At 33.2% G+C, this 124,222-nt stretch overlaps 23 protein-coding genes, 1 long non-coding RNA gene and 1 pseudogene across 59 annotated transcripts; 12 read left to right on the top strand and 13 right to left on the bottom strand.

Annotated features, from left to right (window-relative positions):
- Window positions 1–17,068: 17,068 nt before the first annotated feature.
- On the bottom strand, window positions 17,069–19,539 carry LOC126869682 (COP9 signalosome complex subunit 2). The gene is made up of 9 exons (XM_050626528.1): window positions 19,340–19,539; window positions 18,817–19,011; window positions 18,622–18,747; window positions 18,380–18,547; window positions 18,135–18,309; window positions 17,915–18,053; window positions 17,614–17,830; window positions 17,396–17,536; window positions 17,069–17,324 (listed from the first exon to the last, which is right to left on the bottom strand). The coding sequence occupies exons 1-9, from the start codon at window positions 19,391–19,393 to the stop codon at window positions 17,205–17,207; spliced, it is 1,335 nt and encodes a 444-aa protein (XP_050482485.1). The 5' UTR covers window positions 19,394–19,539; the 3' UTR covers window positions 17,069–17,204.
- A 181-nt stretch (window positions 19,540–19,720) lies between these two features.
- LOC126869680 (NBAS subunit of NRZ tethering complex-like) lies at window positions 19,721–26,853 on the top strand. Of its 2 annotated transcripts, none has more exons than XM_050626526.1 (14): window positions 19,721–19,886; window positions 19,986–20,220; window positions 20,287–20,705; window positions 20,786–21,169; window positions 21,252–21,462; window positions 21,542–21,759; window positions 21,822–23,404; window positions 23,486–23,785; window positions 23,849–24,137; window positions 24,207–24,527; window positions 24,594–24,996; window positions 25,077–26,026; window positions 26,109–26,231; window positions 26,308–26,853. In XM_050626526.1, exons 1-14 carry the CDS (start codon window positions 19,800–19,802, stop codon window positions 26,581–26,583), a joined length of 5,799 nt encoding a protein of 1,932 aa, XP_050482483.1. In that variant the 5' UTR covers window positions 19,721–19,799; the 3' UTR covers window positions 26,584–26,853. The 2 variants fall into 2 exon arrangements, with proteins under 2 accessions (XP_050482483.1, XP_050482482.1); XM_050626525.1 differs by having other exon boundaries at window positions 21,539–21,759.
- Window positions 26,854–27,251: 398 nt separating this feature from the next.
- On the top strand, window positions 27,252–29,041 carry LOC126869463 (DNA repair protein complementing XP-A cells homolog). Of its 4 annotated transcripts, none has more exons than XM_050626046.1 (7): window positions 27,252–27,390; window positions 27,578–27,645; window positions 27,734–27,909; window positions 27,979–28,090; window positions 28,172–28,296; window positions 28,373–28,649; window positions 28,757–29,041. In XM_050626046.1, exons 3-7 carry the CDS (start codon window positions 27,761–27,763, stop codon window positions 28,916–28,918), a joined length of 825 nt encoding a protein of 274 aa, XP_050482003.1. In that variant the 5' UTR covers window positions 27,252–27,390; window positions 27,578–27,645; window positions 27,734–27,760; the 3' UTR covers window positions 28,919–29,041. The 4 variants fall into 4 exon arrangements, with proteins under 4 accessions (XP_050482003.1, XP_050482001.1, XP_050482005.1 ...); XM_050626047.1 differs by having other exon boundaries at window positions 27,257–27,365; XM_050626044.1 differs by lacking the exon at window positions 27,578–27,645 and having other exon boundaries at window positions 27,256–27,365.
- A 346-nt stretch (window positions 29,042–29,387) lies between these two features.
- Window positions 29,388–42,999, bottom strand: LOC126869449 (3-hydroxy-3-methylglutaryl-coenzyme A reductase). Of its 4 annotated transcripts, XM_050626005.1 has the most exons (10): window positions 39,329–39,932; window positions 39,063–39,259; window positions 33,575–33,785; window positions 33,333–33,444; window positions 32,907–32,994; window positions 32,533–32,830; window positions 32,300–32,451; window positions 31,221–31,752; window positions 29,885–31,125; window positions 29,388–29,806 (listed from the first exon to the last, which is right to left on the bottom strand). In XM_050626005.1, the coding sequence occupies exons 3-10, from the start codon at window positions 33,755–33,757 to the stop codon at window positions 29,683–29,685; spliced, it is 2,730 nt and encodes a 909-aa protein (XP_050481962.1). In that variant the 5' UTR covers window positions 33,758–33,785; window positions 39,063–39,259; window positions 39,329–39,932; the 3' UTR covers window positions 29,388–29,682. The 4 variants fall into 4 exon arrangements, with proteins under 4 accessions (XP_050481962.1, XP_050481963.1, XP_050481966.1 ...); XM_050626006.1 differs by lacking the exons at window positions 39,063–39,259; window positions 39,329–39,932 and adding an exon at window positions 42,668–42,999; XM_050626009.1 differs by lacking the exons at window positions 39,063–39,259; window positions 39,329–39,932 and adding an exon at window positions 42,668–42,999 and having other exon boundaries at window positions 33,575–33,779.
- Window positions 42,991–44,044, bottom strand: LOC126869468 (BLOC-1-related complex subunit 8 homolog). Its single transcript, XM_050626054.1, has 2 exons — window positions 43,680–44,044; window positions 42,991–43,591 (listed from the first exon to the last, which is right to left on the bottom strand). The coding sequence occupies exons 1-2, from the start codon at window positions 43,732–43,734 to the stop codon at window positions 43,185–43,187; spliced, it is 462 nt and encodes a 153-aa protein (XP_050482011.1). The 5' UTR covers window positions 43,735–44,044; the 3' UTR covers window positions 42,991–43,184.
- Window positions 44,045–45,462, top strand: LOC126869467 (translocon-associated protein subunit beta). The gene is made up of 4 exons (XM_050626052.1): window positions 44,045–44,182; window positions 44,610–44,754; window positions 44,827–45,141; window positions 45,227–45,462. Exons 1-4 carry the CDS (start codon window positions 44,160–44,162, stop codon window positions 45,341–45,343), a joined length of 600 nt encoding a protein of 199 aa, XP_050482009.1. The 5' UTR covers window positions 44,045–44,159; the 3' UTR covers window positions 45,344–45,462.
- On the bottom strand, window positions 45,218–46,494 carry LOC126869475 (uncharacterized). The gene is made up of 2 exons (XR_007690934.1): window positions 46,374–46,494; window positions 45,218–46,286 (listed from the first exon to the last, which is right to left on the bottom strand). It is a non-coding gene; the product is annotated as an uncharacterized LOC126869475 (long non-coding RNA).
- Window positions 46,420–49,756, top strand: LOC126869452 (ceramide transfer protein). 2 transcript variants are annotated; one of them, XM_050626016.1, is made up of 9 exons: window positions 46,420–46,834; window positions 46,930–46,983; window positions 47,085–47,204; window positions 47,303–47,540; window positions 47,672–47,955; window positions 48,027–48,194; window positions 48,254–48,682; window positions 48,759–48,891; window positions 48,983–49,756. In XM_050626016.1, the coding sequence occupies exons 1-9, from the start codon at window positions 46,793–46,795 to the stop codon at window positions 49,108–49,110; spliced, it is 1,596 nt and encodes a 531-aa protein (XP_050481973.1). In that variant the 5' UTR covers window positions 46,420–46,792; the 3' UTR covers window positions 49,111–49,756. The 2 variants fall into 2 exon arrangements, with proteins under 2 accessions (XP_050481973.1, XP_050481972.1); XM_050626015.1 differs by having other exon boundaries at window positions 46,420–46,983.
- A 752-nt stretch (window positions 49,757–50,508) lies between these two features.
- LOC126869455 (actin-related protein 2) lies at window positions 50,509–54,019 on the bottom strand. 6 transcript variants are annotated; one of them, XM_050626018.1, is made up of 9 exons: window positions 53,623–53,771; window positions 53,397–53,507; window positions 53,046–53,063; window positions 52,593–52,610; window positions 52,165–52,244; window positions 51,963–52,098; window positions 51,516–51,875; window positions 51,165–51,443; window positions 50,509–51,081 (listed from the first exon to the last, which is right to left on the bottom strand). In XM_050626018.1, exons 1-9 carry the CDS (start codon window positions 53,668–53,670, stop codon window positions 50,911–50,913), a joined length of 1,221 nt encoding a protein of 406 aa, XP_050481975.1. In that variant the 5' UTR covers window positions 53,671–53,771; the 3' UTR covers window positions 50,509–50,910. The 6 variants fall into 6 exon arrangements, with proteins under 6 accessions (XP_050481975.1, XP_050481980.1, XP_050481978.1 ...); XM_050626023.1 differs by lacking the exons at window positions 53,046–53,063; window positions 53,623–53,771 and adding an exon at window positions 53,934–54,019; XM_050626021.1 differs by lacking the exon at window positions 52,593–52,610.
- Window positions 53,816–55,047, top strand: LOC126869469 (6-pyruvoyl tetrahydrobiopterin synthase). Of its 7 annotated transcripts, XM_050626061.1 has the most exons (5): window positions 53,816–53,964; window positions 54,321–54,400; window positions 54,463–54,542; window positions 54,597–54,635; window positions 54,865–55,047. In XM_050626061.1, the coding sequence occupies exons 2-5, from the start codon at window positions 54,327–54,329 to the stop codon at window positions 54,912–54,914; spliced, it is 243 nt and encodes an 80-aa protein (XP_050482018.1). In that variant the 5' UTR covers window positions 53,816–53,964; window positions 54,321–54,326; the 3' UTR covers window positions 54,915–55,047. The 7 variants fall into 7 exon arrangements, with proteins under 7 accessions (XP_050482018.1, XP_050482015.1, XP_050482012.1 ...); XM_050626058.1 differs by having other exon boundaries at window positions 54,597–55,047; XM_050626055.1 differs by having other exon boundaries at window positions 54,451–54,542; window positions 54,597–55,047.
- Window positions 54,941–57,026, bottom strand: LOC126869464 (alkaline ceramidase). Of its 2 annotated transcripts, none has more exons than XM_050626050.1 (5): window positions 56,577–57,026; window positions 56,295–56,407; window positions 56,033–56,189; window positions 55,723–55,960; window positions 54,941–55,644 (listed from the first exon to the last, which is right to left on the bottom strand). In XM_050626050.1, exons 2-5 carry the CDS (start codon window positions 56,385–56,387, stop codon window positions 55,323–55,325), a joined length of 810 nt encoding a protein of 269 aa, XP_050482007.1. In that variant the 5' UTR covers window positions 56,388–56,407; window positions 56,577–57,026; the 3' UTR covers window positions 54,941–55,322. The 2 variants fall into 2 exon arrangements, with proteins under 2 accessions (XP_050482007.1, XP_050482006.1); XM_050626049.1 differs by having other exon boundaries at window positions 56,295–56,459; window positions 56,577–57,025.
- Window positions 57,027–57,111: 85 nt separating this feature from the next.
- LOC126869458 (tRNA (guanine-N(7)-)-methyltransferase non-catalytic subunit wdr4) lies at window positions 57,112–59,713 on the top strand. Its single transcript, XM_050626027.1, has 2 exons — window positions 57,112–58,562; window positions 59,565–59,713. The coding sequence occupies exon 1, from the start codon at window positions 57,374–57,376 to the stop codon at window positions 58,535–58,537; it is 1,164 nt and encodes a 387-aa protein (XP_050481984.1). The 5' UTR covers window positions 57,112–57,373; the 3' UTR covers window positions 58,538–58,562; window positions 59,565–59,713.
- On the bottom strand, window positions 58,611–60,646 carry LOC126869456 (26S proteasome regulatory subunit 10B). The gene is made up of 7 exons (XM_050626025.1): window positions 60,406–60,646; window positions 60,159–60,238; window positions 60,048–60,087; window positions 59,826–59,962; window positions 59,382–59,754; window positions 59,036–59,299; window positions 58,611–58,958 (listed from the first exon to the last, which is right to left on the bottom strand). Exons 1-7 carry the CDS (start codon window positions 60,500–60,502, stop codon window positions 58,768–58,770), a joined length of 1,182 nt encoding a protein of 393 aa, XP_050481982.1. The 5' UTR covers window positions 60,503–60,646; the 3' UTR covers window positions 58,611–58,767.
- A 94-nt stretch (window positions 60,647–60,740) lies between these two features.
- On the top strand, window positions 60,741–62,308 carry LOC126869459 (pseudouridylate synthase RPUSD4, mitochondrial-like). 2 transcript variants are annotated; one of them, XM_050626028.1, is made up of 4 exons: window positions 60,741–61,097; window positions 61,169–61,374; window positions 61,450–61,639; window positions 61,699–62,308. In XM_050626028.1, exons 1-4 carry the CDS (start codon window positions 60,888–60,890, stop codon window positions 62,194–62,196), a joined length of 1,104 nt encoding a protein of 367 aa, XP_050481985.1. In that variant the 5' UTR covers window positions 60,741–60,887; the 3' UTR covers window positions 62,197–62,308. The 2 variants fall into 2 exon arrangements, with proteins under 2 accessions (XP_050481985.1, XP_050481986.1); XM_050626029.1 differs by having other exon boundaries at window positions 60,744–61,065; window positions 61,197–61,374.
- Window positions 62,258–62,795, bottom strand: LOC126869472 (39S ribosomal protein L34, mitochondrial). The gene is made up of 2 exons (XM_050626063.1): window positions 62,606–62,795; window positions 62,258–62,525 (listed from the first exon to the last, which is right to left on the bottom strand). Exons 1-2 carry the CDS (start codon window positions 62,644–62,646, stop codon window positions 62,324–62,326), a joined length of 243 nt encoding a protein of 80 aa, XP_050482020.1. The 5' UTR covers window positions 62,647–62,795; the 3' UTR covers window positions 62,258–62,323.
- Window positions 62,796–62,946: 151 nt separating this feature from the next.
- Window positions 62,947–65,281, top strand: LOC126869454 (proline-rich protein PRCC). Its single transcript, XM_050626017.1, has 3 exons — window positions 62,947–64,072; window positions 64,142–64,198; window positions 64,266–65,281. The coding sequence occupies exons 1-3, from the start codon at window positions 63,662–63,664 to the stop codon at window positions 65,178–65,180; spliced, it is 1,383 nt and encodes a 460-aa protein (XP_050481974.1). The 5' UTR covers window positions 62,947–63,661; the 3' UTR covers window positions 65,181–65,281.
- Window positions 65,169–66,061, bottom strand: LOC126869466 (uncharacterized; annotated as a pseudogene).
- Window positions 66,062–66,104: 43 nt separating this feature from the next.
- LOC126869470 (alpha-endosulfine) lies at window positions 66,105–68,119 on the top strand. Its single transcript, XM_050626062.1, has 3 exons — window positions 66,105–66,734; window positions 66,971–67,087; window positions 67,252–68,119. The coding sequence occupies exons 1-3, from the start codon at window positions 66,693–66,695 to the stop codon at window positions 67,420–67,422; spliced, it is 330 nt and encodes a 109-aa protein (XP_050482019.1). The 5' UTR covers window positions 66,105–66,692; the 3' UTR covers window positions 67,423–68,119.
- Window positions 68,120–68,421: 302 nt separating this feature from the next.
- LOC126869451 (long-chain-fatty-acid--CoA ligase ACSBG2) lies at window positions 68,422–79,800 on the bottom strand. Of its 3 annotated transcripts, XM_050626013.1 has the most exons (14): window positions 79,653–79,783; window positions 78,829–78,995; window positions 74,040–74,107; window positions 73,856–73,907; window positions 72,650–72,848; window positions 72,442–72,576; window positions 72,164–72,359; window positions 71,986–72,087; window positions 71,766–71,912; window positions 70,616–71,088; window positions 70,025–70,239; window positions 69,798–69,949; window positions 69,603–69,728; window positions 68,422–69,513 (listed from the first exon to the last, which is right to left on the bottom strand). In XM_050626013.1, the coding sequence occupies exons 3-14, from the start codon at window positions 74,100–74,102 to the stop codon at window positions 69,319–69,321; spliced, it is 2,055 nt and encodes a 684-aa protein (XP_050481970.1). In that variant the 5' UTR covers window positions 74,103–74,107; window positions 78,829–78,995; window positions 79,653–79,783; the 3' UTR covers window positions 68,422–69,318. The 3 variants fall into 3 exon arrangements, with proteins under 3 accessions (XP_050481970.1, XP_050481971.1, XP_050481969.1); XM_050626014.1 differs by lacking the exon at window positions 78,829–78,995 and having other exon boundaries at window positions 79,653–79,800; XM_050626012.1 differs by lacking the exons at window positions 78,829–78,995; window positions 79,653–79,783 and adding an exon at window positions 75,223–75,272.
- Window positions 79,801–80,010: 210 nt separating this feature from the next.
- Window positions 80,011–81,394, top strand: LOC126869462 (protein TIPIN homolog). The gene has a single exon (XM_050626043.1). The coding sequence runs from the start codon at window positions 80,240–80,242 to the stop codon at window positions 81,131–81,133; it is 894 nt and encodes a 297-aa protein (XP_050482000.1). The 5' UTR covers window positions 80,011–80,239; the 3' UTR covers window positions 81,134–81,394.
- Window positions 81,290–82,880, bottom strand: LOC126869473 (U6 snRNA-associated Sm-like protein LSm6). Of its 2 annotated transcripts, none has more exons than XM_050626065.1 (3): window positions 82,739–82,880; window positions 81,528–81,618; window positions 81,290–81,465 (listed from the first exon to the last, which is right to left on the bottom strand). In XM_050626065.1, exons 2-3 carry the CDS (start codon window positions 81,616–81,618, stop codon window positions 81,317–81,319), a joined length of 240 nt encoding a protein of 79 aa, XP_050482022.1. In that variant the 5' UTR covers window positions 82,739–82,880; the 3' UTR covers window positions 81,290–81,316. The 2 variants fall into 2 exon arrangements, with proteins under 2 accessions (XP_050482022.1, XP_050482021.1); XM_050626064.1 differs by lacking the exon at window positions 82,739–82,880 and adding an exon at window positions 81,690–81,866.
- Window positions 82,132–83,503, bottom strand: LOC126869465 (uncharacterized). Its single transcript, XM_050626051.1, has 2 exons — window positions 83,078–83,503; window positions 82,132–82,965 (listed from the first exon to the last, which is right to left on the bottom strand). The coding sequence occupies exons 1-2, from the start codon at window positions 83,093–83,095 to the stop codon at window positions 82,225–82,227; spliced, it is 759 nt and encodes a 252-aa protein (XP_050482008.1). The 5' UTR covers window positions 83,096–83,503; the 3' UTR covers window positions 82,132–82,224.
- Window positions 83,504–83,672: 169 nt separating this feature from the next.
- LOC126869461 (lysophosphatidylserine lipase ABHD12) lies at window positions 83,673–88,286 on the top strand. 11 transcript variants are annotated; one of them, XM_050626033.1, is made up of 11 exons: window positions 84,278–84,522; window positions 84,657–84,740; window positions 85,530–85,612; window positions 86,588–86,706; window positions 86,778–86,883; window positions 86,945–87,144; window positions 87,249–87,384; window positions 87,461–87,578; window positions 87,658–87,819; window positions 87,875–88,002; window positions 88,060–88,286. In XM_050626033.1, exons 3-11 carry the CDS (start codon window positions 85,542–85,544, stop codon window positions 88,097–88,099), a joined length of 1,080 nt encoding a protein of 359 aa, XP_050481990.1. In that variant the 5' UTR covers window positions 84,278–84,522; window positions 84,657–84,740; window positions 85,530–85,541; the 3' UTR covers window positions 88,100–88,286. The 11 variants fall into 11 exon arrangements, with proteins under 11 accessions (XP_050481998.1, XP_050481999.1, XP_050481990.1 ...); XM_050626032.1 differs by having other exon boundaries at window positions 84,278–84,581; XM_050626037.1 differs by adding an exon at window positions 86,042–86,252 and having other exon boundaries at window positions 84,278–84,740; window positions 85,451–85,612.
- A 136-nt stretch (window positions 88,287–88,422) lies between these two features.
- On the top strand, window positions 88,423–92,763 carry LOC126869450 (uncharacterized). Of its 2 annotated transcripts, none has more exons than XM_050626011.1 (11): window positions 88,423–89,683; window positions 89,755–89,856; window positions 89,947–90,077; window positions 90,154–90,244; window positions 90,327–90,446; window positions 90,566–90,764; window positions 90,840–90,975; window positions 91,089–91,309; window positions 91,633–91,898; window positions 91,971–92,144; window positions 92,235–92,763. In XM_050626011.1, the coding sequence occupies exons 1-11, from the start codon at window positions 89,440–89,442 to the stop codon at window positions 92,642–92,644; spliced, it is 2,094 nt and encodes a 697-aa protein (XP_050481968.1). In that variant the 5' UTR covers window positions 88,423–89,439; the 3' UTR covers window positions 92,645–92,763. The 2 variants fall into 2 exon arrangements, with proteins under 2 accessions (XP_050481968.1, XP_050481967.1); XM_050626010.1 differs by having other exon boundaries at window positions 90,154–90,250.
- Window positions 92,754–95,264, bottom strand: LOC126869457 (mitochondrial import inner membrane translocase subunit TIM50-C-like). Its single transcript, XM_050626026.1, has 8 exons — window positions 95,045–95,264; window positions 94,471–94,811; window positions 94,270–94,389; window positions 94,081–94,188; window positions 93,438–93,569; window positions 93,229–93,352; window positions 93,049–93,152; window positions 92,754–92,983 (listed from the first exon to the last, which is right to left on the bottom strand). The coding sequence occupies exons 1-8, from the start codon at window positions 95,184–95,186 to the stop codon at window positions 92,891–92,893; spliced, it is 1,164 nt and encodes a 387-aa protein (XP_050481983.1). The 5' UTR covers window positions 95,187–95,264; the 3' UTR covers window positions 92,754–92,890.
- Window positions 95,265–124,222: the final 28,958 nt, after the last annotated feature.

Genomic DNA, 124,222 nt, shown 5'->3' with positions numbered 1-124,222 from the left:
AAAGCTCAATTATCAGCTTATTGTCGGTCTAGCTGGCACTACTGGCTAAAAGCGTGAGAAGGGCGCAGATGGTGCACAACCAGCCCTCTCTTACTCTCCTTTCGCCAGCCTTCCGTTTGCAGCCTAGAAATAAAGGATTTTTAGTAGCCGGACTACAAACTAGAGATATATCAGCTCCTGGGATACGCTTTACAGGACTCTGCTTTACAGAGAACTAGGCTTTAATCCACTTCAGCTGGCCGTCCTTATTTTCACCGAACGTTTTTCCAAACGCCAGGGTCAAGAAACGAGTCGTCCTTTAAAAATATTTCTCGTCTCCTATCAACCTGTCAATCGTTGAGACGCGTGAAATTCATGCGAAGATATAACTTCAAAATGGACACGGTGAATATCCGAAACTTGTCAGATCTAAGTTTCAGAAGGGATAACTTTACGATAGGCTATTAGAACTAGTTTGTATCTCTAGCAGGTTATCGTATTTTTAATAAGGCTGTCAAGTTCGCAACAACTCTGGAAATGCCAAAGTGGTAAGTAGTAAAAGTCAGTTTATAGCCAGACCTGAGACGCGATAATGACGTTTAAACCACTAAACTTGCGAAGACCAAAAAGCAATAAATGCTTAATTACAGCCAGATTTCAGTCGTTTCGGCAATAATAACGTTCCAGTCCCCGGCTGGTAGTCCACGTCTATAAGCGGTTAACGAGTAATTAGATTCCAAAGCGCACGTCCGGCCCTCATCTGGTTGGCGAGTCCACGGTGTGCACGTTAAGGAATAATTATAAAGCAATACGGTGAATCGGCAATCGACCACGTAGCTTACAGTAAACTATATGATATTCGATATAATATTTTATATCACATATAGTATTTTTGTGAATCGATAGACAAGATACGGAGTATATCACATATCGTGGGAATGAGAATTTATTTGAAATGACACGTGATTGAGAAGCAGATTGAGATTCTTGACGAGTATCGACGGCGAAAAAATTAAAAACCAGATTTGATTAAAATTGATTAAAATTTTAAATTTGATTAAAATTTAACCACGCAGAATTTTTATGCGAATAACGTCTGCACCGATGAATCCAAGATGAAACTCTCAAAGAGATTAATTTATTTATTATTTCATTATGCCACAGTATTTTTGGAACAACTTCACAAACGTTTCGAAAAATGGGAAATCGCAGGAAAAAATGAACAGCAGAGAATAAAGCGCATCTGATATCTGATCTTTCACGCGATCGTGAATACGGTTGGATTCGCGTGTTCTTGTATGCACTTCCGCAGCAACTAGCCGTACGAATTGGCTGACTTTCGGTCGAACGCCGGTCTCGCGAATAGCTCCGGAACATCGATATTGAAGTGCAAATTCCGTAAACCAAGGCTGAACGGAGCCATGCACATTTAACTTTGCACCTGCGACGATCATATAACGCGGCCAACCCCCATGTTTACAATGCACGTGTCGCATGGGCTGAGCCACAGCCACGAAGGCATTGTGACGCGCGCGATAACCGTAATAATCGAAGTGCTCGCGATCTACCGTTGCGGTCGAGCGAATTCGCGTGCCGCCTCGTGGTCCGATTTCCCAAAAATCCCCGCGAATTGACGCCCAAAACGATACACTTTCCGTCTATATCGTAATATCGATAAAAATCGTTATAAATAGCAATTCTTTCACACGCGGAACTATCTTTAAAATGCCATGAATATCATAACACAAATTTAGAAAGGACCAATATGTGCAAGTCAAAATTTATCCGTGTAAAGGATTCCTTATTTGGATTAATCGAAGTAAATGAAATTTCTATTTTGAAAGAATGGACAGGAAAATTGAGAGAAAATTCACTGAAACAGAACAGGAAATAATGTAGAATGTAACTTGTTTTCAAGCTTCAGATTTGACCTATCGTGTCGGTTTTAGGGCAGAGCTGAGTACGACCGCAACTCTAATAATAACGTTTGTTCCAGTTCTCGTGAAACACGTCGGTAAATCGTGACACGGAATAAAAATAATCTAAAACAGGCACAAAGAGCATCGATGGCAAGGTTGCACTCGCGATTTGTTATTTTTGTTACGTCGGTTTCCGTTTGTAGAGCGACAGGTTTCACGCGGCGATATACCGCGTCTACACTCGCTGAATCTTATCTGGGAATATGATAGACAGCTACGTATTTCATGAATAAAACACGGAAATATACCTACGAGCTGACAAGCCGCGGTAACCGTGCCGAACATGCCAGAGTGTAAAGCGGGTTTACGTGCGCGAAATAAGAAGAAACTGCTGACATTGGACTCGCCAATTTCCGAATTCGATGGCAAAACGCTTAAATATTTGACGAGACAACGATCCGTTCGATTTCGCGAAACAGTCGAATCTGTGTACAAGATTCCGCGAGAGATTTCATTTATAAAATGAATGAACGCGATTTCGGTTTACACGATACGAAACGTTTCGTGCAAACAACGACGATGTTCGGGAAATGTTTAGATAATCGTTCGAGACAGAAGTTTGAAGAAACGTATAGGAGATCAAGTTTGTCTGTATTAAAAAATTAATCGCAGTAAAGAGAGAAAATCAAATTAAATAGGAAATTAAATAGGGAATGATATTAATAAAGCGGAGTGAGAGTGAGAATCGGCGTTACTTTCAAACTCCATTTCTGCGCTCTTCAATGGGTATCGGTGCGTTACGCGGTTAATTTTACTAATTAATAAAGCCACTGTCACTCGGTCATTAAATTTAATTAATTGTGGTTACATCGCGTTGTGTTGCGGACCAGCGACAGGGCAAACGGAAAATTGTTTGATAAACGCACTCTTCTGGGCGGACGCATCATCGTACCGCGACCAGCCGCTTTTAATTAATTAATTTATGCCCTCATCGGTTGATAAGTTTAAAACGTTCGTTTCGCACGATCCTCCCCTTTCAACCCTTACAGTTGCCGCGTGCAATTTCGCTTTTCATTAACCGTGATTTTAATCCGGCGTTACATCGCCGATCCCTCCATCAGATCCCAGTAGCTATGCCAGGACAGCACGAATTCGTCATCATCCGTTACGATAATAAAATTTTCACCTTCCATTAGTAGCAAGCGCGCTAACGCATTAATTAATGGCTAATTAATCAAGCGAGCGACGCGGCAAAATCCGTGATCCTTAATGCACAGTTATCCGACCATAAACACTGGGAAGGTGAGCGTTACATCGGTAACCAGCAGCCACCGTTTTCCATGGACAAAGTTTCGCGCCACAAGCTCTACTCTCCCTTTCCCCTTCGTCACTGTGTCTGCCTCTTGTTCAACCATCGAAGTACGAGGTAACGTTGAACACCGGTGGCAAGAGCGAGAGAAAGAAGGGACGGAAGACAAGGAGAAGTAGGATGCACGATGCAGCCCGAAACTAGAAAGCGGCTTTAGAATTTAATGCGTGAGAGGTTTCGGGTGCAAAGGTATTCGAACGTATCCCGCTGGGTTTTATCGCTGCTCACACACAACTTCACTGGGCGTTTACGCGAAAGACGAAAAGGAGATAGAAGGAGAAAGGAAGGGTGTCGGAGAACGCTGGATAACAAAGAGAGAGAGAGAGACAGGCAGAGTTTGGAATAAGTATGCGGAGGACCGAAAGCCCCGGGTTTTCGCGTCGACGGCGCCCACGCCGGTATGAATATTTAAACGGATGTAAATTGCGAATTAACTATTGATAAAAACAAACCAGAGGGTCCGTGTTAAGCCTTCCTCGTAAATCACGAAAAGGGACGGATTCGGGGGCTGGTACGACAGCTGTGGCTTGGAATTTTACAGATCAACTTTTTCAACACCGGCGATGATCAAAATCGAGATTCTCCTGTGAACAGTGGTTTATTTTTGACCGTGAATCGCAATGGAAAGAGACGAGAGAAACGTGCAGCGGTTACTTTATAGCGGGTAATGAAAGTTTCATTCTGACTATGGTGTCTGCCAACTTCTCGCGAAGATGCGTCCATCAAATGTACTATCTTACATTGGATTATTCTCCGTATTCTGTCTATATATCTGGCTACGATAAATATTTTTGCAAATACTTTGCTTCCAACTTCGTCTCCTCTGATTCGAAAATTACTGAAGACAATTGCAGATTGGCAACTTGTGAATTAACTGAAACAAAGGTTAGTAGGAAGTAACGCAAGAGCGGAATAATCGAAGAACTATTTAACCGAGGATTGTTCGAAAGGCTTTTGGAACACGCTGGAGAATGCAGGGCAAAATCCTCCGATAAAAACTTTCGAGTCATGACCGAGACATCGTTCAGAAATAAAACGTCCCGTAGGAGTAATAGAGTCGGTCTGGAGGATCTACGATCGTCCACACAGAATCATCGTCGCTGAGAGTTACTCTAGTCGACGACAGTTGTTGCCTCTGCTCGCGAGTGAACGCATGCTGCTGGAATAAAGAAGCGACGAGGAAAGGCTGGAAGAACGGAGCGACGAGAACGCTCCGAAGAAGGAGGCGAAAAGAAGAAAAGCGTAGCAAAGCGCAGGAACGCAAAAGAGGAGTTTAGAGATTGTAAAGATGAAACGATCCGATGAAGTTGAAAGGCAAAAATAAGCTGCAGACCGAAAACGAAACGGAGCATGACGGAAAGAATGGTCGAAGTCGGAATTCTGAGTTAGCGTAAAGGGAAGCGCGGACAACGGGGGACGATGAGGGAGAAGAACGGCTTGAGAGGCAAATAAAAACAAGACGAAAGGGATACGTGAAAGGATGTCAAGAAAAAAGAAAGCAGAATGTAAGGCGAAAAGTGATAAGGCAAGAAAAATAACATATACTCGCGTGGAATATGCAAGGACCGACGTGTTAGCAAAAGTGGGAAACGCAGATGCAGGTTCGAGAAAAGGCGCTAGTAGTCCGCAGACGAGAAGTCTACAATCGTGGAGGAGCAGAAACGAAATGGTAACGTGTGAGCAAGCGAGCGAGCGAGCAAGTGAGCAAAAGAGGACGAAGTAGAAGATTATAGGCACGTATTGGCGCATCGGCCCCCTGGGCTCACCCTCTTCCCTATAGCTTGCGTGGGGGTATAAATGTAATCCAGAAGCCAGACGTGACGTACATAGCTGGTAGAACGTTCGCCTTTCGTTCGTCCCTTCTTGCGTGCTCCCATGTCCAAACTCTTGCCGTAGATACACCGGTATTGCTGGCCGCGCATGCACAATGTATCGATACATCTCCTCTGCGTATCCGATGGATGCACGATGGATTTGGGTTATGTCTATACGAGCATGCTGTTCCAAAACGAAGAGGATATAGCTTATTTCAATTTCTTCGGAAAATCCGGAACAAATCTTCGTTTACGAAGCAACGACGACGAAACGGCACGGCGAGAGGCGTCAGAGGTAGTAGCTGTGCTCGACCGGAGCCCTTAATTCTGGATGGAACCGAAAGCGAAGAGATTAAAGGCGTTGCCCGAAGGAAGGAGCGTGCGGTGGATCCAGCGATCAAAAGTAACGCTAGTACGGCTGGACCGGTCGATTGAGAATCACGAACACGTAGGCGCTTAACGAGGGTGCTCGTGCGAAGAGAGCGAAAGAAGCGACCGAAATGTACGCCGACAATATGACGCTCGGAGATATTTGGATTCGTGAACGAGCATCATCGGCGCCCCCTTTTTATTGTGTCGCTTATATACGACCTGCTTCCTCGTCTTCGATTCTCATCGTGACTCTGGGCACGCTGGAACAAAAGCAGCCTGATATTATGGACGAGAAACCTATGAACCCTCGAAGAATCCCCTTATTCCAATGAAAATATGATCTTTGGTAACAATCTACGACCTTTCTATATCTTTCTCCTATACCCTTTTCGAGCAAACCTAAACACACGCACCAGACAAAGCCATTCTATGGCCGTTCGAATCGAAACAGCGATTAATAGGACAATCGACGTTTATCACGCGACAGGTATATGTTGTTGCTTGCGCGGTGTGTCGCGTATCAGTCAGCTCGTCGAGCCTGTAAAAGCAACGGGTTATGGAGTAATAATTCGACGTTGTACGTTGCAGCGCGACACCGGGACAAGACAAACACGGTTCACGGCTCGCCTGCACTTCCGTAAACTACAGATGATCCTCGGTCTCTCTTCTCTCTCTCTCTCTCTCTCTCTCTCTCTCTCTCTCTCTCTCTTTCTGTCCTTCCCTATCCATTCGACCTTTCTATTCCTCTATTTCATCGTTCCAAACATACACGTGGATTGAATTGAAAAAATTTCTCTTTCCAACTCTGAGAAACGATTTTCGAACGTTCTTGAACGTACGAAGCTTTTGACCCTGAAGAAAACCAAGGATTTAAAACGGAATTTGGAAACTTTCAGCTTGTATTTTGAATATTCTAGGATGGGATACACGTTACGTGGTGTGCAAATAGGTGCAGAGCGTGAGGATTTACGTCATATCCGCAGAAGGGAGCCGTAAGATCTTGCCAAATACACGTCGCCTCCTCCCCCCGTCTCTCTGAAACGTAGAAACGTCCAATATCGCGTCCCAAGAAAGCATCGGTATCTACCGTACCAGCGAGAAAATATGTCATTCCGGATACACGTTATATCCGAGAGTTCCGATAATGATCGCGCGCGTGATACGGCGCGGCAATTTGAATTTTAAATATGTCGACGATTTCGAGCGGCGCGTCTCGTGAAAATTTTTAACCGGCTGAAAATTTATAAACTCGTCCGTGTTGACGTTGGAAATCAAGCGACAAACGACAAAGAGCACGAGCGCTACCGATATTCGATGCTATCGGATTTACAGCGTGGCAACATTATCAACGCGATCATTTATTAACGGATGGAAGCACCACTAACAACAACCGCCGACCAGGCCGACGCGACGCGGCGCGACGAGGACGAAGTAGGCGCGATATCGAATTTACAACAGGCGAATTCGCTGAATCGCGAAGAAATTCGGTCACCGATAATCGAAGGGCGCGTCGCAGCACGAGATATTGCACGCTCGACGATATTTCATCGATAGCCCCCCATCGATTGTGCACGTGCACGTCGCAATATTGTACCGTCAACGTTTAGCCCGATGTAGCATGAGTCGGTCGTAACCATTTTTATCCGGGCAAATACTCGCCGGCCGAACGCTCGAGTTGTCCGTTGCTGCACAACGTTCGGCATCGATCGATGAAAGTCTCCGGAGGATTTCGTCGTTACTTTCGACGAGGGGCCATACCCAGGAAATAGAGTAGCCTAATCGGTGGGTCGCTTTCCCGTGGAATTTTCTCGCTAGAAAACGGTCAGATGGGAGCGGAATATTGGCTTCCAGCCGTTCCTTATTTCCCGTCTTACGGCTCTATCTTGCGTAAAACAGTATTTCATGCGGATATGCAACTACACGTAATGATTCGTGCGAATAGTACGCGATGGTTTTCTAGTAACCGTCCGCCAGACAATATTACGGATTATTACATATTTCGTTCTTCTCGAAGCTTGTCTTTCTCTTTTGACTCTGAATTTTTGTAAGAATAAACTATTCCAACGCTATCAGCTTAAAACCATCTCAATGTTTCACACGGACAGAGAATCCAACCGGTTAGTCTAGTGTCTCTAATCAGCTCAACCTCTTGATCCGGACGCCGGCCTCGATAGCGCAGATTTACGCCGATAACTCGACACCCGGTGTATGATTTCCGCCGCGGGCCACAGCAGCCTAGGTAAGAAGGTAATACGTTGCAATATTAAGTAGAATTCCCAGCGGTATCCCAGCCGGAAAAGAGAGTCGGAAAGTAACGGCGAAAAGGGGTGAAAGAGGGGCGGCTCAGACCGTACGAGGGCAACATGTATGCCAGACATGTGCGACCCGCACGACTTATATCTGTTACGGGAGAGTATCTCCCAGCGTGAATCGCAGACATAACACCTTCGAAGAACGTAAGGTTATAAATATATAACTGACAGTGCACTTTTGGCGAGGTGAGTCGCGGGTAACGAGATCGAGGACGTGATATCGAGTTAGGTTTCTTTTCGAATGAAAAGAATCAAATCTTTTGTGTCCGAAACCAATAGAACGAAACACGTCGAATAATGGAACATAAAGACGTTGATCGAATTTTCAGTTTGCTTTTCAATGGCCTTTCACGTGGATACATTTACATCCTTTTATCTAATCCGATGTAAGCCTAACGCTTACCAAGTGATACCTAGAACATACATCACGCTGACATAAACAACCAGTTAATACGATGAGTATTTCTACTGCATAATGTATCGCTGGAGGTGTTGTGATTAGGTGTCAGTCACGCTGCCTTCGTAAATGTATAAACGAACAGATATATGAAGATACAGCGCGAATATATACGAGAGAAACAGAGAGAGTGAGAACATGAAATTACGACATGTATGCTAAACATGTGCGACCCGTACGACTTATATCTGTTACACGTATGCATATCCTAACACGTAGAACACACACGTACGATTCATCTGGCTACTCGATTGTGTGCCGAACACAACACGTAACAAATACGAGCTTACTTTATCTGTAAGAAATTTACAATGCCTTTACGACAGCAACTACGAGCGATTGAATATTTGTTCGAGATATTTAACGCGATCTTTTACCTTTTCGTTTTACTCTCTCGATATATATAGGAACGCAAATGTTCAATTGAACGTAACACGTTTGTATCTTTTGCTATTGCCCGTGTAAACTCTAAACGGGCGATTTTATCGCTGGCGCTAAACGCGAACCACAGAAATTACTGTAAATCGCTCCATTCAGCGGCGCCGTCTTGAAAAATCCTTACCCACGGGATCAGCACGATGTAACGTAATCCCCATGGAAAACCAGGAAAGAATTTTTTTAAAAACCACCAACCTTCTGTCCACCTTTTACCTCGTCGTTCCACGCTCTTCGTCGTGTCTGATCCTGTTATTCCTCGCATATTATATAATTAATATTTTGAATTATGCACGGTGATAACAGAATAACCTGCTTGTCCGACAATGAGAACGAGTCTGGTTACCCTAACAAAATATAATATGAATTCAACGCAATAGTTAAACTGCTACTGTTTGCGCAAGTTCATGTTTTGCGAACACAGCCCTCTAAATATTATAATATCTTATAATTAAAATATGATATCTAAATATTTACTTTGAATATCTTATACATCTTTGCATATTACGACACAGTTTGTGTACATTTTTAAACATTTAAATATCTCGTAACACATTTTAGACATTTATGGAAAGTTCAAAAAGTGCAAAAATATGCCGACCGTAATATGCAGAAACGAATAAAATATTCAAAGCATAGCGAATGTTCGGTCGCTGAATCTTCTATATTTAATAGTGGCGATACAAATGCAGTGAGCTTTAACTTTTAAAGGCAGCGAATAAATAACGTAGCGGATAAACGAATAAACGGAGATGACGAGTAGTTGAGTGGAAAATTGCGGATACACGGTGCGTACCGATAACTAATTGCATACTCGTCGCGTGATAGTTTAATTGTGCAGTTAATTCGGTCGTTGAAGCGACCAACGCAACGGAGAAAGATACCGTTTCGTCGAGGTAGCATCGAAGATACGTGTTGTGTCACGTGTAAGGTGATAATTTGATCCCGCCTAAAGGTAAGAAATAGCGAGAAGCAGTTGGAGTGAATTCAGTTTCCCAGCTACAGACAAATTAACGGATCGTCGAGTTATTCCAGGTATGTGCGTGTGTACATGTATATCTAAAATAGAGGGCTGAAGAGGCGAGAATATTACGACGTTATCGTTCGTTACGCGCACGATACACCTACTAATGAAACACGATAATACGTACAAGCAGCGTACAAAATTATTGGTTCTGCGATCGAAATGATTAGAATTAGTCTCGAGCGGTGGGAAATTGGCAACGAAGAGCGAACCAATCGCTGAAAACCCATCAAACTAAATAATCGATGAAATACAAAGGAGTTACGAAAGGCAAATGTACACGAACAAATTAAACTAGCTTACCGTGTTGTTATCGACAACGATCCACGCGTTTTTTCTACACGTGTCCGTCGTTGCATAAATTGCAATTTAACAAAAGAATAAAATTAATAGTGGAAAAAAGCGATGGACGACATTAAAAAGAGAAATTTGAAAATCCAGATGGAGATGGAACGATGGAGTTGAACTCGACGTAAATCTCGTTACAACACGCTGATGTAATAAACGAACTATTAAGCGCGTTACAATCCAATTAAAAGCTTCGCGGAATCATCCGTTCGGATTAATGTCGTCAGCCTCTCGTCGACGTTTTATGAATCAAGGTTAAGCCGCGAAGTGGTCGAATTGCAGAGAAAACGGAGCGGAGAACCATGCTGGTACGCGAAACATTAGCGGGACAGTTAACGTAGTCTAATTAACCGAGCTAATTATGTGCCAGGAGCGTAAGACGGCCGTACACTCGAAACCACGAACGAAAAGGGTCTGTAATGGCAGTTTGTAGCTGACGTTACGCGAAATGCAATTAACAGGTCTGATGTTGAACAAGCTAAATATCTAAATAAACAAACGGAGAATGCTGATAAATAAGAAACCAAAGACATAAACAAATAAATTGAGAATATACATATATACGAATAGACAAACGAAAGATGTAAATAAACGTTCACTGACTCTTCTCGAGTCAATAACAAAAACGATTTGTTCGTCTTTTCGAAGCACGTAATGTAGATTCGTATCGTTATAATTAACCCATCGTTGGATATCAGTATTCCAAGGGAGAAGTCAGCGGATCTTTTTTCAAACTCCCCAAATAGCTAATCAACATAATTGATGAACAGTCGGTCTTCCCTCGTAATGACGTCCTTGCGAACATGAACGCCGAAGCAGGAGAATCTTTGCTTAGCCTAATTAACACCTACCAAGCTCGAAACTCCAACTAATCTGACAGCGTTACGCTAAGGTGCTTGTTTTCGACGGAAGGTATAATGCATACGTATTGATGTTGGAAGATGTAGAAGCGATGTAGATTCCGGAAGTCGCGATGCGGCGTTCCAAGAGAAACAGGAAGAGAATAATATCGAGATCGAGATAGAGAGAACTGTACACAGCGCAATGTTTCCGACCTAATTTCGCGGCAATATTAACCATCGTAAACAGAAACTTATTCGAAGAAGAATCTCTATGTCCGAGTAATTTCTACTTCGTCTGAAAAAAGGAAGAGCTTGGAACGATATTTCGATCGTATATTCGCGGTGAACAAATCGGGAAGGGATTTAGAAAACTCATTTCCCAAAAAGATTGATCTTTAATAATCGAGTTAATTACAAGATCCGAAAGGAGATCGTGCGATCAGCACTATCAGAAGCGTCCGATTATCTGACGTGAAATAACGAAACGCTTTCCGAACTCGTCACACACGAAGTGAACAGCACGTAGGAGTTACATTGATCCTATATAATTTCGTAATAATCCCCTCGTGTACATTTCAAGCCGTGGAAAGGAAACTCTATGGAAATCACGTATCCGCTGATCCTCGGCTAAGTTTATCTTAAATGAGTCCACCGGATAGTTATCGCGCGAGGCGCGGCCGCATGGATCAATTGCGGCCAGGGCAAATGGAAAACTCGTTCGGTAGCAGTTTGCTCAACGCGAATACCGCGAGATATCTGCGACGAGACACTCCCCTATCACGGCCAAAGAAATGACATTCCTGGCATGGATGGCCGCGAGAATATTGGACCAACGACAGGAAATAATTCGTGGCTTGTTAAAACGGAGATAATTACGTTGCCTCGTCGGTCGCCCTTGTTAAACTTCGAGTCTATTGAAAATTTCGCATTCAACGACCAAAGAGGCAAGAACCTTTAATCTTTAACCCACAGCTTTTACGACGATATTGCGTTACATCGTTGCTAATATCTAGACTGCCGATGTTTATGCTTCTATAGGAAATTTATAGGTGGAAAAATGTAAGTACATAGACTGCAACGTGATATTCAAAGGCATATAAAATACGTCTAACGTTTACTATACAAAATTTATTCTGTATAAACATCCGTAATCTGTTAATATCATTCGCTGTTAAAACATGTACAAAATTTCGTTGATGCTTGTCGTTTGTTTCGTTGATTGCGAACTGAGCGAGTAACATCCTGCAATGTAAATGTCGATTGATCGAACAAACCCAGAATTTTTGTTATGTCACGTGCCATATATATATATATCGTTTTTAATCACGCAGATAACTATGTTAATTTTGTATTTCCCGCAAAAGAATGACAACACGACAGAATCTCATTATCCGGCATATCGCCGTTAAGAACAGTCTTAAGAAGAACGATGGTACAAGATTTCCCATGGAAAACCAGTTGCTTTATCATGGCAGTATCGTATCCGTTCAATTATGGAATTAACAACGTAAACGGCCAGCCCTTTCGGTCAGCTGCGTAATAAATATTCGCCGTTACAACGATAACGGGTCGAATGAATGCAACGGATATCGGTATTTATGCGATCCAGATATCAGTGGAACAATAACGGCCGCCACGGTATCGTACGCAAACGCGTGCGCGTAATTATTTTGGAATTAATGGGGATGCGCACTCATTGCTGAAATACTGTTACCGGGATCGACGGGAAAAAATGATAGAGAAAAAAAATATCCGTGGAACAACGCGCAGAAGGGGAAGGAAGGAGAAAATTTGTTCGCTTTTCTATCGAGAACGGTCTAATTGCCGCGCAAATTAAAAGAAGAAAAATCGATACGAAAACATGAGTTCAACTGATTTGCCGAAGCGATAACGTCGAAGCGAATGATACGTTCTTTCCTATCCATTTTTTTTTTTTTCTTTTCATTTTCATTGATGAGCGCCGTAATTGAATGGCACGAGCGTACATACATTTGCTCGACGAATTCAATGGGTCATTCCTCGGAACAAAAAAGATATTCGTTAGGGAAGTTCTCCTATGGTTAACTTCAACGATTCTTGCCTATAAATAAGAAACAAATGTCTCGTGATAATAGGCGCTCCCTTCTACTGTCTCCGAATAAAAAAGGAAAAATAAACCAAGCAAGAAGTAGACCATCTTGCAGGGGCAGTAAATAAAATTCGTCGCGGCTGAACAAGATAGCAAAAAAAGGAATTAAAGCGTTTCGAAACCGGATTTCGAAAACTTAAGTACGTTTTCTACTTTTATCTCGGTAACGAGTGATCCTTTCGTCCTTTTCCTCTCTATCTCTCTCTCTCTCTCTCTTTATCTTTTTCTTTCCTTTACCGCGACACACATATATCATACGAATAATACACAACAGCGTGATAAAAAAAAGCTGGAGAAAGGGGGAATGTCCTTGGCGGGATATTTGTGTGAGAACGAAAGGATGGCTCGGCTTAAGGAATGTCTACGCCGGTGGCAACAAGGGTCGAAGGACTCGACAAATATCATAAAATGTAAATGTCGCGAATTCATGCCCATGATCCCAAGCAGAACTTCTCAATTTTCCAATACGCCAAAGCCCTTTTATCCGGCTTACGGGCGTTCGCGGCCCGATTAGTTGCACGCTCGTTCATCTGCCATCTTCGCGGCCTGTTCCTCTGAGATTAAAATTTCTGATCTCGATGCTCGTATATTTTACATGGAACAACGGCCATAGATACGTTTAACTCTGTCGACTCGGCCCATCGATCGAACAAACTTTCGTCGGGATCAAATCGTTCTCCGCGCGCTACCACGCTAAAACTAGTCCGGAAAGGTCATCTATCCAACGGACGAAAACGTCCAAATTTTATTCATTCCATTTTGAGCGTTCCAATTAGGCAAACTTTTCACTCTGGGCGCTGCAGCCGTAAATGGAAAAGTCCTCTGATCGAACGAATATTTCGAACGAGAACGTTAACGATGCAGGTTTAAACAGTTTGCTCAAAACTATCTTAACGTCAGAAACTAGAACCGATTGTCTTCTCTACAACGGACATCCATAGAAAGTTTCCCAAGTAGTCGATTCAATTTTCCAATTCGTCTTATCCAATTCCACGCAATGTTACTTGAATACTCGTCGGCAAAAGTTACACGTCGGCTGCTAGGACCCTAGGAGACGACTTTGTCGACGTAACCGAGAAAAACTGTTCTCGCGTCATCCTCGACTATTGCGTTATGGTTGTCTTGACATCGAAACTCACGACATCGCACGCACACGCGTATGTATGTACGTATGTGCGTATATATGTACACGTATATGTAGTATACGTACACGTAGGAATAAGAACACACGATTCGCTCGCTTTACCGTAAGTGTTTGCACACGCGCTCACGCGTGTACATCGGATACACAGCAAGTTAAGCCGTATAAGATAGATGGCTCAGCCAGTGGCCCCCTCTGCCCTGAACGTTTCACTCGCACTTATGATATATGGCGACGCCGCTAAAAACTGGCAGATGTGTTGCAATCCCCTTCGTCGTACCATTCCAGCCAACGTTTCACGGGAATTGTCGACCTACCTTTCCCACCTTAGCAGCTGGATAAATCGACGCGAGGCGCGAACAATACTTGAGAAATTATGCTGCTCTGCCGACATATAGCGTCGTGACGCCGCACGACGACGAAAAACACTGTATTGCTTGTTCCTATGATGTATATCCCCTTGCGAGTTGTCGTTGACGATCGTTTTTACTAAAACTTATTTCTTGCGAGATTATCGTCAAAAAGATTATCGTTCGTCGCGACGAATTTCTCTTGAGTGTTGATGCTGATATAAAATAAAATTTTTGTTCGTTCGCCTCCCAATGTAATATTACGTAGAGAAATTGGTGAAACTTAACCTTTACACGAGGAATTCCGCTCAACAATTCGAATCGCGTTACGAAATAGCAGAGAAAAAATCGTCACGTGAAAATTAGATAGCGTCGTTCCGCGTTACCGTTAACCACTATCCTCAATTCTTAAATCTTTCAACCATCGGTTGAAAATTAATCACCCAAGATGGAATAGAATAGACGATATAATAAACGTCTTGGCGTCGATGCAGCTGTCTATCCCCTTTCTATCTATTCTCTCCTCTTATTGTTTTAGCGGCTATTTAACAAAGTTAGACCAGATCTAACAATTAATCCATCTGGAAAAAAGTTGGAAACTTCCGAAATTCGTTGAAAGATGTCTCAAAATTGTGGAAGATATCCTATCCCTGTAGTTATGCGCACGGCAACGAGGTATAAAACTCGAATATTTCTTTTTTTCTCAACGTACAGCGTAGACCCGTGGGGCATCCTCCAACGGAAGAGACACTGAAAATGGAGTTTTCACTTAAATTAACTCTTCTCAAAGGGTGGAATCTACTCACAGCTGCACGAGCTACGTCCCTCGTGTACGTTGCAACATGAACCTGCAACGGACGTGATGTTCGAATTAGAGAAAAAAAGGAAGCGAAAGAGAAAAAGAGATGAGAAATACTGGTTCATTAACGTTCAGTCGGATCTATGATTTCTTGTTGACTTTATGTTATTTTCATCTGAAAGAGTCTTCTTTATAATAATCACTCACTATTCTAACTCGTATCATTTTTCCCAGATCAAAGCATCATCGAGACTCGAAAGGGTTGATAAACTTAATAAACTTTCCTCCTCCTTTTTCCAACTTTGATCAAAGAAATCTTAATACTGAATCATCGATCGATCGTCCGAGGAATACCGTTGGCAATCTGAAGGATGAATCACCTCGATTGTTCCACGAGTTCTATCTCTTCGTTGAGAAGATTTCGAGGAAAGTTTCATTCCAAAATCTGTGGAAAAGCCACGTGAATACCGGTAGATATTTCGAGCTGTGCTTTGATTGCAAGTGCCAATTAACGTTGGGATTCCGTCGACATAGTCGTTATCGTCGACGTCGTTTTACGCGTATACTCGCATGCCCGCTAATCACGCCGACTGCAGCTCTAACCACCACTCCCTGGAACCTTAATACGAAAATACATAGAAACGCATCGGGATATTTCTATAGATGACTTCTCTATACTTCGAGATGCGATCGTCCAAAACTTTCATAGATTTGTTAAATATTAGGAAAATCATTAGAACAGAAATAATTCTCTGACAATTAATCGTAAAAATTGAAATAAGGAAAGCCATCCTCATGAAAATATCCAACTTACGAAATGGAAAACGAAAATCAACAATCCATTATATTTGTTGCTGATTTTACTTTCTAAATTGATTTTCTCACAAAGTAAGTTTCCGTGGCTTTGCAAGCTGCCACCTTAAACGTGGCGAGGATGAGGATGAACCTGTTCGAGGACGAGAGGATTATACCATCCCGTAGCAGTGAGGATGTAGGACGAGCCTAGGGACCCTGCCGCCCGTCCTGCCTGGGGTTAACCAACATTTACATAGGCGCGAACGTAGACTGAATAACAATGCTTGAAACGGAGCTAAAACCAGTCGTGCAGTTCCACCGAGACGGCACGTTCGTCATCCTTCTGTTGAAGCATTTCCTTCTACAGGGTGTTCAGTTGTATCGAACTTGCATAGAAATTAGAACGGATAAATAGAATTTCGTTAATTGAAACTTACGAATTTCGAAATTTCAAGAAATTGATCAACTACTTTCGATAATGTGATCAACAAATAAGTAATCTATATCTGACGTTTCGTTATCGTCATTGCACGTAAGAAACTGTAACAACTTTCTGTTGAATAATACATGTAAATCAATAAGCATGCACCAAAAAAGGACGCAATAAAGTAACTCTCCTTATAATTTTCATACTCGTATATCGAAAAATAGACATGCAAAAAATAACGTACTCTAAATTTGATTGATTGGACAGAATTCAAGAGATCGGACACTTGACAAAATATCGTGTCGGAAGCGAACAAGGAACTACAGCTTATCCCCAACATCGCATCCGTTCATGATCTCGTGATATTTTTGAAACAACTCAATACCCTTGATACCAACTTAGCAGAAAATCAATAATTATAGAAAGATAGCATAGCCTATGTGACTAACGTTATAAATGAATTGACTTGAATTGATTTGATTCATAGTATACAATAAATAGATAAACGCAAGAAGTAACAAGAAAGAATATCACAATGAGAAGGTATAATAAGCGAATCGTATTAAAATCCTAAGTTTATTATATCACAACAGATTTTATTTTTCATATAATCGGAGACAGGTATTTATGATATACTATACAATATATTATTTTAAGATCAATGTTATTTTAAATTCACGCGCATCGTGTTCTTTACGACATCTTATTTACTATAGTTAAATGCAAAGAGTGTAACTGTCCTGTCCACTTATCAAGAGCGTTATAACGCGCCGCGCATACTGATTTTTTATCCAATTCGAGTACTTGGTTCACCTGTATACAATTTAATATACGATGAAGCAAATAAATAACTTTTAAATGATATAAATTATTTGTTGCATTACCTGGTCAATACGACCACGGATAGTACTATCCAAAATACAAGACACTAAGAGACTTTCAACCTCTGATACATCGATATTTAATTCTTTGCTTATAAAAGGGATGTAAATTCTAGTGTATGGTTTAATTAATTTGATTAAAACCTGCAAAATTACGTAAATACATGTTATGTTAAGATTTTCGAAATTCCTGATACATAGAGTACATGTACTGCATATACCTGTGTGCGTATATTACGTAATAAATCTTCAATATGTTCTCTTATGAAAGGATCATCCATTATATTATTCCTGTTTTGTTTTAAAATTAATTCAAACTGATTAATATCATTATTTTGGTAACTGACTACTAAGTTTGTCATTGCCAAGATCTCTGGATCATTTTTGTATGGTTTTGCTTCCTGGGAGTCAAATGGATTGATACCAGATTTCATAAGCCTGTTTTTATATACATTCAAGCATTAACAGCAGAGTATATTAATATTACAATATGCTATTTCACCTGTTTAATTTTTTACTTACATGTTTGCTAGAACTAAATATTTCAGACATGTAGTACGTCTTGGTGATCCGGATTCATCATAATTTTTGAAAGCTTCAAAGAAATCAGTGTGTGCTCTTTCAAATTCACCTTCTCTTAAATGCATTTTTCCTCCACATTCTTTTATAAATAAATAAAAAATTTTATTTTATGTTGTTAGATATATTTAAGTAATCCCATTTTCAATTTGAAGTATACTACCTCTAATGACACCCATTATTAATGGATGTGGTATAGCACTTTTAATATGTAAACTTTGTTCATATAAAGTCTTTAATTTCTTGTTATTCTTTTGTGCTGTATACATTTGTATTTCTAATGCATAGATTTCTAAAAGTTGCGTACCCTTCTTCAAATCATCCTCCCCATCGTCGGTCTAATAAAATAGGATACATATATATTGTACTAATAATTCTCATTTAATAATATAATTAGAGAAATTCTACCTGGCAACTTTGATGAAGTTGTTTTAATATCTTTGCTAATTTGTTAAAATCTGATCGATCAAAGTATAACTTTCCCAATTTTGTATTAGTTTTAAACCATAACCTATCATTTTTAGCATCCTTTAACGCATCTAAAGTAGTTTCATAAAAATCTTGTAATAATTCCATCTGTAAGATACAATAAGAAGCAAATATGTTTGAAATCTAAATTAGTTTATAATTTACATTAGTATATTACTCACATTCTTTGAGGTACTAATATAATCTAATATGGAATTTATTGATTTTTCTGAATGGTTTCTAGTAACTGCGCTTTTAATGTAAGTTAATAATTGCTTATACCTTGCCATCATTTCCTTATAATTACCCTGAAAGAATCAAGCATCGTAGCAAATATAAGTATATCTTATAAATATATCACAAATCTGATGATGTACCAATTTAAAATTAATTTTTATCATTTGCTTCAAAGCCTTGAAACCCCATTCGCCCTTCTCTCCTCCCTCTAAATCCAAAACTTTTTGGAAACTTTGTAGAGCTGCTTTTGGATCATCCTCTTTTAAAGCTTTACTATTATAATATTGGTTTTCTAAATCAACATCAGGTTCTGAATTTGAGTCTTCAGAGTATTCCTAAAATTATTACAAAAACAATATCATTTTGAAATTGATTTTATTCTAAAACAATCGGTTATCATAGCTAAGCAAAGAAAACATAAAAAGTGTCATCTTGAAAGCATCAGCATAACCTAAGCAAATTTAGATTATGATATAACTTCAATGTCTTTATTGTTATTAAACAAAATCTAAGCAACATTATTTGTTATTATTTAAACATTACAAGATACTTCTGAACTATTTTTAAATTTCATATACGTCAAGATCAAAATTCTAACCTATTTCTTAACCAAAATTATTCTCAGTATATCAACATTTCCTTCCTAAGTACACAAATACTCACAAGACCATAATCTTCCTCTTCCTCGCACATAAAATCATCTTCACCGTCTGACATTTTACAAATATTTAAGAAATTTCAATTGTAAAAATAAAAAGTTCACGCAATCCTGTTGACAACTGCAAGCACGACCAAGTTTGTATTTTGAAATTCACATGTATGCACTGTGTTACACATGTGCTTTATGCAACTTCTATAAAGATACCAAGCTCTGACCACATCAATACTGTTCAATTATTCTAAATTATTTTTAACAAAACATATGCATAATTCTTTTGATAATTAAAGTTTCCCACTAACATGTTTGAAAATATTCAAATAATTTTCATTTAAATTTATTTATCTGCTTTTCAAGAATATGACGTTGACTAGTGACTTATCAGATTCTGACTGATTTCACTCCTAACTCCCACCTCAGGTCTATGTTTTCGTCAACGTAGTAGGTTATGTTTCTGATTACAAAATGGTTAATTCAAACGAATCATCAAATAAACCAATACTTTATGAATTGTTAGAATATTTTATTCGCGAGCAAGAGCCAGAATTAATAGTAAGTTTACACTGTTACTTGTTCAAAAGAAATCTGGAATGAGACACATTCTACATCATCTACAATTCTTACGCATTTATAATATAATATCTATTTCAGAAATGCAAAAATGATTCTGTAATATTGCCTACGACAGGGACAATAAAAAATGCACTTAGATATCTTAATAATAGATATTCTTTACCAGAAAGTATATCACAACAAATTAGCCTTACTCTACCATGGAAATTTGCAATTGGGGATCATGGACGTTTACTTGCTGTTTTACAAGAAAATGTCATAGAAATTCGAAAAGCAAAAGATGAATATTCTTCAGTTGTTGGGAAAGCTTCCGGTAAATTCATATGATTTCTTAAATCTGCCTAGGCTTCAAAAATTCATGTATGTTTCATTATTTTAGTACCAAAGGATGCTTTTCCACAATGGCGTAAACTAGTTTGGAGTCCAGATGGGACACTTTTAGTATTAGCATCTAGCAATGGTTATGCTTCCTTTTACAATGCCCTGGGGAACAATATTTTTAATATCAGTCCAAAAACAATATCCCAAAACCCTCATATTTTAGAAGCTGGTGATGCAATAGCTTCTATGATATTTCTCAAACCAAGGACACAGCCTGACAAATGGTCTTATGAATTTATGTTAATCACATACAGCGGTTTACTCAAATCATATCACATTTCAACAACTAATGAATTTGAAGCAAATTATGAATTTTCTTTTGGCACTTTTTATAAAAATGGAATAAATGCTGTTGTTTATGATGAAAAACACAGCTTATTTTATGTTGCTGGAAATACCATATCACAGAAATTAATGGTAATTAATGTACTTTTTTATACTTTTTATATATATCAATTTAGGAAGTACAACATCCTGAACTATATAAAACATTATAGTCAACAGCCTCAGACAGTGGATTAACATCTTGGCGACCCCTGAATGAATATCCATATTGCAAGTTGTCATTTACTTTTGATGATGAATCGAAAACTAAGTCAAGATTTTCCATATGGAACATTATCCCCACATTAAGCTTGCAACCAGAATCTATCATATTTAAAGTAAAAATCTCTCCAAATAATAGATTTTTAACATGTTTACATACAGATGGTTCAATATCTTTATGGAGATTACCAACTTTGTTGATGCAAAGAAAATGGAAATTATCAGAGCAACCAGACTTTAATATACCTAATCCTTTAGGACATGCAAAAACAAAAAAGTTTCCACCAGGTGTTACTGAATTCCATCCAATAGATATTGGCTGGTGGTCAGAAGAGGTAATGTTTATTATTTAAATGTACATACACATATATTTAAATACATGGTCATGTTAATTTTAATTTATTGATATTTTTAAAGGCAATTATAATTACAAGATGTTCTGGATCCACTTCTGTATGTTCTACAACCGACTTAAAGAATCTTTTAGGTTCAAGCCCTGAATTTTTAGCTGGGCAACCACAAATACATGAACTTGGTTCAGATCGAGGTTTTTTATGTCTTGATTGTGAAACATACATAACAAGTAAAAAACGGAACAGAGAATCTAACACAGAAAGTCAAACATCAGGTTTGTGCTATAGTTCTTAATTAAAAAGTACATATTTTCTATACATATAATATAACATATTAATTCAATTTTTAAGAAGCCTCTTCAGAAAGTGAAGAAGAAAGTGATGAACTACAACCAGCTAGTATATTAAATTATACAACGAATTTAATGCAAAGTACCTTGTATTCTATCACTGACATTGAAAGATTTCAGCCTAAAAAGAAGAAGTCAAAAGTATTATTTAGAACATATAGAATCCTTGGACTTAAAAGTACTACACCCGAAGAACTTTATTCAAGAAAAATTGATATAGAGGTATGAGTATTTGTGAAATTCAAAATAGCTGAAACTAAAGTAACCAAAAGATTGTATTATAGGAATATGAAGAAGCATTGGCTTTAGCAAATACATATAATTTGGATACAGATTTGGTATATCAGACACAGTGGAGAAAATCTGAATTATCATTAAATGCTATCCAAGAACATTTGAGTAAAGTTACAAAAAGGTCTTGGGTCTTACATGAATGCATTACACGAGTTCCAGATACTATCGAAGCAGCAAGAGAATTATTAAATTTTGGTTTAAAAGGTGCTAACCTGGAAACTTTAGTAGCAATTGGAACTTGTGACAATGGAAAATTTATAATAGATAATACTGATGAGGAGTGGAGTGAAATGGATGAAGCTAGTATAAGCTTAAGACAGATACAGAAAATAAATCAAGTGCTGGAAAAGATCGATATTAAACATTTATCTGACGCCCAAAAGGATTTAATTAAATATAGAAGGAAGCTTCTAGATCATCTAGATAAGTTACTTACATACGAAATTATTTTAAATTCCTCGTTAAAGTACGATAAAAATTTTTACGAAGAATTTCGACAGCTTTCAGCTGTTGAAAATGCAATTAAATTTGCGAAGGATGGAGATTGTCAGGGAGTTGAAATTATGTTCACTTACTATGGTGAATGTTTGTTACCTCATTGGTTAGCTATTATTAGTTTCTTTCCAGAGACTTTAAATCCATTGAAATATAAAAAACTTCTACCAGAATGCGACATTGATGGACAATTATTTCTGTTTGATCAGCGTGAATTACGACAAAAAGATTGGGCTGAGAAAGCTGAATTCAATGAAATAATTAACTTAGAAAGCGATGATAAATCACAATCACTTTATGAATATGATCCATCGTTAATTATATACAGAAACACATTACTTACACCAGAATTGTTACAAAAATGGTACGAGTCGCGAGCTTATCAGATCGAGAGGAATAGTTATATGATTGATAATGCTTTGCAATTAATAAAAATTGCCAAATTACATAATATTAGTGGATTAGACAATTTGTTGCTAGATTTGGAAACTTTAGACGATATCATTTACAAAATTTATATAGAAGACCTATCTTTAGATCAATTACAAAAATTATCTAATTTGGAAAAAATTAAATTGCTAATGAGCATGACTAGTGAAGAAAGTTTTGTTGATGATATAAAAAGTTTTCTATTATCATTTATAAAAAGAAGAAGTCAGTATCTGGGCGGAGAATTACAGAGGCATTTATTTAGTGACTACTTAGTGTCTACTAGTAAAGAAGACTTAAAGTTACCAGTTAAACTTTTTGAATACTTAAAACAATCTCAAGATGATGAGATTCTTCAAATGATAGAGAATATTGCGATTTTAGCGTTAGATTGTATATACGCTTGCAATGATCCTAATATGTATGAAAAAGCAACACGTATTGTAGATTCCATCGCCAAAGACCGTGAAATGAGAAGAATAGATGCCATAAACACTCTACTAGAAGAGCTTGATAAAGAACTTGAATGTACAAAAATTTTAAATAAATATGGCGTTAAAACTACACTACATGTACTGCGAAAAAATAAGAGTAATCCTGATGCTGCAAAACAACTACTGATTCAAATGGCAAGGAGTTTAAACAAAAGGTGACTAGGCATTTTTTTATTTTTTTATATTCTTTTTATAAGAATGTTTTGTATATCAAAATGTTCTCTATTTAATTTAAGAGTACCACCTCCAGATGAAAAACAATGGGCTCAATTATTAAATGAAATGTTAGAAATTCATGGTCTAATTTTTACATGTCTCGACATAGAAATTTGTTTTGAAATCTGTGTATCAGCACGTTTGGTATCAGGAGTTAAATCTAACATACAAAATTGCACTGCTTTAATTGAGACTAAGAAAAATGAACAGTCTTTATTGAAAGTGTCTTATGAAAAAACGGTGAATTTAATTTTAGATGCTAGTAAGGAGTATTTTAATAGCTCAAAATCCTTAACTGACTCTAATATGGAATTAGCTCGGTAAGTGTTTTTAGTTCTTACACTGATTTCCTACTTTAACTTTTATAAATAATATAATTTCAGAGCTTGCCTTCATCTAATCATAGATGATAATGCACAGATAAAAGAAGAGTACGATCTCATTAACTCGCTTCAAATTTTGAATGAATTCTATATTGATATATTACCACTTCAAGTGCGATTAATGCAAGACAGACTACAGTTGATAAAGGACTGTTTAAATAAGAGGGTAGATGCTCATAAAAGTCGTCAGAGATTATTAACGTTAGCGAATTACTTACGAATAGAGAGGAATAATAGTAGAATGCGGGAAGGAAAGGTTTTGGAGTTAATTGCAAAAAAAGCACTTGAGGTAGAGTTATTTTAAAGCTAGTATTTAATATTTAATTGCAGATAATTGATCTATAATATAATATGATAGGTAAAGGACTTTAATGTTTGTGCTGCTACCTGTCAGCAATTAATGCAAAATAACTATATTCCTGCCTGGACAGTTGCTTTAGAATTAGGATTTTGTGGAGATTACGAAGATCTGAAAACTAGGCAAAAATGTTTATGGTTTGCAATAAACAATGGACCTAGCGATATGCTAAGCAAAGCACTAGATCAAATATATTTAATAGAAATACAAATGTTACATAAAAATTTGGAATTGTGGATACCTTCTGCTTTACTATCTGATGATTTCAATGATAGTGAAGACGCAGATAGTGAAGATGAATTTATAGATGCATTAACAACTGTAAGAAATTCATTAAAAAATACTACCTCTAACGAAAAACTATACTAAAATATTGTCAATTTACAGCCGCAAATAGAAACTAAAGAATTTGTCCCAAAAGTTTTGGAAGCTTCTACTGAGATAGTAAAAACTTCTGCAAATGTTATGAAAGATTCAGCATTTAGTTTAATAAAAAATATAAGCGACACAAATTTTTGGAAATCTAGATTAAAATTTAATTTCTCAAATAATCAGGATAATGACACAAGATATGAAAATCCTATAGAAGATGATGACATACAAAGTTTCCCATGTTTTTATGAAGATTTACATAAAAATTGTAAACTTAGTGAACTCGACACGAAATACGTAAATTATTCAATGCCAGATTTGCAAAATACGCAGCTCAAATGCTGTCGTGCTCTTTTGAGGATAACTATGTTGAATGAAACATTTTGTTATGGTTTGGAAGTGAGTGATATTAATCACTGTAAGTATTACATATTCACCTAAACGGAAATGTATATAAGTTAAATACTGGATAAATGATAATTTCTTTTTTTATTTTAGTATTTTTAGAGTGTACAAAGTATACTATACAACAGGATTGGTTACTAGGCATGGCGTATTTATTTAGTGTACATAAGAAGTATATAGAGGAAATACACAATGTTTTAATGGAACTGCCACAAACAATGCTATACATACAAACTTCAATGTATTATTATTGTTTGGAATTATACAAAACCACATATAAAGATTATTATTTTACAGATTTATATTCGTTTGATCCATTGAGTTTAATATTAAAAACGATGAGTACAGCTTACAAATGCAAAAAATCTGACATTTATAAACCATTTGAATATTGGCAAGCATGTTTATTTAAAAGCTGCGGAATAAATAAGACGGAATTTCTTGAGTTACATCACGACATTGAAACGGAAAACGACGATAAGATTGAAGATCATAAAAAGTTAGACGAATTTAATATTGTTCAAACACAAAGTTCAAGTGTATCTACTGGAAAATCAAAAGAAGAAGAAATTTCGACAGAAAATGCGCGACGTAACGAGAAAGATAAAATTAAGATGAGTTCATCTGAATCTAATGACAAAAATGATATAGAATGGACTGATAATTGGGGCAACTTTTCAGATGAAGATATAATAGAAAACGTAGGGAACAAAAAAGATATTTTAAATCAAGAACTGTGTATAGAAAATAATACTTCTCTAATAAAAGATATAGGGGAATGTGCAACAGAAAAAGATCGCTTTGAAGTTTTTGAAAAAATATTTAGTAAAATAAGGAATGCTGATCATTTTTATGAGGCAAAGAAATTGTTATTACAATGGCCACAATTTAAAGATTCTCAATATACAAAAGTTAATAAACATCCAATTTTAAAAATGATGAAACTAGTTAATACCTTTATTATGGAAAAAGATAAAAACAAACATAGCAAACAAAGTTTTGAAGAATATAAAGAATTAATAGAAGCATTATCTTCAACAAATGTAAATTTCTTATTAAAATACAACTTATTAGATTATAACTAATTTATTAAATATAACTAATTATTTTTTTTATTTGTATTAGGTACTCAAAGAATTTTTGAACACAGAAGAAATTCCTCTTGAGCACGCAATTTATATTAGGTTGGATATGGATAATTCAGAATTTCACGAAGAAGCAGTAAATATTCTTATGGAAAGACATAAAGTATGTACAAGCACGTACATCAACAAGTTCATGCCTTTATTTTACACATTTCTACTAATGTTATTTTATGTTTTAGGAATTAACATTGTCAGCACCGATACTAGAAATGTTATTTTTGAAAAATTTAACGGCATACTTCGATCCGAATCACGAAATATTTGATCGAATCATTGAACATGTCTTTGTGAATCGATCTCTAACAAATGTAAAGGAAAATGCAGAAATTCTTATACAAGAATTAAAAAAAGGAAAGCATATAGCGCATGCCTTATGCATAATTAGATTAATGGAAGATATACCACCATCTTTATCTACATTTAGTACTTGTTGCGAACTTCTAATGAGGAAATAAATACATATATTCATTCCTTCCTATGATTTTAACTTGCACGAGATAAAAGTTCAAAAGATGACTTATTTAAAATTTGTAATTAATATTTTTATTCGTGAAATGTAAAAGACTTTTTTAAAAGAGGTAAGAAAACAGTAACTAATAGCTTCTAGATTTGCATCTACGTCCTTAAAATTAATATGTACATACTATGAATATTTATTTTGTACAATGTGTTATTTGTAAGTATAAGCGTGATATGTATATTGAAATATAAATATTCAAAAAAGATGTTGATAGTTAATGTCTTATCCCTACCTTGTGTAATCATCTTTATAAATTAATATCTTGAAAAACTGCGACGTAGAACTCGACTTGATTTACATGTATTACAAAAATTCAATATTTCTTTTTGCATTTCTTACAACAAAATTTCAAGTGAACAGAATAATGTATAAATGCGCGCACAGCCATGACTGTTTAATTTAAAATTCAAACGTGATATTCAATTACATTCATAATAATAACTTATAACATGTAATGAACTTAGAACACTATTCTATCATTTTTATCAACTTCTTATAATTAACACACAATATTAATCGCTTTTTCGAATTCGCTATGTAAAGTTCGAGTTGGTTAATTAAATTCAAAAAATTAAATTTCGCGGAATATAGAATTGGTTTAAATATATATATATTCTTAAAAAGATAAAATGGCGGATTGCCATTATTCACCGGTAGTTATTTCGAAATAAGCTAAAGAATTGAAGTTCAAAATATACAAGTGAAATGCATACTAAAGTACATATTGTTCAATAGTTAGCTAGTACGTTTTTAAATGCTAAATATATATCAAAATCTTACATTTTATATATATTTTATCTGATTTTGTTACATTTTTTATAAAACACTATTTATGTTTAATTATATTATAAAATGTAGAAAGATTATCATACATAAGAATAAAAATTTATATTGTAATTATAATTATAAAATATGATCATTTCTTTTAGCTTTATTAGTTACATATTCAATATATAGTGAAGTTTATACTTAACCTGTCGGATTATACATAGGTTATGTAAGTTGTACTTGCTGTTATTAGGAATATGACATAAAAAATATTATTACACAGTGCCCATTTTTTTATATATTTTATTTGTTTTCAGCTTAAAGTTTTCTGTACAGTTGCGAAAATGTCTATTACGTTAAATGTAAATGATCCATCAAAGGATGAAGAATTAATAGAAAATTGTCAGCACTTTAAAGAACGTGCAGAGCGAAATCGTCAAAAAGCATTACTATTAAGAAAATCTAAAATAGTTTCTCATCCTTATATAAGGAGGTACGTTGCCAATATCAATAGTTAGAAAAATAAAAAATTGTATAACAAAACATTTGTACTTTTTTAAAGTGAGAACGAAGATTCAGAAAAGAGTACATCATATAAAGTTCAAGGACAACGTGTTATAGATAGTGGAGGAGGTTTTCTTATAGAAGAAAGTGATGAATTAGAACAACAAATGGTATAACATTTTTAATTATTTTAATAGTTATTACACTAAATATTAATTGGATTTCATAACTAATATTTTCTTTCTTTTCAGTTACAAATAATATCAAAACCTGCACCTATTCTTGTAGATTTTCCTCATTGCGATGAATGTAAGAATGAATTTAAAGACTCATATCTACTACAAACATTTAATTTATCTGTATGTGATAACTGCAGGTATACAAGCATTATTTGAACTAGCAATTATTTTAATATAAAACTTTAGATTATTATAATTAGTTTTTTGTATTAGAGATCCTAAGGGCAAGCACTCTTTGATTACAAAAACAGAAGCAAAACAAGAGTATTTATTAAAAGATTGTGATTTGGATAAAAGAGAACCTCCATTAAAATGTATTACTAAAAAAAATCCCCATAATGCAAATTGGGGTGAAATGAAATTGTATTTGCAACTACAAATAGAACAGAGAGCTTTACAAGTATGGGGTTCTGAAGAAAAATTATTAAAGGAAAAAGAATTACGTGATGTTAAGAGGGAAGGAGCTAAAATAAAAAAATTTAACAAAAAGGTAATGATAAACGTATTTCAAATCTAATATCGTACTTGTACTTTAATACAAAATAATACAATATAGATATTTTTATCTTACCAACTTACTATTTTTGTATTGTACAGATTAAACAATTAAGAATGCAAGTCAGGAGCTCGTTATATGATAAAACATCAAAAGCTTCTCATATGCACGAGTTTGGAGAAGATACATATAATGAACATGATGATACATATACACACACTTGCGTTACTTGTGGATATGAAGAAACATACGAAAAAATGTAAATTTTATAATAATGAATTTTATAGGAATTATTGGATTGTGTTTTTAGATATGAGTTTCTTATATTAAGAAATTTATTTACTACTCGCGAAATGCATACACAATAAAAAAGGATAAAAAAATCACTTCCCTTATTTATTTATGTATTTTCTCTCTCTTGTTTAATTTTCAATTGAAATTTATTTTTTGTACTAACAAAAGTTTATACATCATAATGTATTCCTAATGTTTCTATCATTTAACTAGTTAAAAACGAGAAATATAATTAATAATTTTTATTTGTGTTATAGTACTGTAATGATATATATATATATACTTTTCTTAATTATGGAAAACAATTTGATTGTACTCTGAATATTCTACATGTTTTCAATGATAATCTAGCTAAGTCACTACAGCTAAATATTAATATTCTACTATGTAAAAATATAACTATTTCTACAAAAAAAATAATCATTTCACCATATTAGCTTCATACAAACATTGTCAACTTTATATTTCATTGTAAATTAAGTATACATATTTCATAACATTTAAAATACTATCCTACTTCCAACAAAGTCAAACTTTTAGCATATTTAATCCATTCTTGAATTTGATTCAAAATTTCTATCGTTGCACTTTTGTTCAAATTATTAGTCATTTAGTTTTTTGGTTTATGCTCTTCCATGTACACAAAAAATATTACATATTACATATAACCAGCCGTTCAATATAAGGTATTCTAGTGACAGATTAAGATGAATTCATTTATATAGCATTAATGTTAAGACTTCTCTATGAACTCCTTACATACATTTTGTACAGGCAGTAACATATTTGGCACAGACAGTTTAATTCCTGTAGTATCTTGGGGAGTACTTATCGCATTTGTTACTGCGGTAGATGATCTGAAATAAAATTTCGTTTTATTTATTCATTTTATATTATTCTTTTAGGGCTTTCCATTATTTTATTTATAGACATACCTGTTGTGCCTAAGATGACTTTTGACTAAATGACCAGCTGTAAGAGCAGCCATTAATGATAATTCGCCGGCAAGTACTGTGGCACATATTATTCTAGCTAATCTGCTAGCATTTTCACCAGGTTGATCAGTATGTGCACCTTGAACACCTAACATAGCCAAACATGCTCCTTGTGCAGGAAGACCAGTTCCACCTCCAATAGTACCAATTTCTATGCTGGGCATTGTACAGGATACATACAGATCTGAACCATCTGCTCCCCATGGTTCCATTAAAGTCATACAATTGCTACTTCCAACATTTTGTGCAGGATCTTGACCCGTAGCGATAAAAATTGCGGTTACAATATTTGCAGCGTGCGCATTAAAACCACCTACGCTGCCAGCTATGGCGGACCCAATCATATTTTTACTTATATTCACATCAACTAATGCGTGAACCGATGTTTTCAGCACATTAGTAACAATATCTGCAGGGACCACTGCTTCACAAACAACACTTTTACCTCTACCTTGAATCCAATTTACTGCTGCTGGTTTTTTATCCGTGCAAAAATTACCGCTTAACGATAATATTTCCATGTCGGGGAAATGTTCCTTTACCGTGTTCAATGACTTTTCAGTACCCTTAGACAACATATTCATACCCATAGCGTCACCAGTAGTAGCCACAAAACGAATAAACAAATGCCTGCCAGCAATGCGTATGTGAATCTTCGTCAACCTTGCAAATCTGCTAGTTAAATCAAAATTCTCCTTCATTTCTTTGAAATTTTGAGGATCTTGCATCCATGCCATAGCTTCACTTGCTCTAACGATATTTGGAAACCTCACAACCGGTCCCCTAGTCATTCCATCAGCAACTACGCGGCTTGTTACACCGCATTTTAACAATGCCCTACTACCACGATTTGTAGATGCTACTAAACATCCCTCTGTTGTAGCCATTGGTATATGATATAATTCGCCATCAACTAATAGTGGGCCAGCAATTCCAAGCGGTACAGGCACATACCCTATAACGTTCTCACAACAGGATCCTAATACTTTACTATAATCATAATTTTTGTACGGTAAATCGAGGAGAGTATCGAGAAATTTTCCCGCCTCTCCAATTATAAGACGTCTGATTCCAACACCTCGCTCCATGTCACCAACTGCTTTCTCTAACTGATACGCGGCTATATGCTTATTCTTCACTAATTGAATTATTTCCTCGTCCGTTAGCCCACTTGCTCCAAGCTATGAATTTAACAATATATTTAAAAATTAAATATAAATTAACGATATTTTCAAAAATAAATTGGGATATATATACTTATAATACCTTTACTTACATCAGATTTGTATATTTCGAGACATTCTTTTAAGGACCTAGGAACTTTCGATTTTGGAGGCAGATTTTTATCGTCCCGCTTATCTATATTACATTGTTTTTCGTCTATTTGGTCTTCCTTGTCATCGCTCCAATTATGTATGTTAGAAAGAAAAGAGATACTTTGCATTCTACTAAAGTTTTGCTTAAATGGCAGCTTGATGCTAAGCACATTCACATCTTCACTTTCATTTTCTTTTCCTTTCACACATTCATTTTCAACCTTTTCTTCTGTATCGTCTTCTACTTTGGATCGTAATTGTTTAGCGATGTCTCCTTTATCTTCGAAGAAAATAAATTTAACTGCGAGCGCAAGAAGGAGTATCAATATCACGATATTATCAGCACTGACTGACAACCAATTCATTAAATAATTCTTCACTTCGAATGAATTCTCTGTCTTGTTATAAGAATTCACTACGACATGTGAATTCGCGGAAGATACTTCTCTTTCTACAGTAGGTTCGCTTTTGTCACTTCTGAAAGACCAGCGACTAAAATAAATAAATATTTTATGTCAACGATTACATTGATGTAACTTCCTAAGCTTATGAATTATCTAATTTTATTGTATCTTCCCACATACAATAATGTACATAGATTAACCTGCCGCTATTTTTATGTACTATTTTGATAACACTTGAATTTACTATAAAGATATTAATAATTATCATCATCTTTAACTCGACACAGAAGTGTTATACACTGTTTCCTAACTTAACATACGAGGAGATAAAGAAACCCAAACCTCGTAGAGATACTATCTCCTTCTCTGCAATTCATTGAATATGAATCAAATGTATATTTATGCTACTGTGTAATAAGTTGAACCTGACCTGTGGAAGTTAAGAATAAGGAAACTGTCAAACAAGAAATATGCTCAAGTAAAAAAAAATACATATCGTATGGGGCAGATTTCTGATAACTTTTGTCAGTTTTCTTTCTATTGTTATCTGATGTATAAAACATAAAGTTCATTTCAAACGGAAACACGACTCGTATATATTATGGAAAACAGAAAATAAAACAAAAATGCAATACCTGTTAGCGTGTACCACAAATAGGCCAGCAATCATAATCAATTTAACGCGTTCTACTACCGGATTCGGCTTTTGATCCTCTTCGTTTAATGGATGCATTATAAAAATCTTATCGGCAGTTAACGGTTTCATAGCATTAGTTTCACGAGAAAGCTGAAATATAATAATAGTACGAGGTAGAATGTACAATTCATAAAACTATTTTAACAATTAGCACAGAAATCTAAAAATTACCTCGAGAATAAGTGATAAACATGCAGGATAAAATGTCATAAAAACGATATAATTTACAATAACACCTAAACAAGCGAAACTGCACAGGATTTCCAATCTTTTGACACCGGATAAAGACCCTATGCTAATAAGTAGAGTTTCTACTAAAGTATCTAACGTAATAGTTGGTCCTAAGAGCGACATGCCGCGAGCAATATTTGCTCGTACTTCTTCTTTGTTTCTGGAACTTAGAGCCAATTGTGCTAATACAGCGGCTTTTGAAAGATCGATAACAAGCAAGAAGAAGAATAATGCATCCCTGAAAAATAATAACTTTATACAATAGGAATTAAAGGAATTTCTAGACTTTACAATCCATTCCGAATAAGACTTACTTTAAATCAGAAATATCACTGCGTCCGAAATTCATTACGCTGGACGTGAACACAACACTAGAAAATACTGTAAATAGGCCGGCAATACCTGTCAAAACATTACATTCAAGTATTCTTACTATTATCATTAATATCTGCTAATAAATTCTATTTATTATTTTGTTACTTAAAATTAATTCGCGCATTTTTCCCGGTTAAATGTTATGCGAATTCAATAATTAAGTGTCATCGCGTGTCGTACGGAATGAAACGATATTACTTTCCATAAAACTTTCTCTGACACTGAAAGCTTTCACGCGTACCGTGGAAAGATCCGGTTATATGAATAATCGGCCAATACATAATTATCCTAGATTCTTCTTTAAACACGTATTTCGTATCTTCAATTTTCCGAAATATCAATTAAACTTATATATATTCACTTACCTAAAATATATTTTGAACCCAATTTTTGTAAATTGCGAAACTGATGATAGGTGAATAATATAGCTAGACATCGTATTATAGTCATGACTATAATATCAGCTGCATTTAGGTCCTAATAAATAATCATATATTACATATATTGTGTAAGCAATTTTGAGGTTTACAACGATCATTTCCATCATTAAGACATTTCCCGACTCAAATTTGAAAATTCAATTGAAATTTACTCAAAATCTGCTTACATCCAAATTACATCTACCGGGCCGACAATGTAAAGCCAAAGGAAGAGTTCTACTATCTCGAGGATATCCACTTCCGGTCTCCATGTTCAGAATGCATGCTGTGAGTGTGAAGGTCGTCACAATTACTTCTAGGGGGTGCCCAGCACAAAACCGGCCGTGAATTTCGAACAGATGTGTCAGCATGTTTTTTGTTTCTGATACCTACCTACGACTTGAAATGACATAAAATGTTATTATGAATAAGATTATGATAAAAGAATATAAAATATTAAAATAATGTATTTAAACATTCAACATTTCTCCAACGTGTTCTCCATAAAGATCAACTTTAAGGTAGGACATTAAGATATTTCTATATCTCGTGGTAAAAAAAATGTATAAAGTCTCTCTTTCTGTAAAATGGAACTAAAATAGATAGAGTTACCATAAAGAAGACGATACCGCGTGTATGGTGAAGTTGAAGAAAGTGTTCGTTTGTCGAAAGCGTTCTTTATTTATTGTTACAGAAAATATTCGGTAAAATCGACAGGTAGAGCCGTTTATTCTTTTCAACTGAGGGAAGAAGATACCTAACAGATCGCGTAAACATGAAAAAAAGACAAGGAACAACTTCAGCGAAAATAAGTGAAGGTTTGAGTGAGTAAAGTGTCACACGGTAACGTTCCTTCCACATGTCAATAATGCTCCATATAATCATAACACTTTCAATTACGTTACGCACTCCACATGTGTGTAATGAGACACGATTTTTTTTTTTTTTTTACAAAACCGAAATTCCGCCCGTACCGCTTTGACATTGATATTCGAATACTTGCAGCCGGGAGAAAAATGAAACAACACGAAGCAATGGCGAACGGAATGCAAATGCTGAGGAAATATTTTTAAAATCAGAATAATAAATAGATGGATTGTTTTTATAGCGCTGCAACGTGTGATTAAATCCCAGGAACTTAATTAACATTTCAAAGATAGAAACAATTTCAAAGTAAGCAATAAATTTCTACAGCTATGCGTTTACTGAATTAATTATGCGCAATTACCTATATATGCAAAACAAATAAATGTAAAATAGGAAAAAAAATGAAATTTAATCACAAAAACAAAAAATGGAAGGATATGCATCAAGAACGGTAACATTCCAACAACGCAAGAGAACATTTCTATTCGTACAAACCATTACTATTAATTACTATTAATTAACCAGTATACTGTTATATATTATACAATAAATTGTTTCAGTTCTGACAGTTACATCTATAATTTGTTACCGACCATTTTAGATATACAAACCGTAATAGTAGTAAGTCCATTTGTAACATATGCTAAAGGAGCTTCTTCTTATGAACTTCTTATGAAATATTGGAGCTCATGAATTACCAAACACAAAGTACAATATATAATTAACTATTATAATTCAAATGATGAGACGACTTTCATAAATATTGGACAAACTAATGCAAGTTTATCTTATAAAAGAAGAAAAGGGAAAAAGGCAGTTCAGATATAGATAAACAAAAAAGACATTGATTGCATTCAAAGCCAGAGGCATTCAATCCTACAATCTGATGGAATTATAAAGTCACCTTTGGATATATACCTACGATTGTATAAAATTTGAATATTACAAGATTAATTACTATACGTTATCAGACTCGTGCAAAAATACACTTGTACGTAGTGCACATATCATTATTTCTTAATGAAGCATAAAAGGTTAAACTTTACCTACTGCGTACAACGGGAGAACGTCGCATAGCTCAAAATCTTGCTGATAAACTAAATACTCCCTAAAGAAGTTACTGAAAAAGTTGTGGTCATCGGTACACAAAGTACAATAAATGCCATCTCATTAGAGTCAGAAAACGCGAACATTTAGAGATATTGCTAAACAGGCGTTAGGACAAGAAGAAGAGCAGCTCGTGTATCAAATCACTTTACTTCAATGTTATTGAACATTTTCAAACTTGTTGGACCACTTATACATACATATATGTACATCAAATTTAATAATAAATCGAGTCAACATAAATACAACTATAGCATAAGAGCTATAACTTGTACAAAATTAAGAAGGGTAGAATACCTTCTGAATGTTTTGATACCACTGCAAATTGTGACTTTTCTATAAAGAAAGCCACTCATTAAAAGATAATAACGAAAGAATACTGTATATTTGACCTTTATGAATAGTGGAAGACATGAGCGATGAAATATACACCAATCGCAAGATTAGGAATAGAATAGAAATTATAAAGAAAGATTGAATGATATCAGCAACGTCCGCTGCGTCTGAGCAATGTTCCTCAGCTGTTGGAAATATTGTCACGTGCAAACGCAGCCATTTATTTATGGATAATTATACGAATTAAAATATGAATATTGTTTAAGACACTAGGCTCGAGAGATGTAGCAGCAAAGATTATTTACCGCCGGAATGATAAGCTGACAAGTATTTATCAGTAAAATAAGGGCTGCTAAATATAATTAGCCCGTAAGGTAAAGAATAAGAAGTATCACTTGCAGATATAAAGAAGTATGTGAGAAGTGAGAAGAATTCTGAGCCGACAACGGATTAAGTATCGTGTAACTAGCGAGAAACTAACTCTAACTGATGCACTAACTCTAAACTACTCGAGATGAGGCTCCTATAGTTCCTCATACGAGAGTTGTTGGCAGGGTAGAAACATGCTTTAACATTAATTGTTTATACATTTTAGTTTACAAGGGTAGTGCTCAGTTCAGTATGATTGGTAAAACTTCTTCTGCAAGTGGTCATCCCATGAGCACCGGGAGTCGAGGATACGGAGTCGCCCTAAGGATCTGCACGGGAATTCTTTTATGAAATATCGACATAAGCTGGTATAAAAGATAAAAGGAGAGAAAATCCTTGAGTCTCTATTTATGACAGGCAGTTTCTAACAATGGAATAAGTGCATCAAGTAATAATCGGTGCTAAAAAAAATAGAATTTATTAGGTATGTACCTGTACATAAATGTTTACAGATATATAAATGTATAAAGATATAAATGTATGAAGCTGTAAATGAATAAAGGGATGAAAACATACATCCTGCACATAGAATAAGAATAAGAAGAAATTCTGGCATGGAATTTAAAATTTTGTACATAATAAAACATGCAGTATATGTGTGCATAATAAGTATTTTAATACACATATACGCGTGTAGCCACGTACCCGCATATAAATATATATTACAAAAACAGAAATTAAAATAATAATACATCAATATATCTATTAAATATAGATATATATTATTATACAATTAAACACATTATATATAATTAAATATGCATATGTACAGGTTCAAAACAATGACAGTTAATCTTTATACATGACTGACTGTAGATCTTATTAAACCATCGTTGAAAGCATTTACTCTATCATTTCTGATTTTCCACAACGTATTTATAATCATCTAATATAAATTTCTTGTATCTAGTCGTTATAGAAAAACATCTTATTCAATGTGGTCGACATTGATCGATACCTTAACATATTTTTAATTACGTATTCCTAATGATAAATGAGAGGTCACGAATGAAACATGAATCTTATGTAAGCCTCGATATTTGTGCTATCAGTGTGACAAGTGTCCTAAAAGTATTACAACCTAAAAGCATATATTTGTATATAATTTTAACATTCTAGAAATCACATTGCAATGTCGGTCAGCGTCTATAACATATATATTAACTACATATTAACATAGCATAAATTGATGTAACTATGAAAGAATCAAAAGTAGTTAAACGGTGCGAGGAGTATACTACCGTTCAAATTAATAACACAAATTAATAACAAGGAATAATAGTATAGTACTTTTTTGTTTTTATGTCTCTTTCTCCTTGATAGAAGTTTTGACAAAAACATTGAAGTTAGAATATTTTTTAAACTAATCATTTTTCGACCCAACTACCTTGGTCCTTTTGGTCTTTTGTACTTTTTGCTTTTGATACTTTGCTTTTTTCTAGAGAATTAAAAAATGTATCGAATAATGTATAAAAAAATGTGTTGTTCCGTTTAAGAAAAATGGAGATGACTTCGACTTTTCATCGAAGTAAAATCTTTTGCGAAATTCTTAATATTGCAATTTTTAGTCAATTGAAAGTAGATTAATTTTTGTTTAAATCATTTTATGTCCGACTATTAGAAGTGTCTGAAAAATTGTAAGGATTTTTAAACCACCTTGTACAGCTGTATAAAATCATTGCATTATTTACATTCTGTTAAAGATGAGCAAGTACCCGGTATTTTGAGCGGTAATATAGATACGTATTTGCTTGTACACCTCTCTTGTACCGTCCAGCTAGTCAACTTATCTCTCAAGAATATCTTGATATTGTACAGAATAAAACAGACTATCAATTTGATTACGATAAATAAAATGAAGTATCACCATTATTTGCGAAAATACACTCCTTGGGTTTCCAAATATTGATGAATCTAAGTCTACGATGCACAAGGTTTCGTTCTATCTAACATTTAATACGAAACAAGCTTAAGCAAAAATATTTATCCTCCAATAACTTTACGGTAGTTTTTATTTAATTGTAATTATTCTATTTTCTCAAACGATCTTATAAAAAAAAAAGTGAAAAGAAGAAAAAACGTGAAAGCCATGGAAAGCATTACTCCTTCGTAAAATAAATAGAAAGTATGATCGAGCACAATATAACGAACATGAAAGTATATCACCATGCTACCTTCTTTACAAGGGGACTTGGTATATAATTTTTCATAAAAGTATTTAACTGCTGTACTCTTGTCAATTTTTATTCCACAATCTCATCAGTTTTATAATCATTGCTAATATTATGTCAAGGAAACTCCTTGATATTAAACTGGTATTCTCGAAATTTGTTGAAAACATTCAGTTTCTTAAATATATGTCTATGTTTTCTATGTATCTCGATGATTTATCCTATCATCGGGTCTATCTTTATCAGCTGCGTTAAATAATTCGTTTCCTCTGTTCATCTTGTACAAAGCAAAAGATATTATTTTTTACAATATGAACTGAATCCTTAATACAATATGGAAATTTCCGAGTTGCTAAATATAGACTACCCTGTAAGTATAGTATACGTGGTGCTGAAACGTTAATAAATAACACTTTTTAAATACTCTATAATTATAATTTAAATACTCTGTAATTAGACTATATCAATTATCTATATGAACTTCAAACGCTGAATAACACGGATAAGGTGTATTACTTAATCTGGTAGTTAAAAAAGATAAACATACAAAAGATACTAGGAACTTTAGTCATACGTTATATAGTACTAATGATAATGTAGAAGTAAAGTAAAATAACTTTAAATAACAGAACAACTTTTGCGCGGTAATTGTTCAACTAACATGACGTGTAGGTGGAAAAGGAAGTTTTAACAGGACACTGTGTATCGTTAACTCCATTATTTCTGACACAAATGAAACAATAGCAATAAATGTGAACATGCGTACCTTGTTAAGGTGCACGTAGCAACTCGATGAAACTCTTGACGTATTGCGCACGTGGTTCAGTATCGCATATATACATGTATGTGCTTGTCAACTCTTCCCTATTTTCTTTTTAACGTCAAATAAAATAGTGTCAAAAATATGATATGCAATCGGCAAGGCTTTCTATTTGACTATGTCAAACTCCTGTGTACCTTCGACTTATAAAAATGCAATTAAAAAGTAGTTGTTAATTAAAATATTAAACAATTTGTTTCCGGAAGTACTACCTCTTCAACGGAAGAAGACTTCCACCGAATTTATCACGATTAAAAATTACATATAAAGGTAGACTATTCGATACTTCGAGTTTAGAGGAAGGAAACTAATATGGAACAAGCACAGTCTTAACAGGACGAAGCTCACCAGCAAACAAAGCTGCGCTAACGCTCGAATCCATTCGACCGGCCCGATCGACCTTACAGAATCAGTTTCGACCGTGTTCGACTATTTTCGTGCCCCTTCCTTTCTTCCTTCATAAGCACGTGTCTTCTTTCTCAATACATAATACTGAATCTTTAGTAGTCTAGTTATTAGGAATTATCTGGTCTTTAGTAGTTTAATAATTTAGAGAAGACTAGTCTTTACACGTGATTTGAAATTTGAAAGTAGCATTCGTCGTAATAATCGAATCAAATTTTAATAAATTACCGGGATAACGCGCTGGAATTTCGCGTTTAATCATCTCTTACACATATCATTGCGAAAATCGGACAACAATATGCATTTCATTTCTTTCACACTTACTCGTACTTTTGTTAGATGTGACGGATATATCCATATGTCACTTGGTTATTGCCACACTAGTGGTCGAACTATTTTTAAGTATACATTCTGTGAATATATGAATCAAAACAATATTGATAAATCAATTTTTATTTTAGCTATGTATATCAAATTTACATTGATGTAACAATGATAAACAAAACTGTGCAAAGAATTATGTAAAATGTGAATCTTTTCTAACAACATTGTAAAAGTTTGCGTATGACGATTTGACACGGTTTTGTGAGACAATTTACAAATTTAATGCGATTTGTTGTTCTCCATTCTTAGAAAATGTGAGTTTCATGTTTTACGAGAATTCAATTATATACAAAACTTTGTACGAGCATAAAATGCGAAAATACGATTATATTTCGTGCAAGAATTTTTAGTTTATTTCGTACGATAGATATATGAAATATATATGTCGGAGATGAAAGGAAAGCCGAAGCCTTTCCTTCGAAATTTTGGGAACATCCTCTAGTACTCTAGCCTAGATTTTATCATGGCTGTAATTATTCGAGATTTGTGATAGCGAGATTGGGCTCGAGGTGACATTTGGTCGCCGAACGTAACCACGGTCACGGGATGGACGTTGTGCCTAACGGAGGTCTGGAGTGGTTGTATGGTTTTTTCCACAAATGTGGTTGTGGCGGCATGCGGCCTCGGGAGCGGGCCTAGCCACGTGTGATGTTGCCTCGGAGGTGCTGATATAATGTGACAACCATTGTATTAATAATCAAATTCCAGGCAAAAACTGCGTAGCAACGGCGTTTGGAACTTTCTCGATGCTTCCAACGAGTATGTATCAAAATTAAGGCAGAAACTGCCTAGCAACGGCGTTGGAACCTTTTTGATGCTTCCAAACGAGTATAGAAAACAAATGCAATCGTACAGCGAGAAAAATCTCCACGAGGCTGGCATTTGTGCGATTGCATTGGGGAGTGACACATCGAGCATTTCAACAATCATGTTTTACGCCTAAAATTAGTTTACGCTTAGTAAAGAGTTATCCCATTGACCGTGGATTCGTTTGAACCCAAGAACATTGTTAATAGCGTTCATTAAACTTATTATTCGTAAATCATACTATTCATTAAACTCACTATTCGTTAAACTTATTATTCATTAGACTTATTATTTGTTAAACTTTGTAGTAGTCTTGTATATACGTGTAAATATAATCTCGGCTTTGTAAAGCAATGGCTAATTCACGTGAAGAGTTGTTACGCGCCCAAAATTCTAACCATAACTCGACATATATATATTTTTTTTCGAACACAAAAAACGTAAATAAAGAGTCTAATAGTCTACATTAAAATTTCAGTATTAGAATGTTATAATAACACTAAATTAAGGACAACTAGAACACTTGGCTTCCATGGAAAATCCATTTATGTGTACATATTGGAAATATCGACGCGAAGGATGATTACAAATTTCGTACATCGCCTTTGAATGAAAAGTAAATAACATTTTAGTTGGAACCGATCTATAAGCGGCTTTAAACATAAACCTTCCTTCTCGGAACTATTTTAAATACAACAAAAGTAGCCAACTCCGTTTCAAGAAAGACGCCATCCTCGTCAGAATCGAACTCCGTCATCTTACCCGAATTTAGCGGATCGTATTACGTGATCATAATTATAATCGATTAATACGTACTTATGTACGTATCGTATATATTATTTAAAATAATTAAATGAATATTTATACTAAAAATATATAATTTGTTTTTGTACGAATAAGTAAACGTAACTTCATGCAGAGAAAGACAATATCTAAGAAAGTTCCATTTAGTCAACTGACTTTCATTTGAGAGTCATTATCGTTTTCGAAAATTGAAGAATCGTCAAATATCTCAATGATGTTGTCATACAAATCATTATCATATTGTATAACATATGGAAAACTATCTGTAAACATTTATTATAAAGGCAAAAAATTGAAGGCCATACAGAAGTTAGTAAGTATAATGTGAAGCCTATACAAGATATGCAGCATACCTGGCTTATAATCGCGAAGTACATTTGTATTTAAACGATTTCTCTTACTAAACGCGTATAGCATATTCATTTGTCGTATCTGTAGAATCTGTCTGAAAATTCCGTATGAATTGACTAAGAGTTCTACAGAGAATTAAACATTTATATTTAACTTAATTAAGTCTCAATATTAATATTGACAACCACGTATACCACAATTGCAATTCGCAAAATTTTAATGCATGAATTAATTATATAGGTATTTTCAAATATTAAACTACATAATTATTGATATAAACGATTGATGTTACCTAACTATTATTGATATCAAAAAATATACCATATAAATATGTTAATTTCACTATTTATTCATAAGTATAGATTTTAATTTTATTCATTACAAAAATATCTATTATATATATGACCAGAATGTCATAATTTTACATTAATTAAAAGATTACATAAAATTGTTTTATTTTATAGTTAATATTCTATTATCACTTGCACATACATATCAATTATTGTAATAAATTGTTTCACATTGATATGTGAACAGATAATTTAATAATTAAGACGTACAACATTAGTGTCCTACTTTATGTCAATGTGATAAAATATTTTAATCAAGAAATCGAACATTTTGTCACATATTAGTATGAAAACGTTAAGATACTCTAGATAATTTTTGAGAAAATCACTATAACTATATAATAAAACTATTAATAAGCAATAAAATTATCTTCAAAAATAAAATAAAATTGTATATCAAACGAACGTAACCTAGAAAAAGAAAAAGAGGGTACTAAATGATCAACATACCGTAAAACTTGTTAGAAGATAAAATACGTTTCATGTAGATATCAGTGTTTAATAATTGGCATATCCAATATGTATGATTCAATATTTTTTTTACAATTTCACAAATTAATTAGCATTCTGTACACCAATACTGGACCTCTTAACAGTATTCTCTCTTACACAAATTATAACGACATCTATAGGACTTTGTCTACAACTTAAAATGATCTCTACTGATAATTTTTGTTTATACACTTTTTTTCTAAACGATATTGGCCAAATATTAACAAATTAAAGTAAATTAAAATATTCTAAATATCCAAAAATGTTAATATATGCAACTATTCAGAATATAACAACAATAATTTTATTTCACATAACCCACCTATTTTATGGCATATAAATTGTTAGTAGTCTAATCAATTATTTACGGTAATTACATTTATATTTCTGAACAATATTATATTTTAATGCATTTAATTATCATTTCAAATTTAATTTGTTTTTTGAATCTCTGTGGAATATTTAACATAATTCATCATACTTTGTTAGCAGTTCCTCTGACAACATCAGATATTTCGTTTGGTAAATGATCTAATGTAGGAATGTGTACAGATAAACTTTTATATACAGAATCTCTATTTCCATCTTTTTTGTGCCTTCGTTGGTCCTCATAGTTCAATTGTTGTTTAAGAAAAATAGCATTCTTGAAGAATTCTAAAGTGTTTCCAAAACTCTTTCCAGCACCATTCATTGCATCAATAGCACTTACAGCATACTCTACATCAAAACATCTACCTAAAAGTTGCTGTTGAAGATCAAGCACTTCTACTCGTTTCTCCATCATAGGAGGTAATACTTTCCTTATATGTTCCTGAAGTCTATAAAACGCAAGAGATGGTTCATTTGCAACTATATGCATATTTTCAGATATACGCTCAGTTGCTAGAATATTAAAAAAATAAGGTGTCAGAAACAACCAAAATATATTCATGACAAAGATATACACATGTAGTATATATAGAATCATAACCTTTCTTAACTCTCGCCTCTAGTTCTTGATCTAGTTGATACACTTTTGCAGTCATTATTTAAAATATTTTATTAATATTAAGTTTAAGTATTATATATGTATAAGTATATACAAATATTGTACAAAATTCTCAAATTAAATCAATTTAATCATCTGAAAGTAATATTTTGCTGTTTTACGATACGCCTCAGATATTTGATACAATTTCTATATTCTTATTAATATTTTACATATGATATTATAAATGAATAAAATCTTTTTTCTACATCAACAAAATTTTTGTATAAACACAATAAACACAACACAAGACATTAATTTATTTTCACCGCCATTTTATTAAACACTCTATACCGGAAGTTAATTGCTAGCAGACTGTGTTTTCCCTTGACGAAACGTGGCATCAAAGTGTGTACTGTTGGCACTTCTCTCAAATGTATCTTCCAGATCGAGTGAAATAATCGTTTCGCTGTCTTGAGTGACATGACGTTCTATCGTACAAAAAGGTAACAATTTTTATTGTATACATAAAACTTATGGAACTATTCATTATAATCATGAGACTTTTGTAAATGTAATAGAAAACTTTGCTATTTTTGTTTAGAATATTTCAATAATGAATAACTATAATATTTTACTCTTTTAAATAATGTAAATTACTGGCTTTTTATGAATGAAATATATAAAACTTTCTACTTTTTACGAATTATAATAAGTAATTTAATAACTACAATAAATTTTGTACAAAAGAATTATCAATTATGATCATTAAAGTCATTTATTTATATATTTGTATAATTTTATGTATAGATTTTATATCTGTTGATAGAATATAAATTAAAAATGTGACACACACACACACATTGAATTTAATCAATATAAACAATGTAATTTTTAGTAATAATAATGTTCTTTTCAATGTTAATATCCTAGCATGAAGTGGCATATCATATTCATAGCATTTGCTGCTTTTCTTCTTACTACATATGCAGAGGAAGAAGAAGAAGCTGCAAGATTATTGATATCTAAACAACTACTTAATAAATACCTTGTAGAAAATATGGACATTGTAATTAAAGTAAGTATAAAAATAAATATGGTTTATGTATATGTAATATTTTTATCTTAATAGAGAATTTATCATTTATAGTATACAGTGTATAACGTTGGCAGCGCAGCTGCATTAGAAGTTGAAATTACAGATAATTCTTTCCATCCTGATCATTTCACTCATGTCAGTGGAGAATTAAATGCAAGGATAGATCGTGTTCCACCCTATACAAATGTCAGTCATATAGTTGTTGTAAGGCCACGTAAATTTGGATACTTTAACTTCACATCAGCCGAAGTTTTATATAAACGCAAAGAAGATGCTCCTAACTTACAATTTGCCGCAAGTAGTGAACCTGGTGAAGCAATAATTGTATCATTTAGAGATTATGATAAACAATTTTCTTCACATGTTGTAAGTAACTACTGAATATTATGTAAGTCAATATAAGCATTGTATTGATTGTAATAAAATATAAAATACTTATGTATCATTTTAGGTTGACTGGGCTGCATTTGCTGTGATGACATTACCTTCATTAGCTATTCCTTTTGCATTATGGTATTCTAGTAAAAGCAAATATGAAAAATTACTTAAAACTACAAAAAAACATTAATCATATACTTATCCTAAGTCATTCAACAGAAACTTTTTTCTATACAAATATGAGAAATTCGACTGTCCCCCCTTTCTGTACATCTAATTTTATAATAAATATTATTTATAAATAATTTACATTCGCGTGTTCTTCATCATTATGCTTAGTTTAGATTATAAGTATACAAATTATGCTTATTCGCTAATAATTATTTATTTATAGATTACATCTTACGTTCATATAATCTTATAATTAGTAAATATTATTTATTTTTGAGAATAAATAATGTAAAAATTACATAAAACCCTCCCTTTATATTGCAAAACAGTTCAACTGTATAAAGGAATAGGATATGACGAATCCCTGTTACTATTTCTTTACATTATTACTTGAGACTATGTACATATGTATATCAAATAACTGAATGTATGACATGTACATAAATTACATAACTAGAAACCATGTACATATATGTAAAATAATCAACCTATTCTTGAACTATAGTTACATTATATCATTTAATATTCTGCTATGTATAAAATTATGTAACTTAGATTATATATTACAAAATATGCACTCTCTTATGTACATATATACTTGCACACATTTAATATTAACATAAACAAGATGACAAATAATTAGTCTTCTAATAAATTATCTATATATTTTTACATAATTTTGACAACATCATTTTTGTATAAATAGTTAAAGGATATAAATTTAATCGTGATTTGTTTACATCATTCATATGGATTTACAGCAATCTATTCGTTACTAAATAACTTTTAAACCAAGTATATACATACTTCGATAATTATCGATGCTTTAAATCGATATTCGTTACTTTTAATCGAACTGTGTTAATTTAATTGTTATTATTAAAAAAGTAACGGAATCACATTGGATTTCAAATATTTCTTACTTATCCATTATTAGTTGAAGAAAAATATTGTTTATGTAGCTTAAAAAGATAATAATTAATGTTTAAGGAATGTTAAAAATATTTAATTTTCAAGAATATGACCAATCAAGAAAGATTATAGCTCACATATAACATTCATGAAAATACTGCTTAAATAAAACTGTTGATTTTCTTATTTGGCACTTAGTCTTGTTATTTGCCGAAAAATACAAGCTGTTGATGTCTCATTTATTTGATAAGACATTTTATATAACAATACGTATGATTATTAACGATCAATATGTTCTGAAACTTATTTTGTGAACAATTACTGGTTAATTACTTCGCAATTTTCAAATTACTGTAACTGTAGAATAACTATCGATAGATTATCCCGCGTTAGAGTAACTTTAAAGATATTATTTGGATATGTTAAGTTTATTTTAAAAGTAATTGATTCTGAAAGTGAGATTTACTCGCAAGAATGGCCGATGAAACAGAAACGATTCGACTTGCCAACGACGATATTGAATGTATGGAAGGAGAGATAGATGCTGATGATGTAGATGAAGAAGGTTCAGATGGAGTTGTGGTTCCAGAACTTCAGGGTACATTATCCAAATGGACAAATTATATACATGGCTGGCAAACTAGATTTATTGTTCTCAAAGATGGTACTTTATCTTATTACAAATCTGAGCAGGACAGTGGATTTGGATGTCGAGGTTCAATAAGCTTGTATAAAGCTAATATTAAGGTATGAATTGGTATAAAGGAATCAGTCTCCTGTAAGATTTAATTCTCTGATAAAATTGGTAAAAAACTCATGATATTACTCTATGCTATTTGTTTTATTAGGCTCACGAATTTGATGAATGTAGATTCGATGTGTCTGTAAACGATTGCTTAGTATGGTATTTGAGAGCAAGTAATCCAGAAGAAAAGCAGCGTTGGGTGGATGTTTTGAAATCTTATAAGGTACTAAAATTTTATTATATAAATTAAGTAAGTTATTAGATAAATCTAATAAATGTTCCTTTGTTCTATTAAAAAATATATATGTTTGCTTTAAACAGTCGGAATCAGGTTATGGAAGTGAAAACAGTTTGAAGCGACACGGTAGTGCTATTTCACTTATATCAAATACACAATCTATTACAAGTGCAGGTAGCTTCACTAAACGTGGAGTTAGAGGACTAAAAGAGAAGTTAGCAGAACTTGAAACTTTCAGAGATATTCTGATCAAACAAATTGATACTTTGCAGAAATATTTTGATAATTGTGCAGAAAATGCTAAAAATATTTCCACGAAAGGTATATAAATTAATAATTTCCATTTGTGTAGATTCATTTGTTATGTATTCAGTTGTTTCATGTCCTCTTTTATTTTTTAAATAAGTACTTTTTTTTTCTTTGCTTTTAATTGAATGGGAAAATTATTTCAGAAAATAAAGTGGAGACAATGTTTAATCCAGCTGAACAGTCTGTGGACTTTAAAGGAGAAGCAATAACATTTAAAGCAACGAGTGAAGGTGTGCTAGCAACATTACAGCACTGCGTTGAATTAATGGTGCAACGAGAAGATGCATGGCGTCGTAGATGGGAAAAAGAAATCGAGAGAAAACGAAAAGTGCAAGAACTTTACAAAGCTTTGAAAGAACAAGTTACAATGCAACAAAGTGACTTTCCTAGACCTAGAGTTCTTATTCATGGAGGTCCAGATTATGAGGTTCGATTTTATAAATTAACAAAATATCTTTAAAAAAACATAACATAGTAAAAAAAATTTTAATGTTTAAGGAAGGTCCACATAGTGCTCTTTGTGATGAAGAATTCTATGATGCAGTAGAGACTGGATTAGATAAAATTGATGAAGAAAATCAACTAAGAGATCGTTTGAAACAAAAATCAGTTTCAATTTTAACTACTCCGATAATGTCAGCAGTTAAACACAGACTTTGGCCAGAGGTAATTATTTATTTTTAAAGTATGCCATATCTATATTACAATATTATAATAATTTTTAGATACAAAAAATAACGATGGAACAGTTGCATTATGCGCGTCTTGGAGTAGGAGCCGGTGGATGGCAATTATTTGCTGAAGATGGTGATATGCGAATGTACAGACGCGAAGAGGAAGCGGATGGTTTAGTGGTAGATCCTTTGAAAGCTTGTCATGTTGTGAAAGGAGTTACTGGTCATGAAGTTTGTGAAATATTCTTCAGCCCTGAGTATAGGACAGGATGGGAAGCTACCCTTGAAGATATGACTGTGGTTGAAAATATTTCCAAAGATACTTTAATATTTTTACAAACGCATAAGCGAATTTGGCCAGCAAGTCAGAGAGACGCATTATTTTGGTCACATATGCGCCGAGTCTCCGATGATCAAGATCCAGATGCACATGATTTATGGATAGTTTGTAATCATAGTACAGAACATCCTGATTATCCTGTAAGATTTTATATAATTTAATTATATATACTTATATATAACATGAAATATTTATATAGACATGAAATATTTACAGCCAAACACTGGAAAATGTGTAAGGGTTTATCTAACTGTTTGCCTTGTGTGTCAGACTTTTATTGATCCTCCGAAAGATGAAGATGAAATAAAAAGAGAGAATATAACTTGTAAAATAACTTATTGTTCTGTTGGTTTGTACTATATCATTTATATATTTAATCTGTGTATATTGATATAGTAATATTCTATTATATCTGTAACATTATCTTTTTTTGAATACAGTTAATCCTGGTGGATGGGCTCCAGCATCTGTTCTACGTGCTGTTTATAAAAGGGAGTATCCAAAGTTCCTTAAACGTTTCACTAACTTTTGTATTGACCAGTGTAAGGCTAAACCAATTATATTTTAAGAATAATTAATAGAACTTCCATATTTTCCATCCAATTTTTCATTTATTACATCAAAGCATTTTTATGCCCTTGATGTACTAATATATCAAAGAAAAAAATCAGAAGTTGAAAGATAAAAATTTGGAAGCAAAAATTCTCTCAAGTAATGAAAGTGTTTTATATACTATTTTTCTTATTTGCTTAACGTGATCGATGTATATATATATATATATATATATATATATTATAATATATATATTATTATATATATGTATATATTCATAGCTTAGTAAAACAGGATACAAACTGTTACATTGAAAGTGATTTATTAAAGCGTAAAAAAGTATTATATACACTTCCAAAATAACTTTATAACGTGGGACGCATGCGCTAAAGCACTGTTTGTAAATTATATTTACTTCTTTAAATAACAGCTTGTTACTTTATTGTTATACAGAATGCTATCGCAAGTCACTTGTACAAATCTTAACAAATTGAATATATACACATTTATCTATTGTTATATTATATATCCAATTAAACATGAAACTGTATGATACAAATTATATTGTTATTTTTATTTATACATAAAATGTGTACACATTGATACACAGTATAAGGGTCAAATGGGGAAACATAATAAAGACTGTTGTAGATTTGCCGTAATTACTTCGAATCTGTTACTTTAATTTAATTCCTTATCATTATTGAGATGTCATCAACGAGAATCACATTTTTAATTAAATATTTTTATTTGATTCCTATAATTAGAAAACGATTATTTACTGTACAGTTTTAACAATTAAATATGTACAAGGTTTTAAAATTAGTGATAGAATTTTCGTAAGAAATAAATTTATTTCTACAAATTATTCAACTAAAATAAAAAAAAAATCATATATATATACATATTAAATATAAAATTCTTTTATATATACCTCATATGCTCTACTATCAGAACATTGAAATTTGAATTTTGTTCCAATAAGTGTAGCTTAAAAATATTAAAAGAGGATATAGAGAGATGTATAAAAATGTTTCTCTGGTTTCTTACAAACTATTATGATTTACAATAATGGCCAAAATTCCGAACAATTACGTGAAAAAGTATTTTGAATTAAAAAGATCCTATATCAAAAAATGCAACTCTGTAAAAATTGCTTATCGCTCGGTAAAACATACTTCCATACATAAGAGGTAACAGAACAAATAATAAAATTAAATTTCACTATTGTATTTACAAATTTAATTATTTAATTTTAGCCATTATATTAACAAATTGCTAGTTTGAGCAATTATAGGTACAATATTTAATTCGAACATTATAAAATAATTGTAAACTGAATAAATAGACATACAATTGTTTGTAATTCATGATGTATCTCTATTGAAAAAGATTGCAATTTAATTGATTATGATTGAAGCACTAATAAACAATATATTTACAATGTATCATCCACAAATATGCTATATGCGTTATGGCAAATATACACATATGGAGTATACAATACTCCAAAAATAGTTGGATAGTCTACAAAATTTAAGTCAATTTATATCAAATTTAATAACATTTTAATTCCAATACAATCATATGCTAATGTATTTAAATAAAATTAATTCTAATTTAAAAACTTAATATTTTTAAAACTTATGATACTGCATTATATGCCTCTCTAATTATACTTGTTACCTGTATATACTTGAAATAATTTGGTATAAATCAATCGTGAATATAAAATATATATGCTTTGCACTTTGGAACGATTTCAAATGTATAAAAAAATGTATATTTCTTTTCTATATTTCAATAACTATTTTCCTTATGATTCATAAGAACCTAATTTTTTTAATACACTAAGACCTTTTTCTTCATATTCTTCTCTTGTAATCCATACTGATTCACGATCTTTTGTAATTTCTGCTAATACAGCACCACCCATAAAAACCATATCTTTACGTCTCGGGGAATCTTCAATTTTTATCTTAAATTTCTGAAAAATATTAAAGAGTAACGAAATAATAATATATATTCATTAAAAAATTGAGAAAAATATATAAGATATTTTATAATTACATTTAATTTCGAAGTATCATTTTTTAATACTCTTTGAAGATAAAGTTGCTTAATTTCTCTTTCGAGTCTAGACGGAAGCCCAGGATACATTGTACTGCCACCACTTAAAACAATATGTTTATATAATTCACTTCTTATATCAATATCAGCTGCTTGAATAGTACTAAATACTAATTCAGCAATTCCTTGAGCCTCAACATTTATTAGATGAGGCTGAAATAAAGCTTCTGGTGCTGCAAATCTCTCTCCACCTACTTTTATTACCCTCCCATCTGGCAGCTAAAACAGATTATAGGTACAAAACATATTTCAGTGTCATAAATTTTGTTTTGCATTACAAAATTCACTTACAGTATATGATTCAACCAAAACAGTTGTTTCAAGAGCTAATTTTTCTTCAGTTTCTATATTATAGCCAATATAACATAATTTTTCCTTTAACATTCTAACTGTTTCAAAATCAGCTGAATGGTTAAATGCATAGCCACGTAATAAAAGAAGTTTTATTAAATACATTGTAATATCTCGACCAGCTATATCCAGTCGTCGTGTGAGATGAGGTAAAGCATACTCTTCAAATACAGGACAAATATGAGTGACTCCATCACCAGAATCTACTACAACACCACTAATCAATCCTTGAGCATACAATGTAAGTACTGCTTGAATTGCAATATATGTTCCAGCAAAACCATATTTTTCAAACATTACCTGTAATATTTCAATTATAATTTGAGAAAATAAGAGTATCATAATTAAATTATTAATATATCATATATAATGATAACTTGATATTACCTCAATCATTTTTTCACGATTTGTGATAGGATTCATTGGTGGTTCTGTTAATAAAATTTTGCATTCTCTAGGATTAATATTCATTTTTTCCTTTCCAAAAGTATAGTCCCATACATGACACATGTCTTCCCAATTTCTATTAGATATTTAAATAATTAAATATCTCATACTACGTACAAATTATATATGGTCATATACACACCTAACAATTCCATTTTGCATTGGATAACTAATCTCTAGCATAGACCGAAGTTTGCTTGCTTCATCCCCAACCATTAAATCCTATTAATGTGAAACATAATGAAAATATGTAATTATGTAGATTATTATCAGATGAAATATAACATGTTAATAGTAATTGTTAATATTTCAATAACTTAATACATTCTACCTTTATGAAAAAATTGAGAATAAAATTAAATACAAGTTTTTTAAAATTTTATAACGCTAATTGTTTAAATTAATATAACATAAAAAAGTAGGAGATGGTAGAATACTAATAGATTCTTACTCAGAGATCAATGTTGGGTAACTTATGGAAACTATTACTGTAAAGATGTCCAATTTGTCAAGTACTGACATAATATTGATAAATGTAAATATTAACATTAAAAAATGCAATGAACTTACAGGCATGTTAAGCACATCCTATGAGAGCAAGTGTAAGGATACAAATCAGTTAACAAATGCAAAAATTTACATTAAGTAGGTCTCAAAAATATAAGATATATAAAAATCCACACATATATAAGTATAAATATAACATCTGTAAATATTCTATTTTATATTTTATTTCTTATATTTATTCAATACCAATAAATAGAAAAACAATTAGCAATATATTGGATAAATTTATTATAAGTTATCAAAATGAAAAATATAATGTTATGATTGTCATAGTTACTAATTAAGTTTTCAACAAAGATGTTATATATTCCAATACTTTTAAAAATATCTGTCTTACTTTTAATATGCACAATCCATTTTAATTTTGGTTAGTAAACAAGGTTAATAAATGAGAAATGCGTTTTCAATCAGACTTAAACTCTGGGGCACACAGTGTAATATTATGAAGTGACTTACACGAATACAATATTCTTGCTGAAAATTAAGTAAATTTATTAATAAACAGCATAGAAATGATGGATTATGATTTTGTTTCTATGGTTAAATAAAAGAATCTCAAACTCCAAATTGAAAAAATCATATAATCAATTCAATTACTAATGTTCCTTACAAAATATGAAAGAAAGATGATTTATTTTATTTAGGGAAAATAAGTAGTATATTTTTATAACAATGAATATATATTAAATATAGAACAACAAATATTATCCATAAATTACATTAATAACTCTTTTTTAAATAAATAATTGAAAATACAATAAATAGTCTAAATTTGATTTGCTATAATTGGAGAATTAAAAAATATACCTTCACATCAATGTCTCCTATTTTATTGACAGCTCTGATAATAGGACGTCCAACTATGGATGGAAATATATGTGCTGGGAAATTTGCTCCTGCATATCCACACTTTACAAACTATAAAAATATAATGTTACTTTGGTACTTTTAGAAAGAAAATTATACAAAATATAAATTTAAAAGGTATAAACGAAATAGAAATCAAAAAATAAAAGTAAAGTTATAACCTTACCCCTGTTCCGTTATCGCAAACAATAATTTTTCTACCCTTGCTATCCATTTTTCAATATGATGTTATTATTTAAACGGACTATATGTTTGTTATGTTAAAACTTATTAAATATTGCATATTCTGTGAGATGACTAATTGTTATAAGATCTAGGGCGTTACCGGCATGACGATTCGGAAGCAACAGCAACCAATACAATCACCTACTTTATAATCAGATTACAGTCATATTAAAACAACAGATGTTTGCTACTTCGTTTTAAAGAGTCAAAATTTATAACTTACATGAACATTACTAACGTAAACTCACTCACTTTGATATAAACTCGCAAAGGCAGTCGTTCTGTAAGTCTAATGAATATACAATTATTCTACTCGGATTGGCTCAATCGAATCTTTCCCGACTCCCGAGCAAGTTGTTATCTATTTCTATCATTTACTTTAACAAATAAAACGTTTCTGTTCAAAAATTCTTCGTATATTTGAATTCTGGTTAAATAATAAGTAAATAAAAATAAAGGACTAAATGATATAGTATTGTAAATATTTACAAAAAATAATATGTTTTATAAAAAATGCTCTCGTAATCAAAAAAATTCTCATTATCCTTGAACAATCTTTTTTATAATTATGCTGTTCCTTGCACAATAATTCTTTTCCTGCATTTAATGCTTTATGAAATCGCATTCCATACTTTTTAGTGAAACATGTGCATGATGGAACGTCCAATCGCGTATTTAACGAGAAAAGAAGTAATATCCAGCTGTCACCGTTTACACAAGTATTATATGATTATTTTTGTACATAAAATTTTTCTATTTGATAAACAAGAATATTTTTCAGTGAAAACTTAACTGAGGAAGAAAATAAAAATATATATGGAAAATGTAATAACTATTGGGGACATGGTCATAATTATACAGGTAACTATTATTGCTATATTAATGTTCACAATTTCTCATTATATTTTATTTTAGTGGAAGTGACTGTATGTGGACCTGTAGATCCTGTAACAGGTATGGTCATGAATATATCAGATTTAAAATTATTTATGAAAAAAGTGTTAATGGATCAACTGGATCATAAGAATTTGGATAAAGATGTACCTTATTTTAAAAATACTGTTTCTACTACTGAAAATGTAGCTATATATATATTTAATGAACTAAAAAGGATTATGCCTAACTCAGATCTTTTATATGAAGTCAAGATCTACGAAACTGACAAAAATATTGTTATTTACAGAGGAGAACAAAAATAAAATGTTAAATTGGTCTAAACATATGTTAATTTAAATAACAAGGTTATAAAAAGAAAAACACTAACTCGATGTTACCTTTATTTCTCTTTTCTTACACAATACAATTACAATTACAATATATTACAATATTAATTCACACTTCAAGAGAATAAATATCTTGTACACTATCTTAATATTGCATTTTTACAGACCTTACTAATTTATTAATCACATATATTTGTACAATAAGTAATAACTAGATTAATATCACAAATTTAAAAAATGAATAAATCTATCTTCGAATTAAGATAGATAAATATAAAATGTGTATATTTTTTCTTTGTAAAAACGCTAGTATAAAGTTAAATTCTTTAAATAAGTAAAGTAAATAGTATATTGCGTTTTAAATCACTAATCATTATTTTTAAATACAAAACAGCCTTCATAATATTGATGTTGATAATTATATATTTGTATTTATATCAAGTTTAACATAACTTCTAATAGTTACATATGGTATACCAAGTTCAAAATCATTCTTTGGCCAATACTTTAGTACTGGTGATTGCTGTGGCTTTTCCTCTTTTACAGAGAAATATGCAAAAAGTACAGCTGCTGTGTAACTTGCAATAAAAATAAATAAATGCCAAAGTGCATGTAAATAAGGGAAATTCAGGTTCAGCCAAGTATCACAAAATAAACGATCATTCAGCCAACAAGCAACTGCTAATAACCATACAGCACCACATCGTAAACCCAATCTATAAACCCTCATTGATTTTGTCCTTAAGAAAAGCATGCATGATGATATAATTAGAGATTACAACATAAAATCTTATATAGATGTTAATTAAGAATTTTACCTTTTTAATTCAATGATCATAAATCCAAATGCAGGTATACCAAGACTCATTAAAGCAAATGCATTTATTGCGGGATGTATAAATGACAAGCCAGTTGCAATTAGAGTTGGTAAAGTTGCACATATGGCAAGAAGTTTTCTATCATTATGTAAAATATTTGGAAAATACCTTCGTGGAAGAAACATACAAAAACCAGCCATATATACCCATAAAATTGCTAATTCATCTAGCAATTGTCCTATGACAAAAAAACAAGTAATTTTTATGTTTTTATTTATGTTCTATAAATCTATGATATATTACTACTTACCTATAAGGGATAATGTAGCATGAAAATATGCACTACTAAGACCTACTATCATCAGTAAGAACCAAATTATATGAATTCCAGGATTTACGAATCGACCATAATCTCTAAAGAGATGCATTAGAACAGGTGGAAGTAACAAAAATACTACATTACTTAGCTGTGAATAAAAATATTTTTAGTTTAATATTTTAGGAATTTATAAGTTCTATAATTTTAAAAAGAAAAAAGAAAGAATTTTGTTTATATCATCGTACATACAAACCGTATTCATAAATTCCGCAATACTAGAAGAAATACTATAATTGCGTTCACACCAATCAATTGGTGAACTACCAGCTTCAAACGGTTTCCACATATCGAAATATATATTTTTACCTGATTTTTATCAATATAAAAAAGTATAAATGTAACATTTGTAATCTATAATCTGTATAAAAAATGTATAATTATAATAATACAGAAATGAGTCACTAAACTATTTTAAGTTTATGAAGAATATGCAAGTCAAAGAGAAATGTTTATGGATTTTTTATGTCTCTCATACCTTTTAATAACACATATTGTCATTTCGTATCACTTTTATATGCATTGAGGATTTCTATTATATATGCAAAGCATGACACATATCTATTGCAATTTGCAGACAAATTGCAAACAAAAGATGATTAACAAATATATATATATGTATTTTTCGCGCGATTAATCAACATTATGTCACATACATGTTTGTATGTTTGTCAAAAGTTGAAGACAATGATATTTACGCTTACGCTTTAAGCTGCTTAAGAATGCAACGGTTAGAAATACATACATGTACTTAATTGATGATACACATTAATAGATAAATCTTTTAAAGATATTGATCTAACGAAAGAGATCTTCACAGCTTTTTCGCGATATTAGAAACGGTTAAAAATGTTTATTACTAAATAATTTTTTCAAGGAATTTGATTCTGTATTTATGTTTCTGGATTTTCATACATCTATAATTTCTTTTGTAAAAGTTGGTACCAGTTGATACTATTCTACTACTGTATAATCTACTACCTTGTCTCACGTCTCGATGGACATAATATAGTTTATATGTATAGTTTATATCACACATTCAACATGCAATCCACGCGGAACTATTCATGTGCAGTGAATGTTGACAATTTTAACAGTTAATATATGTGATATATAATCGAAAAAAGGATTTAATTTACTAAAATTGTATAACTTAGTAAAATATATACAAGTTTATTCTTTTCGAATATATGAACAACATAATAATAAACGTAAAAATAGTATTCTAATTAAAATTATTGTATTTTTTGCTCATAAAAATTTCATTTTTCAATAATGAGTTTTTGTATATACGAATCAGACATTATTATATGTAATAATGAACAAATTGTAATGTATAATATTGAAAATGGTACAGAAACAACTATTTCTTTACCTAAATTGCAAAGTGATAAAAAAGTTGATTTGCATAACAACGTAAACAAAGAAACTTCTCACACGATTACCAACGTAATGTTCTCATATGATGGAAAATATTTCTTTGTCTATACAAATCGTAAGCAACTATGTTTGTATGAAAGAAAAAGTCAGAATCTTGTGTTAAATAAAATACTTCCTAGAGCTGTCAGCAAAGTGCAATTTACTCCAAACAACGACATAGTTGTTGCTGATAAAACAGGAGATGCTTACCTATTTTCTAATAAGCAGTCTGACAATGGGATCCTACTTTTAGGACATTTATCAATGTTACTTGACGTATTAATTACAGAAGATGGAAAGTACATTATTACAACAGATAGAGATGAAAAAATTAGAGTGTCTATGTTCCCAAATTCATATAATATTGTATCCTATTGTTTAGGACATACAAAATTTGTAACAAACATTTTGGAATTACCTCATGACAAAAATGTTTTAATATCTTGTGGAGGAGATGGAATGTTTATATTATGGGACTACAAGATTGGAAAAGAATTATTATGTATTAATTTTCATAATAAAATATCTAAAAGTGATATTGAAAAGTTTAATGAACAACTTCATAATTGTAACTTAGAAGAGTTTGTTGATGTTTTACCTGTTAAACATTTAAAGCTTTTGGCACTTAATACAACTTCATCTTTAGCTATAATGAGCTTTTATAATAATACGTTATTATTAGTATACATAATTAATAGCACATCAAAATCAAACTTTGAAGTAGTATATGTGCAATCTATAATTGCAGACAGCGAACCAATAGAATGTTATCTGTACAAAAATAATCTATGGATATTAAATGAACTTGGATTTAAAATATATGAATTTAAAAATAACAATTTTATACTTACTGATGGAGCAGATTATAAAATAAATAACTTAAATAATTATTGGAAAACACTAAAAAAAGATTTTACTCAACAAAATTTATTTTCAATCCTGTATAAAAGAAAATATGATAATGTGCAAGAATATTTACAACGGAAAAAAACGCGTCTTACAAATTCAATTGATGCATAATCAATTGCATGTAACATTAAAGCAGGTATGAATGATTTTTATATAGAAAAAAATATAATTATAAAAAATAACATTAGATTGAAATAAAATGTTTAATAGAAATTTCATACATATTTTCATTATAAAATACAAATAGTATTACAATAAAGTAAGATAAATTTATTAATCCACACAGTATTTAGTAAATGAATTGAATTTGAAATTTCATGTAATCATTATATGTATATAAATTAAACAGGCTTGTAATCTAATTTTGACTCAAGCTTCTTATTATCTGAGACTTTCCTTACTGCTTTCATAAAATCTTCTTGTATTACATATTCCCTTTCTAATCTTATTGCGAATAATCCTGCTTCAGTGCAAACATTTCTTAAGTCAGCACCATTAAATCCATCTGAAAGCTTAACTACTGCTTCATAATCTGAAATAAATTTAAAATGATTAGGAGCGTCTATAAAACGAAAAAAGAAATTTTGTTGAAGTAAAGATAAAAATTACCAATTTCTCCATGCTTAGATATAGGACCAGCATGAATTTTTAAAATTTCTAAACGTGCTTGTTCATTGGGTAGTGGAATTTCGATTTTTCTGTCTAATCTACCCGGTCGTAACAAAGCTGGATCTAAAGTGTCTGGTCTATTTGTAGCCATTATCATTTTAACTTGACCTAAAGAATCAAAACCATCCATTTGATTCAACAATTCCATCAAAGTTCTTTGAATTTCTCGGTCGGCACTTGTACCTTCCGAAAATCTGCGTCCACCTGCATAAGAATAGACAATTAAAGACATTTTATTTTTTACTCTCCTCCTTCCTTTTTTTCTTACGAACAATAATATTTATACCAATTGCATCAATCTCATCCATAAATATAATACAAGGTTGATGATCTCGTGCATAATTGAACATTTCTCTAATTAACCTTGCTGATTCACCAATATATTTATCAACAATAGCACTTGACACAACTTTCAAAAAATTTGCATCTAACTGACTAGCAACTGCTCTAGCCAATAATGTTTTTCCAGTTCCTGGTGGGCCATACAAGAGACATCCTTTTGGAGGGGTGATACCAACTCTTTGAAATAACTCAGGATTTAGTAATGGTAATTCTATAACTTCTCTCAGTTCACGTATTTGTTCACTTAAACCACCAATTGCACTATATGTAACATCTCCAGGATCTTCATGTGACATATTATAAACTAATGGGTCAACCTAAATATATAAATAAACATTTAAAGTTTACTGAAATATGTAACATTGATTTATGGCAAAATAAATTTTACCTCACGGGGCAAATAACGCATTATAGTAAGAGTAGTCATGTCAAGGGCTACTCTTGTTCCAGATTTCAATTTATTTTTATCAAGTTGGCGCCTACATCCAACAACATAACGTGGACCATTTGTTGCTTTTACTATAACTATAAATAAAAACCTATGTGTTTACATATATATTATATATAAGGACACCTTTTTATTTTACTCAGAAACTTTACTTAAACTTACACTTTTCTTCTGTAAGTTGTTTCAATACTTCTCCGACGATCTAAAGTGTAAATACATTACATTTATAATAGAAAATACTAAGAATCATTAAAAATAAGATTTATAACATACCTGACCAACACTTTGTAATGCTTTCAAATCACTTTCAGATTTATCATACTGTTTTGTTAAATCTTTGAGATGCTCTCTCACTAAAAAGATAAAAATATGGTAAAAGTTTATTAAATCATGTACATAAATATAAATAGGTTTTTTAATAATAATAATAATCCATGTATGTAAGATTAAGGTTAAGTATTCCAAATTTTGTATAGAAGTACAACAAGCAAAATCAATATATCTAATAGATTTAACTTACTTTCCTTCAAACGTGACTCCACTTCTTTATGTTCTATAAGCTTTTTTCGATAATCTTGAAGGGCTTTTTCCCTAACCGAATCCACGGTGGTTGCCATCTTTACTTAATTTGCTGTCTAACTGTCTCAGGCAATGTTTCTATGAACACCGTGTAAGCTGTAAGGCCTGTGTTATGTGCATATAGTTATTTTGAAATATTAATTTCAGAATTTAATAAGACAAATATTTTATCCGAAATATCCCTTTTATATTCAATAGTACTAATTAAAGCTGGATTTAAATTAATTATTTACTGCTTTTATATTGTGAATCCTCTTTTATTGCAAATGTTACTATGTATACATACACAACTTATTTACTGAGTTATTACTTAACTACATCGACTCAGCTGTGATTTAACCTGTGTTTTTTAAGATATCTTGTATCTTGATAGTTTTTTGATGAAATCAGAAAAAAGATTGTATTGGAATCAATGAAATTAGAATGCTAACTTTAATAACTAGATCTTATGCACTCAAATGTGCATATACCACAGCTACATCATGTAGAAAAATATTGAAAAGAAATTATATGGAAAATCATCCTTATAAACATATTCATCCCTGGAAATCATTTAGACAATTTTCGGATGATCTTTTAAACAATATAGTTTATAATAAAGGTAATACACTTGACATAAACTTATATCTTCAGGTTTCAAATTTTAATTTTGATTTTATAGATGGATTAGTAGTATTGAATAAACCATACGGAATAAGAATAAGGTTTCAAATTTTAATTTTGATTTTATAGATGGATTAGTAGTATTGAATAAACCATACGGAATAAGACGCAAGTCTCTTGACACAAGCACAATACATATACGAAATAATCTACCCAATGGTATAGATTATACATTAAATGATGCTTTACCTTATATAGCTAAACAATTGAATTATTTAAATTTAACTATAGTTAGATGCCCTGAAATGTAACTACAAATCATTTATTAATAATTGTTAATAGTGTGTTTCTTATTTACATTCACAATTACTCTTGAAATTAGGTATATGAGTGGTATTACATTATTAGCAGCAGATGAGCATGTTCATCATGCTATAGAACTTGCATGTGCTCGTTCTCACTTTCAAACAAACACTTATTGGATAATTACAGTCGGTATACCAAAACAATTGAAAGGTCAGACCCGTTTGGGAATGAAATTAATTTCAAATCCTCAATTTAAACACAGAAAGGTAAGTTTATCAAATACTGTTTGAAAAGAAATTATATATTACCATAAAAAAAATTTCAGATAATTCTTACGTCATCATGGTCTCATAATGAAGAAAAGTATCGCAAGATAAAACTGTTAAAAACACAATACAAGGTGTTATCCAACTCTACACTTAATTTGTGTTCTTTAATTGAATTAAAATCATCTACTCATAGTAAAAATGCTCTTAGAGTGTTTGCTACTACATATCTGTATACTCCAATTCTAGGAGATAATATTTATGCATCTCGGATTCAGAAAATAGGGAATACTTATGTAAGAGTTGACCCATTTCTTAGTAGTCCTGGACTACCAAAATTGGATATAAGACTTCTGCGATTGTTAAATGTAAGGCCTAATCAACAAGAAATTATTCCTGCTCACATTCACTTAAAGTCAGTAGTTCTACCACAATTTTTTGGAGAAACTTTAACAATTGAAGCTCCTTTAATGCCGCCTTTTGATTGGACATGTAAACAGCTTGATTTTAAATATTTAATGCCAATAATGTCTTGTAAATCACAATCAGCATTATAAATACCATGATTTAAATATGAGTTTTTTTATTTTGTAAAATCATATTTCTTAACCTTATATATAGTATTCTAATATATTTATTTAAGAAAACAATATAATTATTTAGTAATGACTCAAAGTACAATATTTAATGACTAAGTACGTATTTGCCTTTCAATATTCTTCTCATAAGAATTTTCCGTCCACTTAAAGTTGACATCCTTGTATCCCATCCATGTCGTTTAATACGACGACGCTCATTAGGACGGGGAAAATGATACCTCATTCTAGTTCTACTCAATATAAGACCCCATGGATTGGTTATTATTGAACTCAACGATGCAAGCCGCCTGTAAAACAGTGTAACTAAGAAAAGCACACCAATTTACTTATATATTATTTCGATCAAATATACTGAATAACATCATACGGAAATGTTTGACATGCACTGGAGAATAAAGTGCCTATCATATTGTAAAATTTTTAAAAGTAATTTTATACTTTAACTTATTATAACCACAAATTAGGTATTATTCGGACACCCAAGTCCTACCAGAGAGCGTTGTCTTTGCACCTGAAAGTTGTATGTGCTAAGGTCATTTGCTATGGAGGCAAATACGAATCGGTTCACATGATCGTGTTTCAAATTAATACATCATGTTTATGATTTTTCATAATGTAGCATGTAATTGTAATTTACAACATGTTACAATACAAACAATGTAACATGTAATTTATTTGTAAAGCTAAAGTGACAAAGGAATCAATTTAACAACTGAATTAAAAATCTAAATTTTTAGATAATTTTTAACGTTTTTAGTATAACCGTGGTATATAATCAGAGAGGAACCTGTTTTATGGTATAATTTTCAGCAGTTGCGAATTCTACCACTAGGTGACTTTTGCTTAGATATGCGAATACAGAGACGAGAAGTGTCTGGGGAATTACACGATGGCACAACAAACAAAGAAGATTGCATCCATTTGTATCATATATATGTATATAGAATGTATATACACGCAAGTTTAACTAGCAGTAGACAATAGCAGCAACCGCAACAATCACGTTTTGTTTATCTTTACTGACTCTCTCATTGGATGGAGTATAGTCGGCAGCCAATAATTGCAGTCGCAGCAATCACATTTTGTTTATGTTTACTGCTTCGGCTTGTTGTATAGATTATGACTACGATCACATAAACGATTACATTATATAATTATATGATCGTGAATTGTATCTCACTAGTGGTTATAACGTTAAAAGTTTATTGTTTATTCTTAGCTGAATCAATAACGTTGAAAGCAACAAAAATAATAGAGAAATTTTCAGGCTATACCAGAGTTCATCTCTGGCTATACATTAAATAAATTTATCTCATACCTTCTCATACATTGTATATGTATGTGTATAATTATACAGTCATTAATATTTTTCTGAGGTTCTAATTCTAACGTATATGTTGCATCAAGCAGTGATTTTATTTATATGAACGATAATTCTTTTCACGTGAAAATGAGTCTCGTTGCATATGGAAGTAGTGATGAAAGTTCAGACGATGAAAGAAGTAATTGCAATACCGAAATCGAAAATAGAGTTACTCCAGAGGTTACAGTTTTACACACAAATCACAAGTTATATTTACCTACTTCAGAACACAGTATATTTGCAGAAAAAGGTGGTGAAAATAGTATTAACATAGAAATACCTAAGACAAGCGCATCATTAGAAAAAATACACTTTGATAAGTTACCTAAACCCAAAAGTATGATTACTGAAGCAAAGGATGTCACAGAAGAAGATGATATACCACCGAAAAAGGAAATTGAATTTAAATCTGAGAGACCAATAAAAAGGAATCGAGTTCCAGTTAAAATAACAGTGCCGTCTTTATCTGAAGTAAGATAAAATTTTATCTCTATGTACTTCTCTTATTTCTTGTGAATCAATACATTGTTTTAATTGCAGTTTAAAGATGTTGCAAAGGAAAATGAATTCAAATCCAATAAAGTTGAATCATCAAGTGTAAGTATTATGTATGTGTAAGAAATAATTTGTAATGAATGAAATTAAAATTCATGTATAATTTCAGAAGGGTAGTAAACTTTTAGTATTGTTGCCACCACCTAAAGGAACTGAAGTCAAAAGTACCAATAATTTAGTACCTAGTGTTATTAATAAAGTTGTTAAAGAATCTAGTCAAATTACAGTTCAACCTAGCAAAGATACATATATAAAAGATTCAAATAGCAGAAAACTCATAAAACCTATTACAACAAAAAGTTCCATAAGTATAACTTATGATTCAAATTCTGACGATGAAGATGACACAACCATAGGCAGTGATAGTAATTCTGTTACAGATTTCTTTGCACTAACAACAGCTAATACTGTTTCATCTTCCACTTTACCAGATTCCTTGAATGTTAATGTAGAATTAAATAACTTTGATCTAGAATTTAAAAATAATCCTAAAGAAGATAATAATTTACCTAATTGGTCCACTGGTAATTCTGATATAGTTGTAACAGAAATGAGTATCAATGAATCTCAAAAGACATTAGTGAGTAACGTCATGAATTTACCAAGAGAAGAAATACTATTAAAAAATAAGACAGAAATAGGTCCAAAATTACCACTGCCTGAACAAGAATATAATGTAGATTCAGAAGGTAATGTGGCTTTTGATGATAAGGCTATTGAGTACCTCTGTGGGAAAAGAGGAGTGAAACGAAAATCTAAAGAAATTGAAGAAATAAATATTATAGAAATAAATGGAGAAGATATTAAACCTGATGAAAGGGAATGGTTAGTAAAAGCATTAACAGAAGAGCCTGTACAAAGACCAATATCTATGCAAGGTGGGGGAGTAAGTTCTCAGTCTAAAAAGAAACACCAAATAACATACTTAGCACATCAAGCTAAGGCAATGGAAATGGAATTGAAGAATCAATGGGCACAAAATAGGTTAACCAGAAAACAAACACAATCAAAATATGGTTTTTAAATATAGAAGACTTGTATTAGATATGTTTGTACATACAACATTTTTTCTTTGTTATTGTATAAAAGTGAAAAAGTTATAAAGTAAGATATTGATTAACAATACTGTTACACCTATCATTCATTTTGTTTTCTCCAAAAAGGTGTTCTTTAAAGTTTCATATTCCTTTTTTTTAATTACAACTAGAGGTTTAGCTTGTAGTAAACTTGGTGGTAAATCTCTATATTAACTAAATTATTGATAAGTTTTGCTAATTCATCTGACATTTCTAAATACCTATGATACTTATTTAATATTTTTTGGGGATAAAGATCTTCTACTTGCATATCTGCTAAATCAGTTTCTAACTTTTCTGCAGTTTGCTGATATTCTTTTAACTTTGTAAATAATGAAACATGGTTACAACGAATATCTGCTTGTTCTTTTTGAGAATCCTCAATAATGCTTTCAAGTGAATTTACAGCCTCTTGCAAACAATTAAGTTTCCTTGGAAAAATAGTACATTTTCTAGAATCATCACATAATAACGCTAGTTGTTTTTCTTTCGTACTGTCTTTTCTTTTCCTCTATTTTCTTTCTTTCACTCACTATATTCAGAGTAATAGCATCAAAATCACCTAGCTTTTCATATCTTAAAGGCAAGACTATTTTTTGTAATTCTTCTTTGATGTCGTTAGGCAAAGATTGTGATTCCAAGTTTAATTTATTCAATAATAATAATATCTCCTTCCTGAAAGCTATAGTTTCTTCGCTTGTTTCTAACATTACTTTTTGCAGAGGTTGTAGTAACGACTGTTCTTTTAGCAAAATAAGTTCTTCATGATATTTTGCGCTACAATTTTGCGTAAAAAATTCCATCTATTGTTTTTTAAGAGTTATTTATGATTACTATATGATGTGATAGTAGTTTCATTTTTATCAAACTTTAATAAGGCTGTAAAAGAATTTCATAAATATTACGCATTTTTACCTCGCCGTTACACTTTTGTTATTCATTGATTATTCACAAATTTAACACACATTTTCAAGAAAAGCGATTTAGTGAGATGAAATATTTATGTTAACCATTTTTATCGACCGCATTTTCCGCTTCGCAAATGCACATCTGCATCAAACTATTACCACATTTTATGACAATTCGCTTATATAAGCTGACGTGCGTATTTATAAATCCTTATTTAAATATTGATTTTTATCGTCTGTACGTTATGAAAATTTACACCTAGATCAAACTCTGGTAACGGCTATCTAGAAATATATGACTGTATGCGAAATATTGTTGCTGCCTGTGTTGAGTCCACTTTCATTGACAGATATTTGTTTTCGGCGATGATAAAATTTCTAAAATTGTGAATAATTAAATTTTGTTGAACGAGAACGAGTTTTAATGTAAAAAATCGGCGTCTCTGCGCCATATGCTTTTATGCTGTAGTGTTGAAATAAATATTTGACCGATACTTGTGTAATTCTAAAAGCCGTCATCATCAAAAAAGTGGTTAGAAACAGCAACCAACGATGAGCAACGATCAAGCAAATGAACTGTCTGAAACAGTTGAGGTATAATATTAAAATAAATAATAGTTTTCTATTTGTCTTGCGTTTAAATTATAATACGATATTTATTATTTTAAATTATGTTCAAGTTTGTTCCAGAAAGTTTAAATGTTACAATATTTTGAAGATAATGCTTGTTGTTAAAGCTAATGTTGTATCAATATTGTAATTTTACTGATTTTTACAATTATATCTATACACAATAACTATCAAAAAGTATAAAATAATTTTTGTTTCAGTTATCTTCAAATGATATTGAAAAAATAGAAGAAGCAAAATTAAGAGCAAAATTTCCAAATACTGGTCGCCCAATTAGTGGACATTCAGCATTTCTACAGAAGAGGCTAGCTAAAGGGGTATATATACATACATATATATAAATTAATTATTTAAACTTCTATGAGTTAATGGATAATTTTTTGATTAAAATGCTAAATAATTGTGGTGTTATAATAAATATATCTATAATGCAAATTGGCATAAAGAAATTTTTCTAAGTTATATGTGAAAAAACTTTCAGCAAAAATATTTTGATTCTGGAGATTATCAAATGGCAAAACAAAAATATACAGCTAAGCCAAAACCAGCTGGTGTGCTGCCAACAGGTGATGCTATACCTACACCTGAAACTGTACCACAACGAAAGACATCTATTATCCAACAAAAATTTAATACAACAAGTACATCATAAGTTTTTGTAATGTTTTAAAAGTATCGTAACTCCAGTGATATATAATGCGATTATACACAATCTAAATTTTAAATGTTCAGTATCTTTATGTTTTGTAGATGGTATTATCTTAAAAGATTAGTTTTCATAATATTTTTGGAATGCTTATTCATTATCAATATATTGCTTTTTAATACAATACATGTGTGCTATGAAAGTTTTTCTTAAAAGTTATATTTGAAGATATAGGGCACTTAAAAGAATAAAAATTGTAACAATTTGTAACAATGTATCATGTGTCAAATATTATAATTCTGTTTTTTCATGTACTAAAGGTGTTAATACTTAGCAATTTTTATGTTGTTTGTAAGTTGATTTTGAGGTCTAAGTTAATCCTCATTGTATCTTAGATTCAAATACATAAATGTAGAGTTCCAAAATTTCCTATTAAAATAAGCAATGAAACTAATCCAAAATATGAGATTGATGATAAAAGATGATACTGTAAATGTAATCACTTGTATATGCAATAGAGTTTCAGAATGAAACATTATACAGACCTGCATTTCCAAAGTTGCTGTGATGTGCTTAATAGACTATATTCTTATAAGATGTCAAGTTATCATAAGAATCTGTATGTAGCATAAAAGAAACTTAAATATAATAGTTGTTTTGGTTATTGTAAACTACATTAGTAATATATTGTAATTTAAACTTTCTCATATTTATTTAGTTACCTATCCATTATTTTGGTAAAAAAAATGATTTAAATAATAGGTTTTTACACATTAACTAACATTAATTATTTTTCACATTTATGTCGAAGCATATAGAAATCTAAATAATTTTATTTTGTTGTATAAATACATTTTTCTATATTTAAAAGTAATTAATATAGTAAAATTTTTAAAAAGTGCACTTACATAAGATAATTTTATTATTACATCATCAATTAATTATAGCTTTTAGGTATATATTAAGAAATATTTTTATGATACATATATTAATAAGCACATTGGAAAAAATTTGTATTCTTTTTATTCATTAATGTTTCAGCTAAATATAATAAATTGAACAAAAGTATCAATTATGTAATATTAAAAAGCTTTTAATACATACATTACTTATCTATTTCACTATATTATTTAAGTGTTATATCCCACATCTGCCAAATAAAATTTATTTTTTTTATATCTTTATATTTTATATATATAGATATTTAATGTAATAGTATTAAACTTATTTTAGATATATTCAATACCCACATACCATTATATTCATATGTAACTCATATTTAAAGATATAAATATAATTTGATCTAAAAATTATTATTTACAGTAATGTGAAATAGGCACTTATTTTATTCTTAACCACTTTTATCTATCCATTTTTTAATGGAATATCAAAAAACAATTAGTGTAAATTTTATTGTCACAGAGAAAAATATATCGATAAGCAATAATTTAGTTTTAATAAATTACAAAATGTTTTATACCAAAAGTTTTTCTATCAAAACGTTTTATATAAAAGTTTGTTTTAATTATACTATAATATATATATATATATATATACTGAATATTTCTAAATACATTATACATGTATCTTATATTCAAATTTCAAAAAAATAATTTATGTCTACTTTCTTTATAGTTGTTATAAGAGAATAAGTATCTTATGGAAGTTTTAAAATTAAATTTTGTTTAAAATATTTAGTAATTAAGATTAATTCAAGTAACATATAAATTAGTAGTGAGAATATTACATTAAAATTTTCTAAATTATGTAATTTCATAATTAATTTGAATATTAAAGCACTTTATGTAGGCATATTTTGACTTCTGTAACTTCTGTATTTATTTTAGAAATGTTTTTTCGTTTTTCCTTCTTTTAAGTAATAAATAGGACCTTTTTAAATATTTACTTATACATATCTTCTATCAAATTTTCATATTTTTTATAAACAACATTCCTTTTAAGTTTAAGCGTTGGTCCCAATTCTCCAGTGGCATGTGAGAAATCCTTTGGTAAAATTTGGAACTTCTGTACTCTTTGTGCATTACTTATAGATTTCGTATTGGCTCTTTTAATTGCTTTATCAATTTCTTCATATACCTAAGAAAATGTAAAGTTTATAGATAATGTTCAATAAATATCAAAATTTATTCTCAATTTACTAAAGCTTTTGGTATATACAAACTTACAAGAGGATCATGTGTTTTTAAAACATCAGAAATTGTTTTTGATGTACTTCCAATAGATTGTAACCATTTTAAAGTTTCTTCAGTGAAGTCATCTGTTGGTTCACCAGTTTCAGTATTAACATTAGTCTGAAATATATGCAAATTATATAAATAACAGTAATGTAAACATTATAATACTTAGAAATCTCATCTTACCTTTAAAGTAACTAATATGGTAAGATATTTTCGTTTGTCTCCAATCAATAAAGCATTGCTTAATGCAGGCAATTCAGCTAATACTAGCTCTTCTATATGAATTGGTGGTATATTTTCTCCACCAGCAGTAATAATTAATTCTTTTATTCTTCCTACATTCGGTACAAAAATATATTAAGACTAACATTGAGAAATTAAAAAGAATTTGTACTTTAAAATAAGTTTACCTGTAATATGTAAAAATCCATTTGAATCAATTTTTCCTAGATCACCGCTGTGTAACCATCTTTCTCCATCTAATGCTTCCCCTGTTTTTTCAGGTTCATTTAGATATCCCATAAATATGTGTCTTCCATACATACAAATTTCTCCTTCACCATTGCTGTCTGGATTATCTAATTTTGTCTTCAGTCCAGCCATAGTTCGACCAACAGAACCTAATCTGAATATCAAATAGATTAGAAAAAATTAATGTAGTAAATTATCAAAATTTAATTGGATATACATTTTTTTAAATCGGTCATTGCGAATGTGTCCAGAAGATGATAAAAAATATTTCAGACACGAATGAATAGTTTCAGAAGATATATAATTCAATGTTAGTCTTTTGTAGATAGATAAGTAGAATTCCTAAATTTAAAAAATTTGCTATATACGCAAACAACCTAAATTAAAAAGAAATTAATTTAAAAAATGTCACCCAGACTCATTTAACTTTTATTTGAAACATTTTTCAGCATCAATATTTTCAGTTTCTAAAATATTCACGGCAATCAACTTAAATAGGATATCGTGTACAAAAGTAATTAGGTATTTACTTGAAATGATCAGGTGCACTTAAAATATGTCCACCGCTACATTCAGACATTCCATACACTTCAAATATAGGGATGTCTAAACTTAAAAAATATTCTTTGATATGTGTACTTAAGGGGGCAGCTGCAGTAGCGCAATGATGGCATCTATCCAAACCAAGTGCTGTTTTTATTTTGTTAAAAATTAGCCATTTGGCAAAGATATAGCCCCAATGTTTGTGATCGTTACCATTCATTTTATTTACATTGTAATGATATCCTTGAGATGTTGCCCAAGAAACAATACTTGTTTTAATAAATCCAGTATTAATTTCACTTTGCAGTTTAAAGTATATTTTCTCCCATACCCTTGGTACACCTACAAATATGGTAGGTCGTACCTCAAGTAAAGTATTAACTAAACTGCCTTTAAGAGCATTCCTGTCCGCGAAATGTAACGTAGCAACTGTATATATGCAGTAATATATATCGATTACCTAGAATTATCAAAAAAATTATATAATTACAACATATACAGACTGTTTCACATAATTTAGTCAACCAACTAAGCGGCAATTCCATATGCAACAATATATCAAATACGAAGATATAGAATTTTTTGCCCAAGGCTTTGTTTTTGAAAAAATCAAATTTGAAAATTTGTCCACCATTCTTGAACATAGCTAATTATTGGTTAAGTATAAGTAATCAATCAGCAAGAAATTATTCTATATGCAAACATGAGTCAAATATATGTAGAATAAAATTTTTCCGTAAAAATTTTCGTTTTAAAGAAGACAGAGTTTGAACATGTTTAGTTAAAAATTGGCCTAGCACACGCATATGATAAATTTTCCAAATTTACTTTTCTTGAAAACAAAAGATCTTGTAAAAAAATTTTATTGCACTTCCTCAACTCATTTTCACATGTAGAATATCTTTCTGTCGATCATTTACTCTTGTCTAATCCAAAATTAGCCATGTTCAAATACACTTGATAAATGTTTAATCTCGATTTTCTCTAAAAGGGAGTCTTGGACAAAAAATTTCATGTTACATTTTCGTCTTATTTTTGCACGTAGAATCATCATTTACTCTTGACATTATGCGGGATTGCCTGTATAATATAACATATAATTTTAGAAATTTAAAACAAAAAATTTAGATAATTTACCTGTGCTGCAACGTGAGATAAAGGCAAATAAGAGATTATATGTTCATAAGCGGTTTTAAATTTAAAAGTTCTATTCATAGATCGAACATTATGTATAAGATTGTCATGACTTAACATTACAGCCTTCGGATATCCAACTGTACCTGACTGTAAATAAAAGACATATTTGTTTTTATGGCACTTCGTAAAAGTATTCTCATAAAAAATTGATGTTTTGTACCGTGAAAACCAAAGTACAGCATTCATTCGTTGCAATTCTTTTCAGAATTTCGTTTAATTTGTCATCAGATTCTGCTTCTCCAATTTTTATTAAATCATTCCACTGTAAAGAAATTATTATTATTATTCACTTCATAATAATGAATTCGATATCATAGATTATAGATAAGATGATTTACGCTTAAAACGTCCTTTTCGTTCGGTGTGCCGGTGTATTGAATAATTGCTTTTAAATGAGGAAGATTGTGTCTTATTTGTAATATTTTTTCCAATTGTTTTGAATCTTCGACTACTGCTATGTTCGCCTGGCTAGTTTGAAGGCAATGTTGACATGCATCTGGAGTATTGGTTGTATATATTCCGACAGCAATTCCTCTAAATGAATTGCAAATTATGTATGAAATATTGAAATTAAATATTATAGATCTTCCTCAGAAACGTAGATATAGATATTTACCCTGCGTATATAGCGCCGAGATTTGAAAACAACCATTCCGGGCTATTGAATCCTAGAATGCAAACCCCGTGGAATCGTTCTAAACCGAATTTTATAAAAGCCTTGGCCACGATTTTTATTTGATTTTCATACTCGCTAAACATATAAGGTGACGAAATGAATAATTCATGTGAAACAAGTTTTCATACTTTCTCTGTGGATTACTTACGTAAAAGTATATGTTCTTCTGTGACCAGTTTCATCAGGTGTTGCTGCTAGAGCGATATGATTAGGATATTTTTTAACTGTATTTGACAATAATCCAGGAATTGATATGGGATTAAAATCTTCGTTATTTAATTGTATTCGTACACGTCCGTCTATTTTTGTAGTCGTGAAACTATCAGCGGGCAAAATTTGATCAGGTCCTATAAAAATAGAATAAATGACATAAATAATAAATAATGATAACATAGAGGGTGTACCAGCTGAAGAAGGCCACTTAAATATATCCTTTGTTCTTAATACCATAAAAAACGTCTGTAGTACGATTAAATTTGATGAATGATTAAATAATTTCCAAAGCAGAATATCATGGAAGAAAAATTGTTGTTCGCTCATTGTCATTTTTTTATGTACAAAGCGTATATATGCCTGAATCATGACCTTCAGATGAGCTTGAGACAATGTTAGAATAGTATGTAAACTCACGATTTGAAATTTAAAATAAATGAAATGTTCCGAGTGATAGCTTTTTATTTTCAACGTCATTGATTCGTTCGAAGTTTTTAATTATCTCCACATACGATAAACACGATGGACTGTTGCGATCGGAAACTCGTTCTTTATACATACAATCACATAACTTCTCTTACGCGTCGTTTTGCCTTATTATAAATGTAAATCAGCTCAACTCTTTCACGCTTTGAATAACTGGTCAGATTGAAAGTTTTATCAATACATTAATGATCGCTGCCCAGTTACTTAGAGAATGGATTTTGTTCATATCCGTCGATAAACATAAATTAATAGTTGTCACCGAATATCCCTTTCAAAATGTAATAACATAAACCGTAAATTCACATACCATCGAATTATCGTTTTATAATTTCACCATCCTCTTAGTGTTCAAGGTTATCTGAAGATCATAATCCAAACATATTTAAATGCTTTCCTCGTTGCTTCTTAGATAAAAAATAATGGTAATCTCGAAAAAACAAAAAAAAAAAAAAAAAAAAAAAGAAACGAACAAATCAAAAGCTTTCTCTTGCATGATGTTCCCCGTTAGAAATCATTTATATCTACAAACATTTTTCATGGCATTAGAAACAAAGACACAGAAATAATTAAGTAATTTCCTTCAGCTAGGACACCCTGTATATATTATATTCGTATATTCAAAACTTTTTAATACAGGATTCACATAGATACTCACCATCTAGACCAGTTTCGTTACTCGGATAATAGGAATCTTCACTGGCTATATCCTGTAATATTGAAAATACCATTCATATCAATATATCATTCTTCTTGTTTCACTGTGTAAAGATGGTATTAAAAATGAAAAATTAAATTAAAAATTTTCAATTTGCTATTTGATCATTTTCTTACTGTCGTACCTTGTTGTTCATCGTAAATTCTTTTATTGTTTCATTTGTCTGGAGCGGCTGCACCGTATTCATGTTATCTAAAATGACATATTATATGTGTTATAATAGTGTATATGTGTTTGTTTTATAGTATGTATTGTATGATTGAATGCAGTGTGATTTTTTCAAATGCAATGACTAATTTAAATCGAAGATAATAATTATATACGATCGAACGATTTGAATGATTCAATCTCATTACTATATTACTATACATTACGTATTATTATAAATGATAACACTAGCTACATTTCACGAATTTGTTATTGTCGGAAATCGAAACTATCCAAATATATTAAAATTATTGAAATGCGGTATGAACTTAATGTATCTTTCAACATCACGCAAAATTATTTCAAAATTATACGAAGTGCTCTGCACTAAACTTTGTACCAAAAGGTACAGAATAATCTATAGATGTGTCATAATCTTTGACCTCACGATCTCAAAGCATTCAAAATCGTCAACTTAAATGAAAAATGTATGTTATATTATGTATAACCAAATTTTTTATAATTTAAATTCAACAAGTATAAATAATTGATGTAATATCAATATAGTATTCAAGAAGAAGCAAAGTAGACGCGGAAGGAAGTTTAATTTGCGTAATTAAACCGCATCGTGTGAATACAAAGAAGAGAAAAGAAAACTTTCGTGAACGCGATATTTTTGTATGTAATTTTCATTATTATGAATTGTTTACTTATAGCCATTTGTATAATAATGCGAAGTTTCTCATAGGCCTTCAAAATATATTTTTAACAATTATCAGAATAACGATGTTGTAACTAGACTAAATGTGATATTTCTACCTACTTTTTTTTAACTTTCTTCTGTTCTATGTACTCTAGACATGAGATGATGTGAACAAAGTACACTTGATAAATATAACAGTAACAGCTACTCATATCGCGTACAGTAAGTGATAAATTATTTTTAAACGTCAGCGAAGTTTATTTTTTACATGTATGTATATGTAGGTTGAATTTAGATCATACGTTTAGTATCATTACACTGTAATTTCTCATCAAGTGAAAGTTCATCAAATTATCAGTTCAATGATAATTTATAAAATTAGTCGGAATATTCATATAACTTATGTAAATTCTGTGTCCAATAGTTCATCTGTAATTAGTAAAACTCTAACAAATACCTTTGAAAAGTAGAATAACCATTTTAGATGAAATTTGAAGTTCACTGGCCTGCTGAAACTACAAAGGTATTGTTCGACTAGCGAAAATCAATAACAGAATATCGTACTGCCTTTCGGCGGTACATTTAATCTTGTTCTCGAATTTTTACATCTCAATCCCGATTTTTTAAACAACAAAATAATTTTTACTGTCACAAAAAAGCTTCAGCACAAGATTACATATTAACAACATTATTTCTTAATGTATTCGTGGAATCTATCGACGCGAAATTGAGCGAAAATACAACTTAGGTGGAAATTATTCAAAGAATGTCGAAGGATTCAGCAATTGAGTGATTTATAATCGTTTTTAAATCCTTTTGTTGATTTTATAAACGACATTGACCGTTAAGCTAAATGCATATCTAAAAACTAATAAAAATCACAAATAAGGTGACGAAGAATAAAAAAAAGTAATTGGACTTTATAACATATTACATAATTTCGTGTCTCGTAGCAAAAGCGAGATGCTGTAAGAAGGAAGATTAAAAAACGAAATATTCATGCATCATGTATCCATATCAATATTTCAATTTTATTTACCGAATACTACTACGTAAGACAAGAGAAGAAATCCCTGTTATTATTAGATGAAAAATAGAAACGACATGACATTGATAATTTCAGATTATGTAACAACAAATGATATTTCCCTGTTAATATGTAATTAAAGTCAAATTACAACTTTAATATTTAATTAACTTCGGAAATGAACAATTTTATTCGGAATATAATTTTTTAGTATGTATGAAACTTAAAAAGATATCTCAAAACCGACATGATATTTATTATATGTTGTTCCTTCGAAATATATAATTAATTAAATTATGAATCTAAAGAATTCTTTTTACCTATATCATTTATTTCTAATTCAAAGTTTAGAACAAACAATTTTCAATCTGTTTTTATTTGCAGTCTGATTCTAAGTTTATGTAAAATATTCTAATAGTGTTTTACGAAAAAGTAAGCATAATAATCGTCATATTAGTTATTATAATTATTCGTTGTAATTAAAAGTTCATTAATTATAGGCGTCAAGTACAGTCTGTCCGATAATAGTGTATCATAATAGTGTATTAACGATACACGATATATCTACAAAAATTAATATATTTTTGATACGATTATCGATTACAGATACAGGTAGTGACCCCCATATTTTTCGACTGTAGTCTTAACCTCTTTGGTACCGATCAACGTCATATCGTTGTTAGCAACAGTTGCGAAAAGTGTCAACAACGATATATCGTTGCGTATACGATGACGCCTTACTATTTGAATCTCATCTCAAAATAACTTTATAAAACGTTATAAATGGTTGAATTTTTCTGCAGAAGTCCTGTGTGAGGTGTTCCACAAATTGAAAAAATTGTTTAGGGGTTTAACTTTTTGTTATATTCTGCGATGATTGATACCGAGATTGTGTATATGCTAATGCCGTAAGGTAAAAATTCGACACGGCAGATTTGCTTGAAGCCTTAGTCACAGGTTGTAGATAATACTATTTAGAATAGAGTATCTTCTTATGTTTCACAAAATAATCTTACATCGATAGGACGAGAATCAAATTTTTGGTGGGCCTGTGCGAAGTTCACGCACAATTTGTAATCTGTGCAAAATTATAAATTATCTGTGTGAATAATAATAAGTAAATATTACACATTTTCAATAGCCGGATAACTATAGATGTTTATAATAATATTAGAATGTTATTTCAGTGATGTTATACCAGCTCACTTGTTTTCGAGCAAGTAATCCTCCTGGCGCTTACTGTGCATCATGGGATTATCAATTAGTTTTGTGTTTTGATATTAGAAATTTTGTTACAAATAATTGAGAATGCAATATTTATGCTTTACACTACGTGTTCTACATCAAACTATGACTAAACAATGATTCTTCTTATTTGCAAATACTGTTTATAAAAGAAAACTGATTTTTCCATTTTTCCTATTGATTGTGGATAAGTATTATTAGTATAATTTTCAACAAATATTGAAATACAATTGGCATTAATTTATTTTTTCTTTATTTCGTAATATGTTCCGTTTTAAATTTTGTAAATATCATTCTTACCAATATCAACCTTACCAAATTACATCAAATTGGTTCGGTATTCTTTATTTAGGTACAATTCTTTCGGTCGGCGCAAAAAGGGTTAATAGACCACTTTGATAAGTTCTTAACCTTAAAATACGTTTTGCTTTCAATTTGTGCTTTATAATAGACCAAAAAAAATTATTAATGGGATATGCATTGGGTTTGGGACTGGGGCATTTGCACTGAGACAGCCAATCCAACACAGTGATACCGTTCTTCGTTTAGTAGCTTATTCATTTCAGAAAACTGTAATCTTTTTAATGATTAAACTGAGAGCACTGTGTATATTTAGATTATTACAGTCTCATCGTTATTAAACATCAATTTGCGTAAATATCGCCAGTAAGCTCTTATGAGGCTGTATAAAGCTATTATTAAAATTTATAAATGACTAAACGTAAAAAGAAATAATGTTAACGTTATTGATATCTTTGTGATAGAAGTTTCCTTCTATCCCAACTCTCTTTCCCTGTGTTCCACTGGGAATAGTACCGTTAATCGTTACTACAATCCGATTCATTCGAAAACAAGAAAGTGGGTCTATGAGCTCGAATAATTTATTTTATGAAATTGCGAAAGAAATGGAAAAAGGCTATTAAGAGTAATTGTTAGTATTCAGTCAATGTAATGATAATGAGCTTTTACTAGTATTTTATCAACAAATTAGCAACTTTTATTTTAACGAGTAATTATACGAGTTATTATAAAAAATATTACAAAAGAATCGTAAAGATAGTCATTTAAATAAGGAATATAAACACATATATATAGTATAACGTTTCACTATGTTCAGTGATGTTTATGTTTCATCGCTTTATTATTTATTCTATGACGATTTAGAGTAAATGACAATATTTGATAAACGCAGTCATTAAGCTTTTTCTATTGACGTTGAGATTCGTGATTGGTCGATTCCTCAACTAAATAAACATACGATCCCATTAATTTAACCAATCAACGGTTTATTGCAAAAGGATACGTTTCTTTTTGAATCAATAAAGCATACTTTTTTACCTCTTTCTAATACCTCTTATAATATTAAAACGACTAAAAAAGAATTATAAGACGATTGAACATAAGGAATCAATGGAAAGTGACAATCCGGAATTGCTGATCACGCTATATAAAATTTTACATACGTATATGTATATAGTGTATCGAAGTTAATAAACATCACATTCATATACATATCGTTTATGAATTTGTTATACCGCAGAATGCTTATTTCTCTTGTTCAATAAAATATTACCGTTAAATTGATTGATTATTTATTACACATTACATAGTAAATTCAATTAATTATTCAAATTCATAAATATTGAGATATAAATATTTATAATAATTTTTACATTAAACTTCGTAAAATTACAAGATAAAAATGAAGATTTATCTTTATTATTTTAAAAATAAAGATATTGCGGTTGAATAATAAACTTTTCTATAAATCGCGTCAGCAGATGTGGTTACCTTGGTTCCTGGTTTCCTTCTGAGTGACAATTTTATAAGTTGACGAATATACAAAATATATTTGTATCTCTTGAGACTTCCACTAGATAACTCCGCACGGTACGAAAGTTCTTACGATACTGATGAAACTCTGAGTTTACCGCGCTAATCCACAGTCAACTTACGATCTGTATCATATGAAAATTTTACACTTGGAACCGACAATTACATAAAATCTTCTTACCATGTGGTAGGAATTTGTACTTTATATGGAAATGAAATCATAATTACTTGCACTTTGTACATGTTTCAATGAAACGTTTAAACATATTCTAAATAACGAATAATTGGATAAATCTTTCTTTTTGAAAAGATACAAATTCATCTTCAATGGAAAAATAAGATAACATTTTATATTTTTCTTTTGCTATGTGCTATGGTTATTTGTAACAAACAAAATATTTTATTTTTTTGGGCATATCTTTTACTGAATTAAACAAATTATATGATTTTTTAAATTTCAAATATATTTGTACATGTATACATTAAAATATTAAGATTTTATGTTTAAATATGAATATTTTATAATTTTTACAATTAATTATCTTATAGATGCAATACATTTGATTTTAGATTTGCTGAACAAATTAAAATGCGAAATTCAAATTCGTATGTATTTGTTATTATATATCCAAATTTTATTAAATTTTAAAGAAACACGAACATTTAATAGTTAATTATGCTGAAATAAACTGTTTGAAATGATAGTACATACATATGTAGGCGCGCACAAAATTCTTCAAGTTATCTACATGCGCAGAAGATGGTATGTAGTATGTACTTACAAATAGGTTAAAGAATTTTGTTGCCTGTAAGGTTATTATTACTGATCACATAATCTTATTTCTCACAAAATCAAGTTTGTAATTGTGGAACGTGATATTTTCATCGAACAATACAAAATGCCAGGAACACCGATGAAGGAAGAAAACGATACGTTACAGAAACTACAAATAACGGAACGCCCTCCGGTTGTAAACTGTGAGCCTGTTGTGCGAGAAATAACGCAAACCGATAGATTAAACAAAAAATTATTAGTATCCCTCTTAGAAAGAATGAATAAATCAAATGGTGAATTCGATAAATTTATGGACAAGGGAAATACTAGTTACGATTCTCAAGATGATAATGAATTTTAAGTAAAATGTTAATGTGTTTTGAAACATAACCTAAATACCACTGACCGGCTATATTACCGTTACAATTGTACAATTACTAAGGAATAAATATTACTTGATAAAAAACAAAGTAAAAAATTTTCTGTGTTCAAATATTAATTGTATTTAAGGACAACCTGAGAACATTAAATGCAAATTTAGTATTTCACACATACATACATACATATACAAAGTGGCGGTACAACTTGTTGAATATGACGACATTATCGAATACTTCCGATTACGATGAAGAAGATGAGCACGACATAATAGCTGAATATGAGAATCAAGAGTCAGATGGAGATCAGGGTAATGTTCAGAAGAATTCAGATTCTGAAAATGATCAAAGTAAAGAAGAGAATACTGTAAGAAGAATTGATCCATCATCATCTAAGAAACATATAGTAAGAAATCCTTTACCCAAATTAAATACAGAACGTTTAAAGGGTCCTAAAGGAATTCACACTATTGAAAAATATTTTGAAGGGTTTAAGTTTCATGGACAAGGATATGAAAAGTTAGATTTGGATCGAGTTATGAAAAGACTAGAACATTGGGGGCACAGACTGTTTCCTAAATTGGACTTTGATGATTTTCTTGAAAGACTAGAGAAATTGGGTACTAAAAAGGATCTTCAGGTGTTTATAAAGAAATATAGACAAGATATGATTAATGAAGATAATGATATTATTAATGAAGATAACATAGATGCTGAAGAAAATATAGTACAAGATGAACCCATTGATGAATTTGACTTATTGATTGCAGAACAAATAGAAAAACAAAAAAAAGTTATGCAACAGACAGCAATTAATGTACCTACTACTAACAATGATGTATTTGATAAATTATTATCACAGTCCAATACCACGAATTCTCAATCTGTAACTAATGCTTCTACTTCTTCGCAGTTAAGTGATGAAGTAAAAGCACGTATAGAAAGAAACAGACAACAAGCTGTTCAAAGAAGACTTGCAAGATTTAAAGAAATAGAGGAAGAAGCAAAGAGAAAAAAACTTGAAGAACCAGAAAGTAATGAAACTCCATATGCAGAGAATAATGAGCTTGAAAATAATTCACAAAAAACAGATAAAAGTCATGAAATTTAGAATAAAAATATAACACGATTTATAAAAATATAAAAAAATTTTATATCAAAATATTAATGTAGCAGTTTAAAAAAATATGTCAAATAAATAATCTGTTATTAAAGATTCCATAAAAACGTTATTTAGATATTTGTATAAGGTAGATTGAACAAAAGCTTAATATAAATTATATATTTATTTTACTTAAGTTCTACGTTTTTGTGTACTGATATATAAGACATTATTACCACGAATAAAAGCATCACCATACTTGTCTTTTAATTGACCATTTACATATTCTTCTGTTTGTTCAAGAGCTATATTCATGTAACCATCAAGACAAGCTAAAACACCTAGGAAATAGATAATTTCGTAATTAATGAACTATTTTATAATGCACCACGATATATGTTACCTCTATAATCTACACCACTATTTAGCTTTACGACAACAGGACGTCCATGTATTTGTTGAATAAATTGCGATAATGCTTCCTTACGACTCATCTGTAAATTACGTTTTTCTTAAGAAAGTAAGATTAAGGTTAGAATCAATCTTTTGGAAATAAGTTAGTTACTTCGAAAATGTTACTGCTATATGTAATTTTTAACGTTTATTGAATTCTTTTTTTAATTACGCTTGAAATACCACGTTATTATTGCCACGGCTTTTATTTTACAGTTTTATCGTTCAATACTAGACAATCGTGCTATAGTTGAAATGTAAACAGCAGGTAAACTGAAAGTTACTGTCGCGGTCGTATACACGATCTGAAGACTATCATGGAGGGGGTAAGGCTCTTAGTGTCGCTAGTTGTGATCATTCATTAGCAAAGGCTACTCTATGCAAGGTGGTGGAATACATCCTCTGTTTAAAAAAAAAAACATCAAATAACGTATTTAGCAAATCAAACTAAGGATATGGAAATGAAATTGTGGAATCAATGGGCACAAAATAGGTTAACCAGAAAACAAACACAATCAAAACATGGTTTTTAAATATAGAAGACTTGTATAAGATATGTTTGTACATACATTTTTTTTTTATTATTGTATAAAAGTGAAAAAGTTATAAAGTAAGATATTGATTAACAATACTGTTATACCTATCATTCATTTTGTTTTCTCTAAAAGTGCGTTCTTTAAGCTTTCATATTCCTTTTTTTTAACTTCAACTAGAGCTTTAGCTTGCAGTAAATTTGGTGGTAAATCTCTATATTGACTAAGGTATTGATTAAGTTCTGCTAATTCACCTGACATTTCTAAATATCTATGATATTTATTTAATATTTTTTTGGGATAAAGATCTTCTACTTGCATATCTGCTAAGTCAGTTTCTAACTTTTCTGCAGTTTGCTGATATTCTTTTAACTTTGTAAATAATGAAACATGGTTACAACGAATATCCGCTTGCTCTTTCTGAGAATCCTCAATAATGCTTTCAAGTGAATTTACAGCCTCTTGCAAACAATTAAGTTTCCTTGAAAAAATAGTATATTTTCTAGAATGATCATCATATAATAACGCCAACTGTTTTTCTTCATACTGTCTTTTCTTTTCTTCTATTTTCTTCCTTTCACTCACTATATTCAGAGTAATAGCATCAAAATCACTTAGCTTTTCATACCTTAAAAGCAAGGCTATTTTTTGTAATCCTTCTTTGATGTCATTAGGCAAACATTGTGATTCCAAGTTTAATTTATTCAATAATAATGATATCTCCTTCCTGAAAGCTATATTTTCTTCACTTGTTTCTAACATTCCTTTTTGCAAAAGTTGCAGTAATGACTGTTCTTCTGGCGAAATAATTTCTTCACGACATCTTGCACTATCATTTTGCATAAAGGATTCTACCTGTTGTGTGTTTAAGACTTACTTATAATTACTACATAATGCAATAGTAGTTTCATTTTTATCAAACTTTAGTAAAGTTCTAAAAGAATTTCATAAATATTATACACTTTACCTCACTGTTACACTCCATGTTAAATTCTCATAGTAATGTCACCTTAGTCCATGAAAATAAAGGAAATTTCTTCTCTACTATTGCAGAAATTTTATAAATTTACAATATTAAAAATTTCAAATTTCCAGAAGAGAATTTAGATAAACTTTACTTTAGGGGTCCAAAAATTGTTGACTTTTTATGTGCAATCCTGTAGTTTTCGATGCGTAGAATCTGAAATTGCAAGTTTAAAGTTGCGATATGCAGTGGTTCAAATGTTATGACCATGTCAAACTAAGCATTTTTGGAATATTTCACACATGATCATTTGTATAAACAGGTGTTGACACCCATATACAGAAGACTAGGAAAAACCGTCCGAAAATTGAGTCGTGACTATTTGTAAAAAATCAACATAGAAGATTAAAATGTTCTCGTTTTGCGCATGCGTGATACGGTAAGAATGTTTCAGACAAAGACAGGGATACTCTACTTATCTTTGTCTATCTCGTAATAATATAGGTTTTGTTGAACTTTCATATTAATTTTCCGCGATTAGACACAACTCAATTTTCGGACGGTTTTCCATAGAGAGTATCGAGAACTGTTTATGTGTTTGTGATCCAGCTAGACGAGGCAGTAAACATAAACAAAATTTGATTGTACGTCTGCAACTATTGGTTATCGACTAATGAAATTCGAGTGTCACTATCCATAGTAGAAAAATAAAATATAAAGAAAATGTAAAAATATTATGGTACATTTTTTTGATGTCAAATTGATATCTTACATTCATTTTATATATGCATGTATTATAATAATTCTATTTATTAGAAAATAAATCAACCAATCAAGTTTCAAATAATAACCATAAATATATATTATTTAATTTATAATTATATAATAATTATACAATTTCTTTTCTATTTATGAAATTGTATGTAATATAAAAAATTGTTATAAGTATAAAAATATTTTGTAGAAAATTTTACCATCATTACTATTTGTGCAATTTCGCTTTGTAACATATGCAATTATAATAGGATGATATAAATTATCAATATTTATAGAAACAACAATTACGTTCAAATTTGATAGTTGTCGATAGTTTTGTAATATTATAGTATTTTGTTTAGTTTTTTTATTGTTAGTTTATAGACCAAAAACTAAAAACTCTATGGGATATAGTTTGCAATGTAAGAATTTAATAACATTTATTATAGTTTGATTTTTAAGCGACATATTTTTAAAAATTCTGGAGAAATAATTGATTGAAATATTAATTGATTTATAGCTCTTATGCTTTCTCTGGCTCTTCCTATGATATTGTCCACATTTTGCCTAATCAACGTGATATTCGATTCGTTTTATATACGACCATATATTCTTGTGTCTGTGAGATTGCTTTATTAGTAAATGTGACAGTGTACTAAATAATAGATTTGAAAAATTTGTTCTATTCAAATGTAATTTGAAGCAGGCAATTTTTTAAAATTTGTTCTTTCCTTACATATTTGTGTAGAATGTAATGGTTTATGTATTTGACTAGGAATCATAATTAAAGCGTAATTATATATACTGGTGTTTCTATACTTTACAGATAGAGATACAAGTTGCTCTACAAATTTTACTAATTTGTAATTATAATGGTATATTGGCTACCAAAGAAACGTTTTAAAAAGAGGTATCATTCCTGTTTCTAATTCTTTATCTTTTAATCTTAGATTTGTTGCATAATTGCATTACATTTATAAATACTAACCTTTTGAAATGTTAATGTAAGAGGTATTTAAAAAGTAAGTGTAATTATTTCCATTATTTTCAAAATATTTAAGTTTTTAGAATCGTAATTTGTTTAATAAATATGTTTTACTTTACTCACAGTATGTATAATATTATAGAATTTTTTTCTATTTCAATTTAGTTTTATCTATGAATAATTATATTAAGAAATTATTTCAATGACTTGCACATATATATTATTTTACCTTAATCCAAAAATTTTAACATGTAATTCTTAAATTAATTTAAATATATTTATTTATTTTATAAATACAATATTTTTATTTCATACTTCAAATTGTTTAACAAATAATAAAATTGTTAAATACAGTGATAAAGCTTTATTAATTGACATAGTACATAATACAATTCTTAAAAGCTTATCTCTTAGGGAATTATATAAATTAATGTTTCATAATTTCTCTGACACTTATTTATAACATAGAAATTCTTATCTGCTCTGGCAAATTTAAGATAAGGAAATATTTGGAAACTTTTTAATCTATATGAGCAATTTACTATAATTCATATTGATGTAATTATAAATATAACATTTTCATGGATATAAAATATGCTAGTTAATTGAATTATTATTGTATTATTAATGTGTAGTAGTAGCTTGCCATGACTTGTATACAGACAAATATATTACATTAACGAGGGATTTGAAAAGGTACCTTATGTTTGATAGCTACTAACAAATATGCAGACAACTTATCTACTATTAGCTGCACTGTTACCTTTCGCCGTTCATGATATTTGGTATGCAAGAATGTAAGTCACTTTGTTATAATCATAATATATCTTTGTTTTTTTTTTTTAAATTCTTATTAAGCTTGTGTAATTTCTGAGATGAAGAAGATATTCAATTATTTTTTTCATTAAATACATTTTTACAAAATGTAAAATAACAACATAATCTTTTTTTAAAACTTCTGTTTAATGTTTTCTTTAGTATGAATAATATTTTTAAAGTTTTGTATATTAGAATATAGCTAGACTTATTCTAATACATTTTAATAACTACTTTAGGATATATTAAATAAATATTCAAACATTGTTATGTTGTTTCTTTTATTATTAAAATTCATAATGCATGATTATGTATATTCCCTTTGGCTATGGTTTGATACAGAATGTATAAATTTATATAATGTTCAAATGTATAAATAAATATTTTTTACCTTAACTTTTTTATTATAGTATTCAAGATATGTCATAAAAGAATTAAAATATTGGAAACTGTAATAAACATTTAAAGATAAATTTTTTACATATTTTATAAAACAAATAAACTATTTCTTCTGTGTTGTACTTGATTTGATCAATTTTCAAATTACAAGCATTAAATAATGTGCAATAATTATTATTTAAATTGTAAATATATGCATCAATCTCCTATACAATTAATAAGGTATAATTATATATACATTATATTCTTATGTTTTACTGGCGATTTGTTATAAGAGTCATAGTATTTTTATTCATATACTTTTATTTTTAGTTAGCTTAATTTATTTTTAAATGCTTATTCAATCATATTTTATAAAAAATAAAAAGTGGATGAGTACAATAATAGTAAAATGTAAAAATATGTAGTTTTATCAATGTTATTATATTATTTTTATAAAGTAAATTAAAAAGAAATTTTTGTAAAGTAAGATATTATAATGAATAAATAGATATATTAATATTTGTTCACAATGTGGTTGCTTATTCATAATGATATAAAAAACATGTATATTACAGATACTTATTTTGGATCATGAAAGTATCAATAATCACATATCTTATTATATTTGGGCTTCTGCCTATTATATTTCACTACTCATATACCATACAAAAGAAGATTCTTTTTTTAAATTTTGGTAAGTAAATAAATATAAATAAGTTTATATAGACTATTTATTGAGTTTTATATTTAAACATGTACTTTTAGTGCAATGGCCACTTAATGTAGATTTTTCGAAACCAGAATTAGTTGGAATGAAAGGAACAAGAAACTTTTATTTACAGACTGATCAACAAGTAAAAATAGGACTATGGTTGGTATATTTAAGTAAATATACATACAATTCATTCAAATTAAATAAAACATGCTTTCAGGCAAATATTACCTCAGTCTTTACTAAATGATTCAATTATTACAACTGATGATGATTATGAAACTATGTTAAAAAATGCTAAACGACCAATTTTCCTTTATATGCATGGTAATAGCGGTAATAGAGCAAGCAATCATCGTTTAGAATTATATAAACTTTTCCAGAGTTTAGATTATCATGTTGTATGTTTTGATTATAGAGGTAAGAAAAAATTTTCGTTAGTTGTAGAAACCTAAAAATAATTTAATAGAAATTAATATAAATGATTATTTAAATATTTATGACTTCAATCTTCTGTAATATAGGTTATGGTGATAGTGAAGAAGCAGAACTTTCTGAAATAGGTGTAGTTAGTGATAGTAAATATGTACTTGAATGGTTATTAAAAATAGTAAATGGTACAGCTCCTGTTTTTGTATGGGGACATTCATTAGGAACTGGGTATAAATTTCACAGTTACCTGATGTGATAAAATTAATAATAAAATTGAAATTTATAGATCATTATTATATTACAGAGTTTCAGTTCATGTATTGGCATTATTAGCAACAGAAAAAGTTCAGCCTGCAGGTTTATTCTTGGAATCACCATTTAATAATATAGCAGATGAATTAAGTGAACATCCTTTATCACAGGTACTTTATATAAAAAGTATTTTATATCTATGTATAAAAGTTGTTTCCAATAGGTTCAAAATTTAAAACTTGTTTTTAGATATTTAAACATTTACCATGGTTCCATTGGGTGATTGTTGAACCGTTTTATGATAATTATCTCCGTTTTGAATCTGATAAACACATAGAAAAAATCCAATGTCCTATTATGATATTGCATGCAGAAGATGATAATATTGTTCCATTTGCTTTAGGTGAAAAGGTATGGATACAGTTTTTTATATAAATATCTAAAATATTAATACTATCCTTTTTAGTTATTTAAAGCGGCAATAAATTATCATGGAAACGACACAAATCGCGTTCAGATGACAAGGATTGATGCAACACATGGTTTTGGACATAAATATATATGTCGTTATAAAAACTTACCTAATATAATTAAGTAAGTATTGATCATAAGAGTAATATATCACAAAATTCTCATAATTTCTTTTTTCAGATCATTTGTACACGAGGTACGTAAAAATCAGACTGATTAAAATATATATTAAAATGTCAGCATATATGTACCTTCATATAAGTATTTTTTACACTAAATATTAGTAGATGATTAATATAAAATATAATGAAAGAATATCTTTTATGCTGCAAGTCAGAATCAATACTATTTTACTGGAACATGTAAAGTTTATTTATTGTATAATTGTATTTTCTCTTTTAAATGAAGCGGTTTTCATTATTTACATCCCGTATAGTACAAGATTATTAAACCTTAAATGTACTCATGCTATAAGTATAAAAGTGATATTTCTTGTACATGGAAAAATATAGCCACGTCAAAGTTCGTGCTGTGATAGCTGTTTGAATGCCATCAACTCAGTACATATTTATTATCTTATATTTTTTTAATTAATGCAATATATTTATAAATCAACAGATACTCATTTTTTTCAATATTATGTTAGGTTTTATGATATGATATAATTAAATATTTTTATTGACAAATGTATTAATATAATACCAATATACCCTATGTTCTCTACATGAATAAAAAGTAAAGAAAGATGACAATACATTAAGAGACCAATTTTCTTTGTAAGTTCATACTTATTACAATAATCTGTATTGTACATTCAATAAAAATTTTATATATTTAGTAAATATTCAACCGAAATTAAAACTTTTATGTTTCCTCCTGATTTTCGTTCAAGTAACTTTCTGTAACATCCCTTGAAATAACTCTTTACTTTTCTAATAGTAAAATTATAATAAAAAATATATCGGGTGTAAAAAAAATGTGTAAATGGTAACAAATGGTAAAACAAGTAGTCTCATAGTTATAGATCATTAATTTCAAGATCAAATCTAATTTTGCGGTATATCTTTTAGATAGATCATTATTGATCCAGAAGTGTAAAATCATGTGTATAATTCATTTCTTACGATGTAGAGTGCGTTGAAATATATTTTTCTAAAATGTACGGCATGCTTCAATCTAATTTTGTATTCTATGACAGTTTTGAGCATGTGTATTATATTTTCCTGTAAACAAATGTATTACCGGCGTTATGAATATTGGTTAATTAATAACCATTAAACACTAAAAACATTAATCATTAAGAATGTATAAAAAATATTTAAAAAAACTAAAAACTTGTTTTATTTTCTATACGTATTGCAATGTAAACTAATTATGTATTTTCATAGCCTAACATGTTGACTGTAGAACTTATTTTGGTTAACTTTTCGTTTACGCTACGTGGAATAATTTCCATCGATTGTGTTATTTTCCATCAAAGTGAAAAGTGGAAGAAAGAACAGTAATATAATAAATTTTACCAGAAAACTGCTCATGCTATCTATATAAAAGATATTTAAAATGGAGAAGCAGAGTATTTTAACATCGAAGTCATATCAACGTGCTAAAACAAACTTGCAAGATAAATTAAAATTAGCATTTTTGAAACATTACCCTCATTATTTAGTACCTGGATATAATTTACATAGCACTTTCTCTGCAGCTGATTCTGAGTTGGAAAATGTTATAGAACGGTACCAAGAATATCCTTATCATTGTGACTTACCAAAGCCTTTACTACCACCTGCTAAAGTTCCTAGGAATAGTAAGTTTATTGAGTTAATTAAATATCAATATATAAATGAATATAAGCATATATGTTTCTAAATTATACAGTGTTGAATGAAGAAGATCCCGCATTAGAATTAGTTACTCTTAAGAATTATGTGAACAGTGATATAGAAAGAATGAAACACTATTATTTAAAACATGAGAAAGGTAAATCTAATAATAAATGTGCTAATTTTATAAAATAAGTTTATATTTGTATTTATATATATGTGTGTATATTTAATAATATTTTTATAGAGTTAAAACTAATACATAAGAAGGACATAAAATGGAATCATACGAAAGGTGAAATTACTGCCAAGATACCTAAATATGTAGCAGATATAGCAAAAATTATTGACAAAGATCCCGATCCTTATTTTGAAGGAGTAAGATAAACTGATATCTACATGAAATTTTAGATGCTTTTTAACAGAAATTCAAATTTAGATAAATTTCTTTTAGGTCTATAATTGGTATTATACTGGAGGATCAATAGACTGTGTACAATTATATAATAAAAATATTTTACTTTTTCCATTTATGGGAGAATTAGGTATTGGTACATAACAAAATTATTTTCTTTTTTTTTATTATGGTTTACAATCATTGTATCTTTTGTTTTAATGTATTTTTAGTAAGTGTTCCCCTTGACAATATAGAAGATTTTTTATGGAAACCACTCTTCGAAAAGGCAGCTAAATGTGAACTCAGTGGTACATTATATGAATTAAAACATAACGTCAATGTTGATGCATGTAAGTATACATACATACCCATTTTCTTAAACTAGTATTTGAGATAAAAGGCAGTATAGTATTGATAACTTAAAATTTTTATTAATTATAAAATTAATATTTGATTTAATATTTTATAGGTATGTTTTTAGGTAGATATAAACGGCATTGTAATTTTTATACATTATCTGAACGTGATAATAAATGTAAGCTTACTGAAATACATACACAAACATCGAAGACACCATATATTGGTGCAGATTTAAGTCCTATTAATGCAAATCAATATTGTTTAGTAAATGTTGAAAGATGTGTAACATTATGGGATATAGTTAAAATGTGAATATAATTTAAATGTGTGTATGCTCTTTATATTTATGAATAAGAAATTTAAATTTACCTTTGATTTTCTAGGAAACCAATAAATTGTAATACTGTAATGCAAGCCACTGTGTTAGATGATTCATGGAGCAGTATAAAATTTCAGTCCGCAGATCCTAATATTCTTTTACTTGTAGATAGATGCTGTCTTCATTATCTTGATGTTCGGGTAAGAGTAAAAATATTGATACTAATTGTTTTTAATATTATTATTTCTAATATATTGTGGAAATAATTTCTTGTCTATATAAGAGAAGGATGAATATACATTTCATATTATAGGTTCCATTTGATCAACCAGCATTAACAATGTGCCCAAAATTTTATTTGGAAAAATGTGAACATCTTTCAATAGATGTTGCTAGTAGAAATAATTTTTGCAGGTATATAGGAACTTATCATAGTATGTTAATGTGTGATAGTCGTTCTCCGCAGCAGTGTGTGCAACAGAAATGGACTCATCAATTTAAAAGTCCACCACTTACAAGTTCTGTCATAGCTAGGTAAAAGAAAATAAAAATGTAACTATAGATGAATTGCATGTGTGTGTGTGTGTGTGTGTGTGTGTGTGTGTGTGTGTGTGTGTGTGTGTGTGTGTGTGTGTGTGTGTGTGTGTGTGTGTGTGTGTGTGTGTGTGTGTGTGTGTGTCTATATATATATATATATATATATATATATATATATATATATATATATATATATATATATATATATATATATATATATATATATATATATATATATATATATATATATATATATATATTAGTTATATTATTATATATTATATATATATATGTATAACTAATTAATTTATCATTTTTAGAGACGATAAAGAATTTGTTGTTTTATCCAGTCAAATTGCTGGTGAAACTACAGTCATTGTAAATACTTGGACAGATAATGAAATTCCACAATCATATAATTTTCCATATACTCCTCCTCACATTAAAGAAACATTAAATGAATCTCAAATGCAAGGAATGTGCTTAAATCCATATTTGAGAGATAGGTTTGAACTATCCAATACTGGTTCTTCTCTGATAAAAAATGACACTCAGAATATATTTCTATTTCTTCAAAATTCTATTGGTATGTAGTTTGCTGCTTTTTATATTGTATATTGACAATTGAAGCAAGCTTTAATCTAAATATATTTCTTAGGTGACATATATTATCAGTGCTTAACACATGATATTGCGTTAGATAAATATTCACCTATCAATGGTAAATCATACTGTATATTGAATGCTTGGCAAAATGCAGTATCCATAGAAACAGATGCTATAGCACCTCTTACAATGTCTAGCAAGTCAAATATGCATTATTCTTTTAAAAGTAAGTAAATTGATAATTCGTTTTTAAAAAAAAGTTAAAGGTTGTATAAAATTACTTAAAGTGATTGTTATATGTACATTAACTTGATAGGTTTCACGAATAAAAAGTTACGATTGGAGCATAAGCATGACTCAGTTGACTGTTTTGAACCAAGTTGGAAGCAATCTCTTGAAAAATTAAACACCTATATGGATATATTAGCACCTGAACTTTTAGCTGTGTGGGAAATATATGAAGAAGTCCCATTGCCTTTAACAGCAGCACCTCATCAAAAAGTTCTAAACTGGTTAGAATCTGCAGATACAAAGGCACCAATTTTATCACAAGAAGAAATAGAGAATGTATCTACTCCAATTAATACTCAAGAATTAATAAGTGTATCTCAAGAAGTAGATATAAGTTATTTGGATGACAGTAATGCATTACAAGATCTTTTACCAAAAGTTAAAACTACACGTTCTACAAAAAGGGGAAGTGTACGAAAAAGACAAAGAGTGTAAAATATTTTAAAATATGTATTTATGTAATTGCAATATCTGATACTTATTTTTATATATATATATATATATAAAATTACTTTAAAATTATTTTTTATAATAAAACAAAATATTTCGACATATGAATTACTTATTTATTTATAGCAAAAATTATACAATAATAGTTACATAATATGCATCGACAAAATGAACGAATATATTAATGACAATTTGCAGAGTTTTGTATTTTACATTGAATTTTCTAGCGATTTAGCGATCCCAGTGAAAAGACGGCTTCCATTTTGACGTGAGTACTTTACTACTTTCTTGCTGTGCTTTATTTTCCTCTGCTTCCATTTGCATCTGTAAACAAATTTTATAGATTATAAGTATCAAGATTTAATACACAGATATAACGTAATACATACCAAGAATTTTCGTTGATTTTCTCTAAAAACTTTTAATGGATTTTCAAACTGTCTATAATAAGTAAGAACTTCTCTTACATCTTCCACATTTGTCGCTAATATAACTAAAAAGCAATAACCAACAAAATAAATAACTAAATTTCCAGAATATATTAATCAAGATTGTAAAAAGAAATGCACCTTTGAGGAATGCAGCTAAATCATACAGTGTCGTATCATCGTCATTACCAGTCCATTGCAGTAACTGCAACGTGTTTTCAGGATGAAATTTTGTACTCTTTGGGTTCCAGTCAACTACTATGACCTAATAGTAACAAATAAGATAAAATATAATAGACAAAAATTGCTTTACATAAAAGGTGGATGTAAATTATGGGTTCAATACTTACTTTACTAAGATCACGGTTAAGAGCATTTAAATCCTTAACATGGTGACCATCTACAAAACGTGTTGTATCTCTTACTAGTCTGTACATGATATATCCATTAGGATCCAAGATATCCAAGATAGGAAAAACAGTCTAAAGGTGATATATTACATAAATGATATATTTTATCATCATTTTACGTATATGATATATTAAAATAATATACATATAATAGAGAACATAGCACAGCTCAGATTAGCCAGAAGAGAAGTTAATAAAACTAGTAAAAGTAACATATTCCATAGGATGAGGGAAATGGTGTAATGTACAACATACAATATGTATGGACTTGAAACCAAAGAACATATACTGTACAAATGTCTGTGATACTCAGCATGTAGATTCCATATTGCAATGGAATACCCTGAGATACTGTGAATCCCCAAAGAAGCACAAATAGAAGCAATAAATTATTTTATACAAACAATGTTAAAACTAAGAGCCTTCTGTTTAAACAAAAAGACTTAAGGATGCTTAGAATACAAGGGTATGAAATAAGAAAAATTTCTGTACCTATCGAGACAGGCAATTATTATCATTATTACTATATTAAAATGATACGTAAGATTATTCAACGACAATTTGATTAACTAATATTGCTTACCATCCCTTGTTCTGCTGTATACACTACAATTTCAAATTGTGGTGGAGCTATAGCCTCTAGAAATTGGTCCACTCCAGGCCTCTTTTTAAACCTCCAACCTGTTTCATACTAGACGATCGATTAATAGAAATAAATATTTATAATATATTAAATTTAAAATTAAGGAAGAAAAGACAATATGCTACTTACTGTCCAATCAGGGTGTACTAGAACATCTGTCAATTCTAGTACCAAAGTATAAGGAGGTTGAATATAAGGGTATTTTAGTGGATCTGGAAGAAGTTTATTTCTGCTAGGTTCTTGCACCATCTGGAAAGCATGTGATCGAATTAAAAGCAAAGCAAGTAAAAATTATTCATTTCAGAAATTATACATTTGTGCTTTTGATACCTTAGTGTAATAATTAAATTCTCTTTTGAGCATTTTATATATTCTTTCGTAGAATGGTAAATTTGAGAATTCATCTTCAATAACATTTCCATGTTCGTCATATTTTGTTCGTGTTAAATTATATATTACATAAGACAGTCCAACAGTGGTGAATACTCCTAAGAATGCAAAACTATATTTAAGCACTCTTTGCGATTGTTCACGTTTTTCTCTTTCCTCTGCTTCCTCCTTTGCTTCTTCGTCTAACTTTTTATTGTCTAATCCATCTGGCGTTAGAGATTGTACAGTTCCCCCCGATGATTGAATATTTGTTAAACTACCAGTTATTTTTGGTCTATGTGCTGTAAAAATATATAATTGAAAGTTATTTATTTATACTGTTGTACATTCTATAAAATCCAAAAACCATGAAATTAAGTTTATTATTTATGTAATAGTAATGTATTATTAGGAAAAAAAGTCGATGAAGGTATTTGTCGCTGATATATATGTCGTTTAAAGAATTTCACGAGAAACAACATGCGTGTAGCGCGTGTTTCGGCTTTATAAGGTTATAGGTTTTATATTTACTTACCTTCAGTGTTATAATAATATCTTTGCGCCGTTTGGACAACTGATATCCGAGCGACCGGTAGACGAAGTGCTGAGTATACAATTGTTGCATTTGCATTGTATATCTTGTATAAATGTCGTACACCTTTTGTCGCAAATGCCATTACTTTAAACAACTCATGAGCTTTGTGGCAGATGTATGCAAAGAGCTCGTGTTCGTATTTTCTAATATGTTAAACACAGTCGATGTTTTAGAAATCTAGCTTTTCGACATATCTTAAGGCAATTTACAAAGAGCAAAAACATTTGTCTGTGGTTAATGATCATCAATTTTTAAAAATGTATTGATGTTGCAGATAATTATAACTGTATATTTCATTATTAATATATTATATTAAATATTGCGAGGGACGGAAAGTAAGCAAATAGCTTTTAGAGTTATTATGACGCACTTGAAAAAGTTTTCACATAATTACGTGTAACAAATTCAAACTTTAATTCAAAGAAATATTAAATTATTATTGTACCTTTTCATTTTTTTTTTTAAATAAAATTAAGTTATTAAACATTTAAATGAAGTTATTTCGTTGTTTAAAATTTGTACAACAACGGTTTCACAACTTTTTATATCATTCTAATTATTCCAATTATTTAATTATTTGGAAACGAATCTTACATTCTATTAAATAACGATTATTTAATTGTCTGAAACAAAGCCGTCTCTCAATTCAATGCGGGCGTAGCAGCTGAAGCCTTTTCCGGTTTAATCAAGTTCAGGAAGTTTGCTAGTGGGCGGTAGTTGCCGGGTCGGTATATGCATTCTATACTAGCCAGGGGAATTTTGTGGACATCGCGCGGTCAACCACTCTAATATTAATAGCTCGGGTATGAAATTTGCTTAATCATGACTAACGGGATGACCCAATGGAATGACAATAATTTGTCAGCGTTCACTCGCCGCGTCAATCTCGAATAACGATCGCCAACGAAATTAGGACCATTGTTAAATGACGTATTATCAATAGAAAATATTAATTACCGTGTTTTCGCTTATTATTCTCTTAAACGTGCAACAGTAAAATTACCCGAATATCCTCTTAACGATGTCTACCCTTTCTCTTCCACTTGGAACGTACAACGTTTGTGTAAAAAAGGGTCGCCACGAAGGGTCGCGAATTTATCGTTGAATTTTTCCAGGATTTCCCAAGACAACGCTTAAATTTTTGTCCCCGCAATACATAAACCGTACACGTGGGATGAACCCGTCTGCTGTTTGTGTCAGCTGCTGTTAGAACCGTAATGAGAGGTGCCATAACGTTAACGGCCGAACGCATACATTCGAGCAATTACGTCGCTCCAACTAATTTCTGTCCCTGGGCAAACTTGAGGAATTCCATACGGTACGAGTAGAGGTGCTACGAGTGCAAGGGATTGCAAACGCGTCGTGGGGATGCCGAGGAGGAGGCGGACGTTACCGCTGACCATTTCGTCGGATCTCCCCGCGTTTTCACCGCTTCTATACGCGCGGTCGCATGCTCTCTGTATACACGCGTGAGAAGCGCACAAACACAAAAGCAACGCGCCCTTTAGCGAGCCGGGGCTACGAATGCAGCCGAGAGGGTTGTTTGTCAAGAGAATTTTCAGCGGTGAACACGCTGGCCAACGAGTATTACGGGTTGGATTAATTCCTAACAAAAATATGTGAAATATTTTCACGGTGCAGACGAGCGAGCTACGCACACCAATTCTTTGTTCCAGTACAAAAAGGCCGCGCGTATACGTGTACCGTTTGTTGGACGTTGCCCTACACGTTTTATGTTTTGCTTTCGGATTGCGCATCATGGTTTTCGCGACAAATTGCCTTCGGGCGAAAGACCTATTCCACTTTGCGCCTTTACACCTATCTCGTTCTTTGCTCTTACAGACATTCGACGTTTCGTTTTTTAAATCGGTTTTCACCTTTGACAATTAATTTGTCTGGGATGCATCGCAGTCCGCTGTACTTACGATAGAATCGTTGTATTAAAATGAAATTTCTATCGAAATTTGCAAAATGCAGGGAACGATTCATCGGGCACACGGCGGCAGAAAGTACGAAACATTCCATTCGAATCAAATATGCGTTTTACGCGATTGAACTAATGCCTATACGCGCGTAATAACAATATAGGAATACAGAGAATCTGGAATCATTTAATTATAACATTTTGTTCTATTTTATCCGTATGATATCGCATAACATTTAGGCATTACAGAACGGGATCAAATAACTAGTTAGAATGATTGAACGTTTCGTTGAACAATAGACAGTTGAGCCATAGTTCGATATTGATCCACGCATGCTCGCGAATCTATAATCTGTCAGGCATAATATCTGATTTCTTTTTAGATAAATGACCGATTATTCGTGCTGGTGCGCGAGTATAGGATCGTCACGGCGACGACGCTTCTTAACATCGGGGTCTATAAATGTCTCTGCCGGTAGCATGTAAATGGAAGAAAGCTTCATTCCAGGCGATACTCGTGTCCCGCGCACACGGACTCGGTGCTATTTGCACGCGCTTCTACATCGTCTCGTGTCGAAAGATTTCCCAACGAAATTCCTTTTCGGTGCTCAGAATAGTGGAGTCATTCAAGTTCCTTGGCGACGTTCTATTCACGAGCCCGGCTGTCGTCCCTTTTCTTTGCTCCCGTCGATTCATTCCTCCGACCGACTGAATCGACAATGATTTACCTTTCGAGGCGATCGAAATCTCCGACCGAGAACGGTAGATCGCGACGTGAGATTTACAACGTAAATCGACGCGCCAACTACCCTCTAATCTTTTTCTTGTACCCGTTTCTAATCTGCCTCGAGCGTCGATTGTAATTGGCTGTCGTAAGTTTCCAGCTACGTAGACGTCTAAGTACGAATTACATATATGCATCGAAGCAACCGCAAACGCCAAGGATGGAACGGGAAGAACGAGGCGCGTAAGAGGGTGGTGGCGTAGAGGCCGAGGGTTGCGAGCGAGCAGCCGCGAAAGGGAACATTTGGTGTAATCGAAGTATCGCGTGCGGCGGTGCCTGTGGAACGATAATTCCATTACGCGAGAGAACAAACGTACGTACATACGTACCGCGAAGGCAGGACATTTTTATCGGCTACGATCTGATATTTCGTCGATCAGCGTCGAGCGCGTTGTTCTAAAAGCGCGTGCGTGAGATACGCGAGTAATTCTCCTCGCGTGGGAAAGCAACGTTTCCAGCCGGCATAAATATAACGGTAGAATCGTGGACGAGACGAACACGCTCCAGGTAGCTTCCCTCGGCCGATATAAGCTCGCAATCATCCTGCGACCGAGTGTTTGTAAACTATTAATTCGCCTGTCGCGAGAAACTCGCCGATGTAACTTCGATGTATAGCCCCTGTTTCCCTCTTTCTCCCTCTCTTCCCCGTCTTTTTTTCTTTTCCTCTTCTCTTTTTATCTCTCGAATACACGTGGAATTTGCGGATCGTTATTATGATTCGCCGGATTTTGACGCGAAAGCGAGCCACCTGAACTTTCTTAATCTGAAGTAAACCAAAGCGCGGATAATACGCCTCCTCAGGCCATTCGGAGACTTTAATAATCTAACTTTTCGCGCTACTTTGCGTCCCACTTTTAACCTAAAAATTGCTTTTCTCCCCCTCGCTCGTGCAAATCAAAGTTACGGAGTGGGGAGAATTGTAAAACGAGTATTTACGCGTCTTTGCGCGTGTCATACTTTCAACGCTGCTACAAAAGCAATAGCAGAATTACTTTTTTCTAAGTACGTTCTTCGCTGCCCGATCTAGTAGAATTAAAAAACAAAAGTGCGAACGTGTATCCGTTCGTGTCTTCGCGACGTACGCCTGTAAACTCCACGAACGTTCGCACGCTGAGCACCATAAGATATCCAATGGTACGGAATAAAAAATTCTTTTATCGTCTATCTATTAATAAGACGAGATCGTTCGTTCCTGTCGAAAAGCAAACGCGTTAAGGGATAGATTTCTTCGATAGCGAAGTTTCTGCTTTATGCGGAGAATAAAAGTGGCCGAGAGATTTCATATAGATCGTCTGAATTACAAAGCTCGTGGAAGCGATGGCTGGTAATAAAAATCGGCTCTGCGTATCTGTCCGTGCACGCACCCTATCTTCTCCACCCTTCGATCTCGCCGCTCACCACCTATTCCTGGCATTCATCGAGCGACGATCGATTACAGTGCTCTGTCGCGGACAATACCATTCGGGACAGTGCGAATTTCATTCTTTCGTTTCGTACTGCGCGTAGAACCGCCGACAAAAGTTCGGCCAACAGAGTACGATGATGCTTTCACGTATATGCCTTTTTCGTCCTTTCTCTCTCTTCCATTTTCTCTTCCTCTCCTCCTCTGGTTAACGTAAGTCTTGCGTGAATTCACATCGCGAACCTACGTATCTTTTTTTTTTTGTACGTGGAGAAATCCTCATGGACACTCCGCTGTTGCAATAATTGCGTAACAGCAGAGTAGTAGTGTCGGACTCCTACCGACAAAAACTCCACGATGACCATCCTACGCGTTATGACAGGGGTGCTCCAGGAACCTCTTATGAATTAACTTCTGTTGCACCCCTTTCCCGCGTTCTCTTGTTCTAGCCAGTCCTAATACTTCCTGACTATTGCGTGTTGACAACATTTTTTTTTTTTTTTTACGTGGAAGAAATCTTCACAGACACCTTACTACCCTTGCGCAGGTGGGCAGAAGGTAGTGCTGGATTCTTACCGGCTAAAACTTCCACGGGCGGGACGGTGGACTAGAGCGCGAGTTGATCGTCGGGCCCCTGTTGTGCTTAACACCAAGCACCTTTAACCAAGTACTCCCAGAAAGTACATCCACAGCACACGCAAGGGAGGCCTGTTGTATATTACTTTTAAAAGCAACTTTCCGTTCTGTGTTTAGATGGATGGGATTCGAACTCGCAAACGCATCGTCTTCAGTACTGGGCTTTAACGAGCGTAGCTGGCTGTCCCGCCGAACCTACGTATCTAGGAAACTTATTCGAACGCGGTGTTATTGCAACGTGATCATTTCTCATTGTTCCGCCATGTATTCCGATATTACGCTGCAATTTATCGTACGACCGAGCCCCGCGTACCTTGTTAACGAATCGATTTTAATAAAATGTATATCGTTCGAAATAACTTGAACGAATTGCGAGACCATACATTTCCCCAGCCGGCCGAGTAACAATCGGGTAATCCGTAACGTTGCTTAATCCTTTGTGAATTAAATGAATATTTCTGGTAATGGTTTTAATGTTTTTCCATGTTTTGAGAAATCTCGTTTGCAATTTTTATGGTTGGAAAAAATCAAAAATTGCCTGCTCGTCGTGATTTACTGAGATTAGACGCGAAGGACAGAATTCTTTCTTCTTTTTTTTTTTTTTTTTTTTTTTTTTTTTTTTTTTTTTTTTTTTTTTTAGGAGCTGGATTACTCTTGCGCTTTTACTTGTTTCTACGTCATTTTGAATCTTGAGCCTCATGCGTGGTGGAAGGACGGCTATATTTTTCAGGTTGCTCGAGCAGTAGACGACCGTCATTTCGGATAATAGGTTCGGAGGGAAAAAATTTGACGACGGTCTGGTTAGCTTAAGTTTAGCGATACATTAAACGAATCATGAAACTTTTTAAGAATTTGGCGGAATACGTTCGTATCGTAATCAGATTTTACCTGTCGGAATAGTTAATTGCGAAAGGTCGCGCCACAATTTTTGTTGCATGAAATTTCATCGAATAAATTTCATGAAAAACGATAAATTTATCATATTTATTTATATATATTTATCGTATAAAATTAATTGTTATATATTTTGCACGTTTGAATAAGTAATAACGATTGGTAGGAGTGACCGATTATCGTACGTGATTCTGGGTTCCCTCGTCGACGAATACTTGTAAATGAAATTTCATGCGTACACGTACACGCACCGGGACGTGATCAAAATGTCTAGCATATAGGCGAGCGTTTATCCGAAAATTGACGATACTGCTAGCTGACATATCTTAACATCCTACGTTATATATTATATCACCTTTATGTACAAGTTCATAAAATTCCAACATCAAGTTTTATACTTTTCGATTAATCTTCATCGCTGGAACTTCCAACTTGATGGTGATTAAAAAAAAAAAAAAAAAAAAAAAAAAATAAAGAAAAGAAAGGAAACCCTAGCAGGAACTCATGAATATTCTCTATCATACTCATTCCGTTCCATGGTCGAATTCAGAACGATCTCGAATTTCTCCGAATTTCCAGCGGATTTTTCTAGTCGCGTACCGAATCGAGTAAATTAAGTCTCCCGTAATTATTTCAAGCGATTTTCCGGGAGCACGTGAATGAAGTTAATCAGAGCTATTTCTGAAAAAGGAGAAAGAGAGAGAGATAAAGAAAGAGAGAAATTCGGAATGGAAAACAGACAGATTTTCAAGCCGTTTTTATTTCTTTGCTACTATGCTACGGCGGTGAGCTGTAAGCCGTGCTTTTTCTCTAGTTCGGTAACCGTTGACTAATGGTCCATCATCGTTCATCGTTGTTCAGTTGGACGACCAACGTCCGTTACTGTCTTACGCCCGTACTATCCGGACAATGTGACTTTATTCTTACCGGTGATCCGCGTCTATAACCGTAACGTGCATCCGAATCGAACAATACCTTTTACTCATCCGCGCGGCAATAATTTAGACGCCGTACGGCGATACGTTTCGCGAAGGACCGGATCAAAAAATATATAGATCCGGTGCGAGCCGAGGGCTGCAAGCATTGTTCGTGATCCAGAGAATTTACTGCGGCGCCGCGATTTCGAGGAGGTGCTTGGCGCAAGAAACTGTTTCGCGTTCATTACTGCGATACGTTTTCACCGAGGACCGAGATTGAACGACTTTTGCCAGACGCGAAGCACCTTCGAATTTTTTATTAACTCCAGAACGATTCCCCAGTGAAGTTTTACGTCTGGCAAGCTATTACCCCGAAGTTTGTATCGGTGAACGAATTTATGATATCTACGAAACGAGAAAAAAGGTGAAGCGTTCCTTCGACATTTTTACGTACTAGACCGATGTAGGTTTTCGTGCAATTAAGATTCGATGGTTTTAAAAAGCATCATTTCTTCGGTACACTTTCGAACGTAACCGATAAATTTCGATCGAGAAACTTTTCCCTTCTTTCTTTTTTCATTTTTTCATCATGGCGCGAGAAGGGTACGAAATGAAGCATTAAGTTATCCGAAACAACATCGCTCGACTTACCGTGTACATTTTTTACCGAAAGGTAACCTCGGGGAAGAAATAGGATCATTATTTCTTCTTTATTAGCAATCATTCTCGGTGGATCCGCCACCTGACATCCTTGACAAGGGGACGTATATCAAAGACGAAAATATGTTCGTCTCTCACCCGGGGCATCGTTAGACAGGCTTAATACGCTAGTAAAACATCCGGACGGCATCACACGGTGTTGGTCCATATTAAATTCTTAGCGGGTACAGCGTGTCGGTCTTGATGTCCTTCATTAATCAATGCATTGTGCCCGGACCCAGTAACTGGGATCCAAATGTTTCGACACTGGACCTTTCCCACTCTCTGTGCTCTTCCTTCTTTCTTTTCCTTTTTTAGTCTTCGACTCGGTTGGCCCACCGGTTTGACCATTGTGTACAATTGCGCCAACAAGCCTTCAGCTATGGTCTCGTACGCACCAACTTGGTATATTATCGCCTCTTTGCATTCTAACTTATGGGCTCCTATTATATGTAAAGTAGAACGTGTCAGGTCAGTCTTACTGGTTCGTTCTCCTATTTGTTTAACCCCTTCGAATATGTAACATCCTGACGAACACTAGGGGAAATTTACGGGAATGGTTTAGATGTAATGCGATGTCTGGTGATTAGAAACAGGTGTCAAAGCGACCATTGCAGTATCAGCTTTCCCGATTTTGAGGGGAAGGGTTGAACGAGTGTCTACAACGAAAGGTTGCGACCGGTCCGGTTCCGATTTGGGTGAAACTCTATAGGCTCGAAGAACAGTAAAAATTATTATATAGGTATTCTTTTTACTTTGATAACATAAGTTCAAGAGACAAAAATCTGAAAAAAATTCTATTATCTAAAATTACAATAAATGGTCTCTAACGCGTTTGGGGAAAATGCCGGAGACAAAAAAAAAATTTTGAAAAATATAGAAAACTGTTACATCGAACATATTTACGATTTTTCGTTTTTATTAGATGCGTGATGTGTTTGTTTGTCCTTTGCCATTGCCTTTATTAAGTAAGATCGCGTTGGAAAGGATTTTCAATGTTAATTTCTTGTTGTAAATCATCGTTGTAAGAAATGTTATTTAAGATAATATAAATATTATAAAAGTACAGAATTTTATATCATATCTACAATAATAGTTTATAATCCGATAATCACATTCTGCTTTAATCCTAAGTTTTAATCTTGTTTTAGACTGAATCGATAAAGTCGCATGTGACATAAAATTGGTAACGTCAGCTGACCCTCGAAAATGCGACCGGAGGAAGAATTGCATGTCAGATCCAACCTACGTTTCTGTGCTGATATTCATCTACTGCAAGTGCATGCATATAGTTAACGAATGTATTTTTCAGATTTCATTATAAAATATGAAAGACTTGAGTGAACCGAAATATGGTAATATTTTTTTATACAAGTTTTATGAACAACTTTTTTTAGGCTAAGTAATTACACATAAACGACGATTAAGAATAACATTCCCTTTCATTTCATGACAGAATAATTTGTTCATTATTTTTCTGTTAATGCTAATATCTTTTAATTATTGAAATATTATTATCTCTACAACGTTCTTTACTTTATATTAATAACAACTTGAATAATTAAGTATTATACTATAGTAATCGTGTTGATATAATAGTATTAGTGGTAATAGTATTAACGATATTTGTGGTATAAACCAACCATATGAGTAAAACAGTGATATAAATTCTTGTATAACAGATAACTAAAAAGTTCCATCAAAAATATAATTTTATAATAGAAACCATCAACATTTTAATTATATGTGTAGAACTAACATTCGTAACGTTTAATTATATGTCTATTCATTAATGATTATTATTTGACCGAATAAAATTAATTTCTAACGTATCCATGTTGCAGTTTCACTCTTCCTTTGTGTGAGATATGATATGTTTATGAAAATATTTCTTACAATACACGATTTTTCGAAGATATCGCCGATGTATAATCGAATACGCCCGACTTCACGCCGAACTATCCCCACCAATGCGAAATTTGAAGGTGAAACGCGGCGCGGGGTGTTATTCGGCATTCAGGAATCGAAGATTATGGTGTCAAGACGTATTAATCTGTGCATGGCTCGTTAACTGCGTAATATTCCTATTGCTATTTTGCCTATTTTATACATAACTACAATTAACAACTATTAGGTTTGTTTTGATTGTATACTTGGTTACTTCAGTTTTCGATAGCTTGTATTGCCTGAGAGAGATGTTGAATTCGATTATCGTTTTAATTTACTGTAACTGATTTTAGTTATATGCGTATATGTTTTCAATTGTTGGTTTTCTTTTACGTAGATTATTGGTTAATGGCGGGACAAACATCGATGCAATAGGAATTCAAAATGTGGGCGCCATGATGATTAGCAGTCTTTTCGATGGCTTTTCATTGGTGTTTCGGTAATTTCTTTTATATTATTGGTACATATTTGATATCTTAAGTCGTAACTCGTGGAGAATTACTACACGTAATAATTAGCATTTTGCTGCACTTCCCGCGCAAATTCTCTGTAGTAGCGCCATCTTGTTTATTCGTTATTACACGTTCAGCTTTTCGTGTAACATTATCGTGTTCTTGAAGCAAGTTTAACCGAAGAATTTTTATTTGTTGCAAGTATTTTTGAATATTTATACAACCTGATATATCTATTATTGGATATATATATATATATTCCAAACTGTTCTAACAAATAATCGTGACATAATTTGTTAAATCATTTATATACAGTATTTTTAAATATTTAACGCTACTCAGGGATATTTGATATTCGCAAATAATATCTTATATTTATTCGTATCAGTATTAAATACGTATTCCGCTCTCGTAGTATTAATTTACGACACTTTGAAAGATAGACAACAACCAGTTGTCTCGATAGCTTTATAAAAACTATATATGTAATGTTTTTGTACACAAATGCTCGTTTAGAAGTATCTCCCTCTCCCCCTCTCCCTCTCTTTCTCTCTTCTACTAACGTCCTTTTACTTTCAGGCAATGTTTGGGATCGCGTGCAATGCGGTTGATAGAGTCGGTGTATGCTGCGTAATAGTGTTTTCAATATTCTGCAAAGTGTTTTTTAAGCTTTTATGAAACTTATCTACGTAATTATAGTAGTCATACGCGTAATTGGAGTCAGTGCTTGTTCATCGAATCACTTAAACGAGCGCGTTACTACTATTTTATTTTTCTCTTTTTACGTATACGTACATTTTTTTTAAATATGTTTTCGGTATTAGAGTCAGTGCTCAAGAGGATTCAGCCTGTCCAGGAGTTCAAGAATGTAAGTATTTTTGCATATTCTACTGCAATTTATTCTATCTTTTGTATTTTGCTTGAATTATTATTATTTTTTGTCGAAACGAAATTTTGAAGTTTCAATATTGAATCATAATGTAAATAGTTCCAAGATTAATAAAGTTCATTAATTATGTAAGATGTTGCATACATTTAACACTGTGTCTTTTAAGGAACAAATTATAATATGTCACATTTTGTTAAAGGTTTCTCATAACCTCCACTCTCTCCTGTTCTCTGGAGAGGATTCAATGATGCTTCCGAAGCCAGGAATGTAAGTACATATTTTCATAGCATATTTATTAGAACTTGAATCTTCTTTATTATTATTATTAATCAACACTGTTATAAATTCTTGAAGAGTAACGTTAGAATCTGCCGCACTTTATTTAATTTGAAGTGGAACTGACGTTAACCTGTAATTAATTTTTTAATGTTGCGATACGTGGCAATCGGGAATAATTCAAGTAGTTCTCTTCGTTCAGAAAGAAATAGTGATATTTATTAACTTCATTTTAAGAATTGCTGTTACGCAGGATCTTTTTCATCTAAGTAGATTTACGGTTAGATAGGCTATCTTTAAGTTAAGTTAGATCTATGATTAGGCAAGCTGTATTTTAATGTTTTGTCACGTAAGACAAGATAGTTTAATATCTCGTGAAGTAGGAAATATTGGTTTCCTATATCATAGAAAAACATTGATTGATTCTTTCCTAGCACTATTAACGAGTTACATTAATATATTAACAAGCCTACATTAATATTAAATGTATGCATAATTAGCGATAATATTCAAATAAATGAAATAATTCAAAGCAAATAGGTGGAAAATAAATAGTTGATTAATTAATAATAGATGATTGCGTAAAATTTCATAATCCCATTTAAATTTCAATCTTATAGGATTATTTTTGTTATAAAGTTGTTGATCATATCGTGTGACTCACTGCGTGTCAGACCTATGTTGTACCTGCTCTGTAGTATGCAGCACATGTTTGACACGATCTTGGCAGATGTCGTTAGTAGTTCTTCTTGGTGCAATCCTTTGATAAATACAAGCTCGAGATAAATACAATATCTTACAGACCCAAGGGCTTAATGTCAAATAGATTGACTTTTAATTGAAAAATATATACCGCCGTGTTTTATCGCTTTTCGAGCATCAATCTTTCGAGATCAGTTTTTGCGGGCTCGTTAATGGCGAATTCTCGCAATTCAACGGTACGTCGATGAACGTTAAAGCAGGGAATTTGTTATCCGCTTGCCCCGGTGTTTCTAAATGTGCAGAGAAGGTAGCCGTTTCAGGCCTAGGTGTACATGGAGTGCGCGTACGAGACACGCCAACTGACCATTATGCAGATTTCTAATGATTAGATATATCGGTCGTTTGCCAGAGTGAAATGAATGTAATATACCTTTGTAGAATCCGTTCTGCTCCCTTCCGTCCTTTCAGCATTGCTTCTTCCTTAATTTGTTATCTCGAACTAACGACTCCTTGTCTGTGAAAGAAAGACTTCAGGAGTAAAAGGCAGAAAGAAAAAGGAAGGAAATCTGAAAAGAAAGCGAACGAACTCTGACGTGGCTTCGAAGAAAAGCGATCAGCTCGTGAAATAGGTTTTCCCGAACTTCTATGGACCGCCGGGGGAGGGGAGGGGGGGGAGGGGCTGGAAAACGTGGTCGGGGCGTCGCTCTTTTCGTTACTCGCCGTTTAACGGGCTGCTTGTCGTCGGTCGGATTGAACGAGAATTTCTATTTAGAGCTGCGAGACAAATAGTCGCTCGCGAAGTTGAAAACGTAACTAGACAATGGTGAATGTTTAACAACGTGTATCGTACGCTGACGTATCGCGTTTTGGACGCGATTCAAAACGCCGTTGTACGAACTCGTTGCGATTTCGCGAAGAGAATCAATTCTCTTTGGCAAGGAGAGATATTAATCGCAAACAATGGAGAACGTTATCTCGGATTTCGTTCGAGATTACGTTCGATGGTGTTTGTATTATTAACGTTTCCATTTGCCTGTTCGCGATCAGGTGAACGGCGTGTCTTACGTTTCGTGCTGGTGTGTTTCGATTAGAATTTCAGTTAGAAGACGAGACGTCTTAGGTGGAACGTTAACGGCGCGATATATGTATAATGAATCGCGATGTTGGATTGTGTCGAGGACGCGCGAGACATTCAGCCGCAACATTCGACAGATCGCTTTATTATTTAGCGTGGCGATGAGGAAAAAATTACGTTCATGATGTTCAGGGTAATATTCGTGTAAAAAGATTATTTACGCTACGTTTAAGAAAGGCGACGCTCGTCGTGACACCTTGAGAAACAGTTTGTCGAATATTAAACCGTCCACTCTTAAATATTCATGAATGTCTTACTCGAGAGACGCCGCGATATCGATATTTTACGACGAACCGGTTGCTCGATAGTTGCGAGTCTCGGCGAAGATTAAATAATTACACCGCATTCTTGCTCACTGCGAGCGAAACAGAATTATGTACGCTCTTGATAAACAGCCTATACAATCGCGTGTTAATATCAACGTGCCGCGAACCCTGATACTATTTGTGCCGATTAATTAAAATGATCGTAATTAGCGCGACACGGAAAAGCCACGCTCGCAGTTAACCACCTGATCTTATCTTTGGCCACGAAACCGTACTGAATACGAGAACGTTTCTCGGACTTTCCTCCGAGGATGCCGACTTTTTTATTAGATTATGTCCCCCGATATAGCAGCGCCCGGTTGAGCCCAGCATTAGCATATTTCAGACTGTATAATTTATGCACCCATTACATCACGAGGGAGTAAGGGCCGGAGCTAAAGGGTGGACTTTCGTACATTGAGACTGGAATAGGACGAGGAAGATGGTCTCCATGTATCCATTCGTAAAGTCTTATTTATCGATTTTCTACGTCAATGGGATCTGTGTGTATACTTGCGTATTATTTGAATCTAAATGTAGCGTGTAGGCGATTTTAGAGTGATTCATTTCGCGTGGGGGATTTTGAAATACGTCGGCGCGTCGATATTATGGCATACGGAAATATCGAGGAAATAGATAGGCCAAGAATCACTATGATTTCGATTTTTTCTAAATCCTTCGTCGTGCAATTTAGTGGATACTTTGGTTGGTTCTTTAACATCTATATGTCGTCATCCATTGCTAAAATTAATTACTTTGTTTTTCTCAATTATTCATCATCCTATAATTATTAATTTATAATATCGTAGACGATGTGTCGTCAATCTTGCACACAATTAAACGGTACTTCTAAGACGAACGATCCGAGGCAACAATTTGAAGCATCGATTTAGTCGTTAGAATCTTCCATTAAAAAAGTATACGATTATCTAGAAGACTAGTAGCAACAGGAATATTTTACTGTCCTGTAGACATATTGAAACGATACAAGCAGCTAGTGTTCGTGGAGGAGAGGGTCCTGTAGATTGAGTTTCACCCCTCGTCAACAGGAATGACTGATCGATAATATAGCCTCGCGAAATATCTAGTACGAGCTGTAAATGGTGAACGGGCATAACGCACTTAAATGGGAAATTTAAACGGCGGACGAAGAAGAGGGCGATGACGGCGAACATGTTGGACCATATGCTGCTTCGGATTAGGAACACATATTACGCGCGAAGTGTTGCTACGAACTGCTGGAAACGGCTTAATTACTATTATTATCGAGATAATAATACGAGCGTAGGAATCTCGACACCTGGAATCTAACGTTCCCATAGCGTCGAGTAATCGGTGAGTTTAAGCAACCGTTACGATAATTTTCCCCGAACGTTCAAATGATATTTTAATTACCTCGTCTGAAGCTCGAGTGGCATCGATGATTTATATTGTGTCATACAGCGATTAGCTGTCTCGTGAATCAGCCAAACGTCCGGCTAATTTAACCGATACAACTAATGGATCTTTCTCATCGAACTTAGAGGCTCGACTTTAATTCCTTTTAATCAATTTAGAAAGTTTCTACCTATGCTTGCCACGGAAATTGCTATTTGGAATAATGTAGGTCGATGCCAAAAATTTTCGCAGGATAGGTACGTGGAACCGCGTTGTTGCATACGGAAATCCGGCGTGGCGAATAGCATGTACAATAGCGGTCGTACGTTTACGTACATTTAGCGAGATTAAATTTGATTACTCGTATATTTACCTATTTACGAGGAACAGTTATGGAAAAATCAATTCCAACGCAAGAGACAGTAAAACGTATCCATTAATTAATTATACCTAGAACGTTAATATTTCGTTATCTAGAAGTCGAGCTTTGGCTCATGGTCAGATAGCGAAATGGTATGTGTATATCCTACTGTATAGACAACATCCTTCGTAACGAGCTTCGAGCTCTCTCGAAGACGAGCGCGACTTCTCCGACGACTCTGCGACGCTTTTCTGTTCGTATCTTGAATCCAAGCTGATAACGTTCCCGATACTCGCTCGTTAGTCGCGAGCAGAAAGTTGTCCGGTTATTCGTTATTCTAATTATGCACATAATAAATTACATGCAAAACTATCTGTCACACTCTCTCGCGTTCCGTTGGTCGCTCGCCACCTCACCGCTCATACTCATCGATCGGGCATAATTCTCTGACACGTACGCGCCTACAACACCAAATGTCCACCGACTGTGTACGTGGTCGTGTTTGCGTACATGTAAGTTGCACGCTGCGTCGATATAACATCGCGTGGTGGTAGAATTTCTGGGAAACGCGTCCACGAACGCGATCATTAGGCTGCCACTTTCGCAGTACGGACCCCGAACTCATTCGGTCGTGCGAGTCGCCTCTGATAATTAGATACGCTATCTTTGCGCTAATTAAATCACTTTTTCGCTTGATTAATTAGTAGTCGAGCCAGGTATTCGCGATCGGACGTGTACTGCCACTCTTTCGCCCGTGGATGGATCACGAACGATCCATACACATTCGCTCGATTACAGCCCTCGGATGGATCGAGAAAGGTGTAAACTTTCCTCGATGGTATTTGGGACAACGCGACAGATGCATAGTCTCGTGACCGACGGCAAATGAATTAGGAGAAGGCTATCGATCTGGTGTGTCATCCGCTAGCACTTTTTCATCCTCGTTCTTCTTCGATTGGCCAATGCTCGATCAAACAACTCGTTAGGAATAATCCATAAAACTGGTCGGATCGTATACTCATATATAGCTCGATGTATACGAGGGATGCGGGTGTTTGGTGCAGGTGCAAGGTATAACAATAGATGCTCGCTAGCTGGAGGAGACGCTTATGAAAATTACAAGATTATCTAGATCGGGACACGAGGGATCGGGCATCGTTGCTGAATGAATGCCACGTGCCCTCGTAATCATTTCAATTCTTCCCTTTATATCTTTACGTGTGTGTGTGTGTGTGTGTTATAATCTTGCGACGAACATTGCAATCTCCTTTGTACTAGCAGTGATAGGTGATTTTATATCTTTTATTCTTATTATTTTTTTAATAGTAACTTACGTAGATCTACTGTTCTAACAAGAAAATAGAAAACAAAAGAAAGAAAGAGAACGATACTACATGTTTTTGAAATATTTAAGTTTGCTTTTTTACGCGTGGTAAATTTTAAAAAATTGTCGGAGAGAAATCGCGCGAAAATTTCCATTTCGATATGTCCTCGATTCGTGATCGACGAGAGACACTTAAGACACGACAAGATAAAAACTGAGAACGTTGTACAAGGGGTTGCAGCGCCGGTGATCCGGATTATTAGATGCACGACAGGCTAAAGAAAGGCACAAATTGTGCCACTCGAGAATGTTAATACGGTATCACACCGTCGACCTTAATCTTAAAACGATGTCACCGACGAAGCATTCGTGTGTGCATTCCGCTTAGCGAGGCTCAAGACGTTTAAAAATGCAGATCGTAGCGCGCGCTATGACCTAAGAACGCTGCTAGTCAGCTGAATTTTAAGGAGGCGAACATCTCATCTTGTGCACGAGATAATGGCTCATTAGCGATGCTTCCAATGCTTGGTTCTAACATTCCTATAGCACCGATTCCTATGGCATTGGATAACGAAATTAGGTCGGATCGAAGGTTCGCTGACGCGTCCGATGTCGTCGTGCACGTGTGTCGATTACCGCGAAACAACCATGTTTGGACTGTGCACGATACGACGTGGATCGCCGCAAGTTTTATTCGTTTGTATTTATTTTATCGTTCGGTTTCCACATTTGAAATTGTCAAGTCTTGAAGTATCGTACGATATTCGAGAGAAAAGTTACAGTTTCGTTTGATCTTATTAGTTTTTGCCAATTAATTTCATTTAATTACTCGATTCGTGCGTGAATGTCAATTATTCTCTTAGAGATGAAAACGTTTCTGTCTTTCGCTATATTAATCTTTCAACAAGGACTTTCTGGAAACGTCAACAGTACCGTGTCTATTCCATTTTCCAGGTTGTTGGATGAAAATAAGCACGATCTTCAGGTGAAACGGTTTAAGCACCTCAGGCTTAGATACTGTGCCCTATTTCCTTCATATATGTACGCAACCTGGTTAATTTCGTTACGAGAACCGTTGTCTCTGAAAATATTTTCTTGCGCACGTGAGATTGTTTCCTTTACAAGTATACGCCTCTCTGCCACGGCTTGTGTATCCTATTTCGCGGTAATCCTTTCGAACGGTTTGTTCTGCAAAGTTCTTCTTCTATCCTCGTCCACTGAATGCGCGTGTGCCCTCAAGATCGCAAAGTTGCAACGACGTGAACGACCGCCGACTCCGTTACGCCACAACTTTTCTCCATTGCTTCAGAATACGTCGTTCTCAAATCCGATCGTACAGCGTAATATCTCAAAAAAAAAAAAAAAAAAAAAATTGACGTTATTATATCGGTAATGGACGAAAAGTTTGATAAATTTTCATCGTGCAATTTATCGATCAAAAGTACGAAATCGCATTTTACACTTACGTTGGTAACAATATGACTCGACGAAACTTGTGATTTATCAATAAACTAATACGTATCTATAATAAAGAAAAACTGTATCGCGTTCGATATTTTACGAGATTCTATCGTTTTTAAATCGTTGAAACAGCTTCTCTACGTTTCCTTTACCGTTTATACGTCTTTCGCGTTCTTTCAACTGGTTTTCCAATTGTTTCCACGAAGATATATCGTCCTATATGTTTTCTAACCACTTTGCATTCTTCTCGAGAGATCTCGAACTGACACAGAGGAATATCCATTGTGCGGTGACGAAGGCGTATAGAGTTGAAGTGAGTTTAACGTCGATAGCGAGTCGTACAAAGTCGCTGGTCGTTACCCCGGTTTTTGCGGCAACAGAAATGAGGCGTCAAATGACTAAGGCTTGGTTGTGTCCGGGCCAGACTTCGCCCATTTGTTGCAGAGTTTCTTTCTGACGTCCAATTGAGTTTGTGGTTTAACTCGTTGAGCTTTGCGAACGCATCTGTGTGGTGCTGCTTGAACTCGCCGCGTTCGCTTCCGCTTAAATCGACCAGCACAACCGGCCTTCTGGGCCAACTTCTCTTTACGCAGAAACGAAACGGAACGAAACGGAAAGGAGGGAATGATCCGCGCCAGTTTGTCTTATTTTTCTCGTCGATCGCGTACGTCAACTATATGTATATGATTTATCTAGCGAAAATTTCTTCGAAACAATTGCAAACGAAGATAAAAATTCTCCTTTATTCTATTCAAATTCGTTTCTTTCCTTTTCGGTTATTATTTTGACCTAAATCTTATACCTTGCTCCGCAACTTTTATTAAATCGTTTCTCCATCGTTCGAGGATCTTGCACTTGGTAGTCGTTTTTCTCAGCTCGTTAAATAGCAATCGTTAGCGTCCGATCGAGAAGGACAAGTCAAGCGCGAGATGCATATTAATAATAAAATAGGAGAGGCGGGTTTCTCCCCTCCGTTCCCGATATCGCTAAAGAGTCCGATACTTTTGTCCCGGCAGTTTCTTTTCAGACCTCATTACATTTCCCTCAAACGAGTGTTCCGATAAACACTCGACGAACAAATTGCTCGTCGTTAACAAACCCGGTTCCCGGGATAAATTATACGAGGAGGAGACGAGATTCGACGAGCTCCGCGGGCACCGGATGAACGCGACAAATTTGTCAATTTTAAATACGATTACGGATGCCAGGAATATTGCCTTCGCTGCGTTGCTAATGGTAGCTACAAGAGCGGTAGTTGCTGAGTAATTATTTTCACGAACTCCCGTGTTTTCTTCGCCCTCTTTGCCGCTGTTTTATATCTCGTCCCCCCTCCCCACCTTCCTTTCTACAATTTCGTTATTTTTCCCGAGAAACTCGTCCAATTCTTCTTCCTCGATCGCCTTCCTTCTCGACCATTCTCCAACCTTTGGTTAAACACCGAAGACAAGTCAAGAAAGAAATCTGTATCGTTAGAAAGGGACGTACTTTTCTCAAATAATTTGAATCACAAGTTCGAAAAATATGCAGCATTTCTTTGTTGTTCGATCTTGGGAGAGTGATAAAGATAGATTTAAATATATTGAAAGCAATTCTTAAATACAAAATTCAATACGAGGCAACATGTATTTTATATTCTCTTCTATCCAATACAGACAAACTATACAGACATTCGTTCGGTCATATCCATTCAAAATTTCAATTATTATGCGTTCTTCTCTATTCTTCGTACGTTCTTATCTCCGCTCCTATAGACAGCTAAATAACAAAAAATGGAATAAAACGAGATCTTTTCCCAGTCGTAAGAAGGCAAAGAATCTTTTTAGCGTTTCGCTTTTCTTACGTCTTTTTTACGCACAGTTTCCTACGTCACGCGTTACGAGTGAACGACCATTAATCGTCGATGAATATGCAGCGCGGTCGGATGCTTAGCAGATGCATGCGTTTGTTATTAAATTAGGGGGCTCGTTTGAAGCTGAGTATACTAGATTAGTTAAACGTTTGTCCGGGTCATACGCGCATTACCGTGGTCGGTCTTCTTCGTTGGGACGTTTCCCGACACGCTCCGATCCATTAATAACTCTGATTTATGTGAGAATCTCTCGTTACACGACATACAGGCGCCACCCACCAGGAATTGACAGTTGCCCCTTGGGGGCCTTGGCAATAACTTGCACCGTGTAAATTAACGAATGAGGTTGCAGTTTGTACTTTGGAGCGACCTCGTTTACCGGGTTAGGTTTGACGAGTTCCGACTTCCGACAGATTCTCCGTTGCCGACGACGCGACGCGACGTTGCATCGTTCGTTTCTCGAACGATCCTTCTTAATCGCGAGCTGATATTCGCTGCAAAAGCTCGGTTAAGGAGAATGTTAAGTAATTTCTTGCGAGGCAGCAGTAGTTCTTTGCGATATTTCATCGATTTGAATCGTTAAAACGAGGTCAACGGTTATCGCGCGTAGAGCCGAGATGAACGAATATTTAATGGAATTAGGTTAGTCGAAGAAATATCTGTAATATTTGAAATAGGAAACCTTGTTATTCAGTCATTGTTTTAGGATATTGTTAAATTCAAGAGACGATACAATTCTTCCGTAAAACGATAATATCTTGTGTGTTTGAAGTCAGTTGCTGTAAAATTGTTCGCTCGTTTGCATCGAACCTGATGCATGTAATTATTTGTGGGTTGTGCTTTTTGTACAATGTCGTTGAAAGCTAAAATCATGGCAGACGGGGGTCAGTGAGACGAGACGAGCGGGGCTCCGTAAACAAATTCGAAGTATGCTGGACGGAACGACACGAGACGAGATTCTCGTTTGTTTACAGTCGCTTGTTTCCGCTGTTTTACCAGACTCCGTTCCGTGTTGCATAGTCGCGAAAGCAGTTATTGCTGAAATTGTCGGCGTCGAATAACGGTTGCACTTACGGATTTTAGTGGCACGTTTCTCCCTTGAAACGAATGCACACGCTGAAACGGTGGCTGACATTCCTTTCGTTCGATCTCCCATCGAGAAAATAACGCGAAACGAAACAAAGATATCGGCGTCTGTGTGTAATTTCGTAAAATCCGGTGACACGTGACAAAGACGATCAGTTTGGATCAGTTGAATCGGCGTGGCAATCCGATCGATCGGAGCATTGTTGACGAGAAGCGGATCTATTTTCCCTCGTTACCGAAGATGAATCACTCTCTGAATTGGAAGAACAGTTTCCTCGTCTGGATATTCCGGATCTCGATCACGTACGCCACTCTGTATCTAATATGCATCGTAATATGGATAATCTATTATCACGCTTCGCTCTACATAATATGCGCTTGTAAGTAGCATTATCGAGGAGGACAAAGGGAATATGTTAAACAGTTGGTAAGTTTAAGGTTTGCCCCGTTATTCCATTCTGAAACATGTGACAACGGATGATTTCGTTCTGTCTAGTGAGACGGATTGTCGACGTTCGAGTATCGTCGGGACGTCGCCTGAAGAATTCTTAGACCAGAGAGCCGTGCTTCTCTCAAATAGATAAACGTGTCTCTCTTTAAAAGATCCGATAATTTAGAAGAATACGAATAAAGTCCATGTTTCGTACATACAAACAGTGTGTTCTAAATATTTCGCATCCCTGGTATATTACGCCGCGTACGATTAAAAAACAAGACAGAAAAAAGGAAAAAAAGAAAATAACGAACAAATGTTTCATTCGTAACGGTTCGTTGGGAAGAACGTTTCGTTATGGATACCGATGCTCCTCGATTTTCGGCGAATATGCACGTATATACATTTTCGTTGTTCATTATTTTGCACGCCAAAAAACCGATGCAAGAAAAGATAAATGCCAGCCGTGTATATTTGTACGTGGATGCGTTTGTGGATCGCGTGTTATCGTCATAGGTAACTCAGCGCGTTTCCATGATGATTTCGATCATGTTTCATTCTCGATACCGAGAGCGCTTGAGAAATTAATACGAGGCGACGTGCACCAGCACTTACATGCACACGCGTGCAACAGTGCGGATAGCGTTATCGAAACGATGATGAAACATCGGTTCCAACCTTACATTATCGCGAACGAGTAGCAGAAAAATCCTCCAGCCACGCTAGCAATGGTTCGAGTAACCTACTGCGATGCTTTAGTTGATTACACGGTAAATTATATCACGGTAGGTGCCTTAGTATTAAAGCGGAGTTCGACACGCTGGAGATGCTCGTTGCTTGAATTCTTTCTCACGTTCGTTCGACGCAAGTTAAGGAACAAGTTTGTAAGCTCACCAGGGAATAAAAAGATGGCTGGAGAGTGTGTGTGTGTGGGGGGGGGGGGATGAAGAAGGAAAGACGGTTGTTCGGGGTCGGTCGAGGTAGGTGGCCAGTTGTAGATTTAGGTTAAAATGTTTAATATCATTTCGTATTGTATATTTGAAATTATTCGAGAGGTAGCCTGATGCAAAGGTTTGTAGATCATTTGAAATGAAACTACGAATGTTTATGTATTTATGGCGGATTTAAACGCGCGGACGTTTACAGAAAGCACACGTAATGTGTAAAATTACGTATATAAAATATCCAAAGTACTCCGTATCGCATTTAGCGGTTACATAAACATATAAATTTATATAAACTTCCGTAATCTATTTAGGATTTAATCGGCGGTTTAAAGCCACCCTTTGTGGCAACTGTCGAACGCACAACTTATTGCATTTCCTTCTTCGTGAAATTACCGTTTTAACCGTCGAAAGCGAATTGTGCGTTTGATGGTAAAGGGGTAGGATAGTGTCTAGGGTTCGAGGGACAGCAAGTTGGAAACGGCTGCTTCCAGCAGGCATGCTAATTCGATACAGGTACCATCCCCTGTTTGGGGAGCACCTGATTCTCGATGATGGCATGTACATGTAGGCACACCGTGTGTCGCGTGTCGATATGTGTCGACGTGTGTCGATGTGTGATGTTGCCCAGCGTGCAGGCTAACCCCTGATTCCGTGGCAATTTCCGGTTCAACTGGTGGCGTATCGTCATTGTGCAAAAGCGGCTAGTGGCGAGGATAGATGTGGAGGTGAATTGGAAGAGCGAAGGAGGAGACGGTAGTCGGAGCTCTAGGTAGGAAATAGATAATCTTCGGACGTTTAATTACTTCCTAGGCGGTGGCTGGAATTAAGGTATTGCTAGCACAATATACACGCTTGTGCGTGGATCGAGCACGTTTGATGGTATACGTATGTTCGTGACGTGAGCTGAACTAATTAATTATTCGTTATGAAAGCGTGCTCTAACGGGTTAGGATTACAGGGACGCGTAATATTTTCGCTGACTCGTCCGTTGTAATATGTTGCCCCGTGGATTACCATCGGTCGCTTCTCTTATTAAATCCGCGGGTACTTCCGTTCCTTTACTTTAATTTCGGTTGCCGCGCGTTCTGCTCGCGGGAGAACGGAAAGAGGTACCTTCTTTTACACTCTGACCGCCGAGGAATTTTATATTGTACATTTCTAACATATTTCGCCAGCTAAGTGTATATACCTACAGGTAGAATTAAACTTTGCTTTATGTTCGTCATCGTTTAACTCGCTGTTTTTCAACCTTCTCGAGTCGCGACCTCGTTTTATAATAGTCTGCGACCTACGAGTCCTGCATTTGCATAAAAACGAACTAAGTCACTTTCTTTGTATTATGAAAAAACAGCGTTACATTTTGTTAATAATTATTAGTGAGATATTGCGCACGAAAAATGTTGAAGATTCTAGCGACGATACCTTCTATAGAAATAATTGCAAGCAAAATTAATCGCGACGACCTCTTTAGATTTCTTTCTCTCTCTCTCTCTCTCCTTCCCTCTCGTGCAACTCACAGGTTGAAAATCTTCAGAGTCTAGCCTGTTACGTTGTTCAGATATCTCATCTACGAGTCGGTTCTTGCATTATATCTATCTCGAGCTGGTTACTCGAAAGGCAGTTCGTAGAGATTTAGTTGTCTTTTGCACGAAGGTGATTAATTTTGACAGAGGCGATCGCCCACGAAAACGACTCGTCCGTTTGATCAGCTTTAACAGGCTCGTTTTGCACGAGTGGCCGACAATTTGTAGACTTTCACGCGGTTAGTTCTTCCGTACGCGGTGAAGAATATTCGCGAGGGCGAGTTCGCGGAAAGCACGGTGTGTGCCTACACGCGAATCGTTGGTTCGAGCTGTAAGTTGGCTAGAGCGTAAGGAGAATTTATGCAGTGTGTAGGAACGCGAGCGTACGCCGATCGGTTTACCTATTGCCGTTTAAACTCCCTTCGCGTCGATTTATAGTTTCCCGTGCATGAAATTGGGAATTAGCGGCAGTTCAGCTGGCCGTCGTAGTTCACCAGCTCGTGCGACGCGCCACAACGTGATCCTTAAATATTGCGACGGGTTCAAATGTCTTAATAATTTTTCCATGGATTCGCGGAGACGATTAATTTTTCCACGGTAGCGCTCTCGTGCGTATGTTCTTTCGTTCGCTCGCAATCCACGCTCGTTCGCGATGGAATCCGACACGATTCGGTTTTCTTGCGATACGCGAGGCATTTCGAATGGACGAACGTAACTGAATAATATCTCCGTTCGTTCAAAAACGTAGGAGAACGTTGGAAAAATCGTTGGAATTTATCGATTTGATCTTTTTACCCCACGTATCCAATGATCGCGTAATTATTGTTTCGGAAATACGAACGATATTTCACGAATCTCGCGTGGAAATCTAAAATACGTCTGAAATTTCCATTTCCTTGCTCTATATTTCTTTATTTAACGACAATTCGAAATTTTGCACGATTCAATTATCGACGAACGTACTTTGGAAAGTGGCACGAACGCGGTGGGCGTAATAACCGTGTAACTTGTCGTACTGGTGGTACGCAAGGGTGTGTTAGACAAAAGTGAGTAAGGCAGTGAACGCAGGGAGACTGGGATAATTATTTCCGCGACCGGTCGCGCTGCCCTATTTAACCTATAAAATTTGCATGTACGGTTCAGTGCCGTGGTCCGTCTCGAATGTGTGCGCAACCTATTCGCCCGTCGTTTCAATAAAAAAGCCTTTACACTTGCATCGCGGAGCGTTCTAGAAAATTTTTGTTCCGTTATTGCACGTTCACGGGCCACCGTTCCCGCGCTAAATATACTCGAAAAAATGAGCAAACGCTCCGGTGAATCGGCGAATTCAAAGGTACGTGGATTTCAAAAACGTTCCCCCATGAATAATAGTTGAACGATTTAACCGAATCGATAAAGTCTGCTTAATAATGAAAATTCTTTTATTTTCTGTTTAACATTCAGGTTGGATTTAATTGGACGAAAAAATTATAGAAAAATATTGGAACGTTTTAAAAGTTACGTCGGATAGACATCGAACGAAAATCAATTAGGTTATTTGCTAGGGATATATAAACTCTTTGTAATAGCTTGAAAATTGAAACACAGGTATCGGTTTGTTTGTTTGTATTTCTGGTATATTTGTTTACACGTCCAGCTTGTTTATTTACATCTTCGTTTGTTTATGTACACTTGCCGGTTGTTTAAATATCAATCAGCTTCGCGTAGAAAGTTCATTGTGTACCTATGCTGATACACGCGCCACGCGTGAGCGTGTTAATCCACGAGTTTTTCACTTCTCCGACTCGCCACACTTGATTGCCGCTTCCCTTGTGTACGTAGCAATGCTTTCTGATTGAGTTTCGATTATTTCGACAGCTTGTGGTAGCGCGAACGATATAGCCGCGAATGAAATTGTTGTACGAAAAAGTGTACGCCAGAATTTCCTTGTATTTAACGTAATTCCTTATATAGTCCCCATTCCCCTTTTCGCTGACGCAATACACCTACGAACATTTTGGATGAAAATTCTCGTGCAGCTTGTAAGTTGCTTCGTGCACACGCGTGAATTTTCATTTTCGTTGCGGCCCTCTATTTCTCTTTCCTCTTCTAGGTTTCACTGTTCCCGTCTTCTGACAGCCATGTTGCTTAAGTAAACGAAGGTCTTTGCATTTTGCGGTCGCGAGGTGAGCACGACGGCTTTACTCGATTTTAATAATAATGTGATAATGCGTTTCGGGCTTATGGTCCCGTGCACCTTAATTGCGAATTCTAAGTCCATTTTGGCAAGCGGTCATCCTCCGTGTAAATAATTCAGGGCGCACATGCGACCGAGCTAGGCCGCTTCTGCATGAATGTATGCGAGCTGTAACTAGTTTACTGATTATTAAATGGCCCGGTCCTCTTCGTCCACGATGCACAACCCTTTCACGCGCCCGGCCCAAGTCCGCGCGTTTCACCAAGTGGCCGAATACATTTACGATACATATATACTTTCCATAATCTTCCCGTTTGATATCAGTTGGAAAATTCAACGCATCGTTTTGTCCTTTCGTTGCTCGATGCTTGTTCTCGCTCGAGTACCACGGGACGCGCGATTTTCTCAACTTTGAATGTCTGCGTGCTTTTAAAACTACTTGAATATTTTAAGCCCGTCGCGTGTCGTCGAATGTGAGAACGTAGGATGGCAGTAAAATTTTCGACGATAATCGGTGCCCGTAAACCGTGGATCTTGAAGAATTCGGATCGATCTCTCCAAACTTTTGAGATTCTCGAAAACTTTTACCAGGTATATAGAATCGGGAAAGTCGCTTGAATTTTCAAGTTGTCCAGAAAACTAGAAACCTTCGCGTGGTCTGTGTTTCTAGGAAATTCGTGCTTTGCCGTTACTAGCTCTCTCGATTCTATTGCTACAAGTTCCAAGTCTGTTGCATTGTATTCTATGGACTGTTAAACTATGTGCGTCGAATCAATTAGGTTTTTCGGTGTCCGATTCCACGAGCTTGGAAACCGCAATGTTTGCACACAGTTAGAGGGACGGCGGTTTGAAGCTATATTCCAAAAATATGATTTAGCGCCGCCACGGCTCTCTACATGATTTATGAACGTTGAGACCCGTATAATTTCGAGACACTTCGCCGTGTCTACGGCGAACTGATAAAGTCCCTTCAGCCGACAAAGCGTTAACGACGACACCGTTTCGCACTAGCGCGTTCTCATCGCGAATTCATCCGACGAGCTCCCTCAAGATGTTCATTTAAAGGATCAATTACCTTCCAAGCTAATTTTGTATTCGAACCGCGTCTAACGGCGTCTTTTCGTGAAATGGCTGGAGCACCGGAGAAACGTTCGAATTTCAACCGATCTCGACCAGTATCAACCATAAACGAAATCGTGGACGTAAATTCGCGTACGATTCCCGTGGCGCTTGTTGTTCCGTCCTTTCGCTTCTAATCTCGTCTAATCGATACGAAAGTCTTGCGCTTACTCAGTGTCACAGGCAGCAACAGCAGCAGCGACAGTAGCAGCAGCAGACCCGGCAACACACAGGCAACTTTCGATAAGAACGGCTCCCTATACACACACCCTCCTCGATTCCTCCTGTTCTCCGCAGCGCGTAAATTTGTTAAAGTTCCGCTCTCGCGACGTTGCCCACCCTTACGTTTCTCCTTCCGTCGTGACTACACCGTTCCCTCGATTCAGATTGCGCCCGCTGAATCTCCGTTCTTCGAATACTTCGCGGTGGCATGGCGTCGCGACGCCCCTTTGAACTTCAACCAGCCTCTTTCCTAAGTTAATCTAAGTCCGTCACTTCGACGCGTTGCCTCGGAAGCTGTCACGCTAAAGGCTACAGTTTCCTGGCAATCTTTTTCATCGAGTCTGGTTCTAAGGCTTTCAACAGACGACCGTGCTTAAGGATTCAGTTATTTTTTAAAGGGTGAGTTTCTTTAACGCGAAACGCGTGATGGCGAATTGGCGAAGATGGCGGTTTAGCGACGAATGCGTTATATCTTATCGAAGGAATCCATTTCTCGAAGTTAAGCGAAAATCGCCGGAAGAAGAAATTTTCAGTCGCGAGACTCTTTAAGATGGGAATCTGAAGAATACTCGGGAAGTCTCATTTCGATTTTAGCGACTTTGAATCGGATACAACTTTGTTTGAGTTAACTCGCGCAACAAAATACCTGGCAGATCAACTTTGAACTTTAACGAGCTTGTTCACCAAGACGAAGTTGGATCGGGAATTTTTCAAACGGAGCTTCTGCTTCCTCGTAGATTTCTATTTTCTCGATAGATAAGTAACGACCTGCTATGATTATTAAGAAGCAAGAAATCGATGACCGTTCTTGATTTTCATGATTATCGAAGCCAATGAGAATTGTCAACGCGATTCCAATGAATTATCCTTTTATCATGGCCATTTTGGAAGGTTGAACAACGAGATCACCGTGGAATAGCCTCGTTCCGGCTCCCGAAGAAACACTTTTTGGCCGGAAATTGTATGCCAATTCTGCGGAAGGCAATTACGCGTGCAGTGAGATCAAAACTGTATCCTAGCGTGTCGCGCCGATCGATAGCCTATCAAAACGATTAACGCGCACCACTTTTCAATCAGTTTTCCATTCGAATCGACATAGCTTTTACGCAATGGTACGAATTACCTTTCCGAATGGTCTATTTGCAGCGTATAAAAAGCCGCGATCGTTTAAGAATCGATGTGCCAGTTCAAAGGAACGTACAGACCAATTGGCAAAATATTTAACCTCGTTCAATTAGCTTCTGACTTATTCATTTAAGGGTATTGCTTTGAAAAATATTATTCATCGCGGGTTTGAATTTATTTAAATTTTATTCGACGATAGAAATCTTCGTAAAAGTACGCGTCCCAATTTTTCTCTTTTTATAACATCCCTGACCAAACGTTTAAGCTGCTATTACTTTTAAGCGAAGTGAAATTTCTATTTTTGGTAGGTCACGGTATTAGCCGTGTTAACGTAACGATGCTTTTCTTTTTGCTTATCTGCTTGGAGCTTGCAATCGGTCTATCGAAGTGGCCAAACGATCGAAGGGTCGTTTCCAATCAGATGTAGCCAATTAAAGACCAATCGTTTCCCATTATATACATCCTCCTTCCATTTGTATACGTTTTCGGCTTTGTAATGCAGTTTCTCCATAGTTTCGTAAAACGTTTCCGCTATATACGTCGATCATTCATCGATTTTCACTTATCCACAAATTACTCGAATATTCGCGATCGTTCTAAGCTCATCGGACGTAATACGCAGTTACGTTTCAGGATCGATGGTAGTTGTCGTAGCGTTGAATTTTACTTTCTAAATCGGTAGCCGTTCAATTCGTCTGGACGTTAATTTTCCTGGCATCCGATCGGATTCCTTAAGTGGACGAAGGTCGACAACATGCAACGACAGAATTCCACGGAGGCAACGTGAGAAACTGCTCGCGTCTTCACAGCCGCGGCTCACTGTCCGCTTTCGTGCATTATGCAACCGACAGAGATCTCCTGAATGTTTTATCGAACGTGCGTGATCTTTTTAGCCACGTCCGTAGGAATGCAACGGACATGTGCATCGGAAGGACAGATAAGTGTCTCGTTTTCCCTGCGCGTTCGATGAATTTGCTAGCCTCGTTGCTCGCAACCAATTTATCGCCAAGCGTAAAAACCAACGAGTCTCACGGAAGCTTGGAATTTTGTTTGACGTGCTTGAGATCGCTTTGGCATTGTAAGAAGGTTGTAAAAGATTAGCCTACTTTGCAATTATAATAAAAACTAGGAAAACATCGTCGCAAGAACGGTT

The sequence above is a fragment of the Bombus huntii genome, chromosome 9, assembly GCF_024542735.1.
Source record: "Bombus huntii isolate Logan2020A chromosome 9, iyBomHunt1.1, whole genome shotgun sequence".
NCBI lineage: Eukaryota > Metazoa > Arthropoda > Insecta > Hymenoptera > Apidae > Bombus > Bombus huntii.
This window is presented reverse-complemented; position numbering and strand designations above follow the sequence as displayed.

Excerpts from the sequence above, each read along its gene's own strand:
- LOC126869454 (XM_050626017.1), top strand. The coding sequence starts at position 63,662 with ATGAACGATAATTCTTTTCACGTGAAAATGAGTCTCGTTGCATATGGA. Across the intron at positions 64,073-64,141 it reads CAGTGCCGTCTTTATCTGAA|TTTAAAGATGTTGCAAAGGA; the intron begins GTAAGATAAAAT and ends TTTTAATTGCAG. Across the intron at positions 64,199-64,265 it reads ATAAAGTTGAATCATCAAGT|AAGGGTAGTAAACTTTTAGT; the intron begins GTAAGTATTATG and ends GTATAATTTCAG.
- LOC126869472 (XM_050626063.1), bottom strand. The coding sequence starts at position 62,646 with ATGATAGGCACTTTATTCTCCAGTGCATGTCAAACATTTCC. Across the intron at positions 62,526-62,605 it reads AGTGCATGTCAAACATTTCC|GCGGCTTGCATCGTTGAGTT; the intron begins GTATGATGTTAT and ends ACTGTTTTACAG.
- LOC126869452 (XM_050626015.1), top strand. The coding sequence starts at position 46,711 with ATGGCCGATGAAACAGAAACGATTCGACTTGCCAACGACGATATTGAA. Across the intron at positions 46,984-47,084 it reads TGTATAAAGCTAATATTAAG|GCTCACGAATTTGATGAATG; the intron begins GTATGAATTGGT and ends TTGTTTTATTAG. Across the intron at positions 48,892-48,982 it reads AATAACTTATTGTTCTGTTG|TTAATCCTGGTGGATGGGCT; the intron begins GTTTGTACTATA and ends TTTTGAATACAG.
- LOC126869470 (XM_050626062.1), top strand. The coding sequence starts at position 66,693 with ATGAGCAACGATCAAGCAAATGAACTGTCTGAAACAGTTGAG. Across the intron at positions 66,735-66,970 it reads AACTGTCTGAAACAGTTGAG|TTATCTTCAAATGATATTGA; the intron begins GTATAATATTAA and ends TTTTTGTTTCAG. Across the intron at positions 67,088-67,251 it reads AGAAGAGGCTAGCTAAAGGG|CAAAAATATTTTGATTCTGG; the intron begins GTATATATACAT and ends AAAAACTTTCAG.
- LOC126869451 (XM_050626012.1), bottom strand. The coding sequence starts at position 75,244 with ATGGTTATTCTACTTTTCAAAG. Across the intron at positions 73,908-74,039 it reads AATTTACGATGAACAACAAG|GATATAGCCAGTGAAGATTC; the intron begins GTACGACAGTAA and ends TCAATATTACAG. Across the intron at positions 71,913-71,985 it reads GCTGTACTTTGGTTTTCACG|TCAGGTACAGTTGGATATCC; the intron begins GTACAAAACATC and ends TTTTATTTACAG.
- LOC126869449 (XM_050626006.1), bottom strand. The coding sequence starts at position 33,757 with ATGCTGACACATCTGTTCGAAATTCACGGCCGGTTTTGTGCTGGGCAC. Across the intron at positions 33,445-33,574 it reads CCGGTAGATGTAATTTGGAT|GACCTAAATGCAGCTGATAT; the intron begins GTAAGCAGATTT and ends ATTATTTATTAG. Across the intron at positions 31,126-31,220 it reads TCGAAATATACAAATCTGAT|CTTGGAGCAAGTGGGCTAAC; the intron begins GTAAGTAAAGGT and ends TTAAATTCATAG.
- LOC126869468 (XM_050626054.1), bottom strand. The coding sequence starts at position 43,734 with ATGACTGCAAAAGTGTATCAACTAGATCAAGAACTAGAGGCGAGAGTT. Across the intron at positions 43,592-43,679 it reads AGAGGCGAGAGTTAAGAAAG|CAACTGAGCGTATATCTGAA; the intron begins GTTATGATTCTA and ends TTAATATTCTAG.
- LOC126869457 (XM_050626026.1), bottom strand. The coding sequence starts at position 95,186 with ATGGCATTTGCGACAAAAGGTGTACGACATTTATACAAGATATACAAT. Across the intron at positions 94,390-94,470 it reads AATTTAATTATTACACTAAG|ATGGTGCAAGAACCTAGCAG; the intron begins GTATCAAAAGCA and ends CATGCTTTCCAG. Across the intron at positions 94,189-94,269 it reads TAGTACACCCTGATTGGACA|TATGAAACAGGTTGGAGGTT; the intron begins GTAAGTAGCATA and ends TCGATCGTCTAG.
- LOC126869464 (XM_050626050.1), bottom strand. The coding sequence starts at position 56,387 with ATGTGGAAACCGTTTGAAGCTGGTAGTTCACCAATTGATTGGTGTGAA. Across the intron at positions 56,190-56,294 it reads TTGCGGAATTTATGAATACG|CTAAGTAATGTAGTATTTTT; the intron begins GTTTGTATGTAC and ends TTTTATTCACAG. Across the intron at positions 55,961-56,032 it reads TGCTACATTATCCCTTATAG|GACAATTGCTAGATGAATTA; the intron begins GTAAGTAGTAAT and ends TTTTTGTCATAG.
- LOC126869461 (XM_050626033.1), top strand. The coding sequence starts at position 85,542 with ATGCAGACAACTTATCTACTATTAGCTGCACTGTTACCTTTCGCCGTT. Across the intron at positions 86,884-86,944 it reads CAAGTAAAAATAGGACTATG|GCAAATATTACCTCAGTCTT; the intron begins GTTGGTATATTT and ends ACATGCTTTCAG. Across the intron at positions 87,579-87,657 it reads GTGAACATCCTTTATCACAG|ATATTTAAACATTTACCATG; the intron begins GTACTTTATATA and ends ACTTGTTTTTAG.
- LOC126869682 (XM_050626528.1), bottom strand. The coding sequence starts at position 19,393 with ATGTCAGACGGTGAAGATGATTTTATGTGCGAGGAAGAGGAAGATTAT. Across the intron at positions 18,548-18,621 it reads ATATTAGTACCTCAAAGAAT|ATGGAATTATTACAAGATTT; the intron begins GTGAGTAATATA and ends TGTATCTTACAG. Across the intron at positions 18,054-18,134 it reads AATAATGGGTGTCATTAGAG|AATGTGGAGGAAAAATGCAT; the intron begins GTAGTATACTTC and ends TATTTATAAAAG.
- LOC126869459 (XM_050626028.1), top strand. The coding sequence starts at position 60,888 with ATGCTAACTTTAATAACTAGATCTTATGCACTCAAATGTGCATATACC. Across the intron at positions 61,098-61,168 it reads ACATAAACTTATATCTTCAG|GTTTCAAATTTTAATTTTGA; the intron begins GTTTCAAATTTT and ends AATAAGAATAAG. Across the intron at positions 61,375-61,449 it reads ATAGTTAGATGCCCTGAAAT|GTATATGAGTGGTATTACAT; the intron begins GTAACTACAAAT and ends TCTTGAAATTAG.
- LOC126869455 (XM_050626018.1), bottom strand. The coding sequence starts at position 53,670 with ATGGATAGCAAGGGTAGAAAAATTATTGTTTGCGATAACGGAACAGGG. Across the intron at positions 52,099-52,164 it reads ATGCAAAATGGAATTGTTAG|AAATTGGGAAGACATGTGTC; the intron begins GTGTGTATATGA and ends AATATCTAATAG. Across the intron at positions 51,082-51,164 it reads ATGATACTTCGAAATTAAAT|AAATTTAAGATAAAAATTGA; the intron begins GTAATTATAAAA and ends AATATTTTTCAG.
- LOC126869458 (XM_050626027.1), top strand. The coding sequence starts at position 57,374 with ATGAGTTTTTGTATATACGAATCAGACATTATTATATGTAATAATGAA.
- LOC126869467 (XM_050626052.1), top strand. The coding sequence starts at position 44,160 with ATGACGTTCTATCGTACAAAAAG. Across the intron at positions 44,183-44,609 it reads ACGTTCTATCGTACAAAAAG|CATGAAGTGGCATATCATAT; the intron begins GTAACAATTTTT and ends TTAATATCCTAG. Across the intron at positions 45,142-45,226 it reads AACAATTTTCTTCACATGTT|GTTGACTGGGCTGCATTTGC; the intron begins GTAAGTAACTAC and ends GTATCATTTTAG.
- LOC126869473 (XM_050626065.1), bottom strand. The coding sequence starts at position 81,618 with ATGAGTCGTAAGGAAGCATTATCGCAATTTATTCAACAAATACATGGA. Across the intron at positions 81,466-81,527 it reads TAGTGGTGTAGATTATAGAG|GTGTTTTAGCTTGTCTTGAT; the intron begins GTAACATATATC and ends TCTATTTCCTAG.
- LOC126869450 (XM_050626010.1), top strand. The coding sequence starts at position 89,440 with ATGGAGAAGCAGAGTATTTTAACATCGAAGTCATATCAACGTGCTAAA. Across the intron at positions 90,447-90,565 it reads TAACGTCAATGTTGATGCAT|GTATGTTTTTAGGTAGATAT; the intron begins GTAAGTATACAT and ends AATATTTTATAG. Across the intron at positions 90,765-90,839 it reads TTATGGGATATAGTTAAAAT|GAAACCAATAAATTGTAATA; the intron begins GTGAATATAATT and ends TTGATTTTCTAG.
- LOC126869463 (XM_050626044.1), top strand. Across the intron at positions 28,297-28,372 it reads TCTGTATGTGATAACTGCAG|AGATCCTAAGGGCAAGCACT; the intron begins GTATACAAGCAT and ends TTTTTGTATTAG. Across the intron at positions 28,650-28,756 it reads TAAAAAAATTTAACAAAAAG|ATTAAACAATTAAGAATGCA; the intron begins GTAATGATAAAC and ends TGTATTGTACAG.
- LOC126869469 (XM_050626055.1), top strand. The coding sequence starts at position 54,327 with ATGTGCATGATGGAACGTCCAATCGCGTATTTAACGAGAAAAGAAGTA. Across the intron at positions 54,401-54,450 it reads AGCTGTCACCGTTTACACAA|AATATTTTTCAGTGAAAACT; the intron begins GTATTATATGAT and ends TTGATAAACAAG. Across the intron at positions 54,543-54,596 it reads ACATGGTCATAATTATACAG|TGGAAGTGACTGTATGTGGA; the intron begins GTAACTATTATT and ends ATTTTATTTTAG.
- LOC126869680 (XM_050626525.1), top strand. The coding sequence starts at position 19,800 with ATGGTTAATTCAAACGAATCATCAAATAAACCAATACTTTATGAATTG. Across the intron at positions 21,170-21,251 it reads TTGGCTGGTGGTCAGAAGAG|GCAATTATAATTACAAGATG; the intron begins GTAATGTTTATT and ends ATATTTTTAAAG. Across the intron at positions 24,528-24,593 it reads TTATAGATGCATTAACAACT|CCGCAAATAGAAACTAAAGA; the intron begins GTAAGAAATTCA and ends GTCAATTTACAG.
- LOC126869456 (XM_050626025.1), bottom strand. The coding sequence starts at position 60,502 with ATGGCAACCACCGTGGATTCGGTTAGGGAAAAAGCCCTTCAAGATTAT. Across the intron at positions 60,239-60,405 it reads GGAGTCACGTTTGAAGGAAA|TGAGAGAGCATCTCAAAGAT; the intron begins GTAAGTTAAATC and ends TTATCTTTTTAG. Across the intron at positions 59,963-60,047 it reads ACAACTTACAGAAGAAAAGT|TTATAGTAAAAGCAACAAAT; the intron begins GTAAGTTTAAGT and ends TTTTATTTATAG.
- LOC126869462 (XM_050626043.1), top strand. The coding sequence starts at position 80,240 with ATGACGACATTATCGAATACTTCCGATTACGATGAAGAAGATGAGCAC.